The 121,896-nt window shown below is 27.1% G+C and overlaps 2 protein-coding genes across 3 annotated transcripts; one reads left to right on the forward strand and one right to left on the reverse strand.

Moving 5' to 3' along the window:
* The first annotated feature begins 54,611 nt into the window (after nucleotides 1-54,611).
* LOC129969010 (transport and Golgi organization 2 homolog) lies at nucleotides 54,612-62,939 on the forward strand. 2 transcript variants are annotated; one of them, XM_056083404.1, is made up of 8 exons: nucleotides 54,612-54,706; nucleotides 56,346-56,487; nucleotides 57,152-57,277; nucleotides 60,010-60,124; nucleotides 60,206-60,276; nucleotides 61,260-61,419; nucleotides 62,413-62,523; nucleotides 62,627-62,939. In XM_056083404.1, exons 2-8 carry the CDS (start codon nucleotides 56,346-56,348, stop codon nucleotides 62,772-62,774), a joined length of 873 nt encoding a protein of 290 aa, XP_055939379.1. In that variant the 5' UTR covers nucleotides 54,612-54,706; the 3' UTR covers nucleotides 62,775-62,939. The 2 variants fall into 2 exon arrangements, with proteins under 2 accessions (XP_055939379.1, XP_055939378.1); XM_056083403.1 differs by lacking the exon at nucleotides 54,612-54,706 and adding an exon at nucleotides 54,713-54,865 and having other exon boundaries at nucleotides 62,627-62,938.
* A 638-nt stretch (nucleotides 62,940-63,577) lies between these two features.
* On the reverse strand, nucleotides 63,578-121,616 carry LOC129968484 (eIF-2-alpha kinase activator GCN1-like). The gene is made up of 54 exons (XM_056082412.1): nucleotides 121,534-121,616; nucleotides 121,347-121,437; nucleotides 117,432-117,624; nucleotides 115,847-115,952; nucleotides 115,198-115,296; nucleotides 114,953-115,087; nucleotides 114,800-114,868; nucleotides 114,425-114,533; nucleotides 113,381-113,455; nucleotides 113,164-113,292; nucleotides 112,367-112,519; nucleotides 112,112-112,209; nucleotides 111,945-112,020; nucleotides 110,084-110,236; nucleotides 109,715-109,801; nucleotides 109,547-109,619; nucleotides 109,278-109,443; nucleotides 107,898-108,063; nucleotides 107,308-107,444; nucleotides 106,362-106,540; nucleotides 104,846-104,939; nucleotides 104,611-104,733; nucleotides 103,363-103,561; nucleotides 102,218-102,549; nucleotides 100,692-100,772; nucleotides 99,559-99,702; nucleotides 97,802-97,929; nucleotides 96,042-96,231; nucleotides 93,757-93,993; nucleotides 93,468-93,662; nucleotides 91,083-91,329; nucleotides 90,291-90,412; nucleotides 90,069-90,183; nucleotides 88,693-88,872; nucleotides 86,746-86,966; nucleotides 85,958-86,026; nucleotides 85,721-85,859; nucleotides 83,530-83,726; nucleotides 80,833-81,022; nucleotides 80,062-80,132; nucleotides 79,146-79,361; nucleotides 78,832-79,034; nucleotides 76,983-77,106; nucleotides 76,799-76,891; nucleotides 76,550-76,693; nucleotides 75,562-75,831; nucleotides 72,770-72,883; nucleotides 72,405-72,635; nucleotides 71,105-71,298; nucleotides 69,990-70,201; nucleotides 68,182-68,330; nucleotides 66,668-66,772; nucleotides 64,661-64,873; nucleotides 63,578-63,826 (listed from the first exon to the last, which is right to left on the reverse strand). The coding sequence occupies exons 1-54, from the start codon at nucleotides 121,546-121,548 to the stop codon at nucleotides 63,698-63,700; spliced, it is 7,980 nt and encodes a 2,659-aa protein (XP_055938387.1). The 5' UTR covers nucleotides 121,549-121,616; the 3' UTR covers nucleotides 63,578-63,697.
* Between the last annotated feature and the right edge of the window lie 280 nt (nucleotides 121,617-121,896).

Here is a 121,896-nt window from a genome sequence, read left to right on the forward strand (position 1 = left end):
GTTTAGGAGTCCATCGCGGACAAACAACGTGACACGTAATTTATATATATTAAGATTAAATAATAGAATAATGAATATATTTTAAATGTGACAAGTCTTTTAAAAGCTATGGAATCTTGTAAATAAGTTGTTCATATGTATAAGAATTTGAGTTTAGTGAAAAGTAATTCTATGACAGTTTTATGTGATAAAAAGTGTTTTCACGTTTTTCATAATATGTCCAGATTAAATTTATAACGTCTCTGGTTAAAAGCGTAACATCCCTCGGTAAAAAATACAAAACTATGTAAAAATTAAAATTCTTTATCCTTTAAAATGTATAATAAATGCAAAATGTATAATAAAATAAAAATCAGAATTGTGAACTTAAAAATGAAACCAATAATAAAAATTAATATCAAATATTGGTCAAAGATGCAATAAAACTTCCCTAATTTCATTTGATGCAGATCTTCAAGAGTGCGATTTCTTGAAGTGAGATCTTCAAGAGTTCTTTATGTAGATCTTCATCTACTATATTAAGATGTAGTTCCTCAAGAATGTTGGTATTACTAAATTAATACTATAAATATCATGGGTGAAAACTGATTGAAACTAGTTAAAGATAAATCAAACGTTCTCTTAGTAACAGAATCCATAAGTTCTTATTGAATTATAAAATTCATCGTTCATATTTTCAAATGCCTTCATTCCATATTCATGCATTGTTTTCAGAAATATTTAGATTCCCAGTGTTAGAAATACATATATTTTTTAAAGACTTCGAAATGCCTAAAAGCTAAAATTTCTGAAAACAGCATGTCGACATATGTCACTTCTACTTCACTTTGTATTTCTTACCCAATGTGTGTTAAATTTTTGTCCTTTTTCTTATCTCTCTTTTAAAAATGACGTTTCTTTCCAGCATTTCATCTTTTTCATGACAAACAGAACATTGAAAAGACTTGTCGCAAAGGATGCTGAAGTTATTGCAATTCATATAGACAGTTAGGGGTTTTTTTTATAATCTTCATTAAAAACTGTTTTTTATCATCTGCTTTAATTATTCAGATTCCACATAATTAAATGAATTCAATACATGGTGAGAAAATTTATAAAATCCATAACTAATTGAAGTAATTTCAAGGTTACCTTTTAATTGTTACGAAAATGTTCTGTGGTTGTGCGATCAAAAGTTCAGCAAACTCAATATCAAATAACGATGTTTATTTGGATAAGAAAGTGCGAAAACACAGGCAACAAAATACACACGAAGCATATACAAAGCAGCATTTACAGAAATTTAATTCACACAAATAATAAACTGTTAAAAAAAACAAAGCAACAGTACAAAATGCTCAGAGAGAACTCACTGGAGATTCAACATTCCAAAGAGAGAATTCACTCACTACTTCCTCGATTATTCTATTAACTCAAATCCCGTCTGTACGCCTCCACTTTTTATAGCTCTCATGACAGAACATCGATTGTTCTGGAATAAACTGAGAGCTCAACTTTTATTGCGAATATCACCAAAATGTGAGCAATTTCGGGAATTTTTGTCACCAAATTCATTGCCATATCGCCTAACAATCGTCAAGGTCGGGGATCATTAACCTGGCATCCAATCAGCATCCGTCAAAACTATCAGTAAAATTCGCATTCTTAACTAAAAAATAAGTGCAAAGGGATGCAAAATCATAAATTCTCAACAATATATACCTTTATTTTCATTTTAAAAATAGAGAAGACTGTGCTTTTAGCTTCTTTTTATAGTGTATTACAGATATAGTAATATAGATATTGTGATATAGATATAATAGATAACAATATAGATACTGCATCTGCATGCTTACGATATAATGAAATTGGTATACCAGAAAACAATTAGGATTTTACTCTCCTTATCTAACTAATCTAATCTAACTTGTAATTAACTAATCCTTAGCTGACTAATCATAATTCCGGTGCCTACTCAGTCGGGGTCAAATCCGTTCTTCACATCATTATTTGGAGGAATTTACTTATAAGTCGTAGATTACCGAAATATATTATTTTGAGGAATATTTGATGAATGCTCAACAGGATAATAAAGAAGGCAAGTTTCTCTTTCTGGAAATAAAGTAATCAGTGGATGATTATTCTTTCTACGGATACTGTGGATGAATGAAGTGTATGTGAGGCCGGGATAGCCTTGTTGGTAGAGCGTTGGATTCACGTCCCTTAGGTTGCGAGTTCGAACTCCGCCGGCCGAAGATTCCCCGTGCGTTTGCTGGCTGCCGCGCGTATCAATTTGTCGTGGTCACAAAATCCTCCATGTTGAGAGTCATACCATGGGGGTACTGGACAGGGGTGATAGTTCTCTAATTCAGGTCTAAATTACTTCTGTGGATGAGTGAATGAAATGCGTGGATGAAGTCCGCCCCGTAAAAAGTGTTGTGACGTGTGTAAGTCGTTCTCTTGGATCTAGATGGCACTACTATAAAAACAAGAGACGCTCTCCCCACCGGCTTAAAATCGCTGTCATCGTAACAGCGGGCTTGTCCATGGCAAGTGTCATAAGAAACAACAACACAAGTGTATGTGTGTGATGTTTGGCCACCATTGGCAACGTCTGCGGAAACGATTGGCGAGTTTCGCCGCCACCGTTGAGGGTTGTTGTTCTTATACATGGTATGATTAGAAAAGCTTGTGTGACGGAGGGAGAATGTTGGTTGTGCTTTTGATTTGAATAGATAATATTAAGAAAAGTCTGAATGCTGCAGTTTATTTCAGATATGTGTTTCCGTTAAGAATACGCTCATGTCATTACAGTGTGTGTGTTTTGAAGGTCTAGAGATCCGACAATTTCACTTGCAGCTACCAAATCTGACACGTTTTCCGAGGGTGGGAATGGGATCTTCGGAGCCATTTTTGTTTGAATTTTTAATTAATTATAAATTAATAAATTGTAGTTTTTCTCCGCAATAACTTCCAAAAATATTATTAAACAAAAATAAATTTCACACCGTTTTAAAATTTAAAAAAATAAATTGTTTTTATAATGATACCAATTTGATAGTCGTGTAAAGTTTTGCTGAATTTTGGTAATTTTTTAAAATAATTTTTGAGCTTGATTCGCATCAATAGATTATATTATTGCCCTGAAAGCAAACCGCTTTCATTGTTTCATCAAATACATCGCTTAGATTTATTTCATTGTTAAAAGCTAAAGAAGGATTTGGTTTAATATTCGTGTAGTTTATAAGCAAAATAAAAAATTGAAATTACAATTGTGCGAAATTTAGAAGACAGATGAACTGGATATTAAAGTTAAAGTATGTGCTATGATGTTATGGGACTACCTTAAAGGCTCATGTATGCGATTAACAGAAATGAACTATAACAAATAAAATAACATGGCCTTAGTATCAGACAATTTGGCGAAATCTTGAACATGAAGCTATGGAATAATTACTTATCTAAATTCAAATATAAACAACATTTTCTCAAAACAGTTGGTCGCAAAACTTTAATAAATTTATCTGCCGGATATTTATCTTATAAATTTAGACAGATTTAATTATAAATTTAGATAGATTAACCGAATAATTACATGTTTAGTGGAACTATGACATCATAGGACGGATCTCCATTAGAAAGGGTCGTGTATTCAATAAACAGAATAATTAATATAAAAAGGCAATGTTATTACAATAGATCAGTTAAAAAATACGGCTTGATGCCTATCTATTTGTAGGAATCATAGACATAAAAATATATCTAACGATTTACATGGAATTAAGTACATCCAATATCTCAGGAGGATCAGCTGGTTGAAAAGGGCGATTAATTATGCTATAAATATACAAGGAGCATCTTGTTATTCCTTCCTTTAGAATTAAGATTTTTTTTTTTTTTTTTTTTTTTTGAAAACTGTGGAAAAAATTTCTTTATAGAGGTTGAGAGTAAGGTTATGCGGTAAGGCTTCGGGTTTGAATCTCGATTCTACTAAAGAATTGCTGTATGTGAGGTTAGTGCATTATAATCTTCTGTAAATTGCAATTATTGGTTATACTTAAGATTACATCACGATTTCATCGCCAAAATTCACGAAACAATCGCCAACTGTTAAAATACTCACCAAACGATCGTTATTTTGGAGAGTATCATAAAAAGAAGCTTCACTTGAAAAACATTTAATTTTCATTTTCAATTTTCATTTTCATTTAAAGGACTATCTTCCGAAATAAAATTATACAGTACTAGTTATTTATTAAATATTGTGATTAAAGTAGAGTAATTGTTGTAAAAATTTCGCTCACTTCATCTAGCTAGAGTTAAAAATAGCCGTCGAATTATTTCAAACAGTATTCTAATTTAACTAAACTCAAGAGTATTTTTAAATGAAATTGTCCTCTAAACAAATTGTCCTTAAACAAATGAAATATCTCTTTTATAACGCCTTTATCCATTCCTAAATTTTAATTTAAAAGGTTCTTAGATAAAGGTCATTGGCAATAAAACCGATTCTATTCAAATGACTTTTTTTTTAAGAAAAAATACTTCAGCCTGGTTTATTAAATGCGTTTCAGTCGCATTTAAATAGATCATTATTTGAGTTGACTCTGTTGATTTCATTTTAAAAAAATCAATACATTTTCATCAAGAAAGAGAATTGGAATGAAATATCTTCTAAATATTAAACGAAAGTTCCATCAAGTCAATTGTATTTGGTACAATGAAATTTTCTGGTACGAAGCAGTGACAAAAAATAACTAAAATCACGTTCAATTCAAATGACAAAAAAAGATTTTCTTTCTCTTAAAAATTTTTTTAGCTCTTTGTTATTTCCGAATTTTACAGTTCTTCTCTGTGAATAGTATATTCGGTTTTAACGTCAGAACACAAAATATCGTTTCGTCCAATTATATTTGATTGTCTTTTTCGCTATCCAAGCATGACTTCGAAAAATGTGAAAGAAAAAGAAAAGAATATATTATTTTCTGGTTTCTTAGAATTGTCTAATTAAAATCGGCAGAAGTTTAACAACGTTTGATATTATATCAAAAAACGTTTTTTTAACTGAAGAGGACGGGTTTTTTCTATTAATTGGTTTTTGAAGTTGTTCTTTCTGTTGATAATTTTTGTTCTTGCTGTTTGTTCTTCTATAATTTGATACTTTTTTAAGTTTGATACTTTTTAAATTTTTATCAGCCGAATTTTTCTAAAAAAATTAATTATTATTAGTTTTAAATTTTATACGTCGCTATTATTTTTGTATGATTTTTTTTTATTATGCGATTGCACTTTTATATATAAAATTCGAATGTCTTACATGTTATAAAGAGCCATATAAAAATATTTACATTCTCAAATATTATTGAATTTTCTTTTTTTAGAAAAGTTTAAAAATTGTCATGTTTTAGTAAAATGATGGAGACGATACTTAAATGAACAACAAATATTTCAACATTTCTGACCACATTAATAGTGAATGTCTTTGGGCGAGCACCAGCTTCTCAACAAACTAAAATTTTATAAATTAGAATATCAAATCCTCAGTTCTTTTCTTTTCGTATGGAGTTTCATATTTAATTTAATTCCCTTTAATCATCCGCTCGTATTGCCATTTAAATGATTATTTACATAGAATATATATTTAAACTTGAAACGTTATATTCTCATAGTTTTAAATATGTACCTTTATAATCTATACTTATAATAAAGCTCAATGTGTGTGTGTGTGTGTGTGTGTGTGTGTGTGTGTGTGTGTGTGTGTGTGTGTGTGTGTGTGTGTGTGTGTGTGTGTGTTGGCGCTCTACAGGCCAGGTCATTTGACATACAGCTACCAAATTTGGTACATGTATAACTTAGAGGTCGGGAATGTGCACCTGGGGTCCCTTTTTTTTGAATTTTTAATTAGAATTTTAATTATTAATTAAAAACTAACTTTCCCGCCAAAAGAATCTTCCATTTTCTCCACCGCCAAATGAGTAAGACTTCAGCTTTTAATAAGGCTAGGGTTAACATTTTTCGGCGGATTATTTCAAACGATTCTGTTTATTTTCTTAATGTTTTATGCATTTAAAATGAAACATTGTTAATTAATCCATGTTTCAGATTCATTCTGAAGTACTTTTGAATTAAAATAACACAGAATAAAGGAAATTAAAAATGTATAATCTGCATAGCGTTACCCCAACTGGCGTAGAAAAATTCACGCATTTGCGTTACCCAACTGGCGAAGAAAATTCACGCATGCGCATTGTTCTGATTGTTGTCATGACAACCACTATCAACGGATGATTTAAATTATTTTTAGTTTAGTTGCATGCTTTTGTAAGTAAATCGTATTTATGTTAGTTATATATATTTTTTGTATATGCTTACAGTTTTAAGTACATCATTTTTAAGTAGTTTTTTTAAACCTGTTTTCGACCGATTATTTTAAACGATTCATTTTATTTTCTTAGTGTTTGATGCATTTAAAATTAAACATTGTTAGTGAATCGATCTGTTCATGATGAATCTGAGAAAATTTTGTTGACAAATTCTTGAGATATTGCATAAATTAAGAAAGATATTCTTTAGTGCCCATAAAGTTTAAACGCTCAGTGACTCTGTTATCAGTAATCATATTATAAAAATGCTTTGTTTCAGTAAAAAATATTATTATATTAATTGCAGATTAATTCTTTCCATTTTAATTTAAAGCATAAATTCTAAGAGAGGTAACAGAAAATGAGAGAGATACATATTACGTTATGACTGAAGGCCTTTATAATATTATGAGTGAATTATATGACTATCAAAATTTGAAGTTTTAATATATTTTGATGAAGAATGTATTAAAGTTGGAATTGCGTAAAACATTTAATTATTAAAATTTAAACGAACATTAAGATTGGCGAACTGACTGGTCGCCAAAGGCGGCTAGTTATAAATATAAATGAAATGAAAGTATTGGGTAAATATGTTATACTAAATATCATACTTAATTTTAATATATCCTTTATACATATTTTATATATAGAATATTTCATAATACATATATGTCACCGCTGTAAGCTCTATTAGTAGTAAAGAAGTGTGTGTGTGTGTGTGTGTGTGTGTGTGTGTGTGTGTGTGTGTGTGTGTGTGTGTGTGTGTGTGTGTGTGTGTGTGTGTGTGTGTGTGTGTGTGTGTGTGTGTGTGTGTGTGTGTCTTGTTCTACACTATATATTATTAAGAATGAGAATATATACAATATATACGTTGAAACAATTCCTTTGAAATTCCTATTAGAAATAAAATTAATTAAAATAAAGTTAAATATTGACATTTTCCCGAACCATATCTCAAAAAAATAATATTGCTCACGACTAATTGCTACAATTTTTTAAAATTCAAAAAAATTTTTCAATTTTTTACTTATTCCAATTCAAGCAATTTTTTTTTTAAATTTTTTCATAAATTTTCAATAGTATATTTCATTGTTGCAATGAAATTCAAACCTTTTTCATTTTCATTAAATATTTAATAAATAATATTATACTGCTTTAAAATTCAAAAAAAAATATTTCTATTTTTACTGACTACAATTCCAATAATTTTGTAAAAAAAAATCATAAATTTGCAGAAGTAGATTTTATTGTTTTATTAAATGTTTAATAAATAATGTTATACTATTTTTCAAAATTCAAAAATTATTTCTCTTTCTACTGATATCAATACAAGCAATGAGTTTTTTTAATGAAAAATATTTATGCATAATTTTTATTGTTGCAATGAAATTCAAATTTTTTTCATTGTTTCATTAAATATTTAATAAATACTGTTACGCTGTTTTAAAATTCAATTTTTTTTTTTTTTTTTACTTTTACTGATATCAATCCTGTCAATTTTTTAAAAAATATATAAATATTTGCATAAATTTTCAAAAGTAGATTTCAATGTTGCAATGAAATTCAAACTTTTCTCATTGTTTTATTAAATATTTAATAAATAATGTTACACTATTCTAAAATTCAAAAACATATTTCAGTTTTTGTTGGTATCAATCCAAGCTATCAATTTTTAAAATATTTTTGCATAAATTTTCAAAAGTAGATTTCAATATTGTTGTGAAATTCGAACCTTTTTTCATTGTTTCATCAAACATTTATCGATTAAGTTTCTTTCCGTTATTGAAAGCTAAGAAAGAAATATTCTACTCATAATCAGCGGAGTATTTTATGAAGAATCAGAAAGATATTGCCTTAAGCAAAGGACAACATACAATTTCGAATAAAATACCTGACAAGGTTTTAAGGGCATCATGTTGCCTGTCATGGTATTTGATACCATTGAGAATTTTTAAGTACTTAATAAATAGAACAAGTGTTAACACTAAACGTATCGGAAATGCTTTTGAAATGTATTGAAAATGACACTGAGATGTATTGGAACTTAAAATGAAAAACATTCATTTCACTACTAATGGTAGATTTAGTGTTAAAATGAAACATTTTTAATGTCTAAAACAATCTGATAATCAAAACGTCTTTGTTTAGGAAATCTTAAGTCTTGGGATTAAAGTTTAGTTTGTAATATAATGATAATTCAGATGAATTCTAATATTTAGGGAATGTTTTAATTTATTCCAGTCTTCTCAGTTAGAAGTTGAATCGAAAATAATAAATTTACACTTAAAAAATTGAAATGTTACATCGAAAATTAGTATATGCAACTTCATATACTGATAAACTGACTATGTTTGTAAAGCAGTACAGCCAAACCTCACTTAATGAACATTTATCATAACAAGTGATTCGTAAAATGAGTCAAACAAATTGATTCTCTTAAAGACCGATGTTTCGAGGAACTAGTTGCGAAAAGATACTGATTTTATTTGTATTCTATTAGTTTGTGTTGAAAGCGTGTATGAAAAAGAAACATATCTGTGGATGGGATAACCTGATGGGTAGGGCGTTAGATTCGCATTCCTTGGGTTGTGAGTTCGAATCCCACTAGCCGAAGACTCTCTGTGTGTGTGGTGGCTGTATAAATCCGCACGTATAAATCTGTCGTGGTCCCAAAGTCCTTCATGTCGAAAGTAATAACACTGGGGGTATTGACTCAGAGGTAATCGTTCTCTGATTCAGGCTTAAATTACGATCTGTGAATGAAATGCATGAAGTCCGCCGCGTAAAAGGGGCTGTGACGCGTGAGTAGCTAAGGTGTACTCTTGGCCCTAGATGACGCTACTGAAAAACAAAAGACGCTGACTTCGTCGGTGGGCTTGTCTACGACAAATGCCATTAGAAACAACAACAGAAACATATCTGCATAGAAAATATTTTAGCGAAATAACGTTGTCGAACAGGATTCCGAGGAGTTTCAGTAATTGCCTGTGAAATCTTAATCTACAAGATTACGGAACCAGTATTCCGTCAACGGAATCTCTGACGAAGATTACGGAACCAGAAATGGACAGCAACTATATCGATGAAATGGTAGCAAAACATAGCCAGAAATGCAGTAGAGGTTATGGAGCTGCGTTCTGTTTGAAAGCAAAAAGCTACAGAGATTTGGTTAGGAAAATATAAAAGACTCAACAGAACGAACAATTTTTCATTCAAATAAAGAAGATGCTAAAAGCATGGGAAATTATTGCATCGTGCATTCAGAGACATCATTCTAATAAGGTAGAATCTATGCACGATATAAATTTCTTTAACAACAATGCACGGCTCATTTTAACCAAATTTTGATGCGTAACCAAAGACAACAGTCTTTAGACAATTTTCTTTTTAAAAAGCATCCATTATAAATAATAAATTACATTACTGTAAATTTTTTCGAGAATTTTCACTTTTTTTTACATAATATGGATAAAGTATAGTAATTAACAAAAGATTCAACCTCGATATTTTGACGAATCTCCACATTTTAGATCTCCCAGAGTTCGATAACACAATTTTGAAAAATGCCCGTCTGTCTGTCTCTCTGTCTGTGACAAAGATAACTCAAAGATGCTTTGATCTAGATGGATGAAATTTAGTATATTGTCCTTATACCTAAGTCACAAATTTCTCTAAAATTTTGTACAACTTCTGCTCAGAGGAAGTCTGTCTATCCGATTGTTCTAATATAATTTAACTCAATTACTACAAACCGAAGCTAGATAGATAAAATTTGATATACAAAATTAGCATGTATAATCTAGACATCTATCAAATTTTGAACCAAATCCACCAATTTATTGACCGTCTATGGGTTTGTACTTTTAGAAACATGTAAACGCAATAACACGAAGTCGCAAAAACGCAAATATATTTAATCTCATATTAATAAATGTGATTTTGTGACTGACTACAAGTTTAGTTTTGTATCAAATTTTTATTTCAAGGTTGGGAAAAACGAGTTTAAAACACAAATTCGATATAGGAATATTATAAACTGCATGCCAGGGATTAATAGCCAAATAACTAACCAAAGATGATATGATAGATTCAATAAAAATGCTAAATTCATGTCAAAGGTTAATATTTCGTAGCTATGGTACGCCAATGCTAAGCAAGGTGCTCTATGGGATAACACCTTTATTAAAGAGTATGCAAGAAAGTTTTGAAGAGACTACCTCCACTGATTTATGAAATATAATGCATTGTCCTATTTTACATGGATTCTTATGGAAGAAATTATTTATCTTAACGAACGTTTGGCATAAGTTATAATAACTTATGCTTGTGAAATTTCACTATACTTGATTGATAATGATAAAATGCCTTGTGACTCAGTAAACACTGATGTTGATGAAGCCCTTATCATATACCATTAGGAGCACTTCTGATACCCTAATTAAATTAACGAAATAATTTATCCTCTTCAGTGAATTGTTAAAATATGTTTGAAATGCATTCAACTCGCTTCGGTTATTAATATGTTTATAGCACATGGGAGGATAGGCATAAATTAATTATGAAATAACCATTTATTTGATATCGATAAATATCAGTAAAACAGATCTTTAAAAATAATGAAATATATTAATAAATTTTTATGTATTAGTTAATTTATGTATTGCCCGACTCTCTGAATATAAGTTAACCCTTTCTAGGGCCGTGGTAAGTATGCTTCCCACCAAATTTATCAATCTTTGTATGAAATTATGTAGGTTGGCATAAGTTCTGACACATTTTTTTAGTAAGTCAGAAACTTAGATGCTTCAGTTTTTTATCTCAGACTAAATGATGTGTCTTGATTTGTTCCTTAATTATTAATTAACCAAATTAATTAATCAATCAAATTAAATTTATCTAATAAGCTAAATGAATCCCTTTTCTTATTCTAATTTTAAGCCTAAAAATATTTTAACATAATATGACTAGAAAAAAATGGCCCTTTAAAGGGTTAACACCATACATGCAAAACAAAGTAATCTAAACATGTAAATTTTGGTACATACATTAAACTGCTAAAGTATATATATGTATCAGATTTGGAACTTTAATTAGAATTATGTCTGTCTCTCAGTCTGTCTGTGAGTACGATAGCACAAAAAGTTTTGTATTAGAACGATGAATTTCGATATGTAGTTTTGACGAAGTCAAATTTATATACTTCTATCAAATTCTGAAGGATTTCCATTCACAAGATATATGTCTGGTTTACTATCAAAATGTATGTAGTCACTATAACTACAAAATGTAAAGATCTAGATGAATAAAATTTAGCCTGCAGTTTTAAAAATTAATGTAATAACAAGCTTTTAATCAAATCTATCAAGGGTATGATCAAGATCTCATACCAAAGCTACCAAATTTGGTATGAGATCTTTTTACTAAAATTGTAGTTTTGTATCCAATTTTGACTTCAATCGGTGGAAAAAAAGGGCTCCTATCACATACATATTAGTAAAGTGCAGAGTGTGCATTTCTCTAGACTCTGAAAATCAAAATCTAAAAAAACTAATTTTTTTGAAAATTTGAATTTATTTAAAATTGTTTTTATTTAGTACCGTAAAATATTGAGGAAAAGCATTAAAATCTTGATTCTTTATTTTAATTATAAATTTTATTGAAATTCCTATAATTCCTTGCTAAATTTGGTAGCTTTTTTTACAACTATTTAGCCTACAGAGAGTTTTGAATGTTTTCTGCAACCCACAATTTACACAAAAATTACAAGTTTAAAAATATTATCGTGTTAAAAAGTTTACTGCCATTAAAAAAATTCTTTTTAAACATTTTCAATCAGCACTTCTAATATTCGATTATTCTGTAAGACAGCGACGAATTCCTCATAGCTCTATTGTCACTTCTATTACCTCTGTGAGAGACTGGAAACAATTAAAAGTACTATATATAACAGCCATTAGAATTTCAATCCTCACTGCAATTTCCGTTAACTGCAACCGCGACAGTTTCTAATTCTGGAATCCATGATTAGCTGATTAGCGATGCCAGTCTTTATTACATGCTCAGTTAACTCTAGAGTAGAAAATGCAGAACGTATTTATCATCAGGCGAAACAATTCTGATTGAGGCACCTGCCGAGTTATTGACTAATCCGAAAAAAATAGTTTGAAAGCGTTACTTTGAATATCCGCTAAAGCAGAATTATTTTCTGTATTTATTGGTGACAAAAGAAAATCAAAAAAATGTAATGGAAATAATATACTTTTTAATATTTCAAGAGTATTTTTTTTTCTTATAATAAATTTGGGGTTATTTCAGAAATTATATATTGATGTAAACATAAAAGTTGTTTTTCAGTGCATCCTATTGGAATTTTCATTGAATAAATGTAACAAAAATCAATTTTTTTAAACATTTTATTAATAAAATGAAACTAATGGAAGTGGTCTCTCAAAACTTTCTTGCATATTCTCTAATAAAGTTATCCTATAGAACACCTTCAACAACACTGGTTTGCAATAGTTACGAAGTTTTACCCATTGACATGAATTTAGCATTTTTACTGAATCTATTGTTTCATTTTTGGCGAGTTATTTGGCGATTAATCGCTATCATGTGGTTAATAATATCTGAAAATCGTAGTTCTGTTTTAAACGCGTTTTTCCCAACCGATTGAAATAAAAATTTAACACTGAATACCAAATTTGAGATATTTAAGTCACTGCAACTTTGAATTACCGCATTTGCCTGTTTCTGAAAGTACGGACCGACAGACAATCAGCCCGTTGTTGGATTTGGCTTAAATTTAACAAGAATATACACTATGAATGTTAAATCTGAGTACCGAATTTTATATACCTAGCTCTCCTCATTTTGTAATAGCATTAACTTATATTCGAAAGCCGGACAGACAGACATTCTCTAAGCAAATTTGCTTGATTAATCAATCCCAAAATTTGATAGAAATGTGCAAATGCTGCATAAAGTCAGTATACCAAATGTCATCCGTCTAGATCTAAGAGTTTTTGAGTGATCTTTGTCGCAGACAGACAGAAAAAAGACAGCCGGGGTTTTTTTTTTTTTTTCCTAAAATGTGATTTTCCGAACTTGCGGAGATCTAAAACGTGGAGATTTATCAAAATCCCTGGTTCGAACTTTTTTATGGTTATTATATTTTCTCTATACTACGTATACGAGACAGTAGAAAAATTAATTTTTAATCATTTTACTCCTTACTGACATTCCAGTTTTATGTCAAATTTTGTCTTCATTTGGAACGGGGGTGGGGGTAAGGTATCGAAAATGCATACTCGATTTTCTTCATTACATTACGAAACTCAAAAAGCTAAATTCGGGATTTTGAAAATAAAAATCTGAGCACTTATTTCGTTTACGGCCTAGCCCAATGTCCATAATTTTATGCGGAATCGAATAGCACCATTAGTAAAATGATGAGTGAAAGTTTCTGAGAGATTATTCTCTCTCATATAGATTTATGATAAAGAGAAATCTATATAAATCTATAGATTCATAGAGATTTATGATCTATAATATCATATAGATATTATAGATTATTCTTTCAAATGTTGTTCAGGAAATAAGTTATTTCTGGATTAATAACAAAGAAAATTTTTGTTTAAAAAGAGGCAATTACCTTTCTTCTTTGAGTCTATTTATTAATTTTTTCAATAATTATCCCTATTTAAGATTTTAAAATGAAGAGATTACTTAAGCTTTTAATTTGTTGTTTCCTATTTCCTTTAAAGAATTTTCGAACTTTCTACGATTGCATACTAAAACTCCATGCAAACTAAACGCAAGCAGGCCTAATATCAGAAAAATTTCAACTAAATTATGACTGAACATAAAAAGCTTTTATAAAAACATTTTAGAGATCCAAACTACATTTTAATCCTACTTAAAAATTCCTTTTGCTCTTCCGTATATTTTTATTTTTGGCGCTTTTAATTGTTTACATAAATAAAAATTGGTTTTATTTTCTTGTTAATACCTTATGTAAAATGATACTTGTTTTCGTCTGCTATTTCCTTAAAAAGCTCTTTCAAAAATTTGACTTTAGTATTACTGTATTTCACTGTTTTTTATTAATTGCATGAAAACAAGCTAGAAATCAGAATCAGTATTAAAAAACCTGTTGTTGTTTTGTTTTTTTTAAGTTTCTGATATACTCAAAGCAAAAGACATATTACAAAAATATAATTTTGCTTACTTTTATTTTTTAAATAAAATTTTATACCATTTGCATATTTAAAAACAAAAAAAAATAATAAAGCCTTTCATGTTGTGCTATCCGTGATTGGGAAATGCTACTGAAAATTACTAAAAGAAACGAGGATAATATAATAATTTTAACTCTGCAATTTTTAGTAGCAAAATTGTTGATTTTAACAGCATAAAATATAAATCCTTGTAATATTTAAAATATTTCTAAATATATAGCTATTTTTAACGATTTAGAAATTAGCATTAGGTCACTATTAGAAAAGACAATTTGTAAATCTCAAAATAACTAAGTTTGGATTATAAATTGCTGTCAAGGCTCTTCGTTATTTGAAAGCAGTTCAATATTATGAGGTTAGTCCCATATAGATTCTTTTTAGTTTCAGAGCAGAATATTAATCAAAATAACTAAGCTAACTGAACATTTATTTTTTAGCATTACTAATTATCAAGATTATGATATAACCATGAGGAGATTTCTAAATGCCAAAGATGGCATGTTCCCTTCTCAAGAGCGGAATCCATGATTAAGAAATTTTGTTATTATAAATTTATATTTAAATAACATTTCAGTCTCTTCACAAAGATTATATGTAAATATTAAATGCAAACCATTTTACGCAAAATATACATCCTGTCTTTTTAATAATTTTAATAGCTTAATAGCTAGTAGAACTCAACGACGTCTTTGGCTGGGGAATAATAAATATCAAAGAAATCAAAACAATAATATTATAAAATAAAACTAATAAAAAGAGGTTAAAAATATTTCCATAATAATAGTAACTAAAGGAAATAAATATGGAATGCAAAATTTATTATCAAAATACCAGAATAAACTGAACCATAAATGAAAAATATTACTTCTAATTTTAATTTTGGATGTTTATATAGTTCCTGGATTTTTCTATTATTTTATTACTGCATTTTATACTTGCAGATGATACTTCACTGCTGAACTTTGCTTTCTTATTCTTTTTTTAAGAAATGGTTTGATGGTGCTGCTTGAAATTCGTTTGATGGGTATAAAATTGACACAAATCATGTGTTTGAGACATCTGCTAAAGGAAATACGGTCTCATTTTGAACAAAGGATTTTGAACATTAATTATTATACATAATAATTAATAATAATCTATTATTACACATATGACAGAATTGCACTTTTCTGCAACTTTTCTATTTCTTTTTCATAAACCAATCTCTCTCTCTCTCTCTCTCTCTCTCTCTCTCTCTGTGTTTCTCTCTCTCTCTCTCTCTCTCTCTCTCTGTGTGTGTTTCTCTCTCTCTCTCTCTCTCTGATTCATCCTGAATCATAGAGGGAAATCTTTGAATTAATTAACAATGAATTAAAAATCAATGGAAAACGCTATTTTAATCATTCTTGTTTTAAATAAGCGAAAAACATTCGAATAATCAATTCAAAAGAATTTGAAAGAGGATAACGCCATTAAAATTTTTAGAGAAAATTGATATTTTTTAATTTCTCAAATTTTACTAAATTATGTCAAAGAATCAAAACGAAGTTCTTTATTTGCTCTCTTAACAAATATACAGATCTTTTCCCTATGATCATTAAAAACAATATTACTATATATATATATGTGAGAAAAACATCCAAAACAACACAAATATGAGATAAAAAATAATATATGAAATATAAAAATTTGCATTTCATGATATATTGTGTCACCATTACGGCTTCAAGTGACCAAACTTCATGGATACAAATACGATCCATTTTTCTGATCATCAAAAACACACAATTATTTTCTTATATAAATAGAGATAAGTGTTAAGTAAGATAAATATAGATAAGTGTTATATAAATATAGATAAGTGATAAATAAGTATAGATGCAGGATCAACAATGATATTAAAAGATTTAAAATACTTTCTGGGATCAGTTTAAATTTAGTCTCACTACTTGCATATTCAATCGATACTGAATATCCCTATTTAAACAATTAAATGATGATTAATTTGTGTCAAGAAATGATAAATAGATAATGGATTATTAATTTGTCAAACCTTCTATTTTAATAATATTACAATGGAATCATTGTCAATTAATAGCTGCTTTGGAACCGATCCAGTTAATCTCAATAACACAGATGATCATTTATTTTATCGAAGCTCTTTAATAAAGCGCTTTCTGTTTTTATTTCCATATAATTAACCGTAAGTAATACTCTTAATACTCTATAATAGTCTTAAACTGTCTGGAGTAGGATTTATCGAAATGTCAATCTGTCTATTTTATTTATTGATGTAGTTCTCTTTTCCGTGGTTTAGTAAGTTAGCTCTAAGGAGTTAATCGTTTGCGTTAATATAGTTAGAATATTTGCGATTTTAATTTATTAAAAGAAATAAATAGACAAATCGGTGATAAAATATTAGAAAAAAAAAGAGGATTGGAAATTTTATAAATGCATTTTTAAATACATATTTATTTCATTTAAATTATTTTGTTGTCCTTGATTAATAAACAGAATAGAAATTTGGTAACAGAATAAAAATTTAATTATTCACAACTAATGCAAATTTATATAAATAAAACTGAAATGTTATTTTTCTTCTACAAAAATCCAGAATGAAAAAATATTTTTCAGAATTTTGTTATAAATATTGTGAAGTATAAGAATGGTTTTAGTGATGGATTCTTCATAATTATACATATATATTTTTGTTAATTAGAAACTATGTTTTTTTCTGCATACACGTATTGCGGAAGAAGAATTTTTAGAGAAAGATTTGTAATATAAATTTAAATTAAAATACCTAAGCACATTTAAAAAGATATATTAAATAAAATTTATTTTACATTTATAAGGAAAAATGTTTCTTTAGTTTGAAAACTGTTTTAGTGCTTTATGTTCCCTAACACTTTATCCAAAACATGAGTACTTAACCCACTAATCCATTGACTACAAACATAGTCCTCTGATTAAAAATAAAAATAAATATTGAACAAAAAAATTGAAAAATAAAAGTAACAACCATTATGATTGAGTGATTAAATTTAAAGCAACGATTTTACAGATTCCTTCTCACATAACAAATACTTTTACTTCTGAAAACGTGATTAGTTTAAATAGAAAAGAATTCCAAAAAAGAAAATTCCATGTCTTCATTAATAATTGGTATTCAAAATCACACCACTATGAATTCCAAACACTAGAACTATTTGCTTGGAAATATTTTTACAATTATATTTAAAAGAATTTCATTTTTTTTTTTTTTTTTCAAATTAGTTCCTGAAAGATAAAGAAATATTTCTTAAAGAAATAAGCGAAATTTTTAAAAAACAATCCACAAATAAAACCTTTAAATATACTTTCTTGCTTTCTAAAGATATTGAAATTAATCTATAGACCTTATTTTAATTAAAAACATATCATTGCTTTTGAAAAAGTTCATTAATTATTACTATCATTTAGAAGTTAATGGTTAGTCATGACATTTTATTTTCGGCGTGAAATTTTAATATAAACGGTAAAGCTAATTAGGAATAATTAAAAAATAATAAACATTTAGTAATTAAAATATAAAAAATAAGAGAGGAATTTCACCAAGTTTTGAATAGAAACGGAGATATATTTTTAAAAAAACTATTTTCACAAAAATTTAACATTTAAAATAAGCCACTTACTTTCCTCGCTCTCTTATAATAAGCTTAATTACATTATTTTGTTCTTTTTCAAATATTCAAAAATTATTAATTAGTTCTCTACCGTACGCAAAAAAATTTTATAGTAAAATTTTTTTTTCTTTCAAGTCTCGTGAAATCTTAAATCGTTATCACTTTCTTACTTTGAAATTTTATAGTTTATTGCATTTTTTCTTCGTTCTTTTTTATTGTACAATAATGCCTTATCGATTGTTTGCAAATTTTTAAGAACTTTTTTATTTAAATTTTAGAATAATAAGCTTTTTAATTCTGGAACTTATTTTCTGTAAATTTCATTTAAATCTTCTTAACAGTGAATGAAATTATTTTAACAACTGAAATTTAAAAATAGCGGTAGTAAACTTCTTCATTATTTATCGTTTGCAGAAAGAAAAATTCTTCAAGTTATTTTTAAGCTTAATTTTTGCTTATATGATAACAATTTTTTTTTTCTTATACGATATTGTATATAAATTTCTGTTAGATATTTTTCATTCAAAGAACGTCCATTTTTTTTTCACTAATGAAACTAATTTTTCTAAATTTAGACCATTTACCGTAAAAGTGGTACAAGCCATTTTTTTTTTTTTTTGTTTCAAGAAAATTTCGAAACTTTATAATCAGTCTCTACTCAGTTTCTTTTATTGGTCATTTTTAAATTGAACAAAATCTTGCCATTTATTAATAAATTTTATCAAGTTACAAATAAAAAATTGGCACTGATCTGAGCACAGATAATATGATAACTCATTTAAAAAAAGGGACTTACACTACTTTCAAAATAAACTGTTCATTTTATACGATAAAGTACAACATATCTTCTTTGAGATTTTTTTATCCCAATAGTTGTTGCAAGTTAACATTATATTTGCTAAAAAAATATCTTGATATAAAAATATATTACTTGCTAATTAAAAACTAAGCAAAAATGTAAAAAGTATCTGATATTAAGGAACTTAATTAATATTTATATTAAAATAATTAATTATAGAATTATTTCCTTTTTTTCTAACCTTATTTTTTCATGTAAAGCACTTCCGAAAATTATATCAAAGCATTTTATTTTCATTTGAAAACATGCTTCCACTAACCTAGTTTCTAATTGATTTCTAATGATTTTAATTTCAAATAAATCATTATGATATTTCATGTCCATAATTTCTCCGAATTGTCAGTTATTAAAGCCATGTTATTTTACATATGTAGGCTTTCGAATTGATATGAAGCTTTCTAATCTCATAGCATCATAGGACTATTAAAAACGAAAATGTCTAATTTATCTATCTTCTAAATTCTATGGAACTTAACTTTTTTATCTGTCTTATAAACTTCGCAGATATTAAACAGAATCCTTCTTTCTTCATTTCTAATAATTGAAAAAACAAAATGATTAAATATTTGACGGAAGTTTATAGTCAATTTAATTTAACGTATTCCTTCTATTGAAAATAAAAATAAAAATATTTTCACATCTGCAAATATGCAAAAAACTTAATTTGTTTGGTTGTATTGTTTATTTGATATAAATGTCACTTAACAAATCTTTTGTCCTTCAGTTGCAATGAGTGACGATTTTCTACACATCGATTTAAAATAGAATTTTTGTCATTTTTAACCGCTCACTCAGATCAAACATGTTTTTAATATTAAAAATTTTCATTATTATTTATCTAAAGAATGTAACGATGCGACAATCATTTTTTAAATTATATTGGATTAATTTTTAATTTTTACTTTCCAGATTTTATTAAAAGTAGAAAAGAGGGAAAAAATATTTATCGGCAAATATTTTACCGCGATTTTACCCATTCAATAATCATGTTAACATTTATTCTCTTAGAGTATTAACAAAAAAAATCTGCAGCTCAAAAAATTTTTTAGAAGCTTTAATTCCTTTCATTCATTTTTAATCAAATGTTAAATTCGAATATTTTTGAAATCCAAGTTGGTTAAATTTAGATTTCTTTATAAATTGCAAATAAAATTAAAGAAATAAATGAAATAATTTTAAGCGATTGAAAATAAATTAACAGTAAAAGTTCTAATAAATCATAAAGCAATTTTAAAAATTCTAGACAACTGGGATTTAAAATTTTAAGGACAGTTGTTTGTTATATGTATGTACATTGTTCTTCAAAATATTATCTAACAAAAGTATTATCTAATATCAATAATTTTAATACTATCTTAAAATTCCAACATTATTACTATTAATGTCTTCAAAATATTAAGTAATACATTTGATTAATATCACTTTGAATCATACCGATTACATTTTCATTCCATTTTTATTCTGATTTTGATAGATTTTCAGATTTGTGAAGGGTTTTCTCTCGGGCAGTAATAAGATGGCAAGCAGACAGCGCATGCGTCTTAGGCATAGGCAGCGCATGCATCTTAAGCATAGGCAGCGCAGGGACTGATTTATGTTTGCCACAATTTCATAAGATAGAATCAGGCATTTCTTGCTTGGCTATAAATAGCCATTTTAGTGTCCCTGACTTTTTCTTTTTCACTGCGTATCGTATTAAAAGTATGGATATTTACACACAAAAAAAACATGGTAAATTTAAAAAAGAAAAGGTCAACATACTTAAATTTGAGAAACTATAGAAAATAAATGGCAATTAAAATGGGAAAAAAAACACAAATTCTCATAAGAAAAAAAAACTGTCGGAATTAATCTATGATAATTCTACAAACGCATGCGCAGTAAGAAAAAATACAATACAGAATCTTGTAGTTGTCCCATCGGGACAATTACATGCCATCGACTGAACAGCATTTTTCAGCCTTTCTACGCATGCGCTGCCTACTTGCCGTCTTATAACTGGCCGAGTGTAAACCCGGCATTAATTTCATTCACAATTATAATTTTTTTATTGTTATGATGATATTCAAACTAATTTTATTATTCCATCAAATCATTTAATTATCTGCTTTTACTAATCATAAAAGTAATAGAGAAAATTTGCCTTATTTGGACATTAAATTTGAAGTAAAGTTTTCATTTCCACTTTTATTTCCTATTATCTATACTTTTTTTTATTTGCACTTGTAGTAATTTGTTATGGATTTACTCGGAATAATATTCATATGTATTATCTTTTTCAAACATAAAGTGAAATTTTTAATAAATTAATTCTCCATTAAGGGTTTACAGGCAATGAAATAGAAATTCTGGATTAATAAGCTGTTTGCTGAAGGTAGCTTGTTATATTATTAATTGTCATGTTATAATAATTAAAGAGTGTAAACTGAGATAGAACCAATGAGACATCAAAATGCACTCTCTAATAAAAATGTTATTCCAGATAACGCCTTCCATGGTATTGTTGTTTTACAATAGTTATGAAATTTTAACCTTTGGTATTAATTTAACATTTTTACTAAATCTATCGTTCATCCTTGGCATGTGCTTATTGGCATTCACTTGGAATGGAATTAATAATAAATAATAATGGAATCTGAGCTTTAGATATGTTTTTACAATCCATTGAAACAAAGATTTGACAGAAAACTGCACTTGTAGTCATAAAATTTGATACCTAATCTGATACATTTAACTAATTGCGTCTTTGAGTTTTACATGATTTGGAAAATACAGACTGATAGACGGACCATCCCTTGTTCGATTTGGCTCAAAATTTGAAAAATATCTAGACTATAGATTTTAAATCTGTGTATCGAATTTTATCTATCTAGATTATCTAGATTTTCGTTTTTATATTTATTGTGTTAACTTATATTCGAACTACCAGACAGACTTCTTCACGGAGGGTTTTGCTCAACATTTGTTAAAAATCGGTAAATTTGGAGTAAAGAACCGTGTACCCAATTTCATGCGTATAGTTCAAAGCGTGGTTGTATTATCTTTGTCACAGACAGACGGACTTTTTCCAAAAATGTATTTTTCGAATTCACGGAGATCTAAAACGTGGAGATTCGTCAAAATTTCTAGCTCGAATTTTTTAGATGATTACTATTCTTTCTCTATACTACGTATACGGGAAAGTAAAAATATATTACACACATAATATTTTCAGAACAATAAAACAAGTTAAGAAAAATAATCTAATTTTCTAAATATTAAATGACTTCACATCGTTTGTACAACTTTTACAATAAGTAACTTAATAGCACTTCAAGTTCTATCAACTGCATATGCGAATAGTGAATAGGCGTTCAATAGGATATGATGGCCCTTATTGCCATTCCCCTAAAAGCAACGATCAACTTCGAATAGGAAATATCAATATTATTTTTTTTTATTCATTTGTTAATTAGCATTTTCACTTTTTACACCAATCACAAAAATTTGCTGAAATATATATATATATTAATTTTTAAAGGAAAAACTAAAGAGATTTACAATATGTAAATATTTGATTTATGACATATTAAAATCTTATGATTATTATTAACGATTACATTATGGTTATTATTAACGATTACATTATGATTATTATTAATGATTATGATTTTTATTAACGATCTACAGTACACATCGTTAAAGTATCTATTTATAAAATTAAATATTAGAATTTAGAAGAGAAAAATTATGAAAATTGAAAACACGGATTAATACTCTTAATGAAATTAAATTTGCGTTTATTATTTAAACTTGAGAAAACAAATTTGCACATCACTTTTTTACCAACCACAAAATTTATATTAAGCATTAAATATTCAAACAAATTCTTAAGAAGGTCAACTTTTGGCAACACAATTTCTGACCCCTTAAAATTCTTTATTAATATTTTTTTTTACCATTACATTTTTTCCGGAAAAATTAATATGCATTTTTTTAAATTTAATCAAGGAACTAAATGTTTCTTTTACCTTATTATTACGCTGTAAAAATTTCTATTCTTTATATTTACTTTAAATTATAAATATGAGAAATGGTTTTTCTTATTTTTGAAATGAAATGGGATATTTAGGGAAATTTGATTGCTGAGGAAATGGAATTGGAATGTTTTCCTTTAATTCTTTTCATATCCAGAGTCTTTAAGAAATCGGCGTCTTCAAACCAGTTGAAGATTAGACAACTTTGAATTGTATTTTTCTTTTTATCAAATTACTTCAAATAATTTCGGATAATTTTTTTTCGATATTATTCAAATGCTCATTTCTAACTCACATGAAGTACTTCATAATGATTAATTTTCAGAACTGAAAATTATTCTTAGGAATACTGAATTTGTTCTTTAATCTAAAAATTAAAAATGTGTGACTTAGCTTCGCATATTTGAAATTTAATTCGTTATCTGTGTTCTATGAAATAATGCGTAGTTGATAAAATTTCAAAAAGCCTTAATTTTAATGTTTAATGTATTCAAGAATTTTTTAAAAATACTTTTGTCATCAAATATCAAATTATTTCTTCAATTCCATAATTTTTAAGTAGTATATTATATATATATATATATATATATATATATATATATATATATTATATATATATATATATATATATATAATATAAAATCCTTTTATAATCCTTAAATGTAATCCTAATTCTTGTATGTGAATTTAAATTAATTTTAATTTAATTCTCTGTTGATTCTTAAAGAATATCAAGTAATTATCCATTTTATTTAGAATCGTTTTCTTTATATATAAGAATAATTTTATTTGTTTTCATTATTAATATTATTTTATATAAGTAATTTAATATAGTTTTTTTTTTTTTTTTTTTTTTGCATTAGAATCACTTTTTCTGTCACTCTTATATTAATTTTATTAATTTATAGTGATGCTTTTTTTCAGATGATTAGATGACTTTTTAGGCACTTTTTTTTAATAAAAACTCATATTTTGAAACTCTAGATTTTATTCGAAAGGAAATCTGTTTTAAATTCTACAAGGTTTTTTTTATATGTTTAGTTAGAATTAATTATGTTCGATTTGATTAAATATCAGTTACATTTAATTTAAGTAAATAAATTATTTATTATTTAATTAAAATGCCTTTTGAGTACGAATTTATTTTTACCATTCGTGCATAAATGGCTTTTATTTTTTAAAGAATATAATATCTAAACTTAAAATCTTTTTTTCTAATTTTTTCAGTCTATATATGCCAGGCAATTTATATGCAAAAGTGGAAATAGTTTTTCTACGAATAATATTATGCTCTCTTCTCATTAAAACAGCCAAAAGTTGAACAATGCTATATTTTTTTACGTTTAAAAGGCTTATATAACATGTATGCAAATGTAGCATCATATAATAGCGCTCACTACGCTCTCATGCGCGCCATTTCATACTGTGCCATAGACAGTCAGCGTATCATGGATATTTGTAGTGTAATATGCTCAGTTAAAAGATTTCATATGACTGTGATGTGCATAGGATACTTACTAAGTCATTTTCAAGAAGTCTAAATATATTTTGGCCAAGAGATGGCGCGCACGACGTGTGTGACGTCACCGCCAATTATTATTCTGTCTGTTTTTTTTAGATGTAAAGATAGCGAAAATAGAATGTTCGTAATTGGTAAAAAGACTCTATAAAAGAGAAATCTACACTATATGAGAACCAGTATTGTGTGATATTGTCCAGTTATTTTTATTTCAAATAAAATAGTGGGGGCCAGTTCATGTTCTAGTAATAGAAATCAAGCGCGCAGCTTTAATTTTATTTTTGATTGGATTTCTAATACCATACAGAAAAAAAAATACATGACTTTGAAGAAAAAATTGAGATGTGTCTGCCAATTCGCACTATTCTACTTGCATTTGGTTTGATATCTCTTAAATTAATGCTTAAATTAATTTAATTAAATTAATTATTTCTTTAAGCATTGTTTTTAAAAGTTAAAAGTGATAAGAACAATAAACATTTACTTTTACCATTGTTCTCCATGTAAAATATTTTACATTTTATCTCCAACTTCTCGTATCTATGAACCATTTTGTAGTTTACATTTTTATTTAGAAGTTATTTCAAATAATATCCGTTTTTATTTCAATATATATAAAGAAAATGTACTTTAAATATATGGAATTCGAGATTTTGAGGAATATCTAACTTTCAGTCCCTCTTGAGTCAGAAAATTCATTTTTAGAATTATATTTGTCTATGAATTCGATAACTGAAAAACACTTTCAACTAGATGGGTGGCATTTAGTGCATGATATCTACTTCAAAAAACTTCTACTTCGTTCAAAATATATATTTCTGTTACATTGTTATATTTTAAACGAAATCCCTTCGGAGGAAATCTGTTTGTCCGGCTGTCTCTATATAAATTAACACGATAACTACAAAACGAAAAACGCTAGATGGATAAAATTTGGTACACAGATTTTACGTCTACAGTGTATATGTGTATCAAATTTGGGATCAAATCCGTCTCGTTGCTCAAACCGCAATGACTTACATGTATGCAATTTCGAATGTAATCTTGTGGATACAATCGTTGTTCTGAGTCAAATTTTTGTTTTAATTGACCCGGAAAAAAGACAAAATATACATTGGGTTTTCTGTTACTTTTATATTAACCGATTCCAGTGATTAAGCCTCAAAAATCGCACTATAATAGGATCTTTCGTAACTACTGCTCGCCAATGATATACGGTTCATAATTCATAAGTATATTTTTTACAAAATATGAGTGAAAGTTTTAGGAAGACCAATTGATATGCCATTGTTTGAAGTATCGTTATTCCTTTTGAGATGGAGAATATAGTTCTGTATGGTATTTTGTATGGTATAAAGTTTTTGTATGATCGAATCGTCACAGTTTTTGTAGCATCTTCTTTGGACTGCAGTTTTATGAGACATTTTCAGTTTGGAGAAAAGCCAAAAGTATCAAAGAATCATTTAGGGTCAGTAGATTGCTAGACAAATCAAGTTTATCCAAACTTGAAAAAATATTTAAGAAAATCAAATACATTAATTCAGCAAACCAGGATTATTGTGTTGTACATTTCAAAGTGAATTATATTCAAAGGTTTCACAAAAAAACTAATTAATATAAAATCAATATAAAGTAACTGATTTATACATTTAAATAATATCAAACTGTAAACAAAATCTTGATTCCTTTGTTTTCAATATTGGATAAAAAAATATGTGATGAAGTATTTGAGGATAAAATGGAGAAGGTTTGAATTTCGTTGTCAATTTTTAAAAATTATGCCCAAAACTATTTTCTTAAAATTCCAAAACAAATATAAAATAGTACATCTAATAAATTGATATATTTAAAAGGCAATTTTTAAGTTTTAAAATGATGTTAGAATTTTTTTTTTGTTTACAAAAATCTTCCTTGATTTTTAAATAATAAAAATTTTAAAATAACTCACCTCGAGATGCACATTCATGCTCTTAACATTAGATTTGTGCCAAGTGTGATAACTCTACAACATGAAGTCTAATGTATAGTGTACCAACAGACACACATTTTTTCTTTATTAGTAGTAGAGATAACCGACAATACCTTGTCATTCTAAGGGAATTTCGCATCCTCGATGGACAACAATGCATTTTCGAAAGAGCAAGATTTAATGCTAAGGCAATAAATGGCTAGGATTATTTTAAATGCTAAGGCTTATTTTAGCTTTATTTCTGTTAATTTAAAAAATGTTTGCTCATTTCATAAATAATTATCACTTTTCTAGTCTATCAGTAACAGTAATAGAAAATCCATCTTGGAGCTTTACTTAATATAAAGTAATATTGCACCTTCAAGTCTAATCTCAAGTGAATAATCGTTTTAATTATATTAAAAATTATTGATTCATTAAAAATTTCATATGAAATAAAAATGGTTAATTAATTTACAAAACGAGCTAATAGAATTTTTTTTAATATGAGTTTGCGGAAAAAAAGTGCTTCTAAAATCATGATAACTAAGAGGAATTTTCCATATCACATATCTTTTTTATTTGATTTCAGTTATGAATATTAGATTCCACTAAAATAAATTATAGAGTTATTTGTCTCTTCTTTTTTTTTAGAAAATGTAAGAACAGCAATAATAATTCTGCACAGTTAAATTCCATCTGAAGTATTTTAATATAAAAAAGAATTATTACTGTCAAAAAATTTTAAATTTCTCTGAAAAATTAGTTACTAAGCGCCTCTTTTCATTACATTAGTGTTTTCTTTGTATAGTGTTTCGTTTGTAGAAAAATTAATTTTGATAATATGCAAAAATCATCCACCTTTCCTTTTCTTTAAAACCACTCCTGAAAGTAATACCGAAGAAACCATGAACATTTAAAATCTTTTGGAATTTTTTGTCTTGAAAACTATTAACAAAATTACTTGGAATATAGTTCGAGTATGGATAATCATGTGTATATTACAGAATTTTTTCCCTTTATTCTTTTAAGATTTTCCAAGAAATACTTTTTTTGTGATTTAAAAATAAAGAAGAAAAAGAAATTTCTTAATTAAATTTCTAAAAAATACTTTTAACATTGGAATCTCCATTTTTTTAAAAGAAATTCTTTATTAATTTAGATAAAATTCAAATTTCTATAAATATGATTATCAACGTCATTTAGCATAATTTTCAGTTTAAAAAATCGTTTGGAATATAAATTCTTTTTTTCACTTCTTTTTTCAGATTAAATTTTGCTTGTATCTGCAAATAAGCATGACTGCAATATTGCTAGGACTTATTAACTTTTTATTTCACAAAGGAAAGTCTTGTCTTTCTATTTTTTGCGATAATAAAAAAAATATTCTCTGGGCTTAGTGCTGAACTCAGCACTTGTAGAAAAGTTTCAAGTCAAATTAAACCAAAGTAAAGATTAAAGCAGAATGATTTTTAAAATGTCATTAAAAAGCAAAAAATAAAAAAATAATAATTTTAACTATAAATTTATCACAAAATTTGTCGATGTGCGAACATTTTTGTAGTGCACTTTATTTCTGCCTTCTTATATTTTCATATGATTAAAAAAAATCACGTGGAGGTGATATGAAAAAATGTTAGACTTTATATTCGAATTCAATTGCAAGTTACAGCGATTTTTCTTTATATTTCCAAAATATACTAACATTTTTGGGAAAAAAACTGCATTTAAATCCAAAATAATCCCACATTTACAAAAGAAATTAATTCATTCATTATGCTTTTTAGAGCCTTTACGCTAATTAAAATTTTTGTTTTGACTTCATTCCAGATACAAACATTCAATTTGTAAAGCAAATCGGGCCAAATGAATTCTTTTCATTTCCTTTTCAGTAGTTCCATTTAATCTTTCGAAAAAATATTTAATGCATTTTTCAGAAATGTGTGTTTTTAAATCTTTTTTCTCCCTTAAATTTAGTATTTTTTCTCTTTTATTTATGATTTTTTTTTAATTATTTTTTTCAAATTCAGAACATTTCAGCGACTTTTTTCAGACAAACATATTAGTCTGCAAGATTATTTTATTTATTTATTCAAATACTTGTTAGAAAAAGCAAAAATTAAAATATATAAAGTGAAACATAATAGATTTTTAAAAAGTAAAATTTTCATATTTTGCAGTGAAATTCCACATTTGTTCTTCTTTTTATGCTTATTATTTGATTTCTTAAATTCAATGAATGTCTCAAAACTGTTTGATTACCGACAATTTCCGCAAACATGTTTACGTACTTTAAGATTATTTTTATTCTTTCTTTTCAATACTATTACTATACTACTCTTTTTAATATTTTTACTATACTACAATGACAAAACTCGTTCTTTTTTTTAAAAAAAACTCGTTATAGCCTTTTTTTTTTTTTTTCGAAACTGATTATGTTCTTTTTTTTATTTGTCCTCAGTATTAAACAGAAATAGGAATTATTTCATAAAATACTTATTTTCTGAATTATTATAATATAAATTCTTGATTTGTTTGAATGTTTCTTTTTCAAATTCATTTCTCTAGTCTCATTTTAATGAGGATTCACGAATTAAATAATAATCATTAAAATTAATAAGGGTTTACTCATTTTGATTTACTGTCACACCTTTAATAAAATGCTTTTCCTTTAAAAAACTGTTCTGTCATCTTGCTTATCTAATAATGTTTAATGTTCAAATAATGAAGAACCGAGTTCTTTTTTTTAATATTAAAACATCAAAAAATAATATATGTAATTTAATATTATCGTAAGTTTGTATTAAAATTATATTTGATATTTGTATTTTGATTTTCTGTTGCTTTTTCATTGCTAAAAAAGTTAACCTTTTTGAAAAAAAAAATGACACATTATAAAAATTATATAATTTTTTCTTGATTTGTTTTATCGTTTATAATATTATAGAACACCTATTGTCCGGATTAATTGGACTGCTTATAATCTTTTGGATAATTAACCAAAAGGTTATTTCTAAGGAAAAAAATTAAAAATGTTTATAACGTGTTAATTTAATAACGGATGAAACAATATGGTTTATGTTTTATCTTTATTTGAATGTATCAAACAAATTCCTTTACTGTCTTTGTACGTTTTTACTCAGGAAAATTGTATTAGCAGATTTCTCTTTTTTCCCTTTAAAAACAATCTGGATAATTGAAGTTTAGATCATTGTAGTTCTATTGTTCTGGTATCATATATTTTGAGAATATACAGTGAAGTCGAAATTTGAAAATGCACTTATCTATTCAACTTTGCTAATAAAATTCAATACAGAAAATTTTTAATTGCGTAATTTTTCAGTTACTATTTCGTCGATTCATTATTATCTTCTCAAACGGGAAAGATATATTCGGAAATCATTGCAATAGTCTAAAACGTCCTTGTTTTAAATTTTTCTTACTCGCTACAAAAACCTTACTGGAATTTGCCCTACTTATCTACTCATATTGTTACAAAAAAAGCGTCTAACGAAGGTTATAAAAAGTTCAATAACAGATAAGGAACTTCATTCAGCGTGAAATGCAAGTAACAATACAGAGAGAAATATACTCAAAATAACGGAAATAACAACACATTAGCAGCAAATTGTTAATAAATAAACGTGACATTGTTAATAAATAAAAGTGAAGCACTCACACTCAATTATCAGCACTTTAAAGAGAGAATTCTCTCGATACTACTTGCGCTCATCTGTGCGCCTTCACCTTTATAGCTCCCGTAACAGGGCATTGAATGCTCAAGAAATAAAAATAATCATTCGAATCCTAATGCATATATCGCTATGATTCTTGAATATGCGAGATCCTTCAGTTTTGTTGACAAAGTCATCTATAAATGACTCCATGATCATTAGTCATTGACATGGCATCAATTCATTAACCAATAAAATATCTGTAAAATTATCATCCTTACCATGGGTCCAACTGTACAGGTAAATAATATTAATAACTCTTAACAATATGAATACCATAATACATGGGACAACAATCTAAAATTTAGCATATGGTCCTTACATCAAGAAATAATATTACTAACTCGTAACAATATGCATGTGAATACCGTAATACATAGTACAACAATCTAAAATTTAGCGTATGGTCTTTACATCAAGAAATAGTATTACTAACTCGTAACAATATGCATGTGAATACCATAATACATGGTACAACAATCTAAAATTAAGCATATGGTCCTTACATCAAGAAATAATATTACTGACTCGTAACAGTATGCATGTGAATACCATAATACATAGTACAACAATCTAAAATTTAGCGTATGGTCTTTACATCAAGAAATAGTATTACTAACTCGTAACAATATGCATGTGAATACCATAATACATAGTACAACAATCTAAAATTTAGCATATGGTCCTTACATCAAGAAATAATATTACTAACTCGTAACAATATGCATGTGAATACCGTAATACATAGTACAACAATCTAAAATTTAGCGTATGGTCTTTACATCAAGAAATAGTATTACTAACTCGTAACAATATGCATGTGAATACCATAATACATGGTACAACAATCTAAAATTAAGCATATGGTCCTTACATCAAGAAATAATATTACTGACTCGTAACAGTATGCATGTGAATACCATAATACATAGTACAACAATCTAAAATTTAGCGTATGGTCTTTACATCAAGAAATAGTATTACTAACTCGTAACAATATGCATGTGAATACCATAATACATAGTACAACAATCTAAAATTTAGCATATGGTCATTACATCAAGATTATATATCAATCAATTTTTTATCTAATCCATCAACCTCAGTACATCTTTTCTGAAATGCATATTTAGCATTTAAATTTAGAGTAAAATGCATTTCTTTTCCGAAATGCACTTTGTTTTAAATCTAACTGTAAGCGTTCCTTCATCCCTCCAAACAAACCGTAGTTAGAGTTTTCTCAACCGGACAAATTGCCATTAATTCTGAATGAAAACATTATATAATGGCATTTACCTTCAGCGTCGGTTGAAACAAACGTATCTGAAATAAAATTTCGCATCTATTATGCATGCCAGGGATTAATCGCCAAATAATTCGCCAAAGATGACACGATAGATTCGGCTATGTAAAATTCGATAATATTTCTTAACTATTGCGAGCCAATACCATGCAAAGTCTTCTCTGGATAATACCTTTATTAGAATGTATGCGAGGAAGTTTTGTGGAAACCACTCCAGCTGGTTTAAAATAAAATTTGAAAAATAAATAACTGTCAAATTCTTATCCATTCTCTATATATTTTTAATATACAAGGAAATGAAAAAGAAAATTCTGCTCATTCTTTAAAATTGAATACTCTATGGTACTATCTGCTCGGTAAATATCATAATCTAAATCTGTTAATAGACATTTAGCAAACGATTCCTTTTCAGACATTTTATAACTGCTACCATTTTTATTTTGTTAAAATATTATTAAAAAGTAAAAGCAAACTATTTTTTCTTTGATAAACATATTTTGTTAATATTATTTCGTTTATTTTTTGTATAATAGCTGATGATCAATTGTAAACCTTCTGGAATCTGGCAATGTTTGTAAGATACGCCGTTATGTTGAAAGAATAAACAAGCCGATGGAATTCCAAATTGCTTGGAGTATTATTTTAGTTGCAAGAATTTAAGATGCTCTGCAAGCTATAGTCATAAGCTTAAGAAAAAGTAAGAAAGCATGCAAAACTATCATATATTAGAAATGGAATAATTCTTTTGTGCATAGATATGTTTCTCTACTGTGAATAATTGTAATATCTTCCATAGTTGTTCTTCAATTTTTCAACTGATTATTATAAAACGCCACGCATTTATTACGTGTCTTTCATACGTTTTGGTATATCTTATTTCTCTACCATGTCTCAGAAATTTTTGCAACAAGACAATTAAGAAGAATTAATTTGTTAATTAAGAACTATTTTATAACTTACCATAGAACATAGATATTCGTAACAATTACTTGTTGTTATGATTTTTCATAAATTTTAATGTGATTTCAAATAAATATTTCCTTGTCCAAACAAGGTCTTATTTTATGAAGCCTTCTATGCCTTAAAACAATTTTGTTTCAGTCGAAAGTTATACAACTTTTGGAAATCAGTCTTTGAAGTTACATTGACAAATTTGGTAAAAAGAAAAGACCACTTCTTTCACCTCAAACATCGAAAGTAAAACTTTAGCCCAAACTCAATTTTTTCCACCTTTATCTTTCGTGTATTCCCTAACGGAAAGCAATCACTCCGGAAATAAGAATCAATACTGCGTAAGATAAACTAGAGAAAAATTCTCTTCAAACTTCAATTGCATTTATGGAGGTCTTTTTCTGAAATCCTATTTCTTTTCAATTTTTTTAAGTATCCCACTGACAAATGAGCAAATTCTTTACTGAGATTTTTTCTAGAACCAGGTTTCTGCATGTGCATCTGCAAAAACTTTTATTTCGTAATTCATCAATATAAAGAAGTCTCTTAAACCTTTCTTGCTAATGGATATTAGTAAAGTTGTGTAAACAAGTGAATGCTAAATAACCAGCGGACATAATTTATTTTTATAATGATATCTATCCCATTTCCCATTCTATAATTTGCAGTCTTAGTTTAATCCACAAACTTAATTTTGAGCAAAAAAAATCTTGCATAAAAGGGAGGTATTGGATATAAATTCAGAAACTCCTATAAATTATATATATATTCTAATATATAGAACATGGTAAAAATGAGTATAATGCCTTTACTTTCGATAGCAGAAAGAACATAATATTATCCTCTTTTATTAGATGTTATGAATGTAACACATGATTAGACTAATGAGAAAATAATTTAGCTTTTGCTAATCCAAGGAAAATTAACATTGAAGAAAAAAAACGCAGTGGATATCTCTCCACTGTTTTGCACATGCGCTAAAAAGCATCGGTTTCAACAAAATAGAGGTGAAATGAAAAATAGAGGAGTGAATTTGTGCATTTTATTTTTGCAGCATCTAAACACCTATTATTAAGTGAAAGGTAATTAACAAAGATAGCATAAATTATGTAATCGAAAATATCAGCGAAGTCTTAAAACTGGACGGAGTTAAAAATATATCCTTTGGACAGCGTCTTTATCGGGAAATATTTTTATCTCGTTTCCAGTTGTATCGGGTGGATGGCAAGTATTAGTATGGAGATGAGCTCATGAATCTATGAACTTTACCTGCCGACAGGGAAATGCCCAGTCTGGTGGAGCATCTGAGAAGAAATGTGATATATAATATGGAACCTTTGATATGACAAGAGATGAATCTGACAAGTGACAGACATAAATATCTTCCCTACTCCCCTACATTTATTCATGCCCATTGTGCATTCTGGCGCATTTCGATAGGTGCAAAAGGGCAATGCGACGCCCCATGATTCGGGAAGTACTACCAAGTGGTTCTAGCAGCCTCTTTTGACTTTAGACACTTTTATTAGTCAGCTAAACTTTCAAACATGAACATTATTGAACATATCTGAAAAGACTTACAATATGCTGTTCGGAAGAGATCTCCACCATATCGCACTCATAAGTTGTGGACTGACTCATGATGTAAATTGTCTCCAGAATAACTTCAGACGTAAATAGAATCCATGTCATGTCATTCATTGGGGAAGTACTACCAAGTGGTTCTAGCAGCCTCTTTTGACTTTAGACACTTTTATTAGTCAGCTAAACTTTCAAACATGAACATTATTGAACATATCTGAAAAGACTTACAATATGCTGTTCGGAAGAGATCTCCACCATATCGCACTCATAAGTTGTGGACTGACTCATGATGTAAATTGTCTCCAGTATAACTTCAGACGTAAATAGAATCCATGTCATGTCATTCATTTTGCAGCACATCTGCGTGCTCATGTGACTCTACATGATATTAATTAGGTACACCATTTTTTCTGATTCTTCAGTGTACAATTGCTTTGGCGTATTGTGAGCTTTCAAAGTGAGTTTCAGATTTGATTATTTGACTCTTTATCTTAAAACCGTTGAAAATTACATCTACATCTACTAGAAGCCATTTTCTGATTCTTCAGTGTACAATGGCTTTGGCTTATTGTGAGCTTTCAAAGTGAGTTTCAGATTTGATTATTTAACTCTTTATCTTAAAACCGTTGAAAATTACATCTATCTTTACACTCTACTAGAAGCCATTTTCTGATTCTTCAGTGTACAATGGCTTTGGCGTATTGTGAGCTTTCAAAGTGAGTTTCAGATTTGATTATTTGACTCTTTATCTTAAAACCGTTGAAAATTACATCTACCTTTACACTCTACTAGAAGCCATAGTTTTCAAAAATTTTAAGCATAGTTATTATTCTTTTGTGATTCATTCCCCGCGTGATTATGATTAAAATAGGCTGTCAAACATAACTATACAGATTATAAATGACTTGAACTATCTTGTAAACAGCAATAGGGAAAAATCTGAACATGCAGAAGAAAGCTTAAAGTTTCCTTGTGTAATAATAATGAGGATACCATTGCGTCCATAAAACCGTTCCTTAACTACCTTTTTTTTTTTCGTTTTTGTATGGAAAGGATGCGTTTAGACAGAATTTACAACACATTCCATTAAGGTGAAGACCCAGGGTAGCGAAAGCGTATTAATGGCTTCAAACATTTTTTACAGTGTTTGAAGCAAAATGGATAACAACGTGAATTTTGCATGTGCAATCAAGGGAAATCAGCCATTTAACTCAAAACTGTACAATATCCCCATTCGATGTTCGACATTCTGAATATTATACAATATGATGAAGATATAATAGGAATATTGTTAGACATTTTATATAAATAAAACACATAGAACAATAACTTCTTGCTAAAAAAAAACTTTAAGCTTCCTTATTGTTCTGCAGCTGCCAAACAGGCGATAAATGACTGTTTGTTTCGCCAGCTGGCGATAAGCATCAACCTATGGAGATGAACTTTGCTCTCCAACGAAAACCAGTGACTCACTTCCTAGCTTCGCCGGTTTGATCCGAGCTTCTGCCTCGTGCTGGTCGATGGAATTACGGCCAATGTATCATGTTCTATATTTGTTAATTTAATTTATAATTAAAATTTATTTTTGTTATCTACATGGCTGGCAGTTTTCATTAAGTAAAAATGTTTTAATACTTTAATTTAAAGTAAATTTGGCAATGCTTGTTAAACCACGCACCAAAGTTCTTCAAAAGTTTTCATTCCTAGCATATTTTAACAAGAAAAGACAGCAATTAATAAGCAGTAATTTTTTTCCGAACAGTGCAATTATACATTAGAATTCACTCAAACATCATGTCTTATATACTTAATGTAAGAAACAATTTATTAGATTAAACCTGTACTATGATTAATGCTCGATTCCAATTTTATTAGTCGTTTCTGCACTGTTCTCATTAAAACTCTCTCTGTAACTAGGGCACTTAAAAGTTTCCCGAATCGAAAGTGTCCTAATGGAGAAAAAGAAATATCGTTTGCTGAATCTCTATTACAAAAGAAAGTAAAGAAAAGGGTGTCTTTCTTTTTGTTTTAATTAATGACTGAGTTGATGGAAGTATCATTGTATTCCCAATATTCTAAGAAAAAGAAAAAATTCGTTGAAATGATTTGCTTTGTTTTCATTGCTGTCTTGCCCTGAAATGAGTATTTGTATTATATATTTAGAAATATTTTAGACCCTAATAAAAGAAGCTTTATGAGCAACGTTTAAAATTATTAATATATGTATAAAGCAAATACAAAAACCACCTCATTTCAAAATTAATAAAAATTATTCGTAAAGTTCTTTTGTAGTCGATTAGACAGAACAGCGAATTCATAAACTAAAATAGTGAATTGAAATTTAATTTCTAAGTTCAACAAAGGAAGAAATGCAATGAGTTTTGTGGTTCTATGAAAATGTATTTGACATTAATGAAGTTCAGACCCTGTTTTGACATACATAGACCGAATTTGGGGGCTCGCTAGAAAAAAATAGATTCTATAAAAAATGAATCTATAATTAGGAATGTATCGTAGTGCTTGTAATAGAGCACAGTGAAGAAATAATATCGTTTATAATATTCGAAAATTGATAAAACTAAGTTCTGCATCCAAATATTTTTTTAGAAACTACTTCAATAAAATCAAGAATTCTACTAATCAAATCTTATAATAGAGATGGCCAAACTTTCAAACATTTCGACCTACCTTTCAGAAACTGAATTAATAGCCGCATACCTCATCCTTGGCGCATTAAATATTTTCAAAGATGAAAAATACACTTTCTTTCTGAATGAGACTTTATAAACTATTAAGAAACTTTTGTGAAGATAGAACATTTTTTAGTGTTATTAATATTTACCAAATGATAATGGACCGAATACAAATAATGAAACGCTCGAAATCGTTGCTTACACAAATTGAACCGAACTGAAATTGAATGTGCATAGCGAAAAGTGGTCGGGGTCTGAGGTGCTCAGTGAAAATGGAACCTTAAATGAATTCGTAGATAGAGAAACAAGTAATACAACAGATGTACCATTCGAAAAAAGCCGATTCTTTAAAAGCATGTTAATTAGTCATTTTTTTTTTTTTGTTTACATGAATCCCTTGTTTGCTTATTGCGTTATTTTTTGTTGTCTTTATAGCGTTCGCTGCATCTAGTTTGATGAATATTTTAAGCCCCTTCGCACTTTTATGTATCGTGGACAATTAAGCTTCTGTCGTAACTAGGAATTGCAATATCGGACCAAAAGTTCAATACCGGTATTCGGTATTTCTTAGATCTTAATACCGGGATACCGGTTTTAATACCGGTAGAAGAAATTTTAGAAAAAGAAAGAAAAAGCAGGTGTTTCTTTGTTTTATTTGCCAGTTTTATTAGAGAGTGTAAATATCACAAAAAATAATTTGTAACTTATAAATTATAACAGTATATAAAAAAATCACAAAAAAAATAAAGGAACTTCTTATTTATTTAAATCACAAAAGGTGTAAATATCACTATTCAGTCTGTGGTGCTATTACATATTTTTGAAATGTGATCTTAAAAAACGAAGCATCTACGCTAGTTGGTGGTACTGTTAGCAATGCGAGATATACTTTTTCCAAGTATTTTCCACTAAATCCTTCATCTTCAAATAATATCATCTCCATTCATCTTCAAATTTTGGATTTCTGTATTGTATTTTGGTTTGATGAATTTTTTTTTATCGCTAATTCTAATTTTTGTTCAAGAGACAATTCCTTTTCACTATCGACATTAGTGTCAACATAATCTTCGATAACTGTACCGAATTCTTCTGAATGTGGATAGGTTTGTGGGTAAACAATTTTAAGAAAATTTACTATAAACTTGATCAGATTTGAATTAGTTAGTCTCTTTTCTTCTTTATCCTTTTCATTTTTAAAATCATTATAATTATGTAAATACCGTAAGACATTTTCTATTTCAGTATGCTTTTCTTTCGTGCGATTTTTCAATGTAATATACAATTCTTCAGATAGTGATGTGTGCTGTTGCTTCACTGACTGCAACATGAAATTTATTGTTGCATTAGCTGTTAATAAATTAGAATCTCTCCGACATAATGCCGTAACAGCCAGTTTTATTGGAAGTAGAGCTGATACAGTTCTGGATATTAATCGAATTCATTATCTGAAAAATTAATTTGCAGGTTTATGTCGATTACTGCTTTTTGGATTGGAATTCTTAATTTCAAAAATCTTTCCTTTAGGAGTAAACTGTTCCAACGTGTTTTAGAATCTAATACAAACTACATACAAATATAAGACTACGAATCCTGCGCGTGTACACTATCGCTCGAAGCTGTAATAGGATAGTTTCGACCCGCCTCCTTGGATGATTCACATATTTTATCACTTCTCTTGATTGTACGAAGCAATTTTGTATTCACAGTCTAATTAATTTCGCCCGTTAGTGAGATATAAAAACAAAAACGTACACTATTTTGCTATGTTGGCGATCCCTGGGCATATAGTGGAGACAATTTAAAAAATTTCTAGTAAATACCGAAAAAATGGTATTTAAACTTGTGAATACCGGTATTCCAAAATTGTACAAATGACTCAAAACACCGGAATTCAGTATCCTAGTATACCGGTATTGCAATCCCTAGTCGTAACCCACCAAATATTGATATACAATTTACCAACGGGTTACAATTCACAGTTTGAGAACTCTTGCTCTAAGTTGTAAAACATGCTTCAATGAAGGGAAACATATTTAACTCTATATGATATTTAAATCGTCTATGCCTCTTAAATTGCCATACTTTAAGATAGCCTGGGCTGAAATCTTTTTGAAGTGTTTAATCGAAACCTCAAAACTTATCAAAAAATTTTCAACCCACGTTTAAATCTATTTCTAAGCTGTACTCAAAACACTCTTAAGCTAAATGTTTGAAGTCGTTTCAAAATCCTTTGTATTTATACTCCCATTTGAGGGAAGTAGGACTTCTAAGCAATAGCCTACTTTGCCTCTTTCATAATCTTATCAGAAATTTAACCTAAAGAACGTAGTCTTTTGTATGATAAAAATAATTTAATTCTGTTTACTTACAATGTACATTGTTCATTTGAATCAAACATTTCTTTACAATTTCATCCTTAAAGAGAAAAAAGAATAACATCTCCCATTCATTTTCATTTCTCACGCGATAGTCTATATAGGAAAAAATTCCTTTTCATAAATAAATGGTAAAATAATCTTTAGCTTCAATATTATAATTTCAAAATACTCTAATCTAAGGTAACTTCAATTTCATTTGAAGAGTAGCTCCATGTACCATAAACTGCGCATGTTATTTAAACACATAATTAAATATTGCAGTATATTATTATGAATCTTCTCTAAATAAAGTATTGAGTTACCTAGAAGAATCTCGTATCTTGCCTCCTAATAGAGATATCTCCAAAATACTCGCATATTATGGAATCTTTATTTTTGTCGCCAAAATCACCAACTGGTAGCCAAGTCCAAAGAGTCATTGGCCTAAAAGCCATTAAAACATCTGTAAAAAAATATTTCCTTATTATGAGACTAACTGCACATATAAGCAATAATACATATTCATAACATGACACAATATGAGTGCGCATGCTATGCAATGTAACTTAAGTTGTGTTATGATAGATGATTGTTTCAATTTGCACAGAATTATTGTCTCCTGGAATAAGGCAATTCGTTTCTAAAAATGAATAAAAATTTATTTTTATTAAATTAAAAAACTCCAAAATGACCGTTAAGTTCCAATTGTGATAAAAAAAAAATAAACCTCAAAATGTTTGGATGGTGATTAAGAAAATCTAGCAATAAACTTAAACAGACCAAAAGACCAGACTAGATATTTTGATTAAATGATACCAGCATAGCAAAATATTTCCCTGAAGTGTAAAATTACTCGGGTCGTTTTATCCTGTTTGTTGGTCCATTCTAATATATCAATAACCCTTCCCTTCGACCTTATTCAATAAAATTGAAACTAGTTATCTCTTCTCTGTCTGAATAATGAACCCTTGATCAGTCAAACTCTGCTGGATCAACATTCAATTAAAACGCCTCAGTTCCACAATGTAAATAAATACTCCTGCATTATGGGTTCGAACAGCTGGACGCTTTGTGCATCGTAGTCTCTTGATGTCATCTGTGGGAATGAATGGTTGGTTCTAGAAATGATTCTCGACAACGTTAAGGAGTTAGATTTTGCGATGCATTTCGCTCAAATGAATTTGATATAATGAACTGTTCATTGTAAAATGATCACTTTCTATTCTATCTCTCTATCTTTATCTTTAATGTGAATGTTTTAAATTTTATTAATAAAATCAAAGGAAGGAGTCTCCCCAAAATTTTCTCGCATACTCTCTAATAAAGGTGTTATCCCGGAGAATGCCTTGCAGAGCATTGGCGTACAATAGTTAAGGAATATTAACCAACCTTTGACGTGAGTTTAGCTTTAAACTATCGTGTCAACCTTGGCGAGTTATTTGGCGATTAATCTCTGACATATGGCTAATAATATGCGAAAACCGAATTTGTGTCTTATACGCGTTTCTCCCAACCGATCGAATCAAAAATTTGACATGCTTTTAAACATGTAATTACATGTTTCTAAAAGTGCATACTGACAGACGGTCAATCCCTAGTTGGATTTTGCTCAAAATTTGATAGGTGTTATAGGTGTTAATTCTGTGTAACGAATTTCATCTATCTAGCTCTCTTCGTTTGTTTGCTATCGTGCTAAATTATATTTGAACATCCAGATTTAATCTGGAAGGAATTTGCTGAAAATTTGATAGAAATCTACATCCAGATTTCAACCGCCTAATTGAAAGTGTTTTATAGTTATATTTGTCCCAGATATACAGACGGACATTTTCCAAAAATTTGTTTTTCGAACTTAGGGAAATCTAAAATATGGTGATTCTCCAAAATCACGAGTTTGGATTTTCTGACGATCAATCACGATACTTTCTTCACGTATACCAGAAAGTAAAAATAAGCATATTTATTCCAAAATTCGATAAAATATTCATCAGTCTTAATCTTTTGGAGTCAAGGACTTTATCATGTATCAGAGTATCACAGAACTCACGCTCTGGCTTGTTTTGTTTTCCACTGAATAAACGGATCAAAAATGCAAAGAATTCTAGACTGATAAGTTGTAAATTTGGCACTCTATTTTTATTATATTTTTATAAATTTTCTGCTCTGAAATTATATAGCCAAAATTAAGTGAATTCCAAATATATATATATATATATATATATATATATATATATATATATATATATATATATATATATATATATATATATATATATATATATATATATATATATTACTAACAGCCTTTGTTGACCAGAATATTGTTCGAACTGAATTTCAATTAAATCTCTTATGTATAAGTTGTTGTTCTTGATTCTCTTTAAAAAAGGTATTTTAAGCTGAGTTTGTGAAAGACATTGAAGTCATATTATTTTAATAATTTAATACCTGTTTTGTTTATCATGTTCTTCAATCTTCCTGAGACAGTCAACTCCCAAGACATCAAGAAGCTTTTAAGAATGTATATATCCAGGTAATTTGTCATCTAACTGAATGTTATCTTGGAATATTGCAGTGTTGTTTAAGCATTCCTTAAGTGAATCTATAATTTCAAAAAGGGGACAAGTCTAATGTGCTTTTTTTATGAAAACTGCATCTCGTAAAGCAGAATAAAGAATACACAACAAAAAAAAAAAAACAGCGAGAGTGGTCGCCTCTAAACTTTCTCGTATACTTTGTAATAACAGTGTTTTCTTACAACGCCTTGCATAGCGTTGGCGTGCAATAGTTACGAAATATGACCAACGACAACGATTACGAGGCCAACAGATGGTCAGTCATTTGACGAATTTGATACAAAATTTGATACGAATCTATATTCAAAGACCAAAACTATGTATTAATTTTATCCATCTAGTTTTTTGCGTTTTATACATATCGAGTTCACTTGTACTCGAACAGCCAGACACATAGACAAACAATATTTAGATTTCGTTCAAAATTTCTTTGAAATATACATATTTAGTGAAAAGCCCCTCAACAAATGTTATCCGTCTAGCTCAATATCATCCGCTTCGAGGTTCGTGTAGATTGAGAGTTGATGGGGAGGTGGTATTTATACCTAACTTGGCTTAAAAATCTAAGACTTTCGCCAAGATTCTGGAGTTTCTCAGCTATCTCAATAATGGTCCTAGAGCTTAAATGATGGAATTTTCCAGAACTATCTATTTTTCAAAAAGAATCTCGCCAAAAAGTTGACAAGTTGTCAAATCACTGGAAATGCCGTTTTTACGTAAAATACTCCTGACTTGCGCGATTTTCGCCAAGAATCTGAGTATTTCAGATCTTTCTGAGATATTTCAAGATGAATACAAATATTTACAGAAATATTTACAAAGTTTGAACAATATTCGAATTATCGCATTCATAGACAGACAAATAGAAGTAATGCCATTGTCTTATAACAGCTACAAAATATTAAGTTTTGGTGTGAATTTAGTATTTTTACTGAATCTATCGTGTCATCCTTGGCAACTTATTTGGCGATTATTTCCTGGCATGCATTAATAGTATCCTGCACTTGTAGTCTTAAAATCCCATAACAAATTTGATACATTTAACTCATTGGGTTTTTGAATTATTGCGTTTACATGTTTCTGAAATTACAGACAGACAGACAATCAATTCGTAGGTGGGTGTGGCTTAAAATTTGAATGGGGTCTACATTATAGATGTTAAATTTGTATACCGAACTTTATCTTGATAGCTGTGTTCGTTTTGAAGTTATCGTGTTATTCGAACAGTCTGACAGACGGACTTTCTCTGAACAGATTTTACTCAACATTTGATAGAAATCTGCAAATTTGGTTTTAAGCCTGTATATCAAATTTCATCCGTTTAGCTCAAATCATTTTTTAGTTATGTTTTGTCACAGAACAGATATACAGACAAACGGACAGACATTTTCTAACAATGTGTTTTTCGAACTAGAGAAGGTGTGAAACGTTGACATTTGTCAAAATCTCGAATTAAATTTTTTGCGATTACAATACTTTCTCTATACCACGTGTACTAGAAAGTAAAAAAATACAGAAAGCAGTTCAATTTTTTGATATCGGCTTGATTAACAGACCTTAATTGACGAAACTCTAGGATGCTTCAAAATGTCAACCTTTACGTGAAATTTTTGAATCTAGGCAATCTTCTGCGCAATGTCTGGAATACAATCCAACATTTTTGAATGTATTTGAATGATTGACATAATACTGCTTGTTATGCCAAATTCTATTTCATCCTTTGTCACATGTTCTGATTTGAGGAAACTTGCACGATCAGTGCGTGACATTTTTCTCCAGTTCTGGAACATTGTCAGACATTCCCCGTCTTATGCGGCTTGTTCGTTATCTGTATTAAATCTATCGCGTGACATTTGTGCATTCGAACAATTGGAAACCTTGTTTAGTGCGTGTAATAGTGCAAACTAATCTAATTTTATTCCGTATGTTTGCTACAATAATAACGGAGCAGTTGATTTGAATATCCTTCATGCAGAAATTTCAATAACGATACATTTCGTATTTTTGATTTTATGAAAATAAGGACATCAAATTCTTCAGTAATGAGGGCGTCTGTTCAAAAGAGAGCCATTCTGGAAAAGATATATCTCAAAGGCTAAATCGCGCACATCCAAAAAATGCCATTTACATTTTCATTAGTCTTCTATTTTCACTTTCTCGTATATGTAGTATAGAGAAAATATAATAATCATCAAAGAATTCGAACTCGACGTGTTGACGTATAGCCCCATTTCCTACCTCCTTGAGTTAAAAATATTTTTTAAAATGTCTGTCTATTTGTCTGTGACAAAGATAACTCAAAAACGCTTTGAGCTAGACGGTTGAAATTTCATGTAGAATTTTCACACTAAATTTGCAGATTTCTGTTAAATTTTGAGTAAAATCTATTCAAAAGAAATCTGCCAGTCCGGCTGTTCGAATATAATTTAACACGATAACAACTAAATGAAGAGAGCTAGATAGATAAAATTCGATATCACAGAATTAAAACCTATAGTCTAGACACCTATCAAATTTTGAACGAAATCCAACAAAGGATTGACCGTCTGTCGATCTGCATTTTTAGAAACATGCAAAAGCGATCATTCAAAAACTGAGTGACTTAAATATACGAATGTGGTATGGGATTCTGTTACTACATGAGTAGTTTTGTGTCAAATTATTGTTTCAGTCGGGTGGTAAAAACGCATCTAATACGCAAATTTGATTTTTGGATATTATTTACTGCTTATTAGAGATTAATCGCCAAATAACTCGCCAAGGATTATACGATAGGTTCATTAAATATGCTATATTCACGCCAAAGGTTAATGTTTTATAACTATTATACGTCAATAATTTCTAAAACGTTCTTTGATTTGATAAATTTAATAGAGTATGCTAGAAAGTTTTGAGCCGGCGTCCTGGCATAGGGGTAGCGCGTCTTCCCCGTGATCTGGGCGTCCCGGGTTCGAGTCCGGTTTGGGCATGGTTGTTCTTCTGTTGTTCTATCTGTGAGATGTGTGAATGTGCCCTCCTGTAAAAAGGGGTTGTGCAAGCGAATGAGTGATGCGTGAGTGGCAAAGTCGTACTCTTGGCCCTAGTTGGCGCTGCTATAAAAAATAAGAGACGTCCCCCTCAGGCTTAAATCGCTGTCTTCGTAACAATGGGCTTGTCAGTTGCAAGTGCCATAAGAAACAAACAAACAAACAAACAAGAAAGTTTTGAAGAGCTTTATATATTTTAAGTGAACTCAACGAATAAACTTTTACATTTGCAAAAAACTAGTTATGATTTTTGAAAATGATGATGAAAACTTAAAAAAGTGGTGTTATAGTAAAGGCACCAATAAACAAAACAAATAAGTCGCTGCTAACATGACTTTATTAAAAAAAATTCTTGATTAAAATCGATTGCGACCTGTATCCTTTAACTAATCAGATAGAATGGTCCCCTCAAAACTTTCTCGCATATTTTCTGATAAATGTACTTCTGCATTATTGTCATATGTTATTGACGAACAATAATTACAAAAGAGCCTATTTGAGTGCAATTTTTTTTGAAGATTAATTCCTAGCAGTAGGTATACAAAAATCAAATTTGTGTTTTACACGCGCTCTTTCTAACGGATCGAAAACAAAATTTAGAACAGAAGTGATGTATAATCACAAAATCACATACCAAATTTCATATGTAAGGGATTTTAGCTATTATTTACATGCTTGCAAAAGTACAGACTGACAGACAGTCATTCCTCTTGACGCATTTGTTTCCAAATTGGATTTACATCTAATCGATTGTTGGCCTTGTTTACCTAGTAAGAAAATTTGATACCATTCTTACCAGATTAAGAATTGGCCACACACGGCTCATACATAAACATTTGCTGTTGTGGTAACCCGCACCCCGATGTACAGTATGTCAGTGTCCTATGACGGTTCTTCACATTTTAATCGAATGTCCACAATTTAACAACGAACGAATTCGCTACTTTCACTCTCCTCAAATCAAATAAAAAGATATTCTTCATAAAGTTCCCCATCCCCGCCTTTTTACTTTTTTAAAAATGATTGGCTTTTACTTTTCAATTTGATTCTTAAATAACTGTTTTACCATGCCATTACTTTTTGTAGATTTTACAGGTTAACAAGTTCAGGAAAATGATGCAATTTAGAAAGAAATTATTAAACTTTTTAAAATAGGATTAAATCTTACCGTATGTTTGGCGCAGTTTAATCAAAAATGGTTCTTGCGCCAATAAACTCCATCAACCAACCAACCAACCATCCAAATTTGATTTATATTTACACTTCAGATATTAAACCTGGGTACCAAATTTTATCCATTCAGCTCTCTTCGTTTTGTAATTATTGAATTAACTTACATTCGAGCAGTCGGACTTTCTCTGAACAGATTGTACACAAAATTTGATAGATATCTGCAAATTCGGTGTAAAGACCGTATACCAAATTTCAACCCTCTAGCTCAAAACGTTTTTGAGTTATCTTTATCACAAAATGACGGATATTTTCCAAAAATATGTTTTTCTGATTCAAGGAGGTCTAAAGCACATCAAAATCTCGAGTACCAATTTTTTGGTGACTGCTGCACTTTCTCTTTGTATATTTGGACAAAGTATCGATGGTTAAAATATGATTGTTAAACAAAAAAACCGTTGTGACAATACACTTGGTATGAAAAAAATAGTCAATGCCAGTTAGTGGTGTTTCAATAAGAATTCATATTTAAAATTTATTAAATGTAACTCCAATAAAATAAGAAAACAATTATTCTACAACAAAAAATGCAGGATTACATATATATGAGCAATGTATTCATGTCCTTATTTTCAAAACCTTTATTTTTCTCTTTCTTTCGCAATATAAAATCCAGGCAGAAAGATTATTACTGTAAAGAATCGTAGTACACATTTCAGCAGAAATTAAAATTTATGCGAGTCGCTATTGCACGTGAATTATAAAGATATAATAGCAAAATTTCCTATAGTCACGCACGCGATCACCGTTTAAGAATGCAGTGTCAAAAATATCTTTTATACTTGAAAGGTGATTATTAGAATTATAAAGTGGAAAATATATAAATAGTACTTCTCAATCGACATTTGGAATCATTTCTAGTTTTGAGTACTTTATAAATTAGAGAAAATGGATAATTTCCCAGTGGATAGATCTTCTCCAGTTCCATCCCATGATATTCCATTACCCAAGAACGTCGATTCAACCACTCCTTTTCCGTTGGAAAATCCTTCTTATAATCTAGAGGATAGAAACGATGTACAAAATGAACTAATCTTTAAAGAAACCGCAGTGGTTGACCAAAAAGTTCGCGAAAATAAAAATGTAACAAAATCTTCAAAATCTCCGAAAAAATCTTCTTTGACTTCTAAGCGAACTGTGGGTAAAAGTTCAAAGCCTTCCGTGAGAGGTGCAAAAAAAATTACAAAAACTAAAGCCAGCAGAAATAAGAGCCCAGTAAAGAAGAAAGCAGCTACCAAAAAAGAAAAGAAGCCAAGGAAGTCCTCTGAAAAAGCGGAACTGAAATATCAGAAGACTAGACCAGTTACAAGAAGTATGAAGAAAAACCTGTGATTTTTAGACTGCAAAAATCATTAAATGTTAAAAAATAAAAAAATAAAAAGTTTAAAACAGAAAGAAGAAAAATAATATCCGTTTAAATTCATACGACATAAAAAATTCATGATAAAGTCAATTAAAAAGAAAATAAACCAAATTTTGTTTGCATTCTATTGATAGAAATTAAAAACCAAAAAATATGAATAAATTCCCATAATTAATCAAATTGGAAAATTTCATGGTACGACCGGAGTTTAACCTCCTGCTTAGCGCATTTTTCAAAAATAGCCAACTCGCCGACAACGGTTTTGCGCCGTATTTTGTGAGATGTTCAAAAGCGAGGGAGCAATGTCCAATCATAGCGCATAATAAAGGCGAAAGATAATAAGTTTACCAGTATGGAGGTTGCCAGCTTTGGCGCGTTATCGTCATTTGGCGAAGAATGGGGTTAAACTCCGGTTCAACCAATTCCATGTACATTTTGAAGGTGTCAAATATTTTAAAACTCTAAAATGAAATGTTTTATTTCATTGATAGACTGTTTCTGCTTTCCATTACGGTCGCCAATGATTCAGCAATCGCCTAAAATTCCCGAGTCGCCTGTATCAAAAAGTAAGTCAACTGTAAATGAAATGTGTTGGCTTACCATTTTGGCGATGAACTCCACCGTGCCACTTTGAAAAAACAAAATAATGCAATAAAAATAATGCTGAAATAATAATAATGCTGAAATCTACTTTAATATACCTCTTGAATTTGTTGCCGATATGGTGGTAACCCAAAAAAAGAAAGCAATCTGTCGATTTGCTTACTAATGTTTTATCTTGTTGAAATGTAGATCTATTACTTTGGCGACTTGGCATTGCTGGCATCTTTGGTGATATTAAACTAGGTTTCAAACATCATTTGTTTAGAAAATTTAACATTCACTATATAATTTAGACTGAAATCTACTATGATAGGCCTCGGGTGAATAGTAGTTTAACCCCCTTCTTCAACGTTGGCGATAACGCGCCAAAGCTGACAAATCCTGTTTTCTCTAGCTTAGGACTCCTGCAAAAAACACGGCGTAAACTCTTGGTTGGCGATTTTTGAAAAGTGCGCCAAGAAGGGGGTTAAACTACGCCTAGGCCTGTTCATTTTTCGCCAATATGGTAGCCCAAATAATTAGCGGATTAGTTTTTAGCAAACCTAAGCACAATATTGATTACCTTGTCAGCCATCTTGATTTTTGTCTTTTGTGACTGGGTATTTTTGTCTTACTTGGCGATGAAAAAGGGAAAACTCAAAGCAGATTTTAATCTCAATTTTACTGAAAAAGATACTATTAAAATTATATAATAATTTTTAGGAATCCGACTTCTAACTAATGTTTGTTCGATAAAGTTTTTTTGGACGTATTTTTTACAAAATATATTATTAATTATTAAAGTAAATTTTTTTCGGATGGATTTTTTACAAAATATATTATTAATTATTTTTTAGTGCAGTTTTAAAATTTATTTGTTAGTGTATCTTGTATTCATCCAAAATAGCGGACTTCGGAGAAGTGTTATAAAGTCTTGGCACGATTTCGTCTTGATTGGCCAGAATCCGAACATTATTCTTAAGCCTTGCCATTTTTAGTTACACCTATGCAATACTGAGATATTCTCCATTTTAAAAAAATACTCCATTAAGCTATCGTCTGAGTAACAAGCTTGAATATTGATTTTTTTTTTTTTTTTTTTTTTTTTTTGAAGATGAGTTTACTTCAGTTTCTTCGTATACATGATAAACTGGGCAAACTCATTTTTTTCTATGGAGCGGTTAAATCTGAAAAATTTTTAATTTCTGTTCTTGTGAATGCTTTAAGAAGGGTGGCATGGCACAAGAATGTTACCAAAGATGTTAATGCATTCAGACAATCTATTAAAATTAGAAGACGTGTTTGACACATTTTAAGTATTCATAATCAGTCTTCGACAGTTGAAAATGTCTGGCCAGTATTGACTGTGATGTTTGGCAGCCATTGGCGACGATTGGTGAGATTCGCCGCCGCCGTTGAGGGCTATTGTTTTTTTATATGATACTAGCCGCCTTTGGCGACCAGCCGGTTCGCCAATCTTAATGTTCGTTAAAATTTTGATAATTAAATATTTTATGCAATTTCGACTTTAATAGCTTCTTCATCAAAATATTTTAAAACTTCAAATTTTGATTATCATATAATTCATTCATAATATTATAAAGGCCTTCAGTCATAACGTAATATGTATCTCTCTCATTTTCGGTTAGCACCCGTGGAATTTATGCTTTAAATTAAAGTGGAAAGAATTTATCTTCAATTAATATAATAATATTTTTTACTGAAACAAAGAATTTTTTTATAATCTGATTACTGAAAATAGAGTCACTCAGCGTTTAAACTTTATGGGCACTAAAGAATATCTTTTTTAAATTTATGTAATATCTCAAGAGTTGGTCAACAAAATTTTCTTAGATTCATTATGAGCAGATTGATTAATTAACAATGTTTAAATTTAAATGCATCAAACACTAAGAAAATAAAACGAATCGTTTAAAATAAACGGTTGAAAACAGGTTTTAAAAAAACTACTTAAAAAACGATGTACTTAAAACTCTAAGCATATACAAAATATATATAACTAACATAAATACAATTTACTTACAAAAGCATGCAACTAACCCAAAAATAATTTAAATCATCCATTGATAACGTTGTCATGGCAACAATCAGAACAGAATGCGCATGCGTGAATTTTCTTCGCCGGTTACGTAACGCAAATACGTGATTTTTTCTACGCCAGTTGCGGTAACGCTATGCGGATTAGAAATTTTTAATTTCCTTTATTCTGTTTAATTTTAATTCAAAAGTACTTCAGAATGAATCTGAAAGATTGATTCATTAACAATGTTTAATTTTAAATGCATCAAATATTAAGAAAATAAACAGAACCGATTGAAATAATCAGCCGAAAAATTTTAACCCTAGCCTCATTACTGTTGGGAGAAAAAAAAACTGAAGCCTTTCTCGTTTGGCGCTGGGGATAATGGAAGATTTTTTTGGCGGAAAAGTTGGCGGTGGGGAAAATGGAAGATTTTTTTGGCGGGAAAGTTAGTTTTTAATTAATAATTAAAATTCTAATTAAAAATTCGAAAAAAGAAACCCCAGGTGCACATTCCCGACCTCCAAGGTATACATGTACCAAATTTGGTAGCTGTATGTCAAACGGTCTGGCCTGTAGAGCGTCAACACACACACACACACACACACACATTGAGCTTTATTATAAGTATAGATGATGAGAAGAGCTTGTGTAGTGGAGGGAGAAGAATGGTTTATGCTTTTGCTTTGATTTTGAATAGATAATTTTAAGTAAAGTCTGAATGCTGCGTTTTATTTGAGATATGTGTTTTCTTTAAGAATACGCTCGTTGCAGTGACGAAACAAAAAAATAAGATAAGGAGTTTTGTCAATCCTTTCTTTCTCTCTCTCTCTCTCTCTCTTTCGAATTCGAGATTTTGACAATTACGAAACGAAGAGAGCTAGATAGATGAAATTCAGTACACAGATTTATCATCAATAGTATAGGCATCTATCAAATTTTGAGCCACATCCAACTAAGGGTTGACCAGTCTGTTTATCTGTACTTTCAGAAACATATAAATGCTATAATTCAAAAACGTAAAGAAAAATATCAAATTTGGTATGGGCTTTATGACTTTAAGTGTGGTTTTGTTTCGAATTTCGGTATCAATGGGTTGAGATCGGATATTATTAACGCATTCCAAGAATTAATAGCCATATATCTCGCCAAACATCATACCATAGATTTACACCAAAAGTTAATATTTCGTAACTATTGTATGACTAGTTTCTAGGGATTTCTAGAGTGCTTACGTATGTTACCTCCTGATTTTCCATATTGGTTTTTTTCCCTTCATTTCACTGTCCTGACCGCTTATTTCTATCTTTTTCTAATAATAACGGTGTGTGTGTGTGTGTGTGTGTGTGTGTGTGTGTGTGTGTGTGTGTGTGTGTGTGTGTGTGTGTGTGTGTGTGTGTGTGTGTGTGTGTGTGTGTTGGCGCTCTATATGCCCCACTGTTTAATTTACATCTCAATTTGGAACATATATAATTTGGTCATTCGGAATGTGCACCTCGAAGCGAGATTTTTTCAATTTTAATCAATTAAGGATTAAGCTGAATTTTGGCGCTTTTAGGTAATGATTTTTCAAAGATACTATAGCACAAAATATAAATTTAAAAATTGTCTTTATAATGATAATACTGTAGATTTTTTTTTCGACATTTTGGCAAATTTTTTATCTCCAACAATAGATTACATTTTACACAGAAATTCAAACCGTTTTCATCATTTCATCAACGATTTTTTCATTTCTGATAGCGTGATTTTCTTCCATTGTTGAAAATTAAAGAAGTATTTTGTTTAGTACCTGTGTAGTTAACAAGATGGATAAAAAAGTGAAATTTAAATCACTTGAAATTTATAAGATATGAACCACACGTTTGTATTTACAGTGCCAATATGCAACGAGACTGGTCACCATCAGAAAGTTTCATGTGCACAATGAGCAGAGCATTTGTAAGATAATTAAAGAAATATATATATATATATATATATATATTATATTACTGTAAGTAAAACATATCTTTTTAAAAAATTCTTTCGATATTGGCTTTTGATAAATTTTTATCAGTTTCATTTATTTGTCCATAAAAATCGTATTCTGCCGAAGTAAGGAATAAAAGAACAACAATTTAAATGCCAAATGTCTATCTGACGTTGAACCTGGTCAAAGTATAAGGAAGATTTCTTTTTAAATTTCGGTCCACATCAAGAAAAAAAAATTTTCGGAAATTGCTAGCAGCTTATAACTGAGCCTTTAATTTAAAATAAAATTGTTTCACAGTAATCACATACAATCAGATGATCTGGTGTAGTTCTAAGATATATATTATTTATTATTTAATGAATCACATTCAGTTGGCTGGACATTCATATATTACTGCAGGAGATGTAATCTATGAACTTTTCTTTGGCGACTTTTTCTTGCTCGAATCCTCAATTCAGGACTGTGTTGAAGATGTCTTGCCACATGGACTTATGGACCTACACTTTAATATCTTACTGAAGAGACGAGTTGTTAATCGGCTTTTCTTCTGAATCTTCTTCCAGAAGAAAGCACAGCTGTGCTTCATCACCTGAAATTACAGTTAAAATTTGTGCATCAGAATAGTGCTTCAGTAATATCAGATTGGTAGTAGTATCAGAATAAAATGAAGGAGCAAATAAAATTGTAATTTTAATTATTTATAAAATTAAATATTGAATACATTATGAAATAAGGTATAAATCCTGGCAGTGCAAAAATTTATTAATTGATTTTGGTATTAAAAAATACAATAAAATTCACTAAAAATAAATTTAATGCAAGTTAATTTCATTTTTATCGAGGTATATATTTAAATGTATCCATTCATTTTAGAAAATAATTACAAAAAACTATTCTTTCTTGCATATTGGATTCAATTAAGATTTTAATTGAATTAGAAAAAAAGTTATTTATCTAAGTTTATTAATTACCTTAATAAACGTTATAAAAAGTTTTATATGGCTTTCAGGTGGCAGTTTCAATATTTTAAAAATCTTGTACTGTGGTATTTTTTTTTTTTTTTTTTTTGCGAAAAGCTTTTAACAGCAACCTAAATTAAGTTCTTATTTCTTATCAATATTAAAATTAAAAGTTATATCATTCTACGACTTTCAGATGTAAAAATGTTAGCATTCATTGTTTTATTTTCAATGCACATACATGCTTTTTTTGTAACATTCCATGAATAAGGAAGAGACGTTATGGCAGGATCTCGTTTCTTATTAGAAAACTCAACAGCAAACAACAAAACGCCACAAGTGAACACATTTCACTATAGACGAGGGGATCAATAAAATCATTAAATGACAGTGCATTTAAAAATTGTTTTATGATCGAAAGCAAGGAAGAATTTTTAGTATAATATGTTACTGTACATGAGAAAAAACAAGATTAACAAAGGCTGATAAAGTAATTACTTAAAAATAGTAACATGATTAGCTTTTCAAACAAATGTTTCTGTAAGTATTAACAAATGATATTTAACAACCCTTGATATGGATTCTTAAAATTGAAAATTCTTTTTGTATGATAACTTACATTATCATTTAATTCAATTTTATAATAATAGATTTAAGGAAATTCGTTTCCTCATGCTCATATAAAGTTTAAATATCCAATAAAAAAACATAAAGGCGCTTATATTAACATAATAAAAAAAGGTTTTATATTAAAAAGGTAAAATTAATCCATATCGGCCATGCAAATGTAGTTTCCACTTTTAATTTCAGGTTTGGTAATCCAACAATAATGCTATTTTTTAAAAAATATTCTGAACGTTTTATATGTTTGAAGTTAAAATGCAAATGTGTACATTACTTCTATAAGAGGAAATTGGTCCAACTTTTCCTCTGAGAACAAATTTATGAGCTTGAAGCATTTAATTTTTTTTTCGGGCAAATATATTCTTTTTCAACGAGATAAAAATACATATCTTCAAAAGAAATTTACGGCTACATTTGCTTCATTATTAGTAAAAACATTCAAAAATTTGAGCATTAAAAGGATCAAGGCATCTTTGGTCTAAAGTGGACTTTTTACAATATCTTTAGGTCTGATCTGATGCATTCAGAAGACAGAGATTAATAACACAACAGAGATAATCAAGTAATTGCAAGATTCCTATTTTTTCAACTGAAATAATAAAAGGAAATCAGAAAATGGAAATATAAGCGAAGGCGAGGGGATTTCAAATGAATAAGTAATGCAGATATATTTTTAAAAATGACCAAATTCTACCTTAAAGGAGAATACTTATTTTCCTAAATTTTTCTATAACCTAAAAAGCCTTTGAAGTCACTGGAAAGAGTGATAATGAGTGGTTATGGCAACTTTTACGTTAAATGAGACTTTCATTTCAAATAAATATTGGAAAACTACAATAATAACACATCATAATCAAATTTAAAAAAATTTAAATAACCTTAATACATAACATCTAAAAAAATCCAATTTAAATTTTCATTAACATCTTCAAACTCAATGTTGACATTTCGGTGACTCCTGTAATCCTGTTCTCGAAGCATTATACCGGAAATCAATCTTGGACTCGGAAATACAGAAAAAACAGAAAATTTCTGATATCACGTGATTATGATGTGTTATTGATCTTGCAAAGCTGGCTGTTAAATAAACTATTACTTTAATTTACTGCCTACCAACCAATAGAAGCAGATTTTCATTTTTAAGGCGTGTTTATTTATATTTATATATTTTAGAGAAAGCGGTTTGCATTTGTTTGTCATCAAATGCAAATTTTTCTTTTCTAAGCATATGAAAAACTCCTTTCAATTCTTGTATATAGTTTGTAATTGATTTTCAGCTGCCCTTTTGTCAATTTCCATTGCCGTAATAGAATTTAAACATTTTTATCTTGTATATTTTTTGTGTTAACTTGAAAACAATTTTATGTGCTTTTTTGCTATACTAATAAAACAAAGATTTAAATTTTACTAGGAAGTAAAATAATACTATATTATTACATATACTGTAGTATTATTATTTTATTTTGCCTGGTTATTTTATAATATATCTGTAGCTTTATAATATGTTATGTAAATAAAAAGTCTAAACAAAAAATGAAATGAATTGAAATTGTTTTTAAAAACAGATTTGAATCTAATTGTATTTACAAGAAGCTTATGATTACTTTGAACTTCATTGAAAATCATTAAATTATGATAAAAATCATAAGTTGAGATGTTGCAGATTATTTTTTTATAAAAATGTTAAAACTTTCTATAATATTATACATGTGATATATTATTTTTTGATGTAATGGAATAATAATAATATTTGTAATACAGATTGCATAAAAATTTGATGTTTAATTCTATTAATTCTAAAATATGCAAGCCTGATCCAACCTTAAATTAGTTTCCTGATTCATTCAGTCAACAAAAAATCTATTCCATTTTCCAAATAAAAGATATTTTTTAATAATCAAGTTGGCCAGAAAGTAGTACTTTCATTGTTTCTGTCTATAAAAATTATCCTATTCTCAGAATTAATCATGGGTTTTCCAATAGTCATAAATTTACTATACACACTTTCTATAACGATTAACAAGACTGTAAACCTTTCTCTTTTCATCTGAAATTAGTGCTGATATGTTGCACTGCATTCCCAAATTTTAAACAAAGGCTCTTTAACAATGATGCTTCTACAATAATCTCTGTTAATGTATATTCTATACATGTACAGCTGTTTAATTGCCATTGCCACAGGTATTGTCTTTGAAATTGAAGGAGAAGAGAATTGTCTTTGAAATTGAAGGAGAAGAGAATTGTCTGTTAAACAATATCTTTATTTTCTTCTTCATTGTGAGATAAAAATTTGCATCTCTTTTTTGTTAAATGATTTTACAGATCATTACCATTAACAATTGTAAGGTGTGCTTTACTAACAGTTAAAATATACTCTCTCAAATATGCTGTACAGCATAATGTAAAGAGAGAAAAGCTGTATATATGAGCATGTGAAAAATCTTAATTCATTTCAAATAGGAATTTTATTGAGAAAATGCTGATTCAGGATTTCTTTGGGTGTGAGATTTTTACATGATATGATAGCTTAATGTTAAATAATTATAAATTACAGAGATGTTTACAGCTATAACAGGTGTGAGAAAAAAATAAAAGCCTGTGTTTCTTAGAAACTAAATTAAAAATATTTTTATAATTTAAATTTTAAGTGGTTGGAAAAATTAATTAATATAAATAATTTATTATATACATATTCATTAAGAAAATAGATAAAATAACTGCTTATTTTTAATATTATTCTTTATATCAAAACCATATGTTAATACTAAATGATATTTTTATAGATGTGCTTGTTGACGTTCTACTTGAATCCAAATGCATCTGAAACTGAGCTGTATTTAGTTTTGGTGAATGTTCGTGATGAGATTTATAACAGGCCTACAAAGCTTGCTGATTTCTGGGAGCAATATCCTCAAGTTATTGGAGGTACGTATTTTATACGTGAAGTATATATTGAAATTTTTATTGTATTTTAATTTATATGATAATAATTCACATTTAGGAGTATTGTTAAAAATGATTTTTTTTTTCATTTAAATAGTTTAAGAATTAGAGTTATTTCATTTATTTCTAGCTTATGTAGTTTTCATTTCTAGACATCTAAAAAAATGTCAAAAAAATTTATTGATTGAATTTAACTATTTGACTTGAATTCATTAAAAGTTCATATATATTAAAATCTACATCCCAAATATTTACATAGGTTTAATTTCTCTTTCATAGCAAATATCCATAGATTATGTTGTATTAAAAAAAACATTAATTTATATAATTGTACTGGAATGAAAATTATAAACTGTGTCAAGATCTTACAAAATCTTCTGACTTATAGTATGGAATCTCATTTTCGAACTGTAAAATATTAATAAGTTTATTATTTGTGTTAAGTATTATTAATATAAATTATACAAATTAATTGTATATAAAATGATCTAACAGTGTAAAAAAATATTTAAGCCAGTTAAACAAATCTGTCTAGAAGCAAGTAACATCATGAAATGAGCTGTTCATATGCATTAAATATATTCTGTAATCTTATTTTCATTAATCTGATGCTGTAATTTTTCTTTTAACAATTAATTTATCATAGGAATGGATATGGAACCTGGAAAAGAAGGTGGAACATGGCTAGCTATGAATAAGAAAGGGAAAATTGGGGCATTGCTTAATATTTTGCAACCTGATGAAGAAATATTACCTGGTAAAAAAGGCAGAGGTTAGTGACATCTTAAATTTTTATCTGTGACAACTTATGCTGAAAAAAATGTAATGGTTCACTTATTAAATTAGTTTTACTTATTACTTTTAATGTATAAACTTTTAAATATAAGTTACTTAGAGAACATTTATAGCATTCAATTTAATTTAGCATTTTGTACGTAACAAATTATTAATTTTGAAAAGATTGAATTAAAGTTTGAAATGTTGAGTCTGAAATTTTATTATACTAATATTAAAAAGTTTGCTGATGTGATCTACCATTTCCTATTAAAGTTCTAACTAGATAATTTTAGCTAGTAACTCTATAATCTTGAAAAAAAATGAGCTTCCTTAACAAGAAATAATAACTAGTTACAGAACTGTTCAATATTTTAAGTTTTGACACTATGATATATTGAATTAAATTTCTTGAATAGAGTTATATTTTTCAAAACAAAGCAATCTTTTGTGGGGTACCTATCAGATAGCCCACAATATCTAATTTCCACTTCTAGGTCACTGTATTGCAAGATAATATATATAATATAATAGATCTTATCTGAAAACTTTTGGTGGATGTAATATAAAAAATTTACCCTGAAAAATTAACATGAGGGACTCATAATGTGTTTATCTTCATCCTCATTCATACCAGTTTTTACAGATTTTAACAAAAATGTGTGCAAACTACAGAATTACTGATAAAATTAAAATTTGTATGGAAATGACAATATTATTATTATTAGATGTAAAATCTTGATTATCTTAGAAACCATTCTTAATTATTGAACAAATTTATTTATTCTACTATTTACTATAAAACAAGATATCTTAAAGAGGATAACTAAATCTTAGAAATTATTTAATTTTTTATAAATACAAAGTATTAACCAGTATTTGCATGATGTTTATTTTTGAAGTATGCAGGTTTTATGTATTACAATGTTTTCATTTTGTGTTTGTAATTTTAAAAAAATGTTATATTTAAAAAAGTATTATAATTTAAAAAAAAATGTTATATTTAAAAAAGTATTATAATTTTATAAAATGTTATATTTCTCATACATTTAATAATAGTGATATATAATGTACATACAATGATATTTTTAAGTATAATTTAAGTCTTTATTAATTTGCAGATTTTTATCTTATCTTAATTTAGCTCATATTAACTTCATTCTAAAATGTTCACATTTCCTGATCCAATTCACACTTTATTTAATTAATTCAAAATATGCTTCATAAAACTACTTATTTCAGCAGGTTCTCACGCTCCGAGTAAAGCGATAAAAATCCCTATCCAACATTCTTTTAGATGCCTACATTTTCCTTTCCTAAGTTTCAACGAAATCTCTATCAAAATCTCATGGTAAAATCACTGAAAGCAAAAATTCTCTTCTGCTATTCTGTCACTATGTAGACTGATGTATCTCTTACCAGTTTTTATCTGTTCAAATTTTAACTCCAGAATGAAATAAATTGAAAAAAAAAATTTCAAAAGTTTCTTCTATTCTGCCAGGCAACTGCTAAAATATGTTTACATATATAATTCTTGTATTATATATACAAGTAAACTATTTTTTCTTAAAAATAGAAATTTATGATTATTTAAAATATGATGAAATATGTAAATAACAGAAAATCAAAATTTTAACATAAGTCTTCTGTGCCTGTGCATGCTTTCATCTGTTACTCTCGTAGCACAGCTACTACAAACACCTTCTTTTCCAATGTCAGCATCTATGTATTCTAAATAAGCACTATGTCAAATTTAGTTGTGGTATTGGAAATTTTTAGTTCTGTAAGTTTTCTAATGAATTAAAAGATCTGTTGTAATAATCAATGAGATAGAAGCTCTTTTTTATATGCCATGAAAATGTATCAGATTTACTGACATTAAATTGAAAATAATAAATTTGCCTTTCATACCAAATAATATTTTCCAAATATCTGGAATATTACCATTATGACATGTGTTTCTGGAAACTAAAGTCATAGTTAAACATTACAGGCAAGTGATGTTTTTGGATTGAATGAGTATTGAACCAAAACTAATTTAAAAAGTTTTAAGGTCCTTGTTTCCTCAAAATGTGGCACTCTAATTATGTAATCTTTAATTAAAACTGAAAATTTATAAAACCCAAAGACTTGCAAGCTATTTTAGATAGCATGTATATGTTTGGGAAAATGAGACGTATTTGTATTAATTTCAACGTATTAATGTGCATTTCATTGATTAAATTGGAAACCTTATAAATTTGATGTTCTAAAACATAAATATCTAGATGTGAATAAAGAATAATCTTAATGTATTTTATGTTTACATATTCTTTGACTATTTTCTTCTGAAACCTGAAAAAATAATTTTTATATACTTTATTTATTCAATTTGCTTCAAATTTGAGAAAACGGAATTTTGTAATTAATCTTTCATTCTCAAATGTGCTGGAGTTTTGTAATTTTGTACACATGTCAATTCTCAATGATAGTTCAGTATTTTAATATTTTCATAATTTTTAGTTAATTGATTGATTTAATTAAAGTTTCAGTCAGTACATCTAGTGAATTTTAAAAAAAAAATTGATTAAAGATTTTATAATATTGATAATAATGAACTATACACTAAAAACGTAAAAGATGAAAATTATAAAATAAAAAAATTTATTTCACTATGTAAATGAAAAGTGGGTGTTTTTTTTTTATTATTATTATTATTAACTTTATTGATTTTTCTTTTTGTTACTATAGGTTTTCTAGCTTTCGATTATGTAGTTGGAGACCAAGATTGTTTTACATATCTGAACGATGTCAGCAGGGAAGGGAAAGATTACAATGAATTTTTACTGGTTGCTATTGAATTCAGGTAAAATTCAAAGTAAAGTTTTAACTTTTATATAAGCTGTATTGTTTTCTTCATTATATGAACTTCATTAATTGTTTTCAGTTCTTTAAAGGTCCCAAAGATTGCTTGTTATACAAACTCTTCCTCTCTACCACCTGTTCTTCTTGAACCTGGTATGTAAAAAACGATTGATTTTTAGTTTATTTTTGTATTTACAATTTATTTTAAAACCTTGTGATATATTAAATAGGAGTCAATAGTAAAAATAAAAATTAAGTGTATAAATATATGATTCTTAATAAGTTGTATCCAATTAATTAGCACTTAATGAAGTCATTTTGTATATAGTTGAATGAGAAACTGTTTTCTGAAGAACAAGAGATTTTCAGAAAGTTTATTATCTTATTGAATTTCAGTTTAAAATGTGTGAAATTTAGTAAATATACTGAATATGCTTTTTAAAATTTAATACTCATTAAATATCTTAATTTTTATTACATCATTCAAAAGGCCATTAACTCCCAAATCTTTATATAAAACTAAAAAACAATATTCCCAATAAAAGTATCAAGGTTTGAAAATTGCATGTAATTTTTTTCACTATAATTAATGTATAAAATAAATATATGCAGAGCATTTGTATAGCTCAAGTATTTGATTTATATTCTAATAAAAAAAAGTCGCAATTGTAATTAGAATTCATTATTTGAATAGTAAAGAAAAACTCGCATGTGAAGAGACTAATACCATTATATGTTTGATTTATAAAAATCTTTTAATATAAAAAAAACCCAAAGTGATGATGATTTTTCTGCTCGAGAAGTTCCAATAAAAACGCCCTAAATTTTAGCAATATCTCTCATAAGTGACAACAATTGATGTTAGTGTTAATAGAATATTGCCAGTACTCAAGCATGGTAACAATTGGCACCATGCTAATGGAAAAGTATCATTTGATCTTTGAACCACTATACCAATGAATTTCTAAATCAGAACATGAGAACTTCTAAATATCTTTTCTTTATATCATGTTATATTTGTGCCTCTTTCCTTTTATTTTCACTAACAAAAACCACAGTTTAAACATACTTTTCTTACAAAATAACTAAGTTGTTTTTAAATCTTATCTTACAATATAAAATGCTATATATTTTAGGAATTCATTCTTTTGGAAATAGCATTGAAAGAGAGCAACCTTGGCCTAAAGTACCCAAATTGAAAGAAAAGTTTTCCGAAGTTATTGAAAAATATCCTTCAATCTTCCAGAAGGATGATTTACTGAACGAGCTATTTGCCTTGCTTCAGGATCGTACTAGGTAAAAATTAAATCTCTGTAACTAATTTTTAAAAAATCTTTGTTAATGAAGTTTCTCTCTCTCCTCAAAACTGTACTCTGTTTAGATTTGGGGGGGGGGGGTAAACATAAATAAATCATATATGAGGAAAGATAAAATTTAAACAGATATATATTCTTTATTCAATATGTTTTATCAAGTAGTATACAATGATTAAATTTCCAGTTTTGATGATGCTATTGACAGAAAAAAAATTTGTTGTAAATCATAAAATATTTATAATCCATTGGAGATTGCAAGCATAGTAAGTAAAGTGCCAAGTCTTATTGAGAACACATAGTAAATTCTTTCTGAAAAAATTAACCATTTAATTGATTTTTTTTCCATATCTAAATAGACATCATAATTCTATTTTATACGAAAAAATTTACTAAACTAAATTTACTAATTTAAAATAAATTTACAGATTTAAAATAAATCTGTAAAATCTTTTTTTCTGTATAAAAATAATGATATAAATTTTCTTTTTTCTACTGATCATAATTGATGAAAAATTAGAATTTTCAAATAAGTTCTTTTCTTTAAAAATGCAAGACATAATATTTAACTTTTGCTGCCTATTTTTGATATGTGAAAAATTAGATCCATTGCAGCAATCCGTGTATTGACCAAGCACAATGTAGATTTTCGATATTTTTTTATAAAATTCCTTGAAATATCATGTAATAATTAAATTTAAATATAATACCCTTTTATTTCTTTCAGAAATACAGCTTTCAGCATAAAAGTTTTTTAACTTTTTATTTACATTTTGTAGGAAGATTCGATGTTTAAGGCTATTATATTGCAGAAGCTATAATATCATGAGATTATGGTATTTAAAACATTATGTAGAAAAGATTCTGTATATAAAATTTTCCAACCTAGTCAATCATATGTATTTACAAAATGAAATTTCTAACTAGGTATATAAAAATCATCAAATTTCTCTTTTTTTTTTTTTTTTAATATTAGGTACAGTGTTGACGATAATATGAAAAAGCAAGGGAAAAGTAAAACCTTGGATTTTTTGGAAAAACTGAGTGCTATTCATGTGAACATTCCAGAAGCTAATTATGGAAGCAGGTATATAAAATTATTTAAGATTTTATACATTCTGTAGAGTACCAAATTAATATATTTGACTTAACAGATATTTTTAAAAATTTTAATTATTATATTTGTACAGATGCCATACAGTCATTTTGATTGATGGATCAGGAAAAGTCGACTACTATGAAAGAAGTAGACCACAACATATCCAATCAGTTGGTGATGAACAGTGGGTTTTAACCCATCATTCATTTAAATTAGATTTAATGTCCACTGCCCTTTAGAAATATATTATGAGATTATTTTGTATTATATAATTTTTTTAATTAATATTTTTGTTCATTTTTTCTAGTACTTGATGTAATTAGTTTTCCCTCCTCTCTCTCCCCGCTCCTATTTGCTGTGTATCAATTGTGTAAAGAAAAAAATAAAAATTGTGCCAATTTTAACATTAGTGCTGGGTATTATAGTCTACATTTAAGTTTATTAAAATGAAATGCAAGCAAGCTTGTTCATAATTTTACTAACTTATCTTATGAAAAATCATTACATTTTTATCAAAGCTTTTCGCTAATTTGATTCCTGAAACTCTGATGCATTATTTTTGATGCAGAATAACTTTTATAATAATTAAGGATTTTTAATTTCTGCAATTTGCTCTTGAAATTATATTTGAAAAAAAGTTACTTATAAATAGGATAAAACAAAGTATTTTAAAAAATTTGACTATTAGTTTTTCATTTGCTAATAATAATGCATCATAACTAAAAACATTACTTGCTAATTGTAATATTCATTGCAAACTAATTACAGCCATATGATAAGGAAAGTATTTTTTAGAAAAATCTGTTGAACAGAAGATATTATAAATACGATTTATTTCTTCATTAAAATACATAACATAAATTTGAAAAATCTAATACTGGTTAGGATCAATTTCGAAAACATGACTTAACTTTTGTGTCAATTCTACAAATATTGAGATTTTTCTATTCATGTGATGAAAATAAGAAGATAAATTCTTCTATACTTTACTTAAAAATATAGCATCTCACTTAAATATTTTTTGTATTGAAATGGACGAAAACAAATTTAAAAATTTATTATATAAATGAAATTTACAGGGCTTTCTTTTTCAGCAGATTGTATAACAAATTTTGCTTTACTCCTTGGGATAAAGTTCAATTTCTAAATTCTAAAACCCTTATCAAGTTAGTAGAGTATCATCCAAATCTTCTTCTTTAGGCTCTGGTTGAGAGGAAACTTTTTTGAGTACTTTAGTAATCACATCTTGTAAGGCTTCTCGAGCACCAGCATCCATGACATTTAAACAAATCTATAAAAAAAAAAATTATTTGACTGAAACAATCATATTTTAATATGTAACTAATTGTAAATTATTTCACTTTTGATGAAAACAGTGATCATTGATGAAAAGGAAAACTGCTTTTTTCAGTACAGCATTTTTGAAAATATACAAGAAGATATTTAAATATTTCATATTTCCGTTAAAATTTCACAATTTGTTGGAAATAAAAGACGTGACAATTTAAAATTTGCCACATTTCCCCCCCCCCCATGAGATTCTAGTAAAAGCCAATGGTTGTTTTCATCAATAGAAAGTGATAGTAAATAAATACAGAGATATTTTAAATATTGCTTCTTTATAAATATTTTTGTGTCACTGTCCTTTATATAAGACATTTTATATTTTGAACCTGATTCATATTTTTAGTGATGCATTGAAAAAAAATTATTGAATATATAAGTATAGCTAAAACAAATTAGTCATTGAAAACCAAATGCTTTCAAAGCTTTCAATTTAATCTTATTCTTAAAGAAAAATTACCAAAATCTGATTAAATAATTACAAATCATGGAAAAGTGTTCCAAAAGGAGGGATAAAACCCCATTAGTTTCAAAACAAAGCAAAATGAAAAGGAATTTATTTTCTAACTCATTCCCAAGAATTAATTCTGTTAGCGATTTTTATTTAAATTATTTCAATATTTTTTAATATATTAAATTTTATGAAATGGTTGATTGCATCGCTCTTACCTTTTAAATGTGTAACAGTGCTCAATTTAATAATTTTCAAACAAACAAAAAAGTCCAGGAAACATATTATTCAGCCAATAAAAATTCATGTAATATGAAATAATTTACAAACCTGAGCTTGTTCTTCATTAGTACGTAAACCAAGAAGAGTAACTAAAGCAAATTCACAATTGGACTTCACCATTGTATTTTTTTCTTTTGTACCATTAACGAGATGTGGCACTACAGTCTTCATAAAATAGGGTGGGAGTGTGATTTTTCTTGCCAAGAAATGCACTGTCAGTGCAACAGCTTGCTTTACTTCATTTGTTGAATGATTCATACTCTAGAATTAAAGTGCCATTTTTAATGAGGAACACTTTTAATTTAATATATTAATAAATATCAAGTTTTGTAACTTAAAATATGAATATTCATCAGACACATTATAACTGTTATAACAATTTATACATTTTAATTATAGAAGAGTTGAATATATAGAGAGGCCAGTATATATTCATCTACAATTTAAACATTTTCAGAGTTTTTATTATTATTATTATTATTATTATTATTATTATTCTGATTGATAAATAATATTTTAAACCTTTTATTTCCCAAATTACTTTACTATCAATTATTAAATTTTATTTTTGCATCTTTAGTTAAGTTTGGGCACAGAATAAATCAAGGTAAAGGAACAAAAAAAAAAACTTTTTAATAACTCAATATTTAACAATTTTTAATATGTGCTGTTTGCTTTTGAAGCTACACTCTTTTGTCTTTTGAATGTCATCAGAAAAAAAATCATATTACAAAGATATCAGCTTGATATAAACAGTACCTTGAAGTACCATTGTTAAATAAAGAATTAAATGAATTATTGAGAAAAAAAAAATGTCTTTACAATATTTTGATATCTAAACAATTTAATTTTCAACTTGTGGGATTTTTTTCACCTTTTGATTTTAATAATCATGTTTAAGTTCTAAATTTCTAATAAAATTGACCTATGCCAATTTCATTAGCAAAGTAATGTCAGAAATTAAAATATTTCACCTAGGATGCATATATTCAAATGACTAATAGTTATATTTATTTACTATTAATAAAATTTGCAGCTCTTCCTATGTTTATTTGTAAAAACACTTTTTTATTGCTAACAGTTTTTACAATCCTTAAACCCTGATTAATACTCTAAAACTTTGGGATGAAAACAATTTTAATTTCATCATATGCACTCAAAAAAAAAACAATATCAAGTAAAAATCATATTCAGTGAATTCAAACTAAACAATAATTTTTAAAAAATGTTATGCTAACTGGATGCATTAAAATTTAAAACTGCTAAAGTATGAGACAAAATTAGGTTAAATGGTTAAAGAATTGCAATTTTAAAAGACTATTTAATAGTAAATATGAATGTGCATATTAAAAATTTTATTTTCAATCTACATATTAAAAGATTCAAAAAAAGAATGTGTAGAAAGCAACTTTAACATTAACAGAAGCATGCACATGATACATCAGTTTAAACAGTGAAATAAATTTAATTTTTGATTTACAAAATGGAATTGATAAAAATTAAAAGTTATTTTAAAGTGCTTAAAGTAATTTTGAAAATGATTAAAAATCAGATAAAAAATAGTACAGCAATGAAACTGATATCACTATAATTGTTTGAATTTAAAGATAATGAAAAAAATATTTAAGATAAGATATTTGAAAAAAAAAAAAAAATTCTTTTAAATCCCTTGTGAGTTATAAAACCTTTTAATAGCTTAGTTGATCTTTCTATGCACAAAGGAATATGTGTACCAAATGTCATTCAAATCTGCCAAGAGGTGTGAAATTGTATAGACTTTCAATTGCAAACAGAGTGATTTAAATTTTAAAGGCATCGATGAAAAATTCTAATATTTTAAAATATCGGAAATAATTATTTTGGAAATTAAACATCTGCCAAAATTCAAGTTACTAAATGAATAATCTACGAGGCTAAAATGAATAATGGAAAATGTAGCATCAGCTTTTTTTATGCTTTGTATTAACAATTATATCACAAAATGTATGCTTTCTTGTTGCTAAATTGATTTTTAAAAGGAAAAAAATTATAAATTACATTTATAATAGTGATTACCTTAGAAAAAGTTGTCAGAAGAGGTTGAGGAATCTGTTTATCTGATTGTAACATATGTAGCATGTAGTAACCAGTTGCTCGAACTCCACTCAATACAATAGCTAACTGCAAAGTGAAGTCACTAAATTAGATCATCGCTTGATAAATACTTTATGCTAATTATTTCCCAATTTTTAAAAAATCAAATAAAAATTAATCCAAAGGTTTCGTTATACACTTAATTTTTATAAATTTAAATCATTTTTATTTTGATAAATTATATTTTAAAAAACTAAATATTAAAATTACACATTAGCATCAATTACTATTAAATTAAATATTATTAAATTGAACATTTATCCATTTAATCTTCAATGAGTGATATAAAATCCATGATATATCAGTTTTTAATGTTATGAATATAATGTACATAATTTTACTTTATTTGAAAAAAAAATACTGATCAGAAAACAGCCATTCTTGAATTTATGTTCAATTATAAAGTACTTTTCATTTAACTATGATAACTCAATCCAAACAAGCAAAGAATCTTATATTAATAAAACTGGAGTTTAACATCATGAATAGCTTAAAAGACTAGAGTTGTGGTCATTTCAATTAGTTATTCCATTTTGGATTGTTCTCACCCACAATTCTCAAATTTACTGATCTAATATTATTGGGTCTTAGAAAAATACTAGCAATTCATCATCAGCTTTCAAACTATTTGGATGTATAGAGATGGACAAAAGTCAAAAATACTAGCACAAAACACATATATATATATGAATACTAAAGTATAAAATATGGATAAAACAAATAATCCAAGAACATGATGCAGGAAAGCATTATCAAGGTGAACTTTGAACTTCCACACCATACAACTCAAAATTAACAATTCCCTCCTCATGCCCCCCCCCTCCCCAAAAGAGCAAATCTTGTTTTCCCTCCTTATCAAATGGTGTAGTTGTTACAATGCTTTCCCCATTGGTTTTGCATGAAATATTTTTTTTTGGGGGGGGGGGGGCACACTTAACTGACATACAAATGATATAATAGCCCTCTCCATCCTTTATAATTTTATAAACAATGAAATCAGCTTTCATAAAACAGTTAGTATATTTCATTATTTCATCATTATACTTTCTACATCATATTTGAGTCCCTAGGTCAGAAATCAAATAATTGTTTTATCAAACATTAAAAGTTCGATTTCAGATATTTTTTTAAACCATAAAATGCAGATTTGGCTGCAATTAACATTTTTGTTTCCCAAATCACTGAAAATATTTATTTCAACTTAAATAAACAGCTTGGCATCATAGGAGCCAATAACAAAATATTTTAAAGTTGTTTTATATATGATATATTTTATATTGCTATAGATATTATGATATGAATTAAAACTGTAATTATCAAATCTCAAAGTTTTTATTATTGAATTTTGATATAAATTAAAAGTAAATAAAAAATATATTAGTAAATATGCTAAAGATTATAAATATTATAGAAAGAAAGAACCAAATGTAGATTACCCTATCAGCAGTCAAATACACTAAAAGCACTTTGATAATTCTTTCAGTCCATTCTGCAGTTAATACTCTGGCAGGAGCTTCTTTCAAAGCAACCATTAATGCTACACTACGTCCATGTCTAAGAGTCCACTCTAAGGTCAAATCATCTTCTACAGAGTACAACACGCCAATGACTTATTAGAACTCTCAAAAATTATATAATTACATATAAAAATCTGAAAAATTTATATATGCTGAACATTTTAATTTACAAAATTAAATGTTTGGAACTGGGACAAAATTACCAATAAAAAAGATTCTTCATATTTTAATATGTTAGTAAAAAATTTAATTTTCAAAAGCATCTGAATAATAAAACATTAAAAATTGGGAGAGAAGGGTCAATAATTTTTAGATAGCCTATATCTGTCACTTTCCATATACTAACAAATGCATTCAAATTTATATCTGAACTTTGTAATTTGAAAAGAATCTTAATAAAAACACTTTTCAGCCTTTTGAGACTTTTTTTTTTTTTTTTTTAACTTTCTCTGTTAATTACAAGTTTTAGTTCATTTAATATGTGTTTTATACATTTTTTCTTCTGGAAAAAGTGCATTTTCTGAAATTTTTAAATTTCAAAGTGATCCATTTTGCTTCTATCTTACAATAAAGATACTGATGAAAAAATAGAATTTAATGGCATTAATACTCTGAAGCAATAGAAAAAATAAAATTTGACATTAATTCTGAAGCAATAGGAGGACTATTTTAGGACAGGTCTCATTACTTAGAATCTCAATCAGCTGACAAAGACAATGCAGGGAATTTTAATTCAGAAATATTAAGATATTTTTAAATATATTTCAAATTTTTACACTCCATTACATTAAATCTTAATTGTTATTTTTTATTTTGAAGGCCAATTTTAATGTATTATTTAATATAGTCTATCTATAAGATATATAATGTATTACCTTAGTTTAAATAATTAAAAATGATATATTTAAAATATGAAATAGCTAAAAATAGTAATAAATTCCTTAAATAAAGTAACTGAGAATCATCACAATATTTCTAATAAAATTTCAAAGAATCTCTATGCCAAAAAGTAATATTTAGAAATTATCAAAGTTATAACAATACACTTTATATAAAAAGATAAGAACTAAAGAACTGTTACTGCTTTATGAAATGAACACTTGATAGTGTGAATAAGTATAATTTCTTGAAGTAAAATATATTCATAATAAAAGCATGTATATGGTATGATAAACTGTATGTATAGTATTACATTTTATATAGTATAGTTTACAGTGAGCCCTTAATTTAATTAGTCTTAATTCAATGAATTTTGGATTTAACAGGCATAGACTGACAACTGTTAAATTTTTCTTTATCTTTCTCATAAACTTTATATTTTTTTCTTCTTTCTCTTATGAATATATTATACTACAAGAAGCTTCTTTTCACTAATATGGCATGTGTAATGGATATTTGAGATTTGCATAATATGGCAAAACTTCAAAAGTAATTTCTAATTTCTATTGTTTATTAATATTTTTCTTCTTGCCATAACATATGAAATTTTGTACTAATGAGCTTTTTGCTCAAATTAATTGTTACCTTGAGAATTTACTGTATATAAAACAAAGAACTTTAATATTACATTTGACAGAAGTAAGACGGTAATTTCTTAAATGAAAATATCGTCTTTCTTTATATCAGGTACAAAAAACATTCCTTAAATACAACCTCTTACAACTAAATAAACAAATTTTTTAAAAAGTTTTTGATATTAAATGAAAATTGAATTACAAACTTATTACCTAACAAGTTTTCATAGGCAATATCATCAAATTCATTATCTGGCAGAAATTGGCACATTGCTCCAAGACAAGCCGCAGCCACAACACGACAGGAATCATCAGGATGTGAAAGCATATTTGTCACTGTGCTTACGATGCTAGTTCTTACTTGATCAGACATTTTATCTCCTGACGCTTTGATAATGCAACGCAATGCATGCAACATAGTTTCTCTGTACAAATTTGTAAATCAGATTATCCACAAAAATTATAATATATGTCATAAAAATATTAATTTTTCAAAGCACAAAAGAGAATTTAATTTATTTAGATCAAAACCCATTTAGAAGAAATGCACAACAAATCTAGAAAATTTAAACAGTTGAAGATACCACCTGATTTAGCACTCCTACCTCCAACCTTCACTGTTGCACCAATAGCTAGTGCATTAGCTGTTTCAGCAGGGTGGCTAAGAGCATATTATCCAAAAATTATTAGGTTTTAATCAGACTAATTGGACAACTTGTAGAATACAGATGCTTAATGGTTTTTAAAATGTTAATTTCTGAGAATTTCTTAAATAACTTTAGCCAGCCTTTTACTGACTTTTAGTTACAGACACGAATGTTTACTCTTGAACCAAATAAGAATTTAGAACAAAAAAAAAGATGTCTTTGAGTGTTTAGAATTTTCTTACATAGTTCTAATTATTTCACAAGTTGTTATTAATAAGAACTACAGTTTAAACAGAAATATTATCAAACTAATCAACTACTTTAAATGTTTTCATATTAACTTCACGCTTTTTAAACGCTAAGGACAGCTATCAGCTATTTTTAATAGTTAAGGTTAAACAAAATAAATTTATCAAAAAAATACATCTTGAAATGGCTGTAATCTATAGATGTTTTTATAACAATCAGTTATTTCATGATATATAGTAAATTACATAACTTGGAAAATTAACAGACTTTTCACTAATAAGATTCCTGAAAGTTCTAGATAGAATTTGGAATACAACAAATTACTAAACTGAAACATTTCATTTTTTTAAAAACATTATTAATGTATTCAACAGATTTACACAAACAGAAAGTATAGCTTCTTCAGAAAAAAACTGCTAAAAAAATTCTTACTTTAAAGAGTTGTCTTCAGCATTTTTTACGGCATTGTGCAATTCATTATAAAGAGTATCGGGTTTGTTATGAACTAGAATCAAATAACTTAAAGCAGTGGCAGATCTTAGTCTTACAGCACGATGCCCATCACTAAGTGATCTCAAGAAAGTTGTCTGAAGTTGAGGCAAAAAAGGCTTCAACATCATACCTACCTAAAATCCAAAAATTTCAAACAGATTTTATTGTAATTCAGTTTTGCACAGAAATTTTAAAACATTATAAAATAGAATATTATTATTTCATAAATTATCTGCTTTTCATCTTATAAGAAAAACCAAAGGCAATTATTATTACAAAAAAAAATTTAAATTTATATTTAAAACTAGTATTTATTGTTCCATTATTAATTAAAATTAACTGATTAAAATTTAAACTATTCAAGAAAACTGAATTTTTAAATGAACACAAATAGTCCAGAATCCTAATTTTATTTAGCCGAAAGATTTCTTGTACCATTCCTGTATCATTTATCCAAATTATTATCTTATTACTTTTATTTAATAAATAAAATATTACCAGTATTATTTAATGTTAGATGGTCATCTAGAAAAAATTTAATTTATAGCTACAAAAATTTGAAATATATAATTTTAAACATCCATTGTGTAAAAAAAAAAAAAAAAAAAAAAAACTCTTGAATTCTTTTGTTGTAGTAAATTCTATATTTATATTTAGGTAATTTTCAATTAAACTTTTTTTCATGCTTTAAACTTTTTTTAATTTGATTCTTGCTTACAAGTAGATAAAACTATCAAGACATTTTTTTTAAAATGAGTATTAACAAACTTTTCCCTTATCAGTCATAAGGTAAAAAGATTTGTCATTTGTTTTCCAGTCACAGTCTTTCAATGCAACCACTATACATGAATTGGTAAAACAGAATAGGAGACAAAGGCAATCTACAGGATGATTAGCTTTCTCTAAATTCATTCTAAAAAAATACAAAATTATAATAAGATAATAATACAACTGCGGCATAAAGCTGCATGCAAAAGTGGAAAAAATTATACTGATACAGCATCTATATTACCAATAATAAAAAGTTATTTAAGAATTAAAAAAAAAAAAGTATCAGTATTTCATTCATTAGAAGAAACGTTTAAATATATAGCTATACACTACTTAACAGCGTAATTTCTACTAAACAGCATAATTTCATAACTCATTTATAAATACATGCATTTTTTACCACATATCGAGATTAAATACTATTTCATAAAATACTTGATCTAAAGTTCTGAAGAACTCGTTAACTCACTTTTGCAAGTAGAAGGGCTAATGTTTCTAGTAAAGCTACTTTGATAGGCCAATTATAACGATCACCAAGGATTCGAATTAAGGGACCAGTAATAACTACTACTGAAGACTTGAGAGCATCAGCACTTGTCAATTTTATTACTTCACCAAGACCCTGAGCTGCTTGTTCTTTATCTTCAGCCACACCATTCAAAATGGCTTCCCTAAAGATAGGTAGTATAGGGCTAATACCCTAAAAAAATAAACCAAGTTAAGGAAAAATATCTAAGACACTTCTAGAAAAAAAGTAAAGTTAAATATCAGCATAGTGATTCTTTCAATATATATATATATATATATATATATATATATATATATATAACTTACTTTCTCAATACAAAATCCAGGAAGCAATTCATCTCCTTTCAAATCGCTTGCAGCAAATCTAACTGCTTGTCGAACATCTGAAATAAGTCTCAACTGTTCTGCAGTATTTAAATTCTGTAAAATAAATAATAAGTGCATATTTTTGTAGATTACATTAATACTAATCATATATAATTTTTAAAAAATTATATTTAAGTTAATAGCCAATTGTTTAAATTTGAAATTTTTCAGTTCAAAAAAATACAATCCTAAAAACATTTGAATAAATAAGACATTGGCTTGAACTGAACATGAAGAACAGAAAAAGCAGCCTCTGTTATTTTGAGGGTTAAATTACATATGCTACTATTATGTATGTGAAGCAACCTTATGAACACTAGTCCATGAAGAAAGTAGTACCAACTATCACTTCTTTTTATAAAGAGTAAAAATAGATATTCTTTGAGAGATTCTTGAGCCACAAAGAAACATGGACACACTCAGGAATTCCAAACCCTTACTTTTGGAGTAACAGAAATGTGGTAGCAATATGATATCAGATGAACTGATAATAAATTTCATGAAAATTCTATATACTAAAAGTATGTGTACATACATCATTAAACAATAAAATATCTCTTTTTAATTCCCTGATTGTTGAATTTTGTCCCCACATGCGTACATTTGAAAGTGTAATACAAAAAAATACCTCAACCAGAAATCTCCATTTTCAGATCAACCAAAATTTATGTCATGCGATATACTTAAGCTACATTTTGTTGGATAACCCCGCATTTCAGATATTTAAACATATATATATACTAAAAAAGGCTTTCAACAAAGATTACAATATTTTGAAATGAAAGCATAGTAATAATATTTCATAAACAGAAAAAAAACTATGTTATGTCCACAGACTATTATATAGAATCTAAATACCAATTTTCTTACAAACTTCTTTCTCCTATTTGAATCAATTCATGTTTTAAAAATCAGATACTTGAAATTCAAATATTTTCATATTATTGTATTTAAAAAAAATTTCTTCATAAAATAATTATTTCCATAATTAAACATTCTAACATTTATTTGAACTATCATAACAAACAGACTAAACAGATAATGGTAAAAATATATCCAAGAGAAAGAAAATTAACTTTCTTAATAAAATGTATTTAAATTTACAACAGGAAAAGGAATCTACAACTAATATGCAAATGAATTTACAAGTAAAAAGCACAAACGTTCGTGTGTGTGTGTTCTCTGTTAGCAGATCACCATTTACATCAATTTGATTTTACTAATTGGTTTTCATTTCAGTGTTCCTAAACATTATTTATAATGGAATCTGAAACTTTGCAATTTATTTGCATTTTTTTAATGCTGAATTATGGCAAATGTTAATGATCTGGCATCTGCAAATATTTCTTTTGGCATTATTTCTATTACATATTTGGCATTACATTTCCATGAAAATTCAGAATTTTTAGAAATGTATTTTATTGTTCTTGAGATTGATAATAGTTTCTTTCATGTGACAATACTATAATACTTCTAATATCTAAAACATCTTTTGTATAATTTTATTCATTCTATTCATTTAATCATACTTGTTTTTCTTTTGAGTACTTATGTTTAGCTTAATTCATCATTTTTGTAATTTCCACCCCCGCTCCAACAAGACATGTCATGTCTAATTTCATTCTATTAGTGGGTCCTATTTCAAATCAATTTTTAGTAACTACTTTTTATTTACGAGCCCTTATCCTTCTATTGCGAACACCCAGTCATTATATATTTACATCCGAAACGTATTGCAATTTTTTATTTTTATTTTTTCAATTTCTTAAAAAAAAAATTTTTTTTTTCATAGTAGTGTTCTGTTCTTTGAATTTTTGCACTTTTCTACTAAAATATAATTATTTAAAAAATATGTTTTATTAAAAAATTTAATTTTTAAAAAATATACTTAAAAAAAGTTATATCTGAATTTCTAAAAAGAAAGATGTATCATTAACTGCATAGAAACCAGACACAATTTTATTATTATTACATATAAATGCACATAAGAAATTCTAATATAATAACTCAGAATATTTGAGGAACAAAAAAAAAAAAGAAGGAGAAAAAGAAATCCTATACAGAAAATCTTCCCAAGTAAAAGCAGACAAAGAACATGAAACAATCGACTTTGATATGTTCATATAGTGATATTTTAATATATTGTCACATAGATGAATTAGTGTAGAGAAACTGTGTGTTAACTGAAGTCAAAGATAACACTAGTTAATCTCAACTCGAGACCTTATTCAAGGAAATAAACCTTACATCTGGTTTTATCCTTAAGACGAAATGACTCGAATCTTCCAGATTTAGAAAGATGCAGAATTATAAGAACATTTTAGAACAAACGAGAAGTAACAGAAAGTAATCAATAACAAAACAATCTTTAAGCAACTTGCCTGCAGACAGATATGAACTTTCGAATAGTCACTTTCAATTCATAGCATTCAATCTGCGTTACGTTAGGACAAGTTTCATTACAATATGTAGAATAGGAATTGTAAAAAATTCTGTAGTCATTGAATTAAAATGTTATCCAAATATTACATTATTTAGATTATATCTGATTCCAATTAATATGGATAAATGGTAGGGTATTTTGGATCCCCATAACTAATTCCTCTAATGCTCATAAAAATTTGAACTTTTGGCAATTTAAAAAACAACATAATTCTTAAATAGGGCATGTTCATATAAACAATTATCCACTGCAAAAAAGTTATTTTCAAAGGAAGTGAGTTGCGAGTTACCTTGGTAACAGCATTTAAAGCCTCCCAGCTGAGCTGCAGAATTTTTCGATCATGGTCGGTAAACATTCGGATTAACCCACGAATAAGTTGAGGGACATGCTGAGATATGTCAACTTTTCTCTGGCAACAATATGACAACAAAAGTGCAACAGCAGCATGTCTGCGTAAAGAATCTGTGCTGCGAGTAGCCTCTAGTAGATGGTCAATAACAGTTCGCACTCCTAAATCATCTGTTGCAGCAAGCACAACTGTCTGAGAATACTCCAGAGTCTATAAAAATAATAAATCAGTTATTAGATATTAATCATATGTTTTCTGCATGGAAACTTTTAGAAATATAACTGAAAAAAACAGGAATTTGACAATAAATCATAATGATTCTTCATTATGAATATTTTTTTCGTGTTATTTTACACAAAATTAAAAACTTTTTTTAAATATTTCTCAATATAAATTCTATCTAATTTTATTTTTTGTTCATCAATGTCTTTATTTCCTTACTAGCAAAACCAATACACCCTTGATATTTAAAATTTTACAACTTAATATATTATAACCATTATTTTCATTATATTACCATTATTAAAAAAACAGGAAGTATAAAAAACATTAATTATAAATCTTAATATATCAATAAGAAACATTAATTTATCTTAAATCTTAATAATATATCAATCAAAACCATTACGCAAGGAACAAAGAAAATAATGCATTAAGATGTAATTTTTTTTTTTATAATTCCCTCGTTAACTCAAACTTATTCAACTTATTAGATGGAAAATGAAATCATTGCAATCTAATAACATTATACATTATACTACGGACTCAAAAGTTAGTGGATTGTAATAAGAACAATATTTACCATCTATTTTATAGTAACAAGTAATGTAGTATTAATATCATTCATTATATGAACTGATATGTTAACATATTTTTTCCTTCTTATTAATAATATATATATATAATAAAGACAGAAATGTACACAAACCTGAGCTTCAGTAGGTGTGTTTATGGCTGAACTTAAGGCAGATAGTAAAGCTGGAAGTATTTTGTGCAAATGTTTGGTTAAAGCATCACCAGCAACTGCAGACAAAAAAGCCAGAGCTTTGGTGTTCACAGGTGGTGCTGTAAGCTATAAGAAATGTAATTAGAAAACAGTTACTCATTTTTTTTTTTAAATTTCATACTATGCTAAATATAAAAGCTCACTAATTTAAAAAACGATTGAAGGACATACTTGAGGAACCAGATACGGCAAGACAACTTTGCTTTTAATGGCCATTACTTGTCTTAAACCATCAAGAGCATATTCGGATTGGACGGGATCACTCTGAAAATTTATGAAGCACCTAATCAGTATGAATTTAAATAAGCTTTAAGAAAACATTTATGAGAATTTTCTTCTAAAAATAAAAACTCACCAACTGCTGAAGCAAATGAGGAAGAATATCATCCAAAGCTCTGACACCAACTGTTGAATGAAGGCTATCAAAAGTTGTAGCAGCTGCAAGCCGTACTTCTGGTAAAGGATCACTCAAAGCTCGTCTAATATATATATTTGAAAACCATTTTAGAAAACATTTTTTTAGTAGTATAGTAGATAGATTCAAATTTAATTTGGATTGCATAATTAGAATCTATAGTTCATTTAAAAAAATAAATATGTGATCAAGTTATCAAATCCACTGCCCCCCCCCCCCCCGAATAAGAGAACACATTTTTTTAAACAATCATGTCATTTAAGAAATGACAAAATTACTAAACATATGAGGGGTGGGTTTTTTATTGTCTTTTATTATTATTATCATTTAAAAGAAATATGCACTGCCAAAAATTAAAATAAAATTTTAACGAAAATATTTTACAATTATTTTTATTTACATACTCTCAAAAATCAAACAAAAAAAAAATTTCAATAGTTCAAAATACTATTTTTGGGATAATTTTTTTAAGCTGCCTGACCAAGTCAATTTTAAAATATAAAGCTTCAAAATTCTCTGACTTTATTATCTTTAAATAAAAATATATAAAATTCTGATAGCATCAATATAAAAAAAATCAAATCCTATCCCAAACCACCCTTGTACTTACTACCTATCTCAAATTACTCTTCACTTTTTAATTTTGGTTCATTTTATACAAATTTTAAAAAGGATTAAATAGGTGCAACTAAACAATTTTTTTTAAATAAATTACTCAGTTAATTATTAAAAAGTACTTTCTAAGAAATAGGAAATAAACTTTCAACAAATAGTCTTTAACAATAACAAGAAATATGATCAGTAAAAAATCTTTTAAGTTTGGTCTATGACACTAGCTATTACTAGATATGGAGCATTTTTAGTTATAGAATATATAACATTCATAAGGGTAATAATAATCTTAAGAAAGAAACTGAAGCTGTTTACATGCAAGGGGGGGGGGAATGTTTAGATGAAGGGATATCACCAATCACGCATCACAATCATCAAGGTCTAAAATTCATATGATTCTGACAGATTGAGAAGATTTTTTTCACCAATTACAGATCAATACATATTTAAATATGAAAAATTTTGCCTAACACAGCAATATAAATACCAAAGCAACAAAGAGAAAAATAAAAATTATCATTTAGCTAATCACTCACAGGCTAAAAAGAAATCAATTCATAAAAAAGGAATAAGGGGAAAATGTTTATGTTATTTTTTGTGGCTGGACTTAATAAGTACTGAAGCAAAAAAAATTGTATATTCTAATTCTGCTTTTTCATGTACGGCCACTCTTAAAAAACTATTTACAACAAACTGCATTCCTTGATTATTTATAGCTGAAAATGCGAAATATTACTTGAGGCAGCCACAAAAAAACTTTTATAACAAAATCAGAAATCATCAGAAAGCTTTATATTTACAATTATTTATCGACACGGAGGACAAAAGTTATAACATTCTCTAAGTTTTCAAATTTTTTTTTTATATATAAATCCTTTTAAAAGGAAAAATATTATTTAAGAATTCCAAGACATTTTATCAATTTTATTTTATAACAAATGCAGTCTGAGATGGAATTTCTTATATTTCAGTTATGTATGTGCCCCATTATTATAAAAAAAAACTCAAATGCTGCTTTTTTGCTTTTTATTATTATTATTATTTGTTAGTTCAAACATTTGAAAGGAAAACTGTGCAAAGTGAAGGCTGAGTAAATCAAAGGGCCAGTCTGTTTAGATTAACTGAAGGTCCTTACTTTTTTAAAACTTAAATCTCTCATGCATTAAAATATTCTTACCTTACAGTAGGGACCAAACTATCTACAAATGTCAGCACCATCTCCCTACTAGTTGAAGCCATAATCTCACTCAAACCAATGCACACACCCTGTCTTTGATCAGGTCTGTCAGAATCCAGACCCTTCTCAAGAATTGGAATAATTTCAGGCAGTACTCTTTCTCCAAGTTTGCGAACTAGATCTCCCAAGGTACGAGCAGCAACCTGAGATTTAAAAGAGAAAAAATAATTATTATTAAGAAGGAGAAATAGATAAAAGTATGATATCTAATATAATCAATGAATTTAAAATTATTTCAGATAAATTAATAATACCTGTCGCTTATCATAACTGTTGCTAGCTAAACATCCCAACAACAAAGAGAAAAGTGTAGGAAGTATCTCTCTTAATGTTCTAGGGGTATTAGTTACAACAACTTTCCATACGTGAAGAGCTGCTTGTCGAACCATTAGTGCTACATCAGATCTACCCATGTACAAACCAGCCAAAACTCTGTTACGTCTATCAGCACCAAGAGATCCCAAGATGGCCTATTAAAATTATTATATCAGTAATTTCAGTAATCAGTATTAATTGATTCTTTTCCAAAATAATAACATGGTAATGAAAATTCAAATTTAATTGTCCTATATAAAATTATATATCAACATTTTTTTAAAGCTAGCATTTTTTTACAAAATAACAATCATTTTCATTACTTTTTTTAGCAACTCCACTCTTAAAGTAAATAATGAAATAATAAAAGTTATTAAACAAGAATTGATTTTCAAATACTTTTTCCAAATTCAAAAAATAATCAGCTATCTTCAATAATTTTAACATTAATTTTAATATTCAATACTATATATTAATAAAAACAAACAGTTATATCTTAAACTATTTGAAATGTTTATAACTAAATTTGTTGCTGTTTTAACAACACAAAAATATTAATAAGTTACAATGCCCATCATCAATAATAATACAACTGTGAATGCGTATAATCCTGTCACAAAAGAGAATATATGACGGAAAAGTAAACAGGAAAAAACTTGAAACTCAGTCTTTTTAAATTTCTATATATAAGTCATTTCAACTTTCTAAAGCATAAAAAAAAATTAAAGATTTTGGTATTAAAATATCTAATTAATATTTTCTTATTAAATTTTCAAGTAAATAATATTTTAAAAAAGCATATACAAACGAAGCCTGAAAAATGCAACATGTTGGCAGTATTTAAACTGGACTTACTTTGTGAGACTGTTCAGTACCAAAATTATCATCTTCATCAGCAGTTTCAGTTGTCATCTTACCAGAAACACCTAAAAAAAAAATCAAAACAATAACAATCTAAAAATCTTAAAAAATCAACAAACATGATAAAATCATTTTAAAATACAAAGAAAATATATCCAAATTATAATAGTACATACAATCTTCCAGAAAATTATCTAAAATGTTTATTTATCTGAAATATTAACGAGAAAATATAGGATAAAAATCATTATAATTAATAGAATAGGATGGGGGAATGACACTTGTGCGATGAGGATCATTTTAAATTAATTTGCATTTCTGAAAAGATATTTAATTCATAAAAGCCCATTTAAAAGATTTGTTTAGTTATATTAACATCCAATTTTAAAGCAACACTAGGGCTAGTTTGGGTTGGCCCTCACAATTTTGAACCACAATCGGATGATGAGGACAAGATCTGAAATGACACCCTCTCCAAACTTCCACACCACACCAGTGGGAGGACACTTGGCCCCTACGGATTTAACATGCAGCAGACACCCTTACACGACGGTTCTTCAGTGGAATTTGGTCTCAAACCTGAAGCAATCTGGTTCTGAAGCTGAGACCTTACCACCAGGCAACCACTGCCTATGTCTATTTTTATGAAAAATGTTTTCATGGACAATTTTAAATAAAAACAAATTTATTGAAAGGATAATAAAACATTATAAAAAATGCTTTAAAAATATTCAATCATTTATGTGTAATACACAGGAAACAAACCTGAGATCTTATACAGCAAATCTCCGAGCAACTGAACTGAACTGTAGCGGATTCTCCAATTATCATCAAAAAGTCCTCTTTCTAATTCAGGAAGCAACAGAGTTATTGCAGTGTCTGCATACATATTGACTATCCTCTGACCAGCTCTCAGAGCTGTGTCTCTGACATATTCATTTTCATCCGCTAATGCCTAAAATATAAAAATTTTATAAATTTGGATAAAGCTTCAGAAAATCCACAAGTGAAACTAACTGCCAAAGTTAAACAAAACTTAACAAGGTTAAAGAGAACTTTCCTATTTATACAGTAAAAATATGAATGTGCAGTAAAATCAAATGATCCTTATATCATAAAAAATTAACAAATAATGTATAGTTAAGCTCTAGTAAAATCAGAAGCATTCACAATAATAAGCAGAGAATGTCAGTAATTTCATGGCTATTTTTTTAACTATAAAATTATGCAGATCTTATACATGGAAGAGTAGCAATATCAAAGCACAAATATTTGCTAAGGAGAATCAACAGTGCATCTTCTTCTTTTGTTTTGTTTTCTTTGTTCATCAAGTGATTAATATAGCAATAATGTTCTTTTGTTTTGTTTTCTTTGTTCATCAAGTGATTAATATAGCAATAAGACAGAAAGTTGTGCATTATTGATGCACAATGTGTCCAAAGTCATTAAAAATGTGGGGAAATTTATATCATATTTTTCACATGGTATTTAAAATATTTTTATTACTGTTAAAGCATTGTCACAATATTTAGACATTAAGTTCCAATACTCATTTTTTTTTATCTTTAAATCTTATTTTTATTCATAATTTTATCAAAAATCATTTTTTGCATGGTACAAAGCTCTTTTCTTTTTCCCTTCTTTTTTTGCAGTATTTTTATTGCCAGATAATTAAAATTTGGAAAAAGATTTCAAACTGTTTAGATATAAAGGGAGGAAAAAAAGAAGAAAAAAAGAGCTAGTTTAATTTTAATTTGTTATTTTTAATCTTCATTCATAAGATTATCAAAGTTGCTTATTATAAATAGTTTTATACATTTAATATTCTCTACCACATTCAATAATAATGTTAAAATCATCATCAATAGATACTTCCTCAGTATTTTTCATACTTTCCTTTATCCCTTAATTTTCTAAAAAATAAATGTTAGAAAGTATAATTTAATTAGCCTTCATGCAACAAAAAAAAAAAAAATTTGTAATATTTATTTAGTAAAATCTATTAGAGAAAAAAAATAATGTTACTATTCAAAACAAATTTATAAACAGAATTGCACACTGTTAATTTTTTGACACAATTTCCAACTATTTAAAACCAATGCATTATAGCAAAAAAAAAAAAAATCTTTGATATATTACAATTAAAATATACAAAAATCAATATAATACAATTGCTTTAGCAAATAAAATATACAAAAATCAATACAATACAACTGCTTTAGCAAATATAAAGAATAAAAATGTGGTAAAAAAATAATGAATTGGAACTTGTCTGGTATGCCAATTTTCAATTTCTGTATAGCCTAACATTATCTCGCAACAACAGTTAAAAAAAAAAAAAAAAAAAAAAAAAACATTTCCCTTAACAACTAGCATAATGTTAGTGTTACATAATAACAACTAGCATCATGTTAGTGTTACAAAATTAAAATGAGGTTAAAAATAATTAACTGAAACTCGTCAAGTAAACCTTTTGCAATGTCTGAATGGTCTTAAAAGTATATTGCAAACAAGGAAGTGAATCTTTTAGAGCTTGGTGCATTTATTTCAGTTTAAATGGTCTGGCAAGACTTAAACAGTATCTAGAGACTGTAGTAATATAATATAATCTAATACTAAGAATATTATCCCAAAATATCCTACATAAAAATAGATGAAATCAATAAAATAATGTTATTTTTACTGAACACTGAAGAGCAAGGTCTTTGAATAACCAAATGCCATGTTAGACATTTGATGGAGGGAAAAAAATCTGATATATTGTTATACTTTGACAAAATGTTATACAATATGACATTATTATTTCTTTGACTATTACTGAGGAAGAATATAATAAGGAATAACTTTCATGACCTATCTCTAGAACCAAAAGGAATTATCTTATAAATATAGCTCTTAGAGTGATAAATAAGGACAAATTAGTAACTAAAGTATTCAAATAATTCATTTAATAGACAAAAAGATAATTTTTCACTTACAAATTTTAATGCAAAGTTTGGATCCTTCAGTATATAATTGTAATTACTTTCATTTATTCAAGCAAAGTGTTTAATATTTTTATAAATTACACTTATAACATCACTAAATACTATAGAAAATATAATATGCTAGATAATGAATACTTTTCTACATTATAATAGATAGATCATTTGCAATTAAATAAATGATAAATATATTAAATGCACAAATGTAAAAAGATTTCATGACTTATTTAAAAAATTATCCTACTTTTATTAACTGATCAAACATTTATTTTAAAATAATAGAAACACAGAAATCAAGATCAAAAATTAAAGCATGAACAATGCATTATAGATTCAAAAATTTCCAAAATCAAATTTATTTTTAGAAAGCTTTTTTTCAAAAAAATAAATCCTAATATTTTAATGTAAAATTAAAAATAAAATAATATATTACATACAATTTTTAAATAGATAAGCAAAGTTAATAAAATTACATTACCTTTAAAATGGGAGTAATAATTTCTCCAATATATGGTGTGAAATCTTTTTTGAAAACCATGGGTAAGTAAATAAACATCATTATGTAACCATCTTTCACATGGGGGGCAATATCCATTCTCTCTGCAGTAGCTATGATTTCAGGCATAAAGGATTTTAATTTCTCTACTCCTAACCCTCCAATAACTTCACTTAGACCTGAAAAAAATTGAAAGACCCAAAATTAATTAACACAAATATTTTTTATACATCATAAGCAAATATGATCACTTACTTAAATAACATAAAATGTGATTTACAATATCAGAATTATTTTTGAATAATAAATTTAATAAATAACAAATTAGCTTCCCTAATACTTTTGGCTACCCAAAAATAAGCATTATTCCCTCAAAGAATGTTCAGAAAAATCCTAAAATTCTATTACGAGTCATCTGAAATTACTTTGTTTCAATTCAAAACATGGAAAATATATTGTAGCTTGTTTGTTGTATGTATTAATCTAGTTGTTATTAAAAGGAAATAAATTGTTAATTAAATTTATTCATTAACTTTTAACATGCCCATAATTTTCACTGAGAACCAGAGTAGAATATATTAAGAAAATAGAAATTCTCAGCTGAGTTCATTGTCCACCATCCAACTAACAAAGAATGGGAATTTTCATTTCCTCTCGACTTTATTATAACTAACAAACAGAAAGATTACACCATTTATATATATATATATATATATATATATATATATATATATATATATATATATATATATATATTTGTGTGTGTGTGGTGTGTGTGTGTGTGTATAGTAATAATATTTAATGTTTTTTATGCATGCACATTGTTGCTATAATTAATAGAAAATATTAATTAGAGCATCTTTTTTAAATAATATGAACAAAAACAAAATATTATGCTGCAAAATTTTAGTTTGAAGATTCAAATCTACTTTAAACTTCCTAACATATGCATATAACAACTTGGGCAAAAACCCGGTGTTTTAAAAATGATGATCGATACTACAGTTGCATTCTTGTGCATGCTTTTTCATCCCTATAGCTCTAACTTTTGTGAAATAAAAAAAAAATGATGGAAAGCTTTTTTTTCTTTTCTTATCTCAAGAAAAATAAGATTTTCCTTTGCCTTCTAGCTTGACAACAAGTTAATCAGGTTTAAAGTTCTTATTTCACAAAATCATTAAAATAAGATATCCATATTAAATAGCAAATTAATCCAATAATAGAATAACAAGTATGTTTTTAAAAAACAAGAGAATGAGAAACATTATACAGTAAGACTCACTGCAGGGAGCAGAAATAACAGACAAAAAAATAAAGCATTTGTTTTTGCATTCCAATATATTTACATCCTTTCATTTATACTAAATGAAAAACAGCATGATATTTAAGAAAAAGAAAAACAATAAAATATAAAGTTCAAATCTGCAAGAAAGAAATTGAGACAAATATTGGAATTTATCATGTATTAAAATTTTACATATTATATAAACTTTTTTATTCTTTGTTTTGATGTAAAACATGAAATATATGTTGAAAGTATAACTATTATAAAGTTTTTTTTTTTTAAATTTTAACTTAATACCAATATTAAATACAAAAACATTTATTGCAATTCAATTTTCAAAAACTTAATTTCAATTAAGGAAGCAGGAATAGCAGGGTCATTTTTAAAGCACTGAATTGGAAAAATAGAAACACTTAAAACAAAATTAAATGACATTTAAAAAGGCAAAATTGCCAGTGCAATACAAAGCTGGAGTCAAAATTATATAGCAATGTTAAGAAATTAGCTAAATAAAAGTATATGAAGAAAAATTATTAATTTCAAGACAAATATTAAAATGTTAAAAATTTTCAAATCAAACAAAAAATATTGTATACTTTTATGCCAATTAGGAATATTTATTAACCCTTTAAAATTTGTAGGAATATTATTAACCCTTTAAGCTCTGCGTGATCTCAATTTGCATAGAATGATATCAAATGATTAAATATTGTCGAAGTATGGGAGGGAAAGAGACCACTGCTTTGTTTTCAAATTCCAATACTTTTTCCTACACAAATCTTTACTAAGACCTGGAGTCATAGCATGCCTAATAATATTTTTTATTACAGTTTCTACAAGGCTAAAGTAAAAAGATTCTATTAAAATGCAAGGATTATTCAAACTCACCCTGTGCAGCACCAGATCTATCTACTGAGCTATTCTCAGATGTTAGGGTCTGCATGAGCCAGGGAAGGAGATCATCAAAACTACTTTCACCCATACCCTTAACCATAGCACCTAAAGCTCGAGCTGAAACACTCCTCACCTACAATAGAAACAAAAAATATTAAACTGACATACAAAAAAAAAAAAAAAAAAAAAAAAAAGAAAAGGGAAAATGAAAAATAGGGAAAGGTTACTAACCTCTGGGACAGGATCCAATAGAGATTGTTTTAAACCAGGAATAATATTTGGTAGATAAGGTGCTAAATCCTGCAAAATATAAAGACTCATTTAATCTGTTTATAAGATAACTTATACATATTTTTAATTAAATATATAATATGCTGAAAGTTTTACCTAAGATCATAAAAAAGCAAAATCAAGTATATAATATTTTTATTCACAAAAATAAACTTGATAAACAAGAACTACATTCATACAGTTAAAAAACATTCATCAAAGAAAAAAAAAAAAAATTAATTCTCAGATAAACAAAAAACTAATTTTCAATTGCAAAACTGCCCAAACTTATTCCATTATGTTTAAATTAAATTTTGAGGAGAAAAAAAGTGCATTCATGAAATCTTACTTTCAGTACTAATTGTAAGATGCAATTAAATCAAAACTACATTACAATAAAAATTACAGAAGCTAAATTGGTAAAAGTTATAAAATCAGTACTAACTTAAAAAATATACGTATTTGGCACAATTTATACTTTTATGATTATCAATTCTTTTAACTACAGAAATGCTTTTATTATTTTAGATAGTAAAATTAATAAACAAATTTTTAGTAAAAAAAATATGTATATTTTCCTCAAAACATCAAATATTTTATAGCCAATAAAAAAAATTAAATATCAGAATTTCATACATTTATTATGATTAGTAAAGATTAAAATATTAAGTAACTGCACCCAAATAATGTTTGAATAATTTAAAATTTTTATTTACAAGTTCTTTAAATAATTATAAATATTATTTTACCTTCTGATCAGTCAAAGAATACATGTTGCCAATAATTTGGGCGGCCATTTTTCGGGTTTCTGTAGATCTGTCCTGAAAAGCTCTCTGTACTACAGGCATGATTAAAGCCAATGAGGGTGCATCAATAAAATGAACAAATCGTGTATCCAATAGAACTGCTAAACAGGTGGATGTTTTCTTTGAAGGATCTTGCAAAGCATCCAAAAGAGTAGGTACAATTGCTGAAAAGAAAAAACCCTATCTATAGAATACTCAAATTTAAACTAAACTAATTCAGTATGCGACTTAAAAAGAAAATTTTAAAAATTCGATTTTAATCATTTTTTTCCTTTCTCCAAATACACCATTCTAAGATAAGTTTAGTAATTTTATCATAAAATGCATTCAATTTAAAAATAGTTTCAATTTTACATTTCAGAGTTCACTTATATTGTGAAATTGCATACAGGAAATTTTAAATTTTAAAATGAGATTTGTCATTTCTTTTTAATCACTAATTTAATCTGATGTTTAGCAATAAAAATGTACATTTAAGTTTATATATTTTGTCCCTTTTTTAAAATGCAAGAGAACTATTAAATATGATGCCCCTCCCCCACTTCATACAGGTTTATCATTTGTAAAAAAAAATCTATGACAAGTATCAAAATACAACATTTTAATTTATGATGCTTCAAATTTTCTTTATCACATGTACATGGCTCACTCACATCAAATAATAATAAAAATTAAACTAAAAGTTGCATATTTCTCTTTCGTTGAATATTAAAGCCAATCAACAATTAAAAGATTACTTTGACTTAAAATATTAATTAAGAAATTAGTTCCTTGTAATAAACATTTATTTTTCTCCCATTACTAAATATTATGAGGATCAATGTGAATGTAAAACATTATAGATTTTATTCTTTGTAATAAACTTTTTTTCTCCCATCACTAAACTATTCTTTCTTCTGTCACTGAATTTGAATGTAAAACATTAAAACTCTTTCATAAAAATATGAACGAGATAAAGATACATTGACACAAATACAATAATATTCCAATATGCTACCAGAAGATCCAACAGAAATCAGATACAAGCCAGTCTACTAAAATAATTACTTTATTAATTCTAAATTATACATCACAACTTTAAGAAGAAACATTTATAAAGTAGAATTAAATAAAAATAAAAAATTCTAAGACTTATTGTTTAATCAAGATATTAAAGAGTTTGGTCATTTCAGAGTCAATTGTACCATCATTCGAAAGTTATATACAACAATGTATTGGCAATCTATTCTTTTTATTTGTTTGCTTGTCTTTCACGTTTAGAGCATTTTCAGATTTTTAAAAATATTAATATAAGCTTTTAAACAAAGATTATTCTGAACTTTGCTTGCTGATTTCTTTGTTCATACTGAACTTCAATTTCTGCATAAATAAATATATATTTTTCCCTTTAAATTTAGCACAACTATAAAAAAATCAATTTTACTAATTACTGGTTTCGGTTTTCACTTTAAAATTGTTATGCAGTTTTACTTCTAGATAATTTTATGATCTTCAAAAATATTTACAAGATATGATAAGAAGTATAAATTAAATTTCAGAAATGAAAAAACCCTGGATTTTTTAATTATGAATAAGGTAATAGTAGACATGATGAAATATGCTTAAAACAAAATGAGCTAAATAATGAATCATACCAAGCATAAATATTGAGAAACAAAATAAAAATTATTAATTGAAAATTAAAATAAATTTATACAAAAATATTTAGAATATTAAAAATATTGCAGAATTTCTATATAAAAAAATAATTGATCTCCAATGTGATATTGTAATGTTGAAATCCACATACCCATGGAATTGTTTCATACCTGATAACGGCTCTTCAAGAATACTAAAGAAGCATTAAAAAAATTACAAACTTAATTATAAATTTTGATTATGAAAACAAACCTTGAATTTCCGGGTTTCTAATGACAGATCCAATTTGCTTCAGAGCTTGAGCACCTGCTTTCTGGACATTTATATGAGAATCAGACAAAACTTCAATTAATTTAGGTACAATGCTAGGTAAACAAGAAGATAGTTGCTTAGGAGCACAAAATGCCATAGCACCAAGTAAGTCAATAGAACCTAAAAAAATAATAATAATACATTATATTTGGTACAATAAAAGCTATTTGTTACATGCAAAATTAGCACATGTAGAATATTTGTATTACAGACATCTTTACACTCTTTGGAATTCATTTAGAGGACTCTTATTCATATTTTACCACATTATAATACATAACTTATTCAACAATAAAAATAGCATTTGTATATTATATTATATTATATATGATACTAACACTGATTATTAACTCTCAATTAAATAAACAATTATTTATATACAAAATGCATATCTAAATATACATACTATCAAGTATAATTTGTAAGAATTTTGTATTAATTCTGGGATAATTTTTGCAGTTCAAATACAGCAAAAGAACATGGGTTTTAGTACAGTTAAACGCTTATCACTGAAAAACTAAATAATCACAATATTAATTTAAACAGCATTTCTTACTTAATAAACTTGCTATAATCTGCCAAATTTAAATTAATTTAATAAGATAAAGCTTTCCCCATAATATTTTCTTTTAGAAAATGGTGCTAAAATTTTCATTGGAAATGTCCTTGATAAAATCATAAAATTACATTTCAAGCTTGCTAAGAATTTAAAACCTTTAAAATTATTCAAATATTAGTATTAGAACAAACAATTTTTTTATCCTGTAATAATTGAATCACTTTTTTTTTTTTACACTTAGAAAACAAAATGACTGTATTTATAATTATAATTTATGATAGTCAGGGTAGGAAATGACGGAATTATTATTGCTTATTATCAACCAATTACAGAGAAGTATAATTATAAATCATTTACAAATAATAATGATATTTTTCCTTTGTAATAAGTTTCATTCATTAGATAGATCATAACACATTCATTGTATTATCTAATATGGTAAAATATTTATTACATATCATTTATTTTAATGTGCACTGTGCACAGTTAGCAATTTTTATAACAAGAAATGAAAGAAATATAAGAAAATAGAAGTCTACAAGAAGACAAAGATACATATTTTTTTATTTGTTTGTCAAGTAAAATTAAGGACAATTATTATAAAGATTATAAAATCGTCAGCTTTAAAAAAAAATTTTAATGATTATTTTTAATCCTTTAAAAATAAGATAAAAAAATCAAATATTAGATAAATTAATTAATTCCACCATTTCTTAAATATGAGAAAATAAATTAATAATGAAACAGCCTTATTTACCTGTTTTTGTTCTCCAAGAATCTTCTTCAAGAGCATTAATTAATGATGGCAGGACAAGTTTAACACCATGTGCACTTAATCGACTCATAACAGCTTTGGCTGTATCATCAGTTGCCTGAAAAAAAAATTGTACATTTAATAATAATAGGTATCAATTAAAGCATATTACTTCTCTTTATGATTATTAAAAGTATTTGTCAGTTATTTTAAATTTCATTTTACCTCTCGAACATACTGGTTTCCATCACCAAAACAATTCAAAAGATGGGGCAGAAAATTCACTACATAAGGTTCAAAAAGTCGACCAAGCATGTTGCACAACATTTCAAAAGCAAATAAAGCACCTGAAAAAATATTTGAATGTCAACTATAAGCTATAATATAAAACAAAAATCACATTAATAAGAGAATCATTATGCTTTATTGTCAACTTTGATGAATATCTTCAGCTATTATTAACTAATTACTATCTTATTATTGATTTATTTTGCACATAATGCTAGATTCTATTAGGATATAAAAATGATGTGTAAAAGAGTGTGCTGCAAAAATATGAATCAAAAATTTTAAATGACTATTGATTTCATAAAAACATATGAAGCATGAACATAGACACCGTCATGTTAGATACAATAAAAGCAAAATAAGAAAGCACAATAGGAAAATTAAATCTTAAAGTTTTGATAGAATTTAATCTAAGTCAGCAATATATATGAATTGCTTATTAAAAAAAGATATTTAATGAAAGAAAAAGGGGAGGGGAAGAATCCAAAAGGGGAGGGGAAGAATCCAAAGGGGGAGGGGATAACCATACAGAAATGATAATTAAAAATAGAGAGAAATAAACCCAGAAAAGACTTTTCAGAAATTTTAATTTGTCTTAAACTTATTGAGCAAAAAGATATAAATTTAAACTAATTACTAAAAAAATTCTTCAAAAATATATTTCAGAAACAGCTATTATAATTTATTGAATATTTTATAAAATAAGAAATTTAATAACATAAACATTACCTTCTCTATGCTTGTAATTTTTCTTATTCTGAATGGCTGTAGTCAATGTATTCATGATATTAAGCTGCTTAAGAGACAAAATTCCAAGTCCTTTAACCAAGCCAGCTAAGCCATATGCTGCACCTTTACGTTCACCATAGATGTTAGATTCCAATAAAAGATCTAAAAGAGTATTAACCAAATTTGGAGCCTCATCTTTTATTGCAGGCACTAAAGGTGGTAAGCAATTGGCAACAGCTTCTTGAACCTGTAAGTTCAAAAAAATATTTTAATAAATTTCCAAAAAAAAAAGATTTTAATTTATGAATATTGAATAAAACTTCAGCTAATATAAATAAAAAATAATTATATTTTTTGAATAGTGAATAGAATTTTAAATACAGAAAAAAAAATGGGGAGAAAACAAGGTCAGTTAAGGTAACAGAAAACAAATTTTGTAGAAGTTTTTTTTTTTTTTTTTTTTTTTTTTTCATTCTTCTAATTTAATTTAGGATTTTCCTAATTTAGGATATGGAGAACAAGTCTGTGTTTTTTGTGAAAGCATAACCATCTTTTGTAGGCCACATTAAACAATGCCTTTTCTTCCAAAATAATTTAATTAATCAGCTTCATTTACATAAAGTTCCTAATTACTCTTATGTGCTTTTAATTACACCATATATTATAAGGTAATTGGGTACATGTTTTCCCTTCTAACCATAATAATGAATTGATTTGAAAAGATTATATATGAAATGACTATACACTATTGCAAACTACATCAGAAAGTATTTAATTACCTGTTTCAATTACCTCAAAATATTGTTTATTTTAGTGTCATTTTGTAAAAATGGCCTCTATTTCATGGAATAAATTTAAAATATCATAAATATTTAATACCTTCACATTTAGTGTAATTAATAATAACTGTCACTAATTTGGTCAAAAATTGAAACAACTGAATATTATGACAGATGAAGAAATGTCTAAACTTTGGAAATATAAATTAAAATTAGAAAAACTTATGGTTCAGTTGAGTAATAGAAGGCAAATATTCTAATGAAATATTAAGTTAATTATTCAACTCGTTAGGCCTTTGACATTTATACAACAACTTTAAGAGCTGATCCAAAAATGCAAATTTTTATTTAACCAAATTTATGTTGTTAAAATCTGCCATATCCAGTTTATCACCATATACATTCTTTGGATATGTCATCTCTCTTCTGAAATCATTAATAATATCAATCAAAATGCACTTAATGATGAAAACAGCCATGGATGATTTCATATAAGATACTTCCTCCAGCATCACTATCTATTTCTAGCTGAAAATAGTCACAATCCTCTTCTTCAGATTCCTCCATCATAGAATCATATTCCTTCTTTTACACTTAATGTTAAATGGTTTCGAATCGTTATTAACAACCACTTTCATATGCTTAGTAAATCAATGAAAATCATATGGTAGAGGTTTTTTTTTTTTTTTTTAAGAATTTGTACTATAATTTGACAAAAAAATAATATGCCTCGATTGTAGACCTAATATTATGAATATCTAAACAATAAATTATCAGAAATACTTTAAAAAAAGTTTTTTTTATAGTATTAATAGCTTGTTCTCAAACACCCAGTACTAAAAACAATCGGAAGTAATTGAGAACTTAGAGGAAAATTCAAAAACTAAAAATGAAGTTTCTTCTCTACTAATATAGCAATTTATCTTGCATATGGAGTAGAGAACAAATAATGAACTTTATGAAAATTTTTGTTTTATTTTTTTCTAAATACGACTGCAACAAAAGTAAGCAAAATGCCAGGAAATTTTTTTCTTCTTTTTCTAGAGAATCTGAAACATGGAACACACTCTTTATTTTGCTAAGTCCTGACCAATGCATACAGTGGTCACCATTCCCAATGATTCCTATCCCTAATTATTCTGCCTGAACCATATAAAAAAACATACAAAGCATTATTTTACAAAATCAAATGTAATCAATCTATTGTACAAAAGTGTTAACATTTTAAAATTTACATCCAAATTTGAATATAAATTATCTTATGAAAAATATATTTAAATAAAGAAAACAGTTTACAATACCAACTAAAAAGGATTTTTTATGATTTTCCCCTTTTCTTATCCTATCACAGATAAAAAGGTTACAGAGCAATATATATTTAAAGTTATTTTAAATAAAATTAATTTCAGGTAAAAATTTACAAAAAATATAATGCATCATAATATTTTACATTAAAAACACACAATTGCTTGCACATTTATTTTCTATCAAATTGGAACTTAAATTAATCGGATGTTTTTTATTTATTGAATTTAAAAAATTACCAAGTGCAAAAATTCAGGATATTGAGTAAATGCATTAAAATAGGATATTTGAAAAAACATACTTGCTGAGATGGTGTGGACAATGCTTCTACAAGTTTAATTATGATAGGTTTTACACGAGGATCTTCTTTGTCCAAATGTCTGGCCAGGGTACCCATAAGAATCACAACACTCTGTCGAACACAATCATAACTAGAATTATCAGGTGCTTGATCCATGAAGTTGTCAAAAACTGGCAGCAATTCAGATAAGACATCCTTAAAAAGAAACAATGTCAACATGAAACAACCAATTTAAAAAAAAAAAAAAGATATCAAGAAAAAAATTGTTACAGTTGGAAAAAATCAATACCTTTCCATGAAGATCAGTGATTGCAATTGCAGCATCAACCATATGTTTTCGAACAGTAGCATGCCTATCACCTAAGCCTTCAGACACAAAAAAGGACATAAGACTTGTCACTTGCTCTAAAGTAAGATAAGGTGCCATTTTGCCAAGAGCTAATGCAATCCCACTTCTTGCTTCCCACATATCAGGAGGAGATTCTGATATCACTCTTTGTAAGCTATCCAAAACTGGAGGTGGTAGCTGAAAAAAAAAATTCAATCTATAAGTTAATAAATAATTAAGCAATAAAAAAAACTATATAAAAAATTTTTAATAAAATTTACCCCTATCAATAACCCTTCTTTGCATGATGATGGAAATTTCCATCATAACATTTAGAGAACAAAAAGTTGTACTCAAAACATGTGTACTGTAAATTGGTTGTTTTCACGACTATTGCTTAAAAAGGAACGTAGTGCAAAAAAAAAAAAAAAAATCAAATGTCACAATCATTATAGAGAGTTTGAACATGTTATTTTGCTGTTTGTTGAGGTTGGAAGAAACGTGCGATTTCTTGAATATTTTTTTTTAATAACTAATCTGATTTTTTTTTTTTTTTTTTTTTTTTTTGCAATTAAAAGCAATAATGAGTGGGGAAATTTAGAAGAGGGACATTGAAGATTTTGTACTGAGCTTAACATGTAAATTTCCATAATGATGGATATTTCCATCATACTGTTTTTTAATTATTTTATATTATATATTTATACTAAGAATTTTTTTAACATTTTTCCTTTAATCTAGAGCATGAATTATATCACCTTGATTTATTTCACAAAAAAAAGAGAAAAAATCATGCAAAGAAAGGTTAACTATCCTCAGAGATAAATATCTGAATTTACAGATTTAAATACAAAAATTTACTATACACTGCCCTGCAAATCAGCCAGTTGATTTACCCATGCCTTTAGTCATAAAATTTGAAATTGTTTAAAACTGCTGTTAATGTTATACTTGATACTAATAATATGAAACCAAAGCTATTTGAAAAAATAACTTCCAACTTAAATTTGTGAAGTTAATCCTTTTGGGAAGGAAAACCACTATCTTAGAAGCATGCATGGAACGAAGGATATGAGAAAGGACCCACAAGATGAGGTTTTTACATCGCTAAGCTTAACTTTGAAAAAAAATCACACAAAAATAAAGTTTAAGTCCTAACGTAATTTTTGCTACCTTTTTAGATTATTAGTTCATTCATAATATGAGCACATTCTTCTTCTGACAAATAGCATTTTCTTGCTATAATAAGCTGAAATCAAGGCTTCATAACAAAAAGAGAAATGCACAAAATGTATCCAAAAGCTACCAAAATGAAACGAAGTTACACAAATGTAACAAGAAAAGAATTCTGAGGGAGACCAGAAACCCGATTGATTCTGTCAAGTGGAAAATTACACAATCCAGCTGTTTCTTTACATTACTTTTAACGCCTCCCTTACAAAAGCTGGTGAGTAAAATACGAAACTCAGGCTGAATATAAGTAAACTGAAGGTCAGGATACTAAAACTATATTTATTTCAAAAATAATGGACACAGGGACCCATCTAATGGTATCTGGTTCCAGTTTAAAATGCACATACGCATCGCCATCCCATGAGTTCAATTTCCAGAAAGGCAAATTTTGAGAAATGCCTGGCTGCGAGAAACATTTTTAGGTGTTGCATATATGACAGTGAAAGGGTTAAAAAACTGTTATTTTTGGAGAAAAAAACAGTGAATAAAATTGAAGATTCAAACAAAACACCTATTGTGTTAAAAGATGAAAAATCCATAAAAGGCAGAAAAACGAGGATCTGTAGAAGAATCACATCCTTGTTTTTAAATACTGATTTGAACTTTTTACAACTTTATTGACAAAAATTTGCAATCTATTTTAATTTCAAATAAACAATGGCCTAAAAATAACAGTATTAATTGAAATTAAAAAAATTTAATAATCACCATAACTCAAACTAATATCGCAGAATATTTAATAGATATTCATATACAATCAGAAAACATTTATAAATATATATTTATTGAAAAATTTATCTCCTTAAAAAGTTATTTAAATCCTTTTGATAATTTAAAGTTGAATTATACTTAGTTGCATTCGAAATGAGTTTGTTAAAAGATTTCAATATATAGTCTGAAATAAAGCTAAAGATTTGATATAAAAGTCTCTCAAAATGTAGTGTGGTATTCAGTTTTATATCAATAGTCTATATGTTTTATAGATATGATATAATAGCAATGGAAATACTTACATATAATTTTTCATGATAAATTTCAAGAAGCTGATCAATAATTGCAGAAGTTTTATCAGGGAATTCATTCAACAATGCAGCCAAAGCATCTGCTGCTGCTTGTCTCACTAGCTCTTCTTTATTTACAACATCATCCAAAACATAAGTACATAGATCGGAACTTTTTGAAAATCCTATATCTTTCCACAGCCTACAAAATTTAATACATAATTGGAATTTATTTTTTAATTACAAAAATAATCCCTGCAGCATCTTTAGAACCTTTTAAAAACGACAAAATTTCATAATAACAAAGTAAAATATCTTATCTGACAATATTTTATATATAAACAGCAAGAAAATTTCGATTAATATTTTTTATCTCATTTGAATAATATGCTGATGACACTGATTAAAGTTTCGTTTTAAATTTAGAAAATATAAAAAATTGTACTTAAATAATAAAATAAAACCTACACAACTTATATTTGATGCTTAGTTTTTAGTATTCTAAAGATTAGCCAAAATCCTAGATACAATAAGCCAATCCACATCTATATCTCAAGCTAATGCTTATATTTTATTATTTATGTTTTCAGAAAAACATGAAATGCTGGCATTCTGTAGCATTCAAGGCATTGTAATGCCAGACGTATTTAGGCTAAGTCTGAAATATGGAAATTATTACATACTTTCCCGAGGCATTGTATATATTACCTAGGCATTTTATAGAATGACAAATGATATTTAGGCAAAATATGAAAAAAGGTTTTGATATGGCTAGTATATAAATGACAAACATTCCTCAATAAAACAAATGTTATTGAGAAAATGAGAGTTTCATGAATTTAATTCTTCTTTCTTTTAAAGTTCTTTCGACATTCCATCACGTCCTCTGTATCCAATGCCAAATGAGCTCCATGAAGTATGTGAAATAATTGAGTCAGTGATATAGTACTATATAGTGCTGGTGCCTTCTTTAACAGGATAGATGAGTATACTTTTGTTTTCCCACAATCAACACATCATAGCAATTCAGCAACCCTTCGCTTATAGTCCCATCTTAGTAATCATATTGGCTTTTAGCACATCATTTATTAACTTCTGGTAAGTAATTTCTGTTAAGAAAAAACTGCTTTTTTTCAGCATTAAATCAAATTTTGGAGAGTTCATCATCAAATCATTGTTTTGTTTCATGTTTATAGACATGATTCCTTCTCCTATACTACAATTTGCTCCTCCATTTTCATACTATATAGTAAAAAACTAATTTTTTTAAAACAAATTTAAGTAAAATTATGCATTTTGACACTCGTGAACAAACTACAAAATGCAACTGACAAATTCTGAGCCTGAAGTACACGTTAAAATTCACATTCCTTGCCACAAGATATTCAAAATGAATCAGATGTATTTCATACTTTGCCGGTTTCTCTTTTGGCCTAGGAAATGTGTAAAATATGAATCATTCCATACATTGCCAGCTAGTTTAATGCATTTCATACAAGTCTAGGCATTCTATAGAATGCTGGATTTTATACTTTGCAAGGAGCATTTACATTAAATTATAGGTATTAATAATTTTATACTATTTTGTTAGAAGTCTTAAAATTAAACATGTTGTTAATACAATAAAAATAATGGTATCACAAAACTGACTATAATTTAATAGAATAAAAAATAAAAAACTGCATTTTTAATAAAATTTTGAAACTAACTTGATTCCAGAATTTTATCAATTTAAAATATTAATTTATCTTATAATATAGATAAAAGAATACCTTTCTGCAATCTCTCTATTTTCTTCAACTGGATCAAAGCATGCAACAAATATTCGACGAACTACTTGCATCCCATTTTCATAGTCAGTGTCAGGTTGTGGAAGAACCAATTCCAATGATTTTAAACCCTGGGGGGGAAAAAACATAAGCTGTTAATTTGAAAACCTTCATGATATGAAATAATTTTTAATTCAAACTGAAATAAGAAGTGAATAGATCTGTTTATAAATGTTCATGGCTGAATTTTATAATAGGACTAGCTAGTACCCGGCGCATTGTTGCCACAGAAAATATTTTGGGAAATATCATTTGAAATTTAAAATAGCTATCTTTTTCAACGAGGAATTATAAAAATAATGATATTTATTTTCTTATCGAGACTGAATAGATTCATTGAAAATTAATGATATGTACAAGAGAAATATAAATAATACTTATTCTATTTTTTGGACTTTATTACTTAAATGCTTTAGGGTAGACAATATTCTTTTTCTTTCTGTCTTCAGCAAAAATAAATAAATTTCTTGGCTGTCCGATTAATGAGCATCAAACATACAACAGGCCAAGTGAAAAACATGGATTTCCTAGGTTCAATCTGCATGCTTAAAGTGACTGACCTTGCACCTTGTTGATGGTCATCGAATGGGGGGGACTGCAGTTGTTTGAAATCAAAAGGCATGATGATGGGAATGCTTGGAATGAGCACATCTTCTCCATTCGACTTTCCAGTAAGAATAGTTGCCTCGATTCTTGCCGCATGTAGGTTTTCTGATTCTGATGGCCATGATCAGGTAGCAAATAAACACTGGTTTTCAATTCTTGCCGCATGTTGATCTTAAGATTCTGAAGCATCTCAATTTTCAATTCATGAATGATATGCTTCATTGCCTGCTTGCCATTCTTGTTTGTTTAAGAAGCTCAACTTTACTTATTTCTACACGCTGTGCTGGTAGATATACTGAGTGACGAAGCATATTTTTTTACAAAGCAATCAACATGATATACACTTGCCCTGCTGAAATATAATTTGCTGATTCGGTGAATAAATAAAAAATTACTGTTTGCACTAGAAAATTTCTATTATATATAACTTAAAATGATCGGTATTGATAATAATAATTCTATTTTGTATGTGTGAGATAAATTCTGAATTATATGCGCAGTTCGTCGCAGCCAAAATATTGTGCACACTGAAGAGCAATATCTTGTGTAGATGACTATTCAGTAACAAAAAGAAAAAAGATTAGCACTTGCACTAAATATTTTTGATTTCATTTCACTCATATTGATTGCCATCAATGACAATTTTATTTTGTTTGATATATGTGCAATTAACTCAAAATAACAAGTGCTGTTTGCTGTTTGCCATTTGAAAATGGTCAATTTTAAAATAATGTTCAATCATAGAAATGTGTGAAATGATACGCTTATATATTTTATCGTGTTCAAAATAAATGTATACAATTGTATTATGCCTACAACCTTCATGTAAGTGCAAGCAATAAATTAGCTAAGTTTTATCGAAATCGGATAAACAGTACAGAATCGCATAAAATATGAACAAAAAAAAAATTAATTTTTGTATATTAGATTTGTTTTGAAATCCAAATATAAAATTCCTTCAGAAATATTATTTTAAGCAGACATGCATAATGCATGCAGACATGTTTGGTAAAAAAAGAATAGTAGACAGAATTTGTTCTTCTTATAAATGAAATAATATATAAAGCAATATTATATTAATGTAAAACACTCACCAACAAAGAACCCAGTCGAGCCTTTTCTTCTTTCAGTAATAACGCAGATAGCAAAACATTAATTTCAGGCATTTCTGCAACAGTGCAATTATCATCTCCAGAAGCTGCTTCGCAAGTTTTAATTAGAGTATCCATAGCTAATTTCTGAAAACAAAATTATTAACTTCATTTATAAGTAAAAAATAAAACAGAAGATTGGTTCATTTCAAGACAAAATTTATGTTAAAAAATATTACTAGACAAACAAAAATGCTTTAAATAAAACAATGTAAATGTAAGTCCATTGTCTCCAATTATTAATCAGTTTATTTAATCATTCTAAAGAGATTTCAAAACTTATGTGAAAATAAAATTCGGTTCTTTCAATGAAATTGCTGACCAGTAAGAATTAAATAAAAAGTGTTTGTTTTTTTAAGTTATTTTGAGTGTGTGTATGAACTAATGTGTATGTGGTAACTAATATAATACTTTTTTAAAGAAGTAGGAATGAATCAAAATGAAAGGGAAAAAATTATAATGATATAAAGTAAAAAGTAAGCAAGCAAAATTAAATAAAAATGAAAAACAATAGAAATAATAATGTGAATCATGGGAAAACAATTTTTTATTACATCAATAAGTATTATATTGAAGGGCAAAAACCTATTTTGAAAATGTGAGAAAAAAACTGCACAAAAAATGAATGTTTTTCTTTGTTAGATTTTTCTTAGCACTTCTCAACAGATAAAAATTTTTCCTACAATGTATTTAGTAACAAACAACATCAAAATTTAATTAAATTAACATCATTTTTTTTTCTTTTTATATTTTTGAATAACAATGATTAGTCGGTAAAACCGAGATTAGCCTCATAAAGCTTATATTCATATTTACATAAAACCTCATTTAAGAATTTTTTTCAAGAACGCAGAAGTGATTTTATACATTAATAAAAAATAAAAAAAGAGTGGGGCAAAGTAAAGGCAACAGAAATACATTCTTCTTAAAAGATTCTACATGCAACTTGAAATTCTACAAATCAGCAAAAAATATTAATTTTTGTATGCTTTATTCAAATGGAAAAGGATAAATTCTAATGAAAATAACATTAATAAGACAGAAGGAAATATAACATGAATATGATTCAGAAATACCTGATATTGACCAGTAGTTTGGCAAATGACTTTGATAAGGACATCAAACATTTCTAAAGTTGGAACACATTCTTGGTAAATCTAAAACAAAAAGTAACTTTTTTTACTATGGAAAATCTTAAAAGTATATCTAGGTAATTATATAATAAATAACTAAATTTAAAAAATGCACCATATAATATATAGGAAAGTATTACAATTTTACACATGAGAGATCAGTTTAGATTTCTTATAACACAAGCCATTTTCAAACTTTTTCATCTCAAGAAAATCATGCAATTTTCTTACATAACATAATTCCAGAATTTATTGGCCAGATAAACACAAAAAAACAAGAAAAATTAAGTCATAAACTTGAAAGTTATAATAATTCAAACTAAATTAAATTCATCCTTCTATGAAATATAAAAACGATTATTTACTCTATCAGGGGTGTTTGTGGGACCCCAAAAAATCCCCTGAAACTTTTACGGACTTACTACCGACATTTTGGAGTTTCAAGAAGGGGGGGGGGGAATGAAAAATTACGATTATGAAGTATTGAATGACCTAATTATAAAAGTTCAATGAATTACTTTTTTTGCAAAATTAATAACCATTAATTTTGCAAAATTAAGACCTTTGAACCCAGGTCACGTGATCGCACATCTGGTCGAACGAAGTCTCTCCCTTTTTTTTCTGCCGCGCCTACTTGCCGAAAAGAATCCAGAAGAGAATGTCCGAGAACCGGGGGAATGAGTCATAACTCGCAATAAGGAAAGAACAAAAAAAGAAGTTTTTTCCCCCTTTTCACGCATTATCACTGCCTTTGGAGAAAGAAAGGAAAAGTTTTCACCACACACACTGACTTTGTGTTTTCTGCTTTCAAAGCAAACAAAATTACCCAGATCAAAATAAATAATTCATTATCATTCCTACTTCCTTTTGAACGACGATCCCCGGAATTTCCGGGTATCGAAGTTCAAAATCCCCGGAATTCCGGGGTTTCCCCGGAGCACAAACACCCCTGCTCTATGTACATGCTGAATTTTAAAGAAAATAAAAAAAGTCAGCAGAATATGACAACAGAATTATAAAAATTCAAATAAAAAATGCTCACATTTAAGAAATGATTTAATTAAGAAGTTAAATTTTTCTCTAGGCAAAAATTTTTCTGAAAATCATTCTAACTTCACATTTGAAAAAAGTTTTGTAAACTAATTTTAACTGTAATAACTATTGTAAACTTTTTTTAACTAATTTAAATTCAACCTTTTCATTAATAATTAATTAATGTGTTGTTATCAGTTTTCCAATTCAGAAGATCCAACAATTATTTTTGAATAAAAATAGGGACAAATATTTTTCATATTTGCAATTTCAATCAATTCATATTCTTGATGCAAAAAAAGTTTCAGATGTTTTAAATTAAATGTAATTTCAGTAAGTTTCAACCATTTTTTTAAAAAACATTTCATACGTTGAGCAATTAAAGACATTGAACAATATAAATTTTAATTAAATAACAATGATTAAATCATAATTACCCTATCAATCGAATGATCTACTTCTCGTATATCTGAATGCTCAGATATGATACATAAAATTTGCTCAAGCAAGGGCATGTTTGATGAACGAGTCAAGAGAAGACTCTTCATGAGTGGAAAACAATAAGAAAAACCAGGTGCACTCAGATGATTTTTAGCCGTTTGAGAAAATAGATGTTCATCATATCCGCCAGAAGCTTGTTGGCAAGTGTTTAAATATAAGAACTTAATTATTTTGACAACAATTTCATCGAGATCAATTTCAGTCCAAGCAGGCTCAAGGTCACAGGCTGTGGTTAAAAGACGTAAGGTTGCATAAGCTATGGGTTTACCTAAAAAAAGTGACAACTTATGTTATTATATATATATATATATATATATATATATATATATATATTGCTGATTGAAATTTGAATTTATGAATTTATCTATTTAATACAAAATGAACAAAAATCAGTTTATAATAAATAAGGCGAGAGTCTAGACAACTTTTTTAAGTTACAACATTTACAATTCTATAAAGAAAAAGCTCATACTTTTGGAATAATCTTAGCATTGGAAGAAACTTCCTCCAATTTATTCAAAATAATTTATCATAAATTTATTCAAATAAGGTTGTTCTGATTTTTTTTAACAATTTTACTTTTTATCCAAAATTAAAGCTATTCAGTAACTAATTTATGTAAGGTTCCACATAACCAAAACATATCATATTAAAGGAATACAACTAATAATTTCAACATTAGAAGGCACATTTCTTTTTAGAATATATAAGCTCTTATCAATGAAATAATTTAAATAAAAAGTATCTCATCTTAATATTTTTTTAAATAACTGTAAAAAATTCTATACATTAAATTTCTAATCTAATGTTTTGCTATTACACTTTAAAAAATGAAATAGCAAAACAAAAATTTAAAAGAAAGTTTTTAAAATTTAAAAATAATTCAATTACATTTTAAAATACAATTCAAACCTAAGAAGCAGATTGCTTAAGTATTTAAACACGCTAAGCACAAGGGAAACACAAACTTACAAAATAATTTGAAATCTTGAAGAAAGAAGACTTTTTAAATTTTAAAAATAATTTGTTAGTAACTTCTAAAGAAGTTAAAATTTACATAATCGGATTTAAATATTCTTACCCCATGCAATTAGAATTCCTGCAGACACAACACATGACAGATTCACATACAAGCGAGTGGCCTTAAAAGCACAGAGAGGTGATGAAAATAAAGAAATCAATAATGTTGTTAAATCTCTCATATAGAGACCTAGAGCTCCAGCATTGGCATCTAACACAGCTTCTAACTTTTTCAAAGCTGATTGAAAATGAACATCAAGCTATAAGGATGGAGAGAAAAAAAAAACATTTTAAATGAATAATTGAAGAATTAATTTATTATTAAAAATATACAAGTTGTTTATAATTTTTTTAATTATTTTTGTTATTATTCTTATTGAATTTAAAAATTTCATAACTACAAGCAAAGAATATTTAAAGCATACACATTTCTTATAGAATTAATATCATGCAAACAAGTATTTTATAAAGTTGATAAACATGAAAATTTCTACTGTAGATATTGAGAATTCATAACATTATACATTTCAAAATAAATTAAAAACAACTTTGAGTTTTGAAATATGTTTGTTAATATGTATTCTATAGCTGCTAAAATCGAATTTCTATCAACTAAATAAATTTTTAACACAACATGCCTTACCACCCAAAAATAACTTAAATATTAAGAGTTCTCTTACAGTATTTATACACCAAATTTAAATACAGAATCTACAGGTCGCTAAATCAGATACTTTCAAAATCGAATTGTAATTGTATTGTTATTTAAAGTGCTCAGGTGGTATCTCTGAAAGGATAGAGGAAAACATGTCTGGCAAATGTCAAGCAAATTTGGAGAAATAGAATCAAAGTAATGCATTTGAATATTCTTAGTCTGTCATAGACAGAATTATAATTTCCACATGGGATAAAATTTTTGGTACTTATTAATTGCATGAAAGAAATTAATTACCAAAAGAAAATTGCCAAAACTCTTACAATAATAGGTTTTTTCTTTACTAAAATTTGACTGTTAGGAAAGCCAAGCAATTACTACTAAAAATTGCAAAGGACATGTAGATAATACATATGTACCCAATTTGAATATGCTATGCCCTACATAAATAAATATGCAAAATAAAATATTTAAGCACATCTTTATGAGTGTTCCTCATAAAGATGTTTATTTTATGTAAGAAAATTGTTCCAAAATAAAGAAATTTGTCAATATAAATTATTGAGAGATACAGACTCAATCATAAAATGTAAGTAAAATAAATTTTGTTTCTAAAACTAAAATAAATATTTAAAAAAGCTTAACCAAAATTACCTGTTTTATTTTATTCCTAACAACAGATTCTTTTTCTAATTGGGCATTCTTAGCCTCTAACTGTTTCTTTGTTAGCTCTGGTTCTTTCATTTCACCTTTTGCTCGCTTTTTTGCTTCTATTTCCTATGATAGAAAGCCATATTAAAATTACAAAGACAAATAGTACTTCCTACATATTAATATAAAAAATGTCCTTAATAATCATACAAAAAAAGTAAAATAAAACAGCCATTACTTTTTTCAGTTCTAGTTCTTCTAACTGTTCCTTATATGAGTACAATTTACTTTCTCTCTTAATATTTTTGGTGAGCTTGGTGTCTTCTTTCAAGCTTTAATAAATAAAATTTCATAATGAATAACCGGGTAAATAAAAGCTTCACAAAAAAAGAAATCATATATGGATGAATTAAAATTATCTAGGAAAAATATAATACATCATTTTATAATTTCACAAAATATATGCAATCCTTTTACAAGCAAAACAAGTATTACTCATCAATCTAAAATTGAATAAAACAGCCATTTTTAAAATAAAAAAAATTAATGATAATTCAAATAACAAAGGAAAATTCTCGATGTTATGAATCTATTTTGCAATATTCAAATTCTTCTATAAAAAAAGACTAATTAATAAAAAAGTTGGAAATTTGATTTCAAAATAAATTAAGGGGCTGAAAATTTTAATTTTTAAATGAATAGCGAATTGAATGCTGGGCCATTGGCATAAATCACAATCACAAAATATGAAAAATTCATTTTTACATATTTTGAGCACACAGGAAAAGTTTAAAATTTTGAATAAAATACAATAATTTTGAGAACGAATAATCAATTACTTTAAGAAGAATGTTGGAAATTGTTTGCAATATGAACTGAATATGTGGTGAATTATTATTACACTAAATTTTTTATAAATATGGAATAAATATGCATATCAGCATTAAGCTAAATCATTAAGCACATAATTTAAGAAATTACTCACAATTTCAAAAATATTATTATAATATTTCATTATAATATTAATGAAATCTTTTCTTATTTAGTCAATACACATGTTATCTTACAAACATGTGATAGTTAAAAAAATTTCTGGCTAAGTTTTCTTTAACACTTATGTTAATTAGAAGATTTTTAGTACTAAAAATAAAGGAAGGCAAGAATGGATAGCCTCACAGATGATCAAAATAGAAAAGCAAATCTGATGGAATGGCACACACTTTTCTGTTTCTTAGTTAAATTTTTTTTCAAACAATTTTCTAATTTAATTCCTCTTTTTGAAGAATCGACATCAAAATAATAAGCTCAAACTAGGCAATTTAAAAACAAAAATTAGTAAGAGGAATAAATGATCTTCAAAAACATATTTATCTCTTGAGATGAGTTGTTGGCAGACAAATCTTTGAGATTCTGTCCTATATTGGGCAATAATTTATATTTTCAACAATTTTGCATTTTAAAATTTCTTCAATCAATTTGAAATAATTTAATATGTAACTACTACAAATTAATTATTTACTAGATCTCTCACTTGAAAAAGAAAAAAAAAATGTATTACAGAAATTTCTATTAAACAATTAATACCTAATGAGTTCAAATTTAAGAGAATTTCTTTTATTTCTTAATGCTTCCCATATTCATTTACTCATATAGATTTGAAATTTTTAAAGGAAAATAAAATTAATGCTAAAAAGTTAATTATCCTTCAACAATATTTAAAGCACACTTCTAGAAGAGAGAATTTCATTCATTACTTTTCAATGACACTTTTATCATAAAGCTGGCCCTCTGGAGTTATGAAAATATTATATTCCTCTTTTGTAACTTGCACAAATGAAGGATCTTGCAAGACAGTAACCGCATGTGACACAACAGTTGGAACGATTTCTTTTGGCTGCAACCTAACCAATGTCTTCAATGCATTTAGTCGTGCCTGAAATTAACATGAATATTCAAAAAATTATAATATAATATTTCATTAATCATTATTGAAATTTAACTCATAAATCTGAAATTGAAAAAAGAAAGTTTGAAAATTTTTTGACATATTGAATGCTAGATAATTATTTTTAAAAATTAGTCAATAAAGAAAATATATTAATCTAATTTCCTCTATAATGTAATGAATTCAATTGTTTTAATAGATGCTTTTAATATCTCTTATTGCTCTTTATCTTAAAATATAAAATTCACTGAGTTAAATTTTAGAAAATAACTCATAACATCTAAAAAACAAATGTTATTTTACATTGAGAGCAGAAATTAAATTTATTTTTCAAACATCAAATTGATCATCAAACTGGAAGATTGCTTTGAGTTGAAGATTGATCACAATAAGCCCAATTTTAGTAAACTAAACCAGTTCTGAATACCATGAATATTTATACATAATCCTCGAACAGCAATTTCCATTATACAAAATATATTTATTAAAATATGTCTAAAAAGTAAAATCATATAGTCTTGTCTGTTATAAAGAAAGGGCATTTTATATGAATAATAAAAAGTCTGTCTAAAGATATTCAAAAAGTATATATTTTTCACTACATCCAATAATATATCTCTATAATGCAAAAAATTATCAAAAAGTTTGTCTAAAAAGTATTAAAAGGTCAGACCCTGATTTAACTAAGTAACAAAAAAATATAAATAACTATAACAATATATTGTTGTCAATTATTTTTATAAATAATTACATACTTGATCAAGAACTTCAGAAGCATCACTGTCATCAATAACTAATGCAGTTATTGTATCCTTTGTTTCTTTTACAAAATCTGCAGGTTTGAGTTGTAATTTGGTAACAATTTTCTGCCATAACACAGGATTAGATTTATCTAAAGGAAAATAAAAACAATTTTACAGAAAATACTTTTTATAGCTCTAAAAATAAATTTCTAAAAATTTCTATTTTTGAAATCTTAAATTATATTTCATTAATGTAAATATTATAGAATTTAACAAATTTTAAAAATGAGCTTTCTTAAATTTGTACCAAGATGGCATCACTATAACCGAATTAAAATTTAAGCAAAAGATAAATCGATAATTAATATTTAAAAATATTAAAGTAATATATTAAGATCAATCATGTATAAAGGTACAAAATTTTGAAATTTAAGCACAATGGAAAGCAAATGTAAAATTGACTATAAAATACCCTCTTTACAAACCAAATTAAGTTTAATAAAATTGAATTTAAAAAAAGATGAGAGCAAATTTCAAAATATTTATTCTAGATCTCAACACTGAAATTCAAAATAAAATAAAGACTGATTTTTTTCTCTTACATATAATATCAACGTGACAAGGTATTAAAGCTTCTAAGCATATTTGATTAATATCTTCTTTCTCAAGATTGGAACCACTGCACAAACCAAACAAACAGCTCTGAAGAACTTGAGTATTAATTTCATTATCTGGTTCTTCTTCATTTTCATCTGGTTTGGCTTGTTTCTAAAACAAAAATAAAAACAAAATCTTAGAAACTTTACAAACTAATAATTTGTTGAATGAAAATAAGGAAAATAAAGCAAACAATTTCCAAAAAGGAAATAAAAGAAAGATGTGAAAGAGAAAAAAATTAAAAATTCACAAAAACCAATTTTATTTTAAAGAAGACTATTTATATTAAAAGATATTTTATACAACACATTTCAATATAATTCATTTATTTGTCCCTTTCCATTGTAAGAATCTAGATTATATTTATTAATTCGAAATTAATTTATAAATTCAAGCATTAAAAAAACAAATTTGTTATGATAAACAATTGAAACTTATGTTTATGTGTTAATTTGAAAGTTTATTTGTTATATTTTAAATGTTTTTAATAAAAGTTGCAATCAAAATCAGTTCTACTAATTTAAAGAAGCTGGCAAATACTAGCTGTCACTGTTTTTTCAGCTTCAAGATTTATACTTTAAAAAAGCTCGATTTTATTTATCAATATTTTACTATAAATTTTAAAATATAAGTTTTAAAATTTACAATAAAAAGGAATCAAACAATGTTTATATTAGAAAATGGTTCATTATAAACATATTAAGTTATAATAATAAAATTAAGTGAGAATCAGAATAGAAGGAGTAATATTACATTGTTAACATAAGTTAAAACATAAATCATGTATTAAAGCAACTGAGAGCTATTTATTGTCTGAGTACTGTCTAAGTATTGTTTGAATATTTATAAATTTTATTTGACACCCAAACTTACAAAGAGCACATAAAAAGGAACAGCAGTCCTAGAAAAATATATCAGCATTTATTGTAAAGAGCTTAAAAATTATTATTAATCAGTCAACTATATTTAACTATACAATAAGCCAAATGAAATTTCAATCAATTCGAAATAAAAAAATAAAATCATTTTCTATAAGATAGAATTAACAAAAATTCTAACTAGTGGATGTTTATTAATTATGTTGCCTATTTTAAGGGAAAAAAATGCTCCTTATGTATTTATGTTTGTTTTAAAACTTTTTAATACCAATGTAAATTTTTACATTTTAATTTTATAAAATTTACAATAGAAATATGTCTAGCCTGATTTTATTAGGTATCCCATGAGAATTTTTTTAACAAAATTCTACAGTTAACTAGTTAATTTTATATAAACAAGCTCTAATGGAAACCTTAACAAAATTTTTATAAAAAAAGATCAAATACCTTCACTTTAAGGGTTTCAACAAAAGAAGGAAATTCTTTAAGAAGAGAGCATGCTAAAGTGGTTCCACCTATAGCTGATAACATTTTTTTTAGGTGAGCAGAAGCCTGCATACGAACTTTAAACACAGGACTTGTTAAAATAAATAGGACAGCTTTCTTCAAAGAACTACAAAAACATTATGGAACAGTCAATACAAAAAAAGCACTAAATTTGAATGAGTTTACAGTTTCTATAATAAAATAAAATTATAGAACTTTATAATACTTACTTAGTTCCATCAGTTAAATTATGGCCATGATCATTAATCAATTTTTCAATGACGTACATCACAGTTAAAAGAGCTATAAAAATGAAGGAATAATGAGAAAATGTAATTTATATTAAATAAAAATATATCAGAAAATTTTAATATGAGTTATTTTTCAAAGTAGCATACCTTCATCAGAACAAGATGATAGAAATTTTTCTGTCAAGAATGGCAACTTATTGATATCAACATTCATAATATTTTTCAACTTTGTTTCTGAAACATAAGATACAAAATGTTACATAAAAGAAATAAGAGTTAAAATAAAACTGAATCTAAACAAATAAACCAATAATAATTCAAATAAAATAAATTCAAAGTCAAATGAAATCACTTACAAAAATAGTGCAAACACCTAATTTTGATCAATGCATTTTAAAAATACACTTAATAACCGTCTAAAAGGAGAAGTAAATTCCAATTCTTTACTACAAGTTAGTGTATAATTACATGAAAAAAATGTGCAAACTATATACCATAAAAAAGTAAAAAGTTTACCTGATTCTGAATCAAAACTGTAAAGTTTCAAAAATAAGGAAAACACAGACAGGCCTTCAATAACAGCATTTGTTTGTGTAGGTTGAGATAATGCTTTATTATAAGTCTTTTCCAACAATGGTATTAAATCCATAGCTTGATGTAAAGTATTACCTAAAAAAAGAAGTTTTTGAAAATTTTGCATTAATTGAACATGAAATAAATTACAATGAAATTTAATATTTAAAAAAGTTGCAAGAGCTCAATTTTTTTAACAAAGCAAAATATAAAATATAAAAACTAACACATAAAAATATTATTTCCTCCGATAAAATATAATGAAAAAATTATGCAATAGACTACCATGAAATATTAAAAAGCCTTTGCAAGGTGCCCTTAATAAAGGAAAAGCTTGCAAACAAAATTCAAACTTTTCAAGGACCTTTTTAAGAAAATTTAAGGACTATAAAGTTACAAATTTCAAACATAAAAATGCAAATGATAAAACTTATAAACCAAACATTTTCGTATTCAAATGCAGTTATTTCCATGTTAAAAACTTTTGGATGCTTAAGTAAAGAACTTTAAAGACACTTGCTATGCTCATCTTACAATTAATAAGTCAATACTTGCAGGTCAACATGAGTTTTGAGTTCCCAATGAGATCAACATGAGTTTCCAATGTAAATACTCTAACTGTTAGCCATTGGACAGCTACTGCTAGAATATTATTGGGTGCTCTCTTTACACATATTCATACTCACCAGGCAAAAACGAATCATAAACTGAGTTTTTCCTTGTCCCCAACCCCACCCCAAAAAATTTACTTATTTTCATTTGTATGTACATTTTGCTTATTTTTTCAAGGCCTCAGTGAAGAATCAAGTACTTTTTTTCTGAGAACCTAAATAGAGCAAAATAAAATTCACAGAACTTTCAAGGATCAAAGAAATTCTATTGCAGTAGCCCTTTTTCCACAATGATTTCACAAATAAACTTCAAAATCCATTCAACTTTAATTGAAACATGTATATAATCTGTGTTATGTTTATGAATATAATAGAAATTGCTCATATATTTCAGATAAAATCGTATGGATTTTTTTTCATATTTAAAAAGCATATTTAAAAGCGTTTATTTATATACTCGTTCGAAATATATTATTAAATTCTTATAAATCTCAGCATTTTAAAAACTATCACAAATTACAATGTATAAGATGAAATTCAATAAGACAAAAATCCTGAGTTAAAAATTCAGTGATGCTAAACTAAGATATCTTAACAATGTTAAGAAAATCAAACACTCGGAAATCAAAATAATATATAAATTTTATTAGGAATCAAGCTATTTTTCATATGCAATTATTCTTTATTTCATTCATTTCTATATCTTAAAATAAGGGGGAAATGATATGCATATAGAATCACAAATTATACTTATTTCTTCATAATTTTCACTACAGCATAGATTTTAATGTCATACAGTCATCATTTTTTTTATTTATTCTTTAAGTTTTACATTTTCAGTTAACTGAACTAGATACGTGTATTTACTATGTATCTGAAAATTTAAATGCCGGCAATTCCAAATATTTTAAACTTAGATCATTTTTTACATTCTATCACATATATAGAAGCCATACAAAATTATATGAATTGCTTTCTATACTCATTAAGTAATATAATTTACTAAAATAGTTTTGTGTAACTTTTTGTTAAATTTCTAATTACTAAAATGATATTTGCTAAAATAAAAAATAAAAAAATAATAAGTAATAAATGTTTCAAATTCAGCATTAATATTTTCATCTTAAAAAAATATTAAAATTGCAACAAAAAAAAAGAAAAACCTAAAAAAGCATAACTGGTAAATTTCTCACCATGAAATGCACTATTCATACAAAGAATGTAACTGTTGCGAATAGCAAATGTTGAGTTTTTCTGAGTAAGCCCATTCTAAAAAATTTAAACAAAACATTTATGTTATAAATATTTTTAAAAAAAACAATAATGGACGAGAATTAGTTGAACATGAAAAAATACTCACTTTAAATAGCTCGATAATGTTGGATGGAACATTCATAGTGAATTTAGAGCACCATAAAGACAACATTGCTATTGTATGTGTGACTGTACCTTCATGAACTGAAAGTAAGTAAAAAAAAAATTAGTATCACAATTTTCTTATGAATAAAACTGATTTTTTCCAATATAAAAAAAACATACTGACAATACCAACCAACAATAAATACAAAAATTTATGTATATTTAAATATAAATATTTTTTAAAGTCGCTGCTTACCTTCATGCTTTAAGAAACTAATAAAATTATCTGATGCAAATTCACATAAGGCTTGTATGGAAGTGGATCCTGTTACAATATTGTAACTTAAATTTCCAATACCACTAATGACACCTAATCTCTGAGTAACTACAGTCAGTTTCCCTTCAGATCCTGAAAAATAAAAATCATATTGAAATACAGATACTTTTACAAATTAAAAAAAAAAAGAATCTAATAAATAGAGAAAATCAAATATAAGATGTTCAGTGAAATTCTGAACCAAAAGCTAATTTTATAAGCTACTGAAGATAGGCATATACTTCCAATAGGAAAATTGCTCTGAGCAGTAAATTCTGTTTTATGCTGAAAAATTATTAAGTGTGCAATTTGATACATTCCTTAGTCCTATTAATCATATTTCTTGACATACTAACATTTTAAATATTAAAAATATTCCACTCTTCTGTGATTAAACCAATCAAATTATAAAGCTTTAGATTTCATTATTTTATTCCAATCAACAGCTATCTTCCAAAAGAATTGTGCAGTGATTGGGAGATCTTCCTAGAGATGGCCATTAATTAAAGTGATCTAAAATCTCTAAAATAGTGATATTGTAGTAGATTATGGCTCGATAAGCCTAACTACATCTATAAGTAAGAATTTCTATACAAAATTATATAGTTATTAGTATAAATCTCATATTAATTTCAATAAAATGAAGTGTACTTTATGAAGATTAGATGACCAAAAGAAGGAATTAGATAAATTTGCATTTCTCTATGATGAAGAAAAAATATTAATCGAATAAATACCATTAAGAATTCCAAAATAGTGCTCTAAAAGATCTTTAATGGCCTGGGAACTACTGCACTGTTGAGCAAGGCATTTTGAAGCAACAACAGCATGCTCTCTACACTGATCTTCTTTGGAATGTAAATGTGCTGGAAAATAAAAATAGAGATTTTAAATTAACTTATCATAAAAAATTAATCTTGCAAAATAATACATTGATTGTTAAGAAAATCTCACCTCCTAAACTTTTGCCTAAATCTAATGCATACTGGCTGAGATCTAAAGAGACACCAGTTATTATCGAATTTACAGCTGAAAAAGAAAACAAATGTCAATGCAGATATTCATGATTAAAAAATGGCTTTTATTCATTAATGCACAATTTAAGATTAACAAGGCAGAAATCATTCAGTTCATGATTTTTATAAATCTGTTCTGCAAAAATATAGACCAATCTATAATTTGAACATGAAAATTTTGAAAGGAGGGAAATTTGATATAAAGAAATAAAAAGAAATTACAAATTTTTCTACACTAAAATTATCTATGCATAGTTAATTTTCATAAGATTGGTTAACTATCAGAGATTACAATATGCATGTCAATATACATAAAAGCAAAATCTAATTTTTATTTAGTTTTGGATACATTTTTTAATTCTTACTGAGCAGAACTTCTAATATTTAAAGGCTAGCATATGAAATCCATTTTTACTAAAAGAAATATGAAGCTAAACTGAATTGAAAGCAAAATTCAACCTCAAGTTAGTAAAGAGATTAATAGAACGGAATATATATAACTTGGACAAGAGTTTGTTTTTTCATAAGCAACCTTTCAGACTGCTAAGTTCTATTAAAATATAAACTGACAAAAGAATTTTCTGAAATTTCTTTTTATTTTCTCTTAGTTCATTTATATTTCTCTTTATGAATAAAATCTATAGATACTTTATGGCTGCAATAAGTATATATAATTTTTTATGTGAAAACTTTTGTTCAATATATAAAAATTTTATTCTATATACAGAAATAGCTTTTTATTAATGAAAATCCTTGATCCTTCAAGATTTTAAATTATTTTCAAATATCTTTTAAAAATAGCATAGATTCTTTATATGGAGGTGTAAACTATGCATTGGAATATGGAAAAAATTGTAGCTCCTTTAGTAGAACTTTTTCATTTTAATTAAGTATCTTAAGGATTAGCATGTATAATGATTTAATAAAGAATGATCAAAAATGCAAAGAATTAAATTAAAATACAAATTTTAATCATATTTACTTTCAAATATTATCTCAGGATTTCTTAATAAAACTTTCTGAATGGATGGTAGAACAGAGGTCTTAAATTCATTGTGGGTGATCTGCCTTAAAAGAGAACTGCAAGATTCCTATGCAAAAATAAAAATGTTTAGTTAAAAAAGAACCATTAATAATACAGTAAAAATTAATTAATAACAGAATTTTATCTTAAAATCAAAAAAGTAAAATAATAATAATAATAAACTGATATAGTATTTCATATAGAAAAAAAAAGAATTTACAAAATTCAACTTGTAATAGCTATAAATTTCATTTCAAATAATGCATTTTCTTCCAGTTACTGAGAAAATAATTTGAACTAATACAAAACAATAATTAATAAGTAAGTCCTTACCAAAACATGTGGAAGAGGTTTAGCTTTGCTTCCAATAACAACTTTGGTCAGCAGCTGTATAGCCTGATCCTTAAAAAAGAAGTTTTGTTTTAAAAAGTCATCACCCTATTATTTATCAAAAGACATCTTATTCTTAAAGAAATGAGCTTTTACCTTTATTTGAAGTAGTGCATCTTTTGATTTAATTTCAACTAGAAACTTTACAAAGAATCCAAAAAGAACTAAAGAAGCTTGGGATTCTGGCATCTTTTGCATGCATGCTAAGTATTCATCTATGATCAATGTATTCTAAAAATCAAAAAGAAAATTAATTCGCACAAAAAAGGCAAACAAGTAGGAGGATATATCAATTAAACTTTTATTCAAAGATGGGGACTTGCATAAAAATAATTTATTACCTGCTTCCATAAGTTGGTCGCACATCTATAAGTCTTTTGATTTAAGAAGTTGCTTTGAGCTTCAGTAATAGAAAATAGAAGTAGAGCCTGACTATTTATCTGTAAATGAAATCAATAAGATAATAGAATTCTATATTTTTAAAAAATATAAAATCAGATAAAATGGCAGGTGTTTAAAAATAATTTCTATAAATTTAATTAAAAATTGATTGCACAAACCTTACAATAATAATTAAAAAATGTTTCAGTTTTAGAAAATCATCCAAATCATTTACATATTCATATTTTAACAGAACAAGTACCAAAAATTTCTAATCTTTCATAAGAATCATGCAGTACATTCAGTTAAATAAAACAAAAACAGTAAAAAGAAAGAAAAATGGATTAACAAATATTAAACATAAGAATATTCAAAGGTCTTGCATAAAATAATTTATTGATTGTAACAATACTTCTCTACCTAAATTTTAATTACAATTTCTTCAGAGGAATTCACAATTCAGAATACATTAAAAGTAACCAAACAAATCTACACATTTTATCAATAAAATAGAGTAATATAATTTATAGACTATCTGTTTCATAATTAAAATATCTAGCAATAATATTCAAAAACTTTGCTTAAAGCAATGCATCAGCATCATCTTACCAAGGTCTGCACGTCTGGTTTTTCATTGGCATGGCCGCTAAAGATGGTAATAGCTACGTGACATGACCAACTGAATGTTGCATAACATATATGGGCAATTGCTTTCCTGTAATATACATACAGAAATATAAGAATGTAATATTGTCAAAATTAAAATTCAATCATAAGCCTTAAATCAAGGGGAACTCAAATTTTAAAAAACAATGCAATTTTATAAATCAAATTTATTGAGACCTACTTCACTCTCTGCACATAGAATTCTTTCAGAAAATTCTTTCTGAAAGATTTTATGGGCCAAAAAGGAATTTTTGTGGGGGAAAAAATATATATATAACCAATGTCTACATTACTACAACAGATAACAAATAGAATAATTCGAAACTCAATTGAATTTTCAAATGAATTTCAACCCAAACTGAATGAAATGTTTATAACAAAGTTTCCGATTAGGTGGTCAGGATCCGACATACTGCATGGAAACATTATGAAAAGGGAAGATGCAAAATAGATAAACAGATAACAGAATTACTACATGCAAAATGCTGGCTCTTTGTACATATTATTTATATACTGACAGATACTTTTTTCCTTTCATTACTGACTTTTTGATATGAATATATATTTGCGTATTATTTTTTTATGCTTCTAATATGCGACTTGGTGAAGATTTTAAGCCCACATCAAATTTTTACAAATTATGGAAAGATATATACATTCAAGATCTTGTTATAACCTACAAAAAATTGGCACATAACCTTGAATTTAGAAGACTTAGAAACAAAGCATTTCAGTAGCTTACTAAAGATTTCTCTCCTTTGTATGACAGTTATAAAACAAAAACTTACATAATTTATACACCGCAGATGTCTTATGTGGGAAGTACAATACTACAATCATAGAACTTGTTATATGTATTAAATAATTAATTAGAAAAATCTAAAATATATTTTTTTAAAATAGTTTTAAAGTGCAAACAGATAAAGTCACTGCTATGAGTTTACTCATTTATATACATTTATTACAATTATAGAATTATTTAAACAATTTTTAAATGAAATATTTTTAATAATTTTAGCTCTATTTTTATAGTTTCATTGGAACAATATATATTCAATAAAATATATGGGAAGAAAAAGGAACAAATATATTAACAATAACAAAAAATTATCTTAACTTTCATTGATGCACAATAATAAACAGCAAAAAAGGCAATTTAGAAATAGCTGATAGCAAAAAGAATACAAATTTAAATAAAATTATTTGGAACAGATAATGTAATTTGTATTTTAGAACACTTTAAACATTTCATAATTAAATAGCCATTAACCAAGGCAACAATAAAGAAGAGAAAAACTCAAATTATGTCTCCCATTTAACATTATTTTCTCACAAATAGATTGCAAATTTGAATTCAATATTGAATAAAATCCATTACAAATTGCTTTTGTTTAAAATTTATTACATAATTCTAGATTATCAGAAGTTATAAAGTTGAAAAAGCAAACAAAAAAATTGTGTATTAAATTATTTTTAATATATAAACAATAAATACAATATCATAAAAAAAGATTGAACCAAAACTTACGTTGATTGGACATTTTTATATGTTTCTGCAACATCAGAAATAGTCTTGATCAAATAAGGTATACTTGATGGCTGAGCTCTGAGTAGGAATTTAACAAAATTATCCACAATTTTTGTTGATTTTCTGTCTGCATATCGAGGTAGAGTGATATGAAGAAGTTTGCAAATACTTTTTAAAGCTTGAGGTTGTACATCTAAAATTTTATTGAAAATAAAAACAACATTTTATATCCATAAATACCTTAGGCAATTAACAAAATTAAGTGAGCATACAAGTCAAGTAGAAAAAAATTGACAATATTATAAAAGTATATGTTAAATTCTTATCATGATAATGGTATTTTCTATTTTTCATTTTCTAAATAAAAATATTTTCAATGAAAATACACTTTAAAATTGAATATAGTGTACAAGATCTTTAAATGTGCAAAGATATTTTAAAGGAGTCGAATCTAATGCATAAAAAAATGCAAACTATCAAAAATTCTGAAAGATAAATGTAAAAACAGTAACCATTATAGTAAGTAGTAACAAATAGCTAATTTTATTAATATTTAAAGCTGTTTTTTTTCTTGTATTTTAAATATAGCCACTATAAACTTATTAGAATATTCAATTAATCACTGCTTTTAACATCAAATAATTACTATACACTATAATAACATATCTCACAAACTAATTCCAGATGAAAATATCAGCATTTGAGCACATATACAAAGTAATACAGCTCTTTCTCTAATTTAGAATTCTTTTAATTAAATATAATTAGAAGATTATGAAAAGCTTTTATGTACTTAATAAACAAAAGTGATATGCTTCCTTGAAAAAAAAATGCAGAACTGTTTTTCCTACATAATTAATCAACAGATATTTAATAGATGACATTGCATAAGTTTACAGAGAAATCATATTACATAAATTTTTAGTTACAAATAACAGTCCCAGAATGAGTACACAAGTTCAGTTGCAACATTGTTTTATTCACTTAAAAAATCACGTAAAAAATCTCAATTTGAAATTAACAAACAGTTCTTCTAATTTCAAACTGTGAGCAGATGACACAAGATGAACCAAGTGTACACTTTTAAAATTCCATAGTATTCTGAAATTCTAGAATGATTGTTCTAATAGTTAAGTATCCCCATCCCATTCAGATTTGACTAGCATTGGGTTCTCTAAGCAATAAGACTTTTTTGAGAATACTAATTTCTCAATAAAATTCAGGAATTTAAAAGGAACTTGAAAATAGGAAAGTTCATTAATTTGGCTTAGAAAAGCACACTACCAGGATAGTTAAACTAACAGTAGGAAAGAATGGGAAAATCTAAGTGAATCAAGACAATACACAAGCTGCTTCAAAAGATCATTTATAAAAAGTTAGTAATAGATCAAGAATATACAAAAATCCAGCAGACAATCTTAAATGAAATTTTTAATTTTGGCTTATACATAAATGGACCTATATTAAAAGCATCCTGGATTATCTTTCAGAAAATATTCTGATGAAGATTTGAAAGGGAAAAAAAATAACAAGAGCACATTTTAATATTATTAATGCTTATCAATGACTTAATATAAATGATATTTTCATCTAATATTTCAATCTCTCAGAAAAATTAAACAAGGCTTTAATAAGCAAAACCTTCAAATGTAAAATTTTTTGCACAATAAATCTTTTCAGCCATTACTATCAGGAACAGAATGGGGAAGAAGGGGACAGCAAACTCTAAATGTTTTATAAATTTAAACAAAATTTTATTTCATTATTCTGAATTGCATATAAAAGAGTTTTAAAAAATTGCCCAGTGTTTAATAATCTTCAAATAAAATGAAGTTTATATTTTATATGAAAATCTTTTTTCAACAACACATCCCTGCATAAAAAGATTCAATTACAAGTTCACATTTCAAACTAACTTTCATTCAAATAACAAATCATCCAAATTTTCTTTCTCCCTTCGTCCAACTTATGTATGCCTCATTTTTTGTTAAATACCAACCATTATTTTAAAAAAATAACAAATTTTTGATACAGCATTATATAATTTCTACTACAGACATAACACAGGAAGAGAAAAGAAAAGCTCAAAAAATAATGAATTGTGCCAAACACTAAAAAGTAAAATACTGTTAACTGATCAATAAAAATAATACATATAAAAAGAGTTTGAGGCATTAAAAATATAGTAGAATTATTGCACAAATTAAGTGATCTCAAGAATGATAGAATTTGATTCTAAAAACACTGAAATCCATGTTTCAACAGAAATACGTCATGTCTGTAGCCATGAAATTCAAAATTATGAGGGTTGATAAAACTATGACATTATTTAAAAATCTAAACTATTTTTAAATAATGTCATAAACAGTATTTATATTTAAAATATATGTCACCAATTAACTTATCATATGCAACCATCTGCACAGAAAAGATTGATGTATTAGGTTAATGCAAAAATAGATTTTATCAAATCAATATAAAAATAATCACAAGTTAAAAAATTTCATAGTTTAGCAATCTTTTTGATTCATATTGCTTATTTCATTTTTATTAGTTAAGCAATGCTTTTGCCTTTACTTACTGGTAAATTACACTTAATTTCATTGTGACCTGACTGTTTTTAAAATAGAGTGAGAAAATGATAATTTATCTTTTCAATTTCTACAAAGAAAGAAATTTGCTGATAATTACAGAGATATAAGGAAGCTATAGTTTTAATCACTTATCAGAACTGATTAAGCAGATTTATTTCCACTGATTTATCACTAAAAGATGTTCAACATTTTTGTTGATCAATTCAAATTGATGATGGTCAATTGATTATTGTAACAAACAGACTACTATAATCAATCTCATGGATGTGCCAACTGCCATATCCAAGAGATCAGAAAAATGATCCAAGTTCATTTTTCAAATATTATAAGGAAAATGTAGAAGATGGAATCTTTTAAAAAGTTATGTATTTTATCACCACAATAATTGAAAGAAATTCATTGAATTAAATACCAAAGCTGTCAGTTATACTTCCAATGTATGGAAAATTATTTTTTTTCTAACTAAACAATAAAAAGCATTAAACAACATGAATTTTTCAATGTAATATCAATTAAAAGGATCATTAAGAAATCCCCACGAGTTGAAAAATCTTGAAAGTAAGGTCATGTTTTTAAAATATGTCTTTGAAATTTAGTAGAATTACAAAAGTATTGTATCATTTTTAGTTGCTTCCAATGTGTATAATTAAAAATTAGAAAAATTAGATTAATGAAAAAAAAAGCCATAAATTAATAAAATGTGAAATTATCATATCCAATTTTACAACATAAGAGTATATATATCTTTAATGATTCCTCCCAACATTATTAGAATTTAGCTGAGAAATGACATTACATTTAGAAGCACTGGTATTATGTAATCAAATTATCATTTATTTGTTCCAAAATTTTGTTGACAAGGATCAGAAGTTCCTCGAATGTGGAATAAATTCACAAAAAAATAACGGTGAAATTGTCAAACAAACAGGCAAATATATCAGTGATATTCAAAGAAAATTATTGCTTCAGTTCAAAAGGGGAAATATTCAATTGTTTTTGCACCAACTAATTATAAATTATTTCTCAATCATTTCCTGCATATCTTTCACTATGAAAAATTGTTCTTCATTAATAGTAATTAAAGAAAATTTTGCATTTGTTTTAATCATTCAAAATAAAATCTGAATAATCTACATTTATATTTTAATTTACTATAATAAGAAGTCATGTGTGGGATTAAGAACAAGATTGAGGTTATCTTTTTCAGTTGCTAAAACGTGACAAATAGATGCTTTTCATCTTATGGCAATTTAACAAACGAAACAATACTCTAACATTGAAAAACATCAACTAAAATGTTTCTGCTTTTTTAAAAACCCACTTTTATTGGCCACTTCTTCAAGATGTTCAAAAACTTGTTTACGAACAACTAATCTTCCTGACTGAATTGCATAAGGTATATCTTTCAATGCCTAAATAAGGAAAAGAAAATATATATTATGGAGGGTAATTGGGAAAAAAAAATAACGAACAGTTTCAGAATCATTCCGAAAACAAAATTTAAATACCTGCAATTCCGCCATGCCTTCTACAAACAACTTACCAACGTAACTTACCGAACGTCAAAGATACAGTTAATTTTACATTGCCGACAGATTAGATCTTAAATTGCATGGCTCATCGAATTTCAGAACTATCTTAGGAAGGGAAAGAATTTCTTAAACTCTAAGCGAAAAATATTTATTCACAATTGAGAGCTATATGACTTTATGAAATATGCAAATATTTTTTGATAGCCAAATAATATGATATTTTTTTTTTTTCTATTGACAGAAGAGATTTAAGCACTTTAGACTAGGTGAATTTTTGTCATCAACATCATATTACACTTACATTCTAAAAAGATGCATTAGAAAATTAAATTAATCTTA

This window comes from Argiope bruennichi, chromosome 5, assembly GCF_947563725.1.
Source record: "Argiope bruennichi chromosome 5, qqArgBrue1.1, whole genome shotgun sequence".
Taxonomy (NCBI): domain Eukaryota; kingdom Metazoa; phylum Arthropoda; class Arachnida; order Araneae; family Araneidae; genus Argiope; species Argiope bruennichi.

Coding starts and splice junctions, on each gene's coding strand:
- LOC129969010 (XM_056083404.1), top strand. CDS start 56,346: ATGTGCTTGTTGACGTTCTACTTGAATCCAAATGCATCTGAAACTGAG. Junction 56,488..57,151: donor ATATCCTCAAGTTATTGGAG/GTACGTATTTTA, acceptor AATTTATCATAG/GAATGGATATGGAACCTGGA. Junction 60,277..61,259: donor ACCTGTTCTTCTTGAACCTG/GTATGTAAAAAA, acceptor TATATATTTTAG/GAATTCATTCTTTTGGAAAT.
- LOC129968484 (XM_056082412.1), bottom strand. Junction 112,520..113,163: donor CTATTTTGGAATTCTTAATG/GTATTTATTCGA, acceptor TTTATTTTTCAG/GATCTGAAGGGAAACTGACT. Junction 106,541..107,307: donor CTTCTGAAGTTCTTGATCAA/GTATGTAATTAT, acceptor TGTTAATTTCAG/GCACGACTAAATGCATTGAA.